General features: G+C 37.0%; 5 protein-coding genes across 8 annotated transcripts in view; 2 read left to right on the top strand and 3 right to left on the bottom strand.

Annotated features, from left to right (window-relative positions):
• LOC128858007 (protein lozenge) overlaps positions 1 to 42,317 on the bottom strand; it is a 69,466-nt gene extending 27,149 nt beyond the window's left edge. The window contains exons 1-4 of the mRNA XM_054093901.1: positions 41,919 to 42,317; positions 32,971 to 33,879; positions 26,829 to 27,068; positions 4,236 to 4,349 (exon numbers count right to left, since the gene is read on the bottom strand). Coding sequence (XP_053949876.1) covers positions 4,236 to 4,349; positions 26,829 to 27,068; positions 32,971 to 33,427 — 811 coding nt within the window. The 5' untranslated portion in view covers positions 33,428 to 33,879; positions 41,919 to 42,317. The remainder of the gene's footprint in view (positions 1 to 4,235; positions 4,350 to 26,828; positions 27,069 to 32,970; positions 33,880 to 41,918) is intronic.
• Positions 42,318 to 45,390: 3,073 nt separating this feature from the next.
• Positions 45,391 to 45,972, bottom strand: LOC128857514 (jerky protein homolog-like; the record flags this gene model as incomplete). Its single annotated transcript, XM_054093265.1, has 2 exons — positions 45,649 to 45,972; positions 45,391 to 45,591 (listed from the first exon to the last, which is right to left on the bottom strand). Coding segments are annotated over exons 1-2 (525 nt in total), but the record flags the coding sequence as incomplete, so codon positions are not given.
• Positions 45,973 to 60,562: 14,590 nt separating this feature from the next.
• LOC128858006 (von Willebrand factor A domain-containing protein 8) lies at positions 60,563 to 67,346 on the top strand. The gene is made up of 10 exons (XM_054093900.1): positions 60,563 to 60,924; positions 61,498 to 61,757; positions 61,812 to 61,979; positions 63,112 to 63,276; positions 63,339 to 63,494; positions 63,561 to 63,903; positions 63,963 to 64,209; positions 64,275 to 66,413; positions 66,483 to 66,914; positions 66,978 to 67,346. Exons 1-10 carry the CDS (start codon positions 60,690 to 60,692, stop codon positions 67,075 to 67,077), a joined length of 4,245 nt encoding a protein of 1,414 aa, XP_053949875.1. The 5' UTR covers positions 60,563 to 60,689; the 3' UTR covers positions 67,078 to 67,346.
• Positions 67,347 to 71,095: 3,749 nt separating this feature from the next.
• LOC128858005 (mitogen-activated protein kinase kinase kinase 7-like) lies at positions 71,096 to 126,523 on the bottom strand. 4 transcript variants are annotated; one of them, XM_054093894.1, is made up of 11 exons: positions 126,237 to 126,523; positions 125,860 to 126,182; positions 125,659 to 125,772; positions 124,747 to 124,935; positions 124,500 to 124,679; positions 124,299 to 124,434; positions 121,458 to 121,639; positions 120,813 to 121,241; positions 120,721 to 120,742; positions 72,607 to 72,965; positions 71,096 to 72,542 (listed from the first exon to the last, which is right to left on the bottom strand). In XM_054093894.1, the coding sequence occupies exons 2-11, from the start codon at positions 126,169 to 126,171 to the stop codon at positions 72,312 to 72,314; spliced, it is 2,154 nt and encodes a 717-aa protein (XP_053949869.1). In that variant the 5' UTR covers positions 126,172 to 126,182; positions 126,237 to 126,523; the 3' UTR covers positions 71,096 to 72,311. The 4 variants fall into 4 exon arrangements, with proteins under 4 accessions (XP_053949869.1, XP_053949870.1, XP_053949871.1 ...); XM_054093895.1 differs by having other exon boundaries at positions 125,860 to 126,171; XM_054093896.1 differs by having other exon boundaries at positions 126,261 to 126,523.
• Positions 126,524 to 128,215: 1,692 nt separating this feature from the next.
• Positions 128,216 to 130,583, top strand: LOC128858004 (27 kDa hemolymph protein). The gene has a single exon (XM_054093892.1). It carries the CDS (start codon positions 128,819 to 128,821, stop codon positions 129,758 to 129,760), a length of 942 nt encoding a protein of 313 aa, XP_053949867.1. The 5' UTR covers positions 128,216 to 128,818; the 3' UTR covers positions 129,761 to 130,583.
• Positions 130,584 to 144,179: the final 13,596 nt, after the last annotated feature.

Genomic DNA, 144,179 nt, shown 5'->3' with positions numbered 1-144,179 from the left:
GGTGCAAAGAAAAAATTGTGTGTGACCACATGGTTTGCATGCCAAATGTTTTGAAACAATCAATAATAAGGTGCCAGCGCCTGACACAGCTGGATACGCATAATCGTTGCTATCTCGGCTAATATTATGTACATACATACATACATAAATAGTAATTGTTTTTCATCAAAGTACCTGAATTGATGCGTTCAAGTGGCGAAAATGCGATTTTTTGCGGTAATGTGCGGTAATTTTTTCCTTTGATATTTCCCTTTCAAGGGGATGCAAGAAAAAACTATATTTTCTAATTACTTAATAGAGCTAAATGTATGTTTGCATACATGGAATATGTATGTACAAGTAACTGAAACCTAATTAATTTGCCCAACTCCGAAGAATACGATATTAAATATAGATCACTAAAATATTCAACCTAAACTCAATATTCAGAACTGCTACACAGAGTTCTTGTCTGGTGGAACCCGCTGGAAAGGATGACATCAGTTAAGAAGCTGGAGAGGGTTCAAAGGTCTGCCCTCATTGAAATCAGTGGGGCGCTTCGACGCACTCCTACTCTAGCGCACAACGCTATGCTGAATGTGCCACCCGTGGACAGGAAGAACCGCAATCAAATTGAAGTATTCGGACCATGTACTAGACTTAAGCTACGGACCCTCTAGAATTCTTAACAACTTCGAGTTCATCTCCATTGTACACCCTCGCTAGGTCCGAGCGAAAATTGTTCCATTCATATTCCTTCAAGGGAAGAGTGGGCGGGGTGCGACATTTGAAGGCAGGGCATGGCAAACATGTTTACGGATGGCTCGAAGTAGGACGGAAGAGTTGGAGGGGGAGTATTCTGCAAGGAGCTCCCCATCAAGCTCAAATTTAGGCTCAAGGACCACTTTAGTGTTTTGCAAACGGAAGTAGCAGCAATTAAGAAAGCAGTGGATGGTTGCTCGCTTCTGTAATTACAGTAAAGGAGGTAAATATCTACTCCGACAGCCAAACGGCAATTAGAGCCTTGGCCTCGATGTTTGTGCGTTCGAAATTAGTCGAGGAATATCTGACCTCCCTCTCGATTGCATCGAATTACTTCGATATTAGGTTCATTTGGGTTCCCAATCACAGTGGCATAGAGGGAAACTGCTCGGTCGATGAGCTGCCTAGACAGGGGACGCTTGAGACGGCTTCATCGCAAGATGAGAGGATTGGAGTTCCCTTAAAAATCTGTGGTCTGCTACTGGAAAGATGAGCCTTGCGTCAACGCAGCGAGCCCTGGGATAGTGCGCAAACGTGTAAAGTCGCGAGATCCTTCTGGCCGCGGGTAGATCGGGTCGTTCGAGAGTACGTCTAAGGCTAACAAAGCCACAGCTATCGAATTTTGTGGGTATCGCCACCGGACACTATTCGTTAGGTTTCCATTCGGTGAGGCTTGGGATTGCGTCAAGCCCATTCTGTAGAAGCTGTCTGGAGGTCGATGTGGAACCATCTCAGCACCTTCTTCTCAGCTGCCCTGTTGGCGTTGGGCTAAGATCTAAGCATCTGGGCTCTCACTTTTTCGCTACACCGGCGGATATTGCGGGTTGAAATATCACACATCTGGTGAAACTCATCAGTAGCTTGAAGCGGTTAATACCACTTCTCGCCACTTATGGTCGTCATCCCGTAATCCAAGCCCTTCTTCCTTTTTTCACCTGTCTAGTTCCTCCCCCTCTCTTTTCCCCCTACTCTCCCCCTGTATGGTTTCACAACGGATAAATTTTAAATTTTTGTTCAAGTGGGCCTCTCGCAAGGGCAGCCATTTAACCTAACCAATATTCAGGACTACAACAGTTGTGGGTTTGCCGACATAGACAACTGATTTCACATATATAGGTACATATATATAATTGGCACATGCACAATTTTTGGGTGTTTGTCCGCGCTCCTCCTCCTATTTGTGGCATGGATTTCACATAGTTCCACAATAAATAATTCACAGGCGTGAAATCACATGATCATGAAAGTCGGTGTATTGGGCCACTTCTGGAGAAAATTTACTCATTGAATACTTTTTTTATTAATAGAGGATTCCCTCGAAGACCTCGAAACATCGAAGCTTTTCCTCCCTCGAAAAACAACTATTAAAATTTGTTTGAAAGACGCTTTTCGCGTGCCTCAAAAACTTTCGAGGCAAATTATTTATTTGCAAAACCAACGCATCCGAATCTTCTACGAAGTTGCTAAAAATGCGAAAAAGAAGCAATGAAAATTAGAACATGAAAATAGGCAACAATAACCTATGCGGATATTCAAGTATTTCGCAACAAATGTTTGTATGACAGTTTCGAAAAATACAATGAAGAAGATGTATATATGTACATATGTATAAAGGCCGTATCAGAAAATATGCTCAATAATTATAGCACGAAGACTTATTGGCAAGTTTCGACAATTTATTTCTGTGTTATTTCGTTTTAAAAGGTTTTTATGAAAATACAGTTCATTCTTCTACAAAAACCATGTAGATCTAAGTTGGGAACTAAAAAAGTTCATAAATTTTCATTAAAATTTAAACTTTTTATATTAATAAGAATTAAGTATTCAGTTTTATAGCCCATTGTATTTCGTTATACTCGTAATAAAGTGTAAGTTTGAAGGAGCTCAAAAAATGCGTTGAATTTTGCGAATTTATTTTTTTTGTTGACTGTGTTGGGTATTTTCTTCCATATAAAAAAATTTGGAGCACTTGTTACGGGAATCGCTACTTATATTTCAGACTGTCGGTACTTCTAGTGCCATCAGGCGCCGTCTGACATTTCCACTAGAAAGATCGGCATATTTTATCATAAACGCACTCAGAACGTTTTGATGTGTGAGCCATACAGTTCTGCCAAAAGTAGCTTTTAAAATCATCTCGACAAAAAAGTGGAATTAAATTACGAATATTTTCGCGTGATTATTTTTCACAATTTTCGACGTGAACTAACGAGACAAGAATGCAACGATGAACTAAAATCATTGTATCGTAAAAATCTGGCACAATGGTTTTTCTCTTGTTCGCACTTCGCTCGCCGACGAAGGTCTTCCAAAATCAGTTGTTGTGCCAGAAAATGTCGGTTCTGTGCGCGAATTGATTGAACAAGATCTTCGTGTCACATAGGTACTGTGAGATTGCGGCATCCTTGGGCATTAGCATGACGACCACCAAAAAGATTTGCCTTATGGCAAAAAAGGTGTGTTCGATTTGGATCCCACATAACTTATGTTAAAGAACGTCCTGGAAACGTGAGTGCACAAAGTGCTTCAAAAATTAGTTCAAAGGAATATTAAAGTGCGTTGGTCATCATAGAGCATATTTTGGAATACAACAAAAGCTTTTACATTATTGGTCAGAAGTATAAATAGTATTGCGGTAAATGCACAAGACCGACAGCGAAAAAAATTGTCAAAAATCAACGTGATTTTCAAGCCACTTTAAGCTTAAATAAATAAATAATTGGCGCGTACACTTCTGTTAGGTATTTGGCCGAGCTCCTCTTTCTATTTTTGATGTGCGTCTTGATGTTGTTCCAGAAATGCAGCGACCTACAGTTTTAAACCGACTTCAAACGGAAAATGGTTTTTATGAGAAGCTTTTTTTGGCAAAAATACACTCAGAGCTTTGCCATGAAATTTTTCCAAAAAATTTTTGAAAATTTGTTTCATTTTTTATATTTAATTTTTAAATTTGGATTTAGACGTTTTTTGTAGGAGAATGATTTATATAATATTATCATGAGCAGAAATGTTTAATATTATTTAAAAAAAAATGATATTAGTTTAATAAGAAACAGTTATGTATGTATATTGTCAAAACTTTTCAATAAGCCTCTATGCTATAGTTACATATTTAATGCCCTGTATGTCTTCTTTGATTTTCTGCATTAACACCTGCTTAGCTCAATGAATGTTTTTCGCTTCTAATCATTTCGATACTCGATTTGCTATGCAGTTTAATGCGGGTAAACTCTCACCATTATTTGTCATGGAATCACCACAATCGCTCTGCTCAAACGATCGGCAGGACATTAATGGTGACGATGTCGGTGTGTGTAAGAATATTTGTGAGTCCATTATTTGCAACTCGTAAGAAACGTTTTTGGGAGTGAATGTGCCAGTAGTATTGATAGTAGTAGTAGTAGTAGCAGTGGTAGAAGAAGAAGAGGAATGCCTAGTGCGTTTCAAATTCCCTTTTTTAAGCACACCCGAACGACCAGCAACAACCAACTTACTTGTCTTAGAGCGCGGTTCACGCGGCCCATCAACGGTGACTTTAATAGCTTTGGCATAGGTGGCCACCTGTATTGGACTGGTATTAACGGTGATGGTAAGCGTAAAGCTTTTGCCTGAAAAACAAAAATACAAAAACAAAATTAAAAAATATATTCATATGAGTGAATGGTGAAATAAAGTTAAGGCTTATTCAATTAAAGTGGCTCAAAAGAAGAGTACGATGCTACAAAATATCAATATACTCGTACACACACATACGTACACATACAAATATGCGCTTCACGTGAAAAATGAAGTGCGAACGTAAATCTTCGACAATGTGGCAATATGTCAATTGTGCGACATGCAAATGGATTTAGGAACTGAGCAACAAAGCCCGAAAACTACAAATTAGTTGGGTAAACGTGGCAGTTTTGCTTGAATGCATCTCGCCTTGACGTTGACGATGGGTAGTCGGTGCCTTTGGTGTTCTTCGCCAATGTCCTCTCTCTACGCATTATGCCGCCGGTCGCACTTTTTTGATGGGTAAATTAATTTAAAGTGATCATTACACGCGCCGTAACAGCTGGCGGCAGCGCTTGAAGATGCAAAGTGGGGCGTTTAATTGCCACAAAACTGCTAACTGAGAGTGTGAAATCATTTTAAGGATTTTTATTTGATTGCTCATGTTTCTGACAGCAACATAATGAGAAACTGATGAATTATGAGTGAAAAATTGTTAGCTCAGAATTGAGAAAAATGGGTCAGAAAAAAAGGTGCAGCACGACTTTGAGAAAATGTCACAGTTTCATGCTGACTAAGATGGGTTGAGGTACTTTGGTAATATAGCACAAATAACTAGAAATTAAAGAGTGCAGATGCTTTTCCTATTCAATGGGGATTCGAACAAAATATACAAATTTACATACGTATCAAGCAATTACCAAAAGCTAAGCGGGTTTCCAATACAAATTTGAAAAAAAAACTCTTTAATATAAGAGCATTTGTTTTTTAATTTGATTTGCTAGGTGGCGCAAAATTAATCACCCTATCGGAAGATTTCTAATTTTTGCAAATTGCGTCGCACGTCAAACATATTTGACACATGAGAACACATGACACAAAATAAATATTTACATCACTCAAAATGATTTTTGTTTTTTTTTTATTTAATGAAAAAGTTATAAAAAAATTGAATGACTCATTTTAATTTAGTTCAGAACAGCTATACTTTTTGGCAAAGATAATATAATACGAAATGTAAAATTTTATACTAAATATTCTGCAATAGTACGACTGTAAGCGGAAGGCTAATCACCTACCCTGCCAGAAACCAAAAACAGATTAACGACAGCAACGCAACACTGAGTCTTGTCGAGGCCTTATGCTCCCGAGAGGAGTAAATAAGGAGAAAAAAGGCTTGGACATCCATTGAAGAATTTTGGACATTTTTCTGACTTAACCCTAATGTCAAGGCGTTCCATTTGGCACCTAAATCCCATGTTAATGGGTCGGCGCTTATTTCTACTATATAACGCCAACAGAAAATTAGAAAAAATGCATAAGATATCTTCTAAGCTTTAACTAAACATATCCGAAGAGATTTCAAAAAAATATATTTTAATAATATTTTATCATAAACAAATTGTCAAAATAAATGGGATTAGGGTTAATAAAACACGTGAAAAGTGTCAGCAATGGCAAATCTCTGAGCCATGAAAAAGTTCCTCATAAAAAATGTATCTATCCTTTGGCGGCGGCTTAAAACTGTTGGATGAGGAGCTTGATCAAACACCCAATAAAGGGTGTAAGTAAACGCCAATTTACAACATCCACAAGGTGCCATAAGCGTCGAATTTTCTTATGCCTTAAAGATTTTAACGATTAAATAAATGTTTAGAATACTCGGGACCTAAATATATTTCCAGCCATTTTAAGTTCATTACATACAATAATACGGCACTTACGATACCCCAGATAATACCCCAATTTATTATTTTTAGTATTGCTAATTTGGAAATTACTTTTAGAATCGTTGTACAATTTGAACAATGTCTTTTAGACAATTTTTAAGAGCTTCTTTAACTAGAAACTTTGTTTAGAATGCTCTTTTTATTTCTATTTTTTTTTTTGTGTAAAAAAAAATATTGATGAGCCGTGTTATTTCAAAGCGCTGTAAAAGTATGTTCTCATATGCAGTGATTAGCAATAAATCCAGAAAAATTAATCTACGCGTTCCCATATGGCAGATTAGCTCCAAAATTGCCAATCAGATGTCAAGACCTTTTTGAAGGCTCTTCATAGAAATTGGTTTGGTGCAATATTTTAGTGTATATCTAATTAATAAGGATATGAAGAAAAGGGAAATAGAAGCAATAGTTAACTTAATTGCGCAATTTGATGCTAGTAAAAGACAGTTGGAGGAAATCCGATGCCTACTCAGGTTGCATATAATTATGGCAGCAATACGCATGCGAAATTCGATACTAAATTTTATAATAAGCAATAACAGGCCAAAGCATCTTTAGACATACGCTTTTTTCTGTAATATGAATGCATAATTAATAATATCCAACAAAAAGCTTTTTAGAATTACAAGGAGAAGTCCAAAATAAACGAGACTGGCGTCGTAAACAAGTTTTTGATGGCGCCATCCTTTAGTGAGTTAATGCGTTGAAACTTACATCCCTAGCAGACTTTCAGTGAAAGCTTGGTGACACTCGGTTCAGTGGAAGCGAAGTTATTGCGTCTAAAGTGTCAGTATGTTTGTGTCATCGGTACAAAAATGAGTTTCAGACAAAGAGTTAATATCAAATTTTGTTTTAAAATCGGTAAAATGTTTACCGAAACATTCGAATTGATGAAAAAAGTTTATGACGATGATTGTATATCTCGTGCCAGAGTTCATGAGTGGTGTACACCTTTCAGAGATAGTTGTGAGGAAATAAATGACAATGAACATACGGGCCGCTCAAAATCAGTAATCACCGAAAACTCCATCGAAATTGTTCGTAAATTTATCAAAAATTAACCGAAATCATCGTTGAAATTCATGGAACCGGAGTTGAATATCTCCTGAGAACCAAAAATTGCTCAGAATTCAACATTCGAAAGACCTCATTAAAGAGGCGAGAAGGGACGAGAACTTCCTTTACAACATTTTAACTGGTGATTGAAACATGAACCTCAAACTAAGCGTTAAAACGGAAGGCCCCAGACGAGCCACCACCCAAAAAACCGCGATTGGAGAAGTCAAAAATCAAGTCGATGCTCATTTATTTTTACGATTCCAAGGAAATTGTGCACAAGGAGTTCATGCCAATGGGCCAAACGGTCAATGCACTTTTTTATCTTGGCGTTTTGAAGCGTTTGTTGTATCGCATTCGTCAAATTCGCCCTGAATACCGCGAAGGAGGAAGCAGTCACTCTTGTGACGGAGTCACTCACCGTATTCGCCGGATATGGCTCCCTGTCATGTCTACCTATTCGGAAAATTGCATTTGGCAATGAAAGGAAAACGCTTTGCGTCCGTAGAGGCCATCCAAAAGGCTTGTACCGACATTCTGAAGGGCATTCCGGTCAATAGCCTGAAACACTCTTTCGAAAAGCTTTTAGATCACGCAAGACATTATATCGAGGCCAGAGGGGATTATTTTCAATAAATAAACTCGAAGTTATCAGAACAAAGCTCCTGTCGTTTCTATTTTAGCTCAGTCTTGTTTATTTTGGACTTCACCTTGTATATCTACAAACCTCTTTTCTTTTCCGGCGTTCATTTTATTTAGTTTTTATTTTGACGGTTCTTCGTGAATCTTTACATTCGTAATAATGATTATGGACAACACAGAAAACACTGGGTTGTGCGGAAAAAAGTACCTTTATAATCTAAGATTTTTTTTTATAATCTCTGATTTCGGGAAAGAAATTTCGTATGGGGAATTTCGCTTTTTAATTATGGATTGAAAGTTAAGCTCGAAAAAGTAGATAATCTCGTTGCATGTGAACCTATTACAATAAAGTGTTGAGGATTGAACGTATATGTCAGTCCTGAATCCAGCCATTCAAGCCGCAGTAAAAATTATCCTAAACGTAGTTGCTAAAAGGCCCCTAAATAGCTAGTTTGATAGCTTGAAAAAGCATGCAAAATTGTGTATCTAAGCCGAACGCGAATGTTTGATTAATAAAAAAAATTGTAAAAAGTTCATATTTTCGGAACATAGGGAGTCCATCTGTGTAAGACACAAACCCCAAGTTCTATTCATTTCTATAAATAAATAAATAGAAGCCAAAATCACTATAAATTGGAGGAGAAGCAATCAACAGAAGAACTAATTACACTGAGCGCACTAAATTATCATCGGATCATTACAGGTTATTGAGCCTTTTTAACAAGTACAATAAAGTTATTAACTGCGCACAACATTTTCAACAGACACGAAATGAAATATTTTGGAAACCAACATCAAATAGCATCATTGCGTTGAAGAAGGCGGCAAAACAAAGACGTTTGATGGAGTTATACAAATAATTTGAATTGCGTTTGAAAGTGCAATTAATAAAAATTATACGTAAATAAATCAAGCCAACATATGTAGGCGCAAAGAGGCAAACGATTGGATGAAAGCCAAATCCCAACAGACAGCAGGTTGGAAAAATAGAAGAAATAAATATTTTCAAAATTCAAAGCATTGTCCTAGCAATGAAAATTTTACTAATTTTACATATATAGATCATATGGGGATATCAGTGGGTATACCAGTATATATTATACATACACATACATACATATATGGTCATACATATATAAAAGAGCTGAAACAAAACAAAAGCAAATAGCAAAGCGTACGAGTGATTTCAAATAGAGACAATAAAAAATGAATTCAAAAAGTTAATAATCTATATTAGTCATCCAGCTTCAGTGCCAACAAACCACCAACTACCAACGGTACTTTGGTCAACAGCCATCTCAAGCCATGAGAGTCTAATAACAATAGAGCGTGCGAAGCACCAAAAACAGAAAAAAGAGTTCAATGCATGTAAAACATCAAATAAAGAGTCAAGAAATCAGTTCAACAGATAAATCAGAGCGCTGCTACAGTATTAAGTTGTTGTTGTTTCTGTTTAACTGCTGGTGTTATTTTGTGGCAGAGGGCAAGGATGATTATCTCTTTTCGGAGTTGGCTTTTTGGTGGTGGTGGTGGTGTCTTTTAAGCATTTCGGTTTTTGTAGTTGTCGCAGCCCAAAGGCGCTTATTGATGACGCGTGTCAGTCAGGAGGCTCTCGTCATTGTGCTTGCCCCCATGAAAAAATAGCTAAATAAAAGCAACCGAAACTCTTCTCAAAGGGGAAAGATTGACTCGGCTTAGCTCAGTTTTTAAATGCGTGAAGCGGGAGTTTTGAAATTTTACGCAATGAACGGAATTGTGTGCAAACAAATTGGATTCATTAATCTTGTTAAGTTTTTGGTATTTTCGACTCACTCACTCAAAAACTCATTTACACACAAATATCTCTAGCTGTCGTTGGTGAGGAGTTAGTGAAACTATGCAGCCGCTAATGAGGACTTTGCGCATATTAATAAAATATTACACAAAAGCGTATTTAACTGCGACAGGATAAGGATTTTTAAATAAGTAAATTATGGGAAAGAAATTTTTTCCAGTTGGTTAGTAAGCAAGTTGTCAATTGTACATTGGACAACATATTCTGCTAATATTTTTTACAGATGTTCGAAAACGTATTGGCACAATTCAAAAGATATGTGTGTCGTAGTCGAAATTTTCTGCATGCCACATAATTGATTACAAAATTTTATCGCATTGATATTTCGTGAAAAATTTTATGTTGAAACACGTTGTGCGTGAGTACCACATAGTAAGATCCGGGTGCAAAACCCACTGTGGGCATGAAACAGCAAATGACGGCAAAGCTTTTTTTTGATAGCGGTTACCTTTTGCAAGGCAATGGTAGGTTATGTTAGGTTGAAGCAGTTGTCTACTATGGGAAACATTCAAACTGATAGCCCATTGTGATGCCGCGTGGGAGGCTTGTCTTTATGTCTCCTAAACCCAGTGTGTACTTTTCAAAAATGTTAGAAGATCCTTGATTTCCACAGTACTGAGATCTTCCAATTCATTTGAAAAATTGTCTACCTAAAATGGTAAATCTACGTCCGGATAGAGCAGGACAATAGCAGACGAGGTGCGCGATCGTCTCTTCCTCTTCCTCATCTACATAACTTCAGCCGAAGTCATCTGTTTGCTCGCTCATTCTCTGGGCGTGTCGGCCTATTAGATAGTGCGCTGTTATAACGGTAATCAGCATGCTAGGATTTTGCAGAGATCCTGTGCATTTACATTGAGAGCCGGACACAATTGTCGGGCGATTCTACAGGTGATTTTATGACACCATTTTTCGTTCGCTGCTCTTACAGTTTCCTTCAAAATAAGTACCTTGCAATTCTAGAACCGGATGCCTATTACATTGTCTGTTTACTCTCCAGTCAACTTGATGCCGAGTCTCGCTAGTTCATTGGCCCTACAGTTATGCTCAATGTCACAATGACCAGGAATCCAGACAATGGTAAACCTCTAAGTGTAATTTTGTCATGAAAAATCTACTCATAAAAAAACCATCTGCCATTCGGAGTTGACATAAAATTGTAAGACCGCCTGTTGAAGAACAAACCCACGACGCATACCACAAATTAAAGACGGAGCCTGGTCAAAGGTCCACACAAATAGTATAAGCGCTAATTATATCCATATATACAAGGTGGCACAAAATTACTCATTCGATTTTGTTTTTAAATATCTCCATTCCACTTGAAGCGCTCCATTGCTTATCTGTTTGTACCTATGTATACTGCAGCTGTCTATTTCACAAAAACTTCAAATATGATTGATGTACGACGCCATTTACAAAAATTGTAAGTAAATCTATTCTAAATTGTTGTAAATCTTCCGATATGGTAATTAATTTTGCGTCACCTTGTATATACGGGCATACTGTCAGCGTCAGAAGGAAGAGTGCACCACTTATTGATAATTTTTGATTATTTATTTATTTTGTAATACCAAATATTTGTTTATAAAAATAAGGTTCATAATACAACAAAAACCATATAAATCAAATTTTCGAACTTTGCGAAAATTTCGCAAATTTCCATAAAAGTTTCAAACTTTTTACTCAGAATTTTTTGAAAAATTTCAAATGTGCAGTTTTAAAGGTCACGAATTTAGATATAATAAAGTGCAAGCTTCAAATGGTTCGAAAATTGCGTTATATTTTGAAAGTGTAGTAGGCGTTAAATGGAGAAAATTTACAAGACCGCGACCAAAAAAATTCTCAAAACTCAGAGTGATATTTTACCCATATACACTTGAATGCACTTCACTATACCTAAATTTAATAAGCTATTTAATTGCATATCTGAATTTTTTTTTAGAAATTCTGAGTAAAAAGTTGAAAATTTTGATGAAAATTTGCCGAATCCTTACAAATTTTATGTAAAGTTTAAGACTTTGCTTCATATAGTTTTTGTGGTAGTATATACTGAGTTTTTATAAAAGACTAATTGAAATTAAAGAGTAAATAAATAAATAGTCAAAATTTGTCAATAAATGGTTCATATATACTTTCTTTTTACGTGGGCTGCATATATTAAGGGGCAGATACCTGTAAAATTTCAAAAAAAAACATTTTTTTTTTCATAAAATGTTAATATAATTCTTTAAGAAGAACATAAATTTAAGTATCGCCCATTGCTCTGTGAAAATCATATTCTAGGGATCATAATAAGAAACTTTGCCGAAGGAACCATACCTCTAAAACGAATTCTGATGCCCCCCAATTTGGGTCGAACTTTTAGTGTCTTTTGTGGGGAGGCAAAAAATCGATTTTTAAATCGACCCGCCCTAGTGACGACTCTATTCTTTGCGTTCGAGCGCTGGGAGAGAAATAGTTACGTATTCAAACTTTAGACGCGTTTTTCTCATAACTATATTTTTCGAATTAGCGTACACGATAACTCGAAAAGTTATTGACCGATCTCTCGGAAATTTTGATATGATATTACTTTCTATGTGAATTTACAAGTTTTCGAAAATTTTTCGAAAAAATAAAATTCTTTTTTTTTTGTTGAAGCATTTTATTTCGCGAATTTTTTTCCATTTTTTTTTTCAATTCATATAGAAATGGTAACATTCAAAAACATACAAATTTTTGGTTTTTTGTATTCAGGTCACTGACGCCGATGATACAATGCCCGCCGATTGAGAAGCCCCGCTGCGACCTTCCTGGGAGAATTGAGTGCACATCCGGAATTTGAAATGATTAAAATAAAAAAAATGTATATTATTTTAATGTATAAATAAACTGTATGCCAATTTTGAAAAAAGTATATTGACTTCTTCATTTTAAATAATTTTAATGAAAATCAGGGAAAATGGGGCCGTTTACAGGTATCTGTCCGCTTAATATTTCATATGAAGCCCACCGCTGGCGTTTTAAAATAAAATTGTATCTACTAAGTTTAAGAATGGAAGTATGCATATGTATATAAAATTATCGAGCTTAAGGCCTCGCTGCTATAGCCCCTAACTTAAAATAGCTTATAAGATTTATGTTGTAAGCTAATTTTATATAAATAAATAAAAATAAAATTTCACTCCTATCTGACTCTGGAAACTTATTGCACTCTATTCATTGGTTTTGAATTACTCAATACAGCCCCTTTGTATTCTAACCCAAATATGTTCCACTGGGTTCAACTTGGGGTAATTTCGAATATAATCAGAATTGGCCTCTTCAAAAATTCATTTAACGCTTTTTGGCAGTGTGTCACCTATGTATATTCATCTTGCTTTAAAATGAGCACGAATCGCCATGAACAATTTTTTCTTCTACATTTTGCATAAACTAGCAGTACTTCCTCCCTGTAGTATTTTCTGTATATAGCAGAATTTTCCATTATGACGCTTAAGTCTGATATTCCGTGCAGGATATACATGCAGTATATTTCATAACGCTCTCGTGGTTTTTACAGTTAAAGGCCAAAAAATGTACGTAAGCGTATTTTCCCCAATGACAGCTTTTGCATATTTGTATCTTAATATCTTAGATTTGTTTGGTTTTTTGCTGTCGTTAGCTGCTGTAGTAGATATTTCTAGGTTAATAGTCAATTCTCGTTATAATGGATCTTTAGTACTATGTAGAGCATCTCGCTATTGGTAGTCTCAATTTAAATACTTCTTAAATTGTAATTAAAAAACAGCAGAAAAAGAAGTAAGTAGAAACATATTACTATTTCATGCGACATTTGCCAAAATGGTTCATGCAGCCGTCAGAAACACCAGCTCACTGGCGCTTACTGTTACAAGTGACCAATGGCGAAATTGAAATTGTTTTTCTTTTTTCGCTCAACACGCAGACTTTCCATGCAATTCCGAAGCTAAAAATTTACGAGTAAATTAAAAAATGCTTATTTACTTGTCCTCCTTGCGGGCGTTATGATGCACGTAATTATTGTTGTCGCTGTTACGCATGATTAAATGTCATTTCAATCAACGGCAGTAGCGGCCATCATAACCGACATTTAAATAGTCACTATCAGACAGCAATGAAATTGCTTTTTTCGCTGTAAGTGTCCACCACCCCTTCCCCTAACAGCGTTGATCATTTAAACGTTGGCAGATAACTTTTTATGGGGTAAAGTAATATTCAAGGCTATTTCTAAATGTGAAATTGTTGTATGTGTCTGTGTATAGCAAAGCCGCTGTAGCCAAATGTGCAAATGGTAGTACTCATGTTTGAAATTCGCTGTGGGCACAAGACTTTTTTCCCCAGTAGTGGTCGCTTCTAGTCAGGCAATGGCAAACCTCCAAATGTATTTCTGCCATGAAAACGGTCCACATAAAAACCCATCTGCTGTTCGGAGGCATGTACTTTCCTCTGTAGAAATACATCAAGACACATACCGCAAGTTGAGAAAGAGTTCGGCCAAATAACCAACAAAGGGTGTGGGCGCCATACCTTATATACTAATTATAGAGCTTCAGATACCCGGGTAGTAACTTGCTACTCGGTCGAAATTCGTTTATGGGATTAGGGGTAGTCAGAATTAAAAAAAAATTGGAAATTTGGTTTTGCATTTTTTTAAAGTAAAAATACTGTGTGAAAATGTGAAGTGAATCCGGCAAATACTTTTCGAGTTATTCAACAATTAACAATGGACGCTCGGGCGGTCGATAGCAAAACTTGAAATGCGTGTTTCTCAAAACTATGTTTTTTGAACTGGTGATCACTGTAACTTAAAAACCGCTTGGTAGATTTCAATAAAATTTGTACTGCTCTTGAAAAACATAAAAAACTCGTGCCTCATCGAAGGATTTTTTTTACAAATATTTCGATTTTTTTTAACAATTAATTATCGGGTTTTTTTCTCGAAAATATGAAAACTAAACTAAATAAAAGAAAACTTCGATCAGACACAAGATTACCCCGTTAAAAAAACTAATTTCTCTTGTATGATTGATTTAAGATGAATCTCCAAGGACTTATAATGATCACCGCAAGGAACTTCTGGCGGAACTGCGATAACTTTTATAATTATTAATTTTTTACTTAAGTCAAGTCGAAACATGATGTATTAAAAATACTATGTTTTTATTTTTGTAAAATAAAGCAATTGACTAGCAAAAAAATGTTATTGAAAATTATCATTTTTTCGGGCCTCTGACTACCCCTACCCCTTTATTACGCAACTGCTCAAATATGTATTTGCTTCGCAATTTTCGTATATTTTAGCAATTTCAGAAATTAAACAAAAATTGTCAATTTTATTTGTCAACATTTCTTTAGTTTTCCATAGAAGTCAGCACTGTGTATAAATAATTTTAAACTAAAAAAAATGTTTGACAGAAAAGTCAAAATAATTAAAATTATTGGTCGAATTACTCGAAAAAGCGTGACATACTCGAGTTCAAGTAGCCAGTGGCTAATTAAGTTAGGGTTACATTGTATATATCTCCTATAAATAATAAAAATAATATACTCGAGTTCACGCGCGAAAATTGTCGAGTAATAGCAGGTGTGTAAGTACTCGTTGCTCATTTGCTCAGGCTATTTAAAAATATATTCGAGAAGTGTAATATGTATGTATATACAGGAGCTCGGTATAATTCACTCATTCCGCGGTTCCCCCACTCTCTCTAACGCTAAACAATGGATATCAAATGAAAGAGGATATATCCAGCTTAAAAAAATGTATTTATGATACTTTCCACCACGTCGAATATAGTTAGTGCAAGGTGGCGCAAAATTAATCCCCCTACCAGAAGATTTATAATTTTGGCAAATGGCGTCGTACGTCAATCATATTTGACAGTTGTGAACTAGACAGCTGCAGTATACAAATAGACAAGCAATGAAGCAGAGGTCAAAATAAAGATTTCCAACACTCAAAACCACTTATTCAAAAAGAAAATGATGATTGATTTTGAGCCACCTTGCACATATAATTATATATATGTACAAATGTTTGTAGAAATATGATCAGCAAAGGTCAGAAAAACAAGTAGAATTAGGTATATACAGGTATCCCTTGTATAACGCGGTCTTATACAACGCGGTTTCGATATAACGCGATTTGGAAAAATTAGGTTTCAGTATAACGCGAAATTTAGACTTATATAACGCGAAGGGGAAAATACATAATTATAAAATCTGGTAACACTAATTTGCGTACCACATATTTATAATATGTAATGTATTTTTAATGTAAACCGGGAATTACCCTTTTTTGCCTTAGATAGATATAATAGATATTAATCTAGCACCTTATTACGAAATTGAAAAGGAGCTTAAAAAAACCACCCACCAAAAACTGATAACAGATTTTGCAATTATAAAACCAGTAGAAGAACCACAAGGTCCCACAACTAGTTTCTTATCCAATAGCGAAAATTATGTTGAAGAAATATCTTCTGATGAAGCTATTGCTCCCCCAAAAACGCCCACGTGCAAAGATCTTTGAAGACAGTGAAACAGATTAATTACCATATGAATTTAATAAACCTTTAATTTGTTTTAGTTTGTTTTTAAATTTTTTAATGTGCACATAATTATTTAAATTTTGTTTTTTGAATTTTGAAATATGTATGTACATATGTATTATTATTCATATCTTGTGTTTTTAATTGTATAAGAAAGTCTGAACTTTAGTATTGAGTTGAAATATATGTGCATCTGTTATTTTGTATATATTTTATTTAAAAAAACCTATTGCAACATAACCCCCAAATTTATATGAAAACTATGTTTTAGATAACGCGGAATTACATAACGCGCAATTCTTCTGGAACGTAACTATCGCGTTATACGAGGGATACCTGTACTTATACACATGCGTATGTATGCACGAGTAATAGTAAAAAAAAATTTTATATTTTGGCTATGCAAGCACGCAAAGTACGAGTTCGGTGCACTGAGTTAAAGTCATTTGATCGAAATCTTACTACGCAAATACTTTCCGAGTTCAGCAAAGCTTGCTCTACTAAGTGCGTGTTTCCCAAATTTCGTTGATAATAAACCAAAAAATTGCGGTTTGTTGCGTTTTGCGATTATCAAAAAGCGACCTGTTTCAAATTTGCCGGCATTCTCTCAGTAGTATTTTCGAAGTATTTCTTAAAGCGTAGTTGCTATGCTAACAAAGTAAATACGTTTGTATTTGCTTTCATGGTCGCGAAAGGGTTAATTCCCCTTTTTAGATATACTTAACCTTTAGTTCATATAATGCAAATAGTTACTTTTCCAGTAAGAAATAGTCGATAAATAAATTTCGGATTACACATAATTTGCTTTCAAATAAAAAACTATCCAAAAAAACAAGTGCAAAAACGCCAATTTTGCAAATTTTCATGGCGCACAAAAACAAGAAATTTAAGGAAAAAATAGTCAATTCTGTCTTATGCTGTATTTACCTATAATTGTATACTTTTAATAATTTAAATTTAATAAAAAAATGTTTCATTCAAGAATTTTCACTGCATATGTTTCTTTTGCCCGGTTTTAATACGGTAATATTGGGTAGTCGAAAAAGTCTTTTCGTATTTCTAATCAAACTTCAATTCATATTTTTTTATATTTATAATGAACTTTATTAAACCAAATATGTACCATTTTGGTCGACCACCTTTGCCATTTTTCTTCTAGAGACATTATTCCATGGTTTCTCGGCGAAAAACTGCGACAAGTAATTTTCACAGGCTTCTCTTGAAGCCAACTTTACTCCATTAAGTGAGTTCTGCATTGACCGAAACAAATGGTAGTCCGATGGTGCAAGGTCAGGGCTATATGGTGGATGCATCAAAACTTCTCAGCCAAGCTCTCCCAGTTTTTGCCGAGTCATCAAAAATGTGTGTGGCCTAGCGTTGTCCTCATGGAAGACGACGCCCTTTCTGCTGATCAGTTCTGGCCGTTTTTTTTTTCGATTGCTTGCTTCAATCTCATCAGTTGTTGACAGTAAAGTGTAGAATCAATCGTTCGAGCAGGCTGGAGCAGCTCATAGTGGATGACTCCTTTCCAATCCCACCAAACACACAGCATAACCTTTCGAAGCGTTAATTCTGGCTTTGCGACCATTTTTTGAGCTTCACCACCCTTGCACCATGATTGTCGTATTTGCACGCACATTATTGTCGTATTTGATCCACTTTTCGTCTCCTGTTACCATTCGCTTCAGAAATGGTTCGATTTCATTTCGTTTCAGCAAAGAATCGCAGATTTTAATTCGGTATATTAAATTTTTCACAGACAATTCATGTCGTACCCAAACATCGAGCTTCTTTTCGTAACCAGCCTTTTTAAATGGTTCAAAACCCTTTGATAATGAATGTTTAGTGCCTTGGGCGATGTCATGACAGCTTATGTGACGGTCCTGGTCATTTTCTTCCATAATTTCATCGACTTTTTCAACGATAGGTCGACCGGAGCGAGGTGCATCTTTCACATCGAAATTTCCAGAACGGAAGCGAGCGAACCATTGTTGTGCTACACGAACTGATACAGCATCGACAAAATTCGAAAAGACCTTTCGACTACCCAATATTTTACAGCAAATGCTGTCAAACTAATGAAAACAGGTTAACATATACATACAGGGTTGCCAATATTCGACGGACCCATCTGGCAACCCTGTACCTTTTGACAGAGACGTCAGATCGCTTAATGACATACCGCGTTGGAAGTGTCAGTCCAAGCAGATTTTTATCATGGAACAGCACACGCCACGTGAGCGCTCCCAAATTGTTGAAATTTACATTCAACAAAAGAAGTCAATTGTGAAAACTCAACGTGGGTATAAAAAATTAAATAATGTGAAAAGTGCGCCTTCTAAGAACACCATTAAACGTTTGTACGAAAGGTTTTCGACTGGTGATGCTCTTTCTAATCCAAAGAGGCCAAATCAAAACCGACCAAGGCGTCGCCAAGGACATCCCAAAATCGCCGTTCTCAGCAGTTGGGCATTGCTCGGACCACTTTACAACGAATTTTCCGCATTGATTTGCATTTATTCCCGTATAAGATTCAATTGACGCAAAGATTGTTGCCTGCGGACAAGCCACGTCGATTGGAATGGGCCCAAAGAGTCATCGAAATCCGTCGGGTCCGTCGAATATGGGCAACCCCTATATTGATGCTACATCCGTGGAAGAATACTTAAGAACGATGCGTTGACAACCATATGTAGGTATGTATATGCGCGTGTTTTATCGAGTATGGTGCCGTAACGGTACTTTTTGCCCTTGAATATATTTGCTATGATCACATTCATTGGAATGCGTTCCCTATTTCTCTTAAAGGATTCGCATTGATTTTTTGCGTTTTAATAGGAACACTGATATTTTTGTCCGAAACATAATTAAGAACGATTAAGGTATTCGCCCAAAATTTTGTAAATTGTTTTCTGTTTTATATTGTAACTGGTAGGTAAGTAAGAAATTCGGAGGATTGGGGTACAATTTTCCCAAAATCACTTTCCCAAAAAAATTTTTTCCCAAATTTTTTTTTCCCAAAAAATAATTTTCCCAATGCCATTTTTCCCAAACTAAAAATTTCCCAATAAATTTTCCCATAAAATATTTTTCCCAAAATATCGTTCGTCTGTAAAATATCGCATATACATTTGCAATGAATGGGCGAGTACATTTTTTATTATTTGAAAAGAAATGATTTTTTGCATTCAATTAATTCCGCCATAATTAGAAATTTTGACTTTAGGCAGCAAATTTTGGCTCATGAAATTTTGACACGAAAAGAATGACGTGAAAAAACTTGTTTATATGAGTGAAGTTGGATACATTCGTTACCTTGTCTTTTTATCCGAATTGAAAAATGTATATTGAAAAACTTTTTCGAATCTTTTTCGATTACTTAAGTATAAGATTTTTGATTATTATATACACTCATATTGTCGGAATCGTCGAAAAATGTGAAATAGTAGAATAATAAAAATTAATTTCAGTAGTATTTGTTCGGGAAAGCTATCTATTGGAAAAAAGTTATTTTGGGAAAACATGCATTCAGGAAAAAACAATAAAGCGGGAAAAAATATTTTTGGGAAAAAAAATATTGGGAAAATTATTTTTTGGGGAAAAAAAATTTGGGAAAAAATTTTTTTGGGAAAGTGATTTTGGGAAAAATGACCCCCCACCAATTCGGAGTATTGCTACCGCACTTATTATATACTATTATTGATTGGCTGTTTGTGCACTGTGACCTGAAGAGATCTATTGTGCCGCCATGTAGCCTACTCAAACAGTTTTAGGCTAATAATAAATCCTAAAACTGCTGCAGGCTTGAAGCGAGTGATGACAAAAAAGCAGGATAAAGTGATCGTCCAGCTTTTTAAGCGGGACCCTTCTTTGGGACTACGACAAGGCGATCAGTTCTTGCTAAAACGGGAATAGATGATACTAACACACCATCGAACGTCGACTGAAAGAAGCGAACATATCGTACCGGCCCACATCATCAAAACCACTGTTCTCAGAAAACACGTTGAGAAACAACAAAACAAGAAAATGGCATCACAGTATTGGTCTGGCCTTCCCAGTCCCCACATGCCAACCCCATTGAAAATGTGTGGGGAACTATGAAAACGCATCTTACCGGAAGGCTAGTCGATAATTTAAAGCAACTCGTGCGTCAAGTTCGCAAAATCTAGTCCTATTTGTCGACGAGTTACCAGAAAAGCTGGTTCAAAGCATAAAGAAGATGACAGACTATACTCGAAAACGATGAAGACTGAACGAATTAGTGGGTAATTGCGACTCGTAGTTTTGTACATATTTTCATGTAAAAAATTTTTAAATATATATCTTTAATACTTCATGAATAATCACGGTTCCTTTTTTCTGACACAGACTGTACAATCAGTTTTGACCACATGCTATCATGTAAAATGGCAGCCAAGAGAAAATGGTTCTTCACTGGTATTGTTAGTAAAAATTTACCCAATAAGAATTTGTAACTTCCCCTCAAAATGAATTGTCGCTTCTGCATCTTTGAGAAAGCCACAAAGTGAAAAAGAGCGTTTCAACAGCGAACGTACTACACTAGAACTGCATAAACATTTTGCGGAGTTGTCAGAATTGTGTCGGTTCAAAGCTTAGGAATGATTATTCTATCAGTAATAGTCTTGGGTTAATATAAAATTCGATGTATACTTTGAAGCTCTTGCTTATAATTTCATAAGATTATCAGAACAAATTTGTATAAGACTTTCCTCCTGGTAATTTTGGCACGAGAAATAAGTACTAACCTGAACTCTGTTGACACATCATCTCGTTATTTAATTAAGGGCAGTCAATACGGAAGTTCAAATAAGAGACTGGGGAAATGAATGACCTGAGACCACCTTGTGAAACAGAGGGTTAAAGCGGTCACAAGTTTTTAATATTTCCATAATGTTCTTAAAATTATTTATAAGCGGTACATTTTTTTGTAAAAGGTTATGGATGCGGTTAAACTTATATATTTATGAATATACTTTTTTATCTATAGCTTAGCTTTCTGCGTCATATCAAGGTTTTTCGGTTATTGTTATCACACACACACACACATGTACACTAATACAGTCAAGCTTATATTTTTATCTTAATCAGCAAAGCAAAAGCAAAACCACAAACCACAACTTATTTAATGCATTTAAATGTTGGAAGACTGCCTTGAAGGTTTTGGGTAATATGTTTCTTGTAGGGCTAAAAGGAAAGTGTATACACATTTTTTTTTAATATACTGAATTTTATACAAAATTTTTTAAAAATGTGCATTTGAAAATTTTTTATGTATTTTTTCTTTGTAATATTTTTATTGCCTCAATTGCTTCTGATTACTTACAAGAAAACCTAAACTGGATGAAAAAATGGCGCATAAAAGCTAACGAAAGCAAATCGGCGCAGATAACATTCACACTTCGAAACGGCTCATGCCCTGCCGTATCTCTTAACAGCGTTCCAATACCTCAAACAGATAATGCCAAATATTTAGGTATTCTATTAGACGGGCATTTTACTTGGCTATCGCAAATATTTTTAAAGCGAAAGCAACTTGGACTGAAATTACGATCACTACACTGGTTAATCGGCTACAATTCAGCACTTTCACTTGACAATAAGGTGCTTATTTACAAATCTATTCTGAAACCGATATGGACGTATGGAGTTCAATTATGGGGCTCAGCTGTAAAAACAAATTATGCAAAGATTTCAGTCAAAGGGGCTCTGCATGTGTGCCAATGCGCCATGGCTTGTACGAAATGACCTAAAAGTTACGACAGTTTTCGAAGAAATAAACAACCTCAACCAAAGATACAACAACCGACTTGCCACTCATCCGAATAACCGAGCAAATAACCTTTCTAAGGTAAACTTCTCTTGAAGATTCAAAAAATGTCGGCCTAACGATTTATTGCAAAGATTTAAAACGTAAAATACGTAAATGCAAAAGTTATAAAATTGTATAATAAAGGGTGGTTAAATTTCAAGGGCCGATGTTGAATGTAAACTACACCTAAACGTCAGGTTTTTTTCTGCATTTCATTTGACATTTTTTAATTTGAGACTAATTCCATTTGGACCATGGAAAGATACACAATCAAGCAACGCGTTAAAGTTATTCAGGCTTTTTATGAAAACGGGCGTTCAAATCAAAATTCATATCGCGCACTTCATATTCAGTGATGAGGCACATTTTCACCTCAGTGGATTCGTCAATAAGCAGAATTGCCGCATTTGGGCGAATGATAATCCAAGAGTGATTGCCGAAAAACCAATGCACCCACAAAGAGTGACTGTTTGGTGCGGTTTATGGGCCGGCGGCATCAGTGGGCCGTATTTTTTCCAAAATGAGGCCGGTCAGGTAGTTACTGTGAATATCATAAGATATCATAAGATGACAACGAACTTTTTATGGCCCGAATTGGAAGATATGGATGTGGACGATATGTGGTTTCAACAGGACGGTGCCACTTGTCACACAGCTAACGAAACAATGGCTCTTTTGCGCGAAAAATTTGATGGCCGAATAATCTCACGTCGCGGCGATGTCAATTGACCGCCAAGATCATGTGATTTGACACCGTTGGACTTCTTTCTTTGGGGTTATTTGAAAGAAAAGGTGTACGTCGATAAGCCAGCAACCATTCAAGAGCTTAAGGATGAGATAATTCGGCACATTAACGGCATAGAACCTCAATTATGCCTTAGCGACATCGAAAATTTGGACCATCGGATGGAGGTGTGCCGCCGAGGCCGCGGTCAAGTAGTTAGGAGTGTAAGAATAATCGCGACCCCCAAAAAACTCCAAAGTTACATGGGCAAAGCAAGGCGTGAATATGGTCACAGTTTCTTGTTAGTCAACTAAATTTATGATGAGTTCGCTTCTCCTCTAAAAGGCTTTGATTAGGGCCATAATACTTAAGTAATATAATAGCGACATATTGGCAAATGATCAGTTTTCAATTTAAAAATTAATTCACAAAATATCAATCTGGGCTGAACTTAGTAACCTTATTTTTTTAATATCATTCCTGGAAATTTCTGTTTGTACCATTTATAATTTAAGTAAAAACAAAACATTTTTTGCTACCATTTTTACCCAAAAGGTATTTAATTTTTCCACTTTCTTCGCCCTTCTTAAATGCCACCTTTTGTAAGGGAGTGTCAGAATTCGAATGTCACAACTAAGCAAACCTATAATAATTGAATCATGGGCCTTAAGTACAATGGGAAATATGATCTGAGTGCTTGGAAAATTCCGCCATCCAAATTTCATTTATTTATAAGTAAGGGAGAATGGGGAGTTGTGAGACGGGTTTTGTTTTTGGACCCGTATTACTCAAAATCTTAATATTCTGCATATGTCAACGATGGAATCTTTAGTCAATGAATACTGGAAGCTATTGGTATGGCCTATTTAACAAAACTACAATTTTCCTTAAAATAAAAATTGTATATAATAATATAAAATATAAAAAAACAAAAATGTGGGGAGTTGTGAGACACCATGGTTTAAATCAATAAAAATGACTTATTTTAGTTGTTAGTTCTTTATTAAGATGAGAAATAAAAAAGAAAAGACAATTGTTATAAAGAAGTGTATAAAAAATGCCATCAATCTGATGATTCGCAGTGAGAACATGTATAATAACCAGTTCGTAAATTGGCACACTTTAGGTGCACAGCTTGATCGCATACATTCCAATGAATGGAGTTGTTTCTGCTTAACTTTAAAAGCGGAAAAACAATAAAAACTCAAATTTAACCGAAAATTTCATGATATATGTACAAACAATGCATGAATATTGCGAGGTACTTATGACAGATGCGTTAAAACGTCGAAAAACACGGTGTCTCACAACTCCCCTCATTTGTTGTCTTACAACTCCCCAAATCGTTTTTTTTTATAAATGGCCGCGTAGTCATAAACACATCGAACGTTCACGCCCAAGTGAATGTGTAAATTCAAAGCTAATAGGACAATTAATAACTTCTATATATTAACATTTGCAATTTGCTTCAACAACTGATCGAATGTATCGCAAAACAAATGATGAAAAAAACTTACCGAGAAATTCCAAAACACAGTAACTGGAGAGACGCGTCGAACGCGTGTAAATATGACCAATGCTAGCTGAAAAGTGAGATCGCATCGAGAACACTTGTTGACACTTAAAATCGAATGTAAACAAATGAATAATGCCGAACGGTAACAATGTCTCACAACTCCCTATGTCTCACAACTCCCCATTCTCCCCTATTTATTATATTTTAATGAACTACATTATAAATTACCTTACGGACTAAACAAAAATGTAAGGGGAAAAAGCCATATTTGGCTACTAAAATACTAGCAATCAATATAAATACAATCTTCTTCTATACTATAAAGGTGAATGTCTGTACGTTGTCCGCGCATCACTACGAAACGACAACACCAAATGACGCAAAAATTTTTATACATTCATATTTTCACCCAATGAAGGTTATAGGCCTATTTTTATGATGGAACTCCCTTCCCACAGCCCCCAGACCGCGCCACCACTCTCATTCGTCACTAATAATCGAATATTTGCTTAAATTTAATCTAAACAATCTTAGTTTTTCCTATTTCCCACTCTAGACCTCATAATCCGCATAAGCAGTTCAACTTTGCTTGATATTTTTCTGATTGGTTTTTTTGATTTTATTCAACGAGGCATAGCAACGGATGTCGGGTACTGTAATATTTTATTTGGTTATTAATCAAAAATTATTTCCTTTGAACTTATTGTTTGTAATTCTTTTATATACATATCCTAAACCCCTCAAAACTATTCCTACGCGAGCGGGGCGCGGGTTAAAGCTAGTATTAAATAATTAATTCAAAAATAAAGTAGTAGTCAATTTTAAATGTTTACAAAATTAGATCTCGATAAAGCAACATCAAGCAGGCTAGAATTGGTTAATGAATTATAGTCTCTAAGTGTGCGAGCAATGGCTGCATTACTCGCAAATTGAGTCTTAAAGTTTTCCGCATAAAAAGGGTAAACATTGCGAGGACTTCTTTGTGGAACACTAAAGCTTATCCGCTAAAGTAGAACTGGACAGTCGACGATGCCATTGCGGATAGCAGTGACAATAAAGGAAAGTAAAAGGACTGTCTTCTCTTTTCTAGATAATCTAAACTAATTAGCTTTAGCCGAGAATTATAGCATGGAACAGGGGCCTTAAATCATGGGAACTTAATGCCTGCTTAAGAAATTTTTTTTTGAACGCGCCCAATTCTACTTATCGAAAGTTGATCGTAAAGTCTCCAAACCTTTCGTTTTTGCTGAATGAAGCAAAATAAAACATCAATATTTTAATAGGCACGAAACACGCCTAGAATTGCCTTAAACTATCAAACCGCTCTGCACATGAGTGCCTTCGACCTACCCATTACCCACAACGGCATGATCATCACCATCATCATTTTTGGCCAACTGTTGCGCGTGCCGTCTGACTATTGCGTGAATTTCCTGGTGTATTAATTGCCAGTTTGGATAGAAAATTAGCGAGCTGTCGCGATGCGGCACACAGACTGCACTTTGCATGCACTTGCAGCATTTGCAACACGTTGCCGATCGGCCGACCAGCAAAATAAAGATGACATATTGCAATCGCAGTGCAACAGCAATGCCAAAGTGCATACTTTAAAATCGATTATTGATGGCAAAAATTTGGGTTGCGTGCTAAGCAAATACACAGAACTTGCCGCTGTTCGCCAATATAGGCGGAGAATGAGGAAGAATTGCCAGAGCAATTGCAACACGCATACTTACTTATATATTTATACGCTGGCGGGCTGCAGCTAAGCGCATGGACACGTGATGGATGGGAGATGACAGTTGGTGCAGTTTTTGACTGCAACACGCTCAATTGTTGCTGCAGAATTACACCTCATTGTTTGAACGCAATTTTGTTGGCTCGAAATTTCGAAATGCACTTTTATGTAATTTTTATAAGGGTTGCGCTCAAGAGCCAACAACAGACTTTCGTGGAGCAGCAAACACACACGCGTGCATGTACATACATATGTATGTATATATATATGCACTGAACGCACTAAGTGCCTGACGCCCTCGGGCTTGCGGACATAATGTGACGACTTCTGTGAGTGAAACTCACTGGTCTTGAAGTCCGACACCGACACCGAGACCGACAACGTTCGACAACGCTCAATTTTCGGGAATATAATTTTCGCAAGTGGCTCTACTGGAACGCCCGCTCGTTCAGCTTGCGTCGTCCGTTTTATTTGCGGGCACTTACTTGTCTCACTTAAGGTGACGCAAAATGCGTTCTTACACGAGCACCCAACTCAACAATGCTGCAAAAGCAATAACAATAAAAGTAACAAAGCGCTAGGTAGAGCTAAGAATTCATTGACGGAAGTTAAACGCTGCCATATTGGCTTATTATTGACTGCTGAAGGTGCTTCTACTGATGCTTCTGATTTCCACATCGCACCAGTTTTTTTGTATTTCATTTATTTTTTGTTGTTTTGGTTTTATTCCTTTGCTGTCAATCACTCACCTCGGCCGCTGCGTCCCACAAAGCGTAGATCATTAAACTTGGCCACATGATCCTTCATCACCGCCGTGCAGTTTCTCAGTTCGGCACAGCAATTCTCATCGTTGCCGGCACGTATCGTTACCAGAGTGCCGTCGCCGACTTCCACGAGTGCCACCACTTTGAAGGAGTTGGGCAGCGTTTTGTTGGAGCGCCAATGCGCTGGCAGTCTGGAGCACAAGAAATATGGATTGCTGGTACGAACTGAAAGATGAAAGATGTATTGCTGTTAGTTGTGAAGTGTTAATTTAAGTTGGGAGGCGGCATAGAGTTAATTAATTATGTGTAATTTTCATTACTATAATTTAATTACAGTTTGGTTGGTTGGCATGTTGCTGACAACCGTTTCCATAGGTTGCATTATTAATTGCCCGGCTAGGGTTTGCTGTGGATTTAAATAAACTTAAATTATTAAATGTCAATAAAGTTAAAGTTATTTTTGCCAGCAGTAGGAAATGCTAAGTAAAGTGCAAACATTTTTATTATGCGGCACAATGTTGCATGAAAGAAATTCAGAAACATTTAAGCAAAATGCTCATCGAGAATGTTGGCAATAAAGTGTTTATTGGCCAGGAATGTCATGAGATCGATGCGTTATTTGATATAAAGACCGGTTCACGTGATTAGGGAAAATAATTTGTATGGAAGAACCGTATTTGATGTAGTATTCCACGGTTTTCTAATAATTAAAGTAGATCTGTACTTTGCTCGAAAATAGGTTCTGTCAAAAAAGTACCGGGAGTCGTTCAATAAAACGCAAAATAATTGTTTAATCATGAAAATTTATTTTGTCACCGTCAAAATAGGCTCCATTCGAAGCAATACAAATATGCCAACGATTAGTCCAGTCATCAAAGCACCTTTTAAACGCGTTTAAAGAGATCTTTTTCAGTTCTTTCAGCAAACTCTCCTTAATGGAGACTCAAAGCGGCGTCCGCGGAGTGGCAATTTAAGTTTTGGGAAAAGGAAAAAGTCACAGAGGGCTAAGTCCCGTAAATATGGTGGTTGTTCGATGATATTTGTTTTTTTTTTATCAAAAAAGTGTTCACAATATGAGCCTTGTAAGACGGTGCATGGTAACGGTCATGGACGGTCACGGTGCGTGGTGAAAGATCCAGAAGTTTTCTTTCCACAAATTGAGCCATTTCCTACGCACATTCTCTCTCAAACGTCGCATAACTTACAAATAATATTCTTTATTTACCGTAGAACCATTTAGAATGAATTTCAAGTACACAACACCATGATAATCAAAGAAAACGAGTAGCATGACTTTCAGTTTTGACCGATTTCGACGTGATTTATTGGGTTTCGGCTCACGTGGATAGTGCCATTCAGCCGCCTGTTGACTGTTGACTGGTTTGCATGTCAAACTCAATAACCCACGCCTCGTAGGTCGTTGGGTCCGAATTCATTTGTCACTTGCTCAAGCATGTCTTCAGCCACCTTCTTCCGATGAATTTCTTGAAAAAAATTCAACTCTCTTGGAACAAGTCGAGCAGCCACGCGTCTCATGCCCAATTGATGGTGTAAAATGTTGCGAATTGATTTTTGAGATACGCTAAGGTCGAGAGCTATATCACTCAAACTTAAATGATGTTCTCTAGCACCATTTCCTTAACTTTGACGACGTTTTCATCCGTTGAAGACGTTGATGGGCGACCAGATCGAGGCAAATCTTTCACGACTTCTCGGTCCTCTGCAAAAGCCTTATACCACTCGTAAACCCCTGTTTTTGATAAAGCACACTTGCCATAGGCGAGGCTAGGTTGTTCAATACATTTTGCGGTTCGATAAGAGTTGCTACTAACCTTTTTTTTGTTATGTTGGCACACTCTTCATATGAACGCATGTGAAGTTTCATTTTAATCTGTGAATTCAATCTTTGTTTACAAGTCACTTAGTAGCAACGCGTCTCAGTATTTCCTACACTGGAAATAAATTAAGTATCGCGCAGTGATTGAATTTTTATTTTTGGAAGGTTTAAAAGCAAAGGAAATTTATGAACGAATGTTAAAAGTGTAGAAGGACTTTTTATCATCAATTAGTACAGCAGAAATATGGGTTGCTGAATTTCAACGTGGTCGTACAAGACTTGAAGACGATCTACGTCAAGGACATCCAAAAAATGCAACAACAACAAGAATCGTAGAAAAAATTCAGCATTTCGTACTGGAAAATCTTGAAGTGACTGAAAGAGATTTAGTAGAAGCTCTCAGCATCTCATTGGGCAGAGTAAGCAATATTTTGATTGAAGTCTCTGGTTTCAAAAAGATGTGTGCATATAAGGTGAAGCGTTCCGCATTTGCTAACAATGGAACATAAATACATTGAAATGTGACTTTCTCAGCAACATTTAGAGCGTTTCGAAAGAATAAATTGGATTTTGCTAGTCGATTCATCACTTTAGATGATACTTGGGTCTATCACCATGATCTTAAATCAAAACAAGAGGCTAAAGAGAAAGAGTGGTGTGAACCTGATTCTTCGGCTCCGAAACGAGTTCGTGCCCAGAAATCGGCCAAGAAGGTGTTAGAATCAGTTTTTTGGGATGCGAAAGCAGTTTTTTTTTTGTGGATTTCTTGCAAACTGTTAAAACAACAAATTCTGAATATTACTGTTACCTCTAAGACCAGCTGAAGAAAAAAATTCGCGAAAAAATATCCAGTTTGTAAAAGAAAAAAAATTATTTTTCATCAAGACAATGCACCGAGTCACAAGAGCATTTTGACAAAGGCCAAAATCCACGAATTAAAGTTCGAATTATTGAGCATCCACCGTATTCACCAGATTTTGGCCTCCTCTTCCTACACTCTGCCATGAAAAAAACTCCTCATAAAAAAATATCTACCGCTCGGAGTCGGCTTGAAACTGTAGTTCCCTTCATTTGATTTGAGGTCGCACACCACAAATAGGAGGAGGAGCTCGGCCAAACACTCAAAAATCGTGTACGCGCCAATTAAATGTATATATTATATATATAGGTATATATATATACTGAATAATAAAATGTACTTCAAATAAGAAAATTGTGCTTTTCTTATCGAACGGCAAAACTTATTGAAAAACCTGGTATATACAAATATTTTTCATAATTTTTCTACCCCTTTCTCAGTTTTCCATCGGTTTCGCATTGCAGACAAAATTATACGTATTACTATATAATAATACATATTAATATATATATGTAATACAATAGTTATAGATGAAAGTAATACAGTTAACGATACAATTTCAATAAATAAAATATTTTTTTACTTTTCAGTTACAAATCAACAACATTTTTTCAACCGAAAGGGTATCATAACTCAAACAAAATAGTGATTATTTTTACTTTCCTTAAGGCTTTTTTCAGCACATCACACTTCTCCATATCAGTTACTTTGGCATCAAATCAGCAATATTTCTGCAGTATCAATGAATTTCGTCAATGAAAGTGAATATCCCTAAACTTGCCAACGTAAAAAAATTGATCTCAAGCCAACCCAAAAAAGTTGCAAGTAAGAGGCTGAAAAAGTTATATGTTTGTGCATGTGTGTGTCTTAAAAATATATCGAATTACGCATGCAAAGTGAAGCCTTACAATTTTTTTATTACATAATATTAATTACAATGCGAGTCACTGATTTATGGCGCGCGTACAGTTACTTAGATTCTTTCTTAGCTTAAAAAACATAATATTTTTTTGAATCAATCGTCAGTGATTGTAGTCCTGCATTTGATGAAATATGTGTATATGTATAAGTATTTATAAATCACGCAAGAATTGACGCAAATCAGAAATAAAACTTCAAAGAAAATTCAAAGTGATGTGCCTATTTGCGAAACTTATTATTATTGATTGGCTGTTTGTGCATAGCGACCTGAATAGATCTATAGTGCAGCAGCCATGTAGCTTACTCAAAGAGTTTTGGGCTGTTAATAAATCCTAAAACTGCTGTAGGCTTAATTTCTACCAGGAGGTTTCGATCTATAGCCTCATTTCCCAGATAATTTAGTCTGCGTCGTGCCACTGCTGGGCAGTCGAATAGAATTTGTTCTGCTGTTTCTGATGTATCTTTGCAGAGTCTACAGGAATCGTTTTCTATCGTTTTATATCTTTTTCATGTGATAATTAAGTTTGCAGTGTCCTGTTAGTAGTTCAGTGAAAAGTTGTATGTCCTTTCTGCTTAGGTTAAGGATTGTTTTTGCCTTTATCCGTTCTGGAGTCATTTTGATTGCCGCATGCCCGATTGGGCTCCCCAGTAATCGATTAAACCTCGTTGTTCCTGCTCGAGTAGAAAGGCACTTTTGAAGCTGTTATTTACCCTGCAGGAAGGCTCAAGACCAATTAAGGGAGTGTTTGCCCTCTTTTTCGCTAAAGTGTCCCTCATGTCCCGGAACCCACATCAAGGTAACAGGGTTTCTTGATGCTAGAGTGTTGAGGATTTTAAAACATTTCCTGACCAACCTTGATTGGAATGAGATGCTATTCAGCGATTTTAAAGCTGGTTGACTGTCAGAGAGAATATTAATATTGCCACCGCGCGTGCCGCTCCGCAGACATTCTCTTACACACTACTCTAAGGCGTGCACCTCCATTGCTATTGCTTTTTTGAAATGTGGTCCGACAATTCCAGCCCGGCACTACCGTCTTCCATTTTGGACCCATCAGTAAACCACACCTGTTCGCCCTGATTTAAGAATATTTCATTCTTTCTCCACGCTGAGTGGTCACTAATGAGCATTTTGAATTACTTGGAGAATTCTTGTTTCCTTTCCATCTTGTCGCGAACTGTCAGGCAAGGAGTGTTCAGGATTGAACCCAGAATCCTTACATGTCCTGTAAGATTGCTTTTTTTGAGATGGAATCGATTAGGAAGCCTTAGAGCTGTACTGATTGCCGTCCCTTTGACTACAAAATATAGTGGAATGAGTCCAGTGACCATTCCTAAAGCCGCTGTGGGGCAGGTCGCATTACTCCCGTTACGCTCAGACAGGCTATTCTGCGGATTTTACCCAAAAGGCTGCTTTGTGATAGAAAGTAAAGGAATTACATTTAATTTAAAACCTAGGAAAAATTATTAATGCACAAGAATTATGACAAGGATTTTATTTAGGAGGTTTACCATTGTATGCATACGAGCTGTCACTACTAGGAAACACCTTTTTCGATAATTTGATAACATAGTGGGCTTCAAGCCCAAACCAATCGCAAATCAAAAGTTACCGAATCGCTAAAAACTTCTTACATATGCATTTTGCGAGCAGAATTTATAAAGCATTTCGTTCGCATTGCGATTAAGCTCAGTTCTGGTTTCTGGGTATGCGAATAAGCAAAAAAAAACAGTATTGCCCTACCAAAAACAGGGCGGCTGGTCCCCATACTCATATCTAACTCGAAAATGTTCATACATCTTCCGATAAACCTTCTGTCAAGCACTCGAAGACTCCTCTTAGTATGGAGAATGCAAAGGCGGCGCCCATCTCATACAGCTGTTACAGGTATTAGCTAGGGAATTTGACAGAATAGCTGTTTGTGTGACGTCACACAATTCAATTGTTGTTTATGTAATTTCTTCCTTTTCTTAAATACTTCTTCGAATATTCATATTTCTTTCTCGCACTTGCACTAGTGTGACGTCACACCTCTCTAATGGCCCCCATCTTGCATTCTATCGTTCTGACCCTTCCGCCGTATATTGGGCAAGCAAGGTGAAATTTTTGATTTTATACAATGGGCTTTATAGCTCACTAAGTAGGTAGTCCAAACTTAATAATGATAGATACAAGATTGAAGCATCCATGAGAGTATTTCTGACCTGCCAGTGGGCTAACAAGAAAGACAACGGAGGGCTACGATAAATTCGCTTGTTAATAACAATAAAAATGAGAAATGAAATAAAATGAAAACAAATGCACACTTATTACGCCAGCTCAATAACTGATTCTACCGAATACCGTAAGCGCGGGATAGCGAATAGTGGAAGTCACCACCTTCTGTATTTTCTTGACTGTGGTCTAAACTGGTACTTGTTGGCAAAAATTATTTAACGGACATCAAAAAGCAACACTTGTGAAATTTAACTCAAATCAGCTTATTTTTTCAACATTATTGCTTGCTTACCTAATTCGTTGGGGAACTTCTCGTGTGCCATCTCCACCATTCGCTCCGTCCACCACAGATCCTGATAGCCAACATTGTTGTTACTACTACTGTGGTTATTATTGTTATTGTTGGCATGATTATTGTTGCTGCTACTATTTGTATTACTATTACTGCTATGCGCCGTACCATTGCTGGCACCACCAATGGGTGAACTGCTCCCAACACTGGTATTGCTGGGTGGAACCGGTTGTGGCACTGAGGCGGCTTCACACCAAGCCATTGGCGAGGTAGACGATGTGACCATTGCGATACCAGTACCAATCAAACTGCCAACGTTGTGGCCGACGGCGTCGCCGATACCAACACCAATGCCAATACCACCACCACCTCCGCCGCCCACGCCGCCACCGAGACCGCCGAGTCCACCAGATGTTGAACCGCTGTACACCGCAGCGGCTGTGCTCGGCAAATGCATTCGTCTTTGATAAGGAGCAATTTTGGCGGCCTGCGGATAAACGGTGGCGGAAGAAACGGACCGAAGACAACCAACGGCAGCCACGTTGGTGTTATTTTGTTCAAGCAGCGACTGTGGCTGCGGCTGCGACGAAGACGGTGAAAGGTGATGGTCGTGTGTGCCGTTATGTGATCTAAACGAGTACTCTTGAAGGGGGGCGGTATTAATTGAAGCAACAATGGCGGCGGGGTTACTGGGCGTAGTTTTTATCTTCAGCTTTACGGCTATATGGCCAAATGGCAAACAGAAGTACTATCACTCAGGGATTACACTTTTTAATTTATTGCAAATAAGATGATTTTGTTTCACGGATTACCAGCTTTATATAGTTTCAACTAAAATTTACTGTTAACGCACATATTGCACTTGTCATTTATATTGCATTTCGATCTTTAATACTTTTAATACAAACACTAAGAAAATTCATAAATTTATTTAAGCACATTGGGGAATTCCGCTCAAGTCGATACAATTTTATTGTTGTTATTATTTTGTTGTGGACTTGTTTTGGCTTGTCATCGTAGCTTCCGAAAATTTTGGATTTTCCAAATCGTTACCGGAAATCTTGAATTGATCACTGATTTTTAATTACATACAAATTCATACATACATACACATACATATTTGATTTGTAGATACGTGCCTATGTGCTATGTGCATACGGCAAATTGGCGAACTAGTTAAGAAACATTTGAAGAATGACAAATTTACATAAATTAATACGTTTCAATACGTATTTTAACTCAATTTTAAAGCGCTACAACCGGTACGCTTACGCCGATAGTGTGACGTTCACTTGTCTTACTTTTTGTTGGACTTATGAACGTTTTGGCGTACATTGTGGCGTGAGTCACCCGCACCAGACCGAAGTTGGAAACGCGCCGATATCGAAAAAGACACGCAGAAACAGCTGCGACGGCGTGTTCGACTTTATTTCTTCAACGATGCGCGGGCTTTAACGAGTTCCCAGAAAAACACAACAAAACTCTGCGCTTGTACTCACATACATATGAACACAGCTACTGCTGGTTGCTCTGGTTGTATTGTGCTTTTATTGCGAACTCGATTAGCGTAGATTGCTGACCGCGTTGTTGCCCAGTAGTGGACTGATCAAAACAGAGAGCCACTCTCTCTCTCTCTCTTCATTTATTCTTATAGCGGCAGATGACTATTCAATTCTGATTGCCCTCATCGTTGCCAAATTTCGGTTTTGTTACTCATACATATTTGTGCGTATATATAAATAATAGGTTGTCAAAAAAGTCTTGCGATATTTTTATTGAATCTTCAATTGTTCATAAAATTGGTTATAATAATGCGATTTAAGTCAAATATGCGCCGTTTTGTTCGATGACGAGTTCCCAACGAGATGCAAACTTCAAAATGTCCCTGTTATAGAAGCTCGCTTCCCTATTGTCAAAAAACTCGGAGAGCCAATTTTCACAGGACTCTCTTGTGGACAACTTCCGACTACCAAGCTCGTTCGCCATGGACAGAAATAGGTGGTAATCACTTGGTGCGAGATCCGGACTATACGGTGGATGCAAAAGCACCTCCCATCCGAGCTCCCGGAGCTTCTGGCGCGTCACCAAAGATGTGTGTGGCCTGGCCTTGTCCTGATGGAAGACAATTCGGCCTCTGTTGATCAAAGATGGCCTCTTCTGCATGAGTGCTGCATTCAAACGGTCCAGTTGTTGGCAGTACAGGTCTGAATTGAGCGTTTGGCCATAGGGGAGCAGCTCATAGTGGATGATTCCCTGCCAACCCCACCAAACACACAGAAGAACCTTCCTGACCGTCAATCCAGGCTTGGCCACCGTCTGGGCAGCTTCACCGCTTTTCGACCACGGCCGTTTGCGCTTCACGTTGTCGTAAGTGGCCCACTTTTCATCGCCAGTCACCATCAGCTTCAAAAACGGGTCGATTTTGTTACGATTCAGAAGCGATTCGCATGCATCCACACGGGCAAAAATGTTGTTTTGCGTCAAGTCGTGTGGCACCCATACATCGAGCTTCTTTTTGAATCCAAGCTTCTTCAAATGGTTTATAACGGTTTGATGACTCATGCCCAGCTCTTGGCCGATGCTACGGCTGTTACTATGCCGGTCTCTTTCGATTTTTGCCTTTATCGTAGTAGTACTGTAAAATATGCCGTATTTTCTCTTTATTTTGCTCCATGTTTGCGACGCTATAACTCACGAACGACTAAAAGCAAACAACAATTAATCAAACACGTGTTAGCACGTGAAAAGAGCTTTCCAAAAAGCTCTAGCGTGAACCGATGCGACGAATACAACTAGAACTACGCGCTTGCAAAGACAAGCTTGCGGAAATACCGCAAGACTTTTTTGACAATCTATATATATTTACTCAATACGTTTTTTAAGAAATGATTGAGGATTTGCGGAAGCCAAAAGTACAAATTTGTCTTATTGTATCCCATCGCAGTAAAACACACTTAGCCTAGGCTATTCGTGTTAATAGCCACGAGCACTCCTAGTACTCCTAAAACATTTTGCTCTACTTCATCACACATTTTTTCACACTGAATTGAATTTGAAATTTGTTAGTCGCAAGCGCAATTAATTTATTTCAAATATCTTCCGTAAATAAATACGCGGCACCGTATTTGGTAGTTGCAATGCAATACTTAGGGTTGAGTCCCTGCCCTTTCGGAATCTTTTATATTGCACTTCGTCTGACTTAAAAAACTGTCTACCATGTTTGGGCCGGTCAATCAAGCCGCAAATTCTAATCTGGTTTTTCTATTTTTTGTTGAAATGAATGGCTTCTTAGCCAGCCGCCGGCCGAACAACCCTGCTTCAACTGCTCGCTTTCCAATTGTTCGGTCTTACTAACTGACAAACATAAACTTTTTGAATTTAGCTGGAAGAAACTACTGGATGCTCTTGCAGTTTTATAAAAGAGTCATCCAGCCGAGAAGCTTTTCGCGGTCTTTCTGGTTCGCGACATATTTTTTGACATTGTATAGTTTAACTGAAATTGGATAAAACCAACTACTTATAGTGAGAATTGTTATTGGTCGAATTTTTGACCGAAATTTGGCTCGATTTCGTTTTGCATAAATTCATTTGAAATATATTTTCTGTCTTTGGGAACCAAATTAAAATATAGCAAGCATTTTTTTTTTTGTTTTTAGAATATTTTAACTCACAAACTTCTACTAAGAGGATCTTTTTGACTAATAAAATGGTCTACAAAAATCTACTAACACTACAATAGAGAGCCAAAAAGTTACTAGATTTCTCTGTATACATATTAAATTTTAAGGATAGAAAAATCGTGCTTAACGAAAATTTTAAATAAAAGAAATTCCTATTGCACTGGTCTTAAAAAACAAGCCAAATTGCATTCTGCATGAATTTTCAAATGAGCGTCACTTCAATCAACTAAAGACCCGAAATTAAAAAAAGTATGGATGGCATGTTTTCAAGAATGCACCATCTTGATCTAAAAGTTCCTGGAACAACCGCCATGTGACGCTCTAAGTCAACTGATTTGAGTTCTGTTTGTTTTTAAGCTGCCACATTTGTGATTAATATTCTTACAAAATTTTATCGCCATTGCTTGGCATTTGTAAAAGTTACGCCGCCTTTAGTAAATCTCCCTCTGCACGAGATTTCGATTTGTTACAGTTTTAAAAATGGAGTTGAATTTGCAACAACGAGTTTTTATTGTGTGTTAAAACGAATTCAATGGTGTGAAAATCTTAGAAATGTTGGGAAACTGTTTCGGTAATGATGCTCTAAAGAAAACAGCCGCTTACGAGTGGCATAAACGCTTCAGAAGAGGTCGGAAGTCTATCGAGGATGAGGAACGTAGTGGCGTAGTGGCATCGAAAACTGATGGAAACATCAAAACAGTGAAAGAAACAGTGAAAGTTGATCTATAGCCGAAAATTAAGGAGTTACATACGTCCAGAATTTTCAAAAAATCGATTTTTTTTACAGATTATTATTCTTTATAGTTTTACGCATATTCCTGTGGAAGTCGATTGTAAAAACTCTCCATAGATACAAAGTTATGGTAGAAAATATAACTGCCCGATGAGAGTTTGATGTGCACAGGTAACGCCTCGAGCGAAATGCAATTGAAAGTTTCGATTCGTTTTTCTCGAAACTACTTTTTCCGTCACGGTCTGCATGATAACTTATACAGTTTTTAATATTTTTGATGTATTTTTTTTTATATTCGAAAGTGTTTTCTCTATAGTATGTCGGATTTTTGATATTTTTTTAATATTTATTTCTATTATTATCCCTTCTAAAAACAGTTTTTGTTTTAGCGCATTTTTGGCGCTACTGGTCGTATGTAACCCCTTCACCGTCGGAGAGCTGGAAAAGGACTTGAACAAGACAAAAGACATGATTTCCATTGCTGAATTCCACCGAACATTCATCAAACGCGTCATTACTGGAGACGAGATGTGGGTTTATGAGTACGACACGCAATCCAGACATCAGGTGATTGAGAGCTCGAAATGAACCAACCCCAAACCAAAAAAACCTCATTGTGAGGTCAAAAAGAAAACGATGCTCCTTATTTATTACAACGTTATTGTACATCACGTATTTTCACCAGAAGGTTAGACAGTTAATAAGGATTATTACTTGGGGTTTATGAGACGTTTACGTGAAGGAAGGAAAGAATTTGTGAGAAAACAACTCTTGGATTTTACACTATGATAACGCACCCTCGTACATTGCAATCCTTATTCGTGAATTTTTGACCAAGTACGAAACGAATACCATCCAACACCCATTGAATTTACTTGATATGGCTTCCTGCGACTCTGATGGCTACACCGAAAAGAGAGTTCCAGAAATATTTCGCGAGCTGGATTAAACGCTGGCAAAAGAGCATTGCAGTTGATGGCGAAACTTATTCCATCAATTGACAAATGGGTCCAAAGGAACTTCGGGGAAGTGAAAAACTTCTTAACTCAGTTCCTCTCGGGACACGGATACTTCCAGCGGTACCTACACCGCATGGCCAATATAACCAATTCCAAGTGCATATACTGCGAAGCGCTGAGCAATGACGCTGAGCACACGTTTTTTAGTTTTAAGTTGGCTCGCGGAAAGAAATGCTCTGAGGGAGCAGATTGGCGACATCGCGCCGAGTAACATAATCAGCAAAATTCTCGAACGCGAGGGCAGCTGGAGCGCGGTAAAGAAATACATCGAGAACGTACTACGAAAAAAAAAAAATTGACCTCGACACAGTGCAACAAAGCGAAGCCTCACAGATAGAGACACAAGAAGATGAGGCTATAGCATGAAAGCTGGCTACAAATATGGTGGACGTGGATGAATAGAATTGGTCCTTTATGGATGTCGTTCTGGGTCCTCCCGAAGTAATATAGAAAGCAGTCTCGGGAAGGGTATCTCCACAGAAGGAAAAGAGGGATCGTTTTAGTGGCCACACCACACGATGCAGTAGCCGACGGTCGTTGTAATTGCGAAAGCATTTTCAACCCTGCCTCACACACCAAAAACCAAAAAAACAAACAAAAAAAAAAAAAAAAGATGGCGAGTACTTTGAAGGCGATAATATGACTTTTGTGGAATAAACTTGTACTTTAAATTTTGGAATTTTCATATAAGTTTGTTTGAGTACAAACGAATCTTGTTTATTGATAGTTGCAGATAAAATTTCTCAATTACATTATTCTTGCATACGAGGTCGGCTTGTTCAAATTCTATTAACCGAATTATTTGTTAGAAATCTCTGTGTGAACGAAGTTAATCATATAACTCATTTCTTTCAACGTCCACTTCCATTTAACGTTACATGTGAAGTCCCACCAATCTGAATCACTATTTTCTTAGCCAGAATATGAATCCTCTTAATAAATTTAATTTTGGTAATTAAATAGAGAAAGGGCGCGAAATATTTTAGTGCGTCTTTTAACATCAACGCTGGTACTAAGTAATACTTGTAGTATTGAGAGAGCCTCACTCCAGTCGGCAGTAAAAAAGATATAGCAGAGAGGCATTGCATCCCATTGGCAAAGTGATTGCTTGTGGGGTTAGAATAATTTAACAGGATGAAACTAATACTGTTAAAAGTATTAGGAACAAAAACCCAAAAAACTCAATGCGTTTGAAGCTAAACTTACAATGACACGATTCGAAATTATATCGTCGAATGCATAATATTTGTAATTGCCACAGCGCAGCAGGAGCTCTAGTTTGTTTCTTAAGTCTTTCGATTTTTCAATAGAAATTGGATCGCGCTACCCAGAGGCCGTAACCATTATGAGTTTTATCAACAAAATTGACATTTAATCATTATTTTTAAGTACTAAAATTTAAAAGATTTCTAGTCTCATTTTACTGTTCAGCAATATAATCATCTATCGAGTTATATTTTTTCTAACTAAAATTAACCATTTTTCGAGGGTTATTTTTTCGATCTTAAAGAATAATTATTTTTTGAGTTGTTATTTTTATCAGAAATAATTAGCAAAAAGTTAACAATTTTTTTTTTTTTAAGTTTTATTTTCGATCAAAACTTTCGATTCGATTTTGGAACGAAAGTAAAACTCACTTCTTCAGCTTTATTTCTTCCCTCAGAAATAATAATTAGTTCTTGAGTATTTTTGTTTTTTTTGTTTTTGACAGATCGAAAAACTAAAAATGCCAAACTTCACCTGAACTCACTTCAACTCACCTTCTACATTATTTTTTCGGTTTGGCATAATAATTATTTTGTGAGTTGTTACTTTTTGATCAGAAATAATAATAATTTTTTTAAACAATTTTTTTTCCAGTTCTTATTCTTGATCAAAACTTTCAATTCAATTTTGGAACGAAAGTAAAACTCACTTCTTCACATTAATTTTCACACTCAGAAATAAAAATTAGTTTTTGAGTTTTATTTTTGTTTCGGCAGATTGAAGAATGCCAAACTTCACTTCACCTCAAGTTGCCTTCTACATACCTACATTTATGCACGAAGTGCGTCTCATAGCAATAGTACCAGGGCTTATTGGTAAGTTTTTTTTTTTTGCATAAGAGAATAGTTTATTCATAATCCAGTTTGAAGAGGGAGGCGAGCAAAATTGTTCTTGCGAGGAATGAGGGCAAGACAACGGCCCTGCTGTCAATACACAAGGAAGAGGGACAATATTTCAGTGTTGACAACCAACAATTCAAAGTTGTGAAGAGCTTTGTCTACCCTGGGGTCAGCATTAATAACAGAAATGACGTCAGCCTGGATATCAAACGGAGAATAATTCTTGCCACAGGTACTACTTTGGACTCTGTAGGCAATGGAGAAGTACAGCTGTCGATCGAAGAACCATGTCTAGCAAGGCGAATTTACGACACAGTATCCCAAAACGGAAGACGTGGCAGAGAAAGAGTGCGGCAAGCAGCCAACCCAAACCAAACTTTTTCTTAATTTTGGTGTTTCACCGAGATTCGAACCAACGTTCTCCGAATGGTAGTCATGTACCAACCCATTCGGCTACGGTGGCCAATTGTTATTAGGTATTATAGATTACTATTTGTCCTACTATTTCCCATCTTCCCACTACGATTTGAACGACACGAATTCATTCGCTATTGAAGATTCTAAATCATATGCATTTTCTCCCCTCTCCCAACAACAATTTGAACTACACGAATTCATTCCAGATTCTAAATCATCTTCATATTCTCCCTGTAAATTAACAGCAGCCATCTGATGCTCGGGGTCGCTTAACTGCTTCAAGTAAGCGAATAAATCGAATCTCTTGCAACCGATTTCGAGTGGGCGCAGCCTATCGGTTAAGGGTTCATAGATTCGATATGTGACTTAGTTGAAACTCTTTATAAGAAATTTGTATTTAATTTCTATAAAAAAACATAAACATTTTGTTTCCCGTTGAATTGGAATTTTTTTATTTTTTCATTTGTCACTGTTGCGCCATGGTAAATACGCCTCTGCTCACTTACGAGAATTGCCATTACTGATTTCGCTCTGAAGTCACATCACCTGCTTCCCGTTTGGCGCCAAGTTGTATGAACCCAAGATGCTAATTAAATTAAAGCATTTTAACAAAACAAATCACAGAAATCAATGGAGTTTTTTATTACTTGATTGCTTGTTTTTGAGGAAGAACTTGAAACATTAAAAAAAAGAAATCCGCAATGCATTTCACAACTTCTTTACTACTAACTGTATTTACATATATGTAAAATTCCTAAGCAGCCGCTCATCAGTTTTCGCACAAATAATTATTTATAAAGTAAGTGGATGATTATTCGTAAATTAATTAAATTGTTGTCCGGTATTAGCTACGACAGTCGCTTTTTTCCGCATAAAGCGTGCTAGACGCGTTTATTACTGACGTTTGACATTTTAATAAAACCACAACAAAAAACAACAACAACAAAACTGCAGCGTTTGAAATGGGTTTAGATATTGCGAAATTCCCACAAACCATTCCGATGCTCGATTTGATGTATTAGAAAATTTATAACTAATAACAATTTATTTCGAACGATTTAACGGTAATATTTATTTTCTCTTATTTTTTATTACGATTTACTACGTGGAGTAAAATGTGAGTTTGGGTATTTTTAAACACTTTTATGTAAATTATTATTGTTTCACAGTTCACTGCCACCTTTGCTTACATGTGAGCATATATGAAAAAATATATATGCATATATGCATACATTTACTGTTGCTTTTGAAACTCACGTTTTTTTTTTTTTTTAATTGACGATTGCGGCTTACTCATCTACGCGCGAATATAAATTTATATTTGAATTTACGCTCCTCGTTCACTTATCTGCTCAACTACAATACCGTTGCTACTACGATGCTCACATGAACCGAACAAAATTGTTACTGGCACTTGCCGTGACCACCAGCAGCGGTTTAACCCAGCAGTAACAGCAGCCAGAGGCAGTCGTGGCAGCGGTAACAGCAACAGCAACTAAGTGCATACATAGTAAGCGAACGTAGAGTAGAAGTTAAAAAACCAAACACGCACACACACATACATTCACTCAAAATGGGAAGTCCAGACACACCAGCAACAACATATGCACACATAGTCGAGCAGCAGCAAATGCACAATCAATACACAACCAAGATTTACATTTTTTTCAACTTTTGATAACAACCCAAAAACTACAAACAACTCATGTGGGATGTTATTTTTTGTGCAGGAAAAGTCATTGCGCATACGCACTCTTTCACCTCTAATTCTTGCTTAAATTGAGCTCTCGCTAAATTGTTTTGTTTTGAGAGAATTCAGCAATGTTAAAGTTAAAGGCCTATGAGTGCCGCTCAAAATCAATCCTAGCTCAGCCACTGCAGTTAACCGATGTTTTTGTTCTGGCTTTGGCGCTCACCAAAAATCGTCATTTACTCGGATTTCTTGTGTACTCTCTGCCTTCTTAGCATCAACCCCACCAATCAGCAACACGCTCTTCATACGGCTTCCACTTGTTGGTGTTGTTGGCCTCAACGCCACTCACAACACCCGGCAAGCAAAATGTTGTTTCAGTTATGTTCGCCTCAATTGCTACACCACTGCGAGTTGTTCATTCTCAATGTTCTTGTTGCTTTTATGGACGCGCGCTGATTGGTTACTTTCCTGTATATAGAATCAACACTCCACATGGTTAATTTGAATGTGCCTGTGTGCCTCAACTCTACTGTTAATATGTATGAATATATGTATGTATGTATGCAAGTGTGCATGCACTTGTACTGTCGTGTGTAATGTGGTTTGTTATTATCCGTGCTGTTGGTGCAAATGAATAAATGAAAAAGGTGGGGCTTTGAAGTGATACACACACAAATGAATGAGAGCAAACATAAAAGTGGAAATTTATATAGGGCGCAAAAAATGCATGCAGTTGTATGCGTGTATATGCTATGTACTTTATTTCCATGTCCATATGAATGTAGATATTTGTATACACACTCATTGTGTATGGATTTATTAGTTTTTTGCGTATTCGTTGTTTTGACTCTTGGGCGTAGATTGCTGATTGAAGTACAAACCAGTTTTTGCACATTCGAAGATTTTTGATGTCATTTTTGTATTTTTTTTTTATTCATTGCACAGTGCAACTTTTCAGATAGACTTATCGATATACATATGTACGTACATAATACATAAAATACTTGTACCTGATCATACATTAGGGTGGCCGCAATAATATTTCGCAGTTAAATTATCGGTGAAAGAACATTCAGAAAACCCTAAGCACATTCTTACTTGTTTTTTAACTAGACAAAAATATAGAAAAGAAACAAAAAATAATATGTGTGCCTTTTAATATTTATTTATATTTAATTGAAAGAAAAGTAAAAGATTTTAACAATTGCTCAATACAATTTTGTAATTTTTATTTTTTTATAATATTTTTTTCTTAATATTTATTATTAAAAATGTATATTGTTATATAATATATTAATATATAATATATTTATGTTTGAGGGGTCTACAGGGGCATACAGTTTCAAGCCGACTCCGAAGGGCAGATATTTTTTATGAGGAGCTTTTTCATGGCAGAAATACACTCGGAGGTTTGCCGTTGCCTCCAGAGGGGCGACCGCTATTAGAAAAAAAATCTCTTCATTTTGGTGTTTTACCGAGATTCGAACCTACATTATTTCTGAATTGCGAATGGTAGTTACGCACCAATACATTCGGATTACTAACTAGGGCCTTTCGCTAATTTATTAAACTAAAATTTCTTTTTTTTTATTTTTTTATTATAACTCGTATTTGTTATTTTATTTATTACTTTGATTTATTATTATACCATCAGCGTTCGGCTGACTTTTTTGGTTTGAGTTTGACTGACAACATCTTGGATCGGTTTTATTAAGTTATTTCGGTCCACAGCTTTTCCTCTAAGGCAACTTCGGATTACTTTTAGTTACATATATTCCCGGAATATTTATTTCATAATAAACTGCAGCGCACACTCGATAACGTGAACTAATTCAAACCAAAGCAGTTCACGTTAACAAAAGTGTTCACGTTTTGGAATGCCGAAAAGACTAAGTAAATATATTTTTTCACATTTAAATTCACATTTTATTCTTATTTTCGTTACATATTAACACGTTCCCTGTCCGCTGAGCCACATATGGTTCAGGAAACGTGCGCCTGGTAAGCACTGATACGCTCCTGAGCCATATGTGCGTCAGGGGGTATATGAGACTCCTAAAGCAAATTATTCGACTAGACTTAATGACTGTTAGACTTGTCGATTATTAAGTCATAGGATAGTTTTATTTAAAAAAATCAGTCATCTTTTTTTGTATCTTCTGTTTTTCAAAACTTGAAGCACAGCTTTCTCCCTTAACCGTCTTAGCACATTCATATCATTTTGATCGACGTCTTGATGACCAGCCCATATTAACGCCTAGTTGAAAATTTCAACCGCTTCAGTCGGCTTAATTTTCTCCAGTTGCTCTGATACGCTGTCATCATCGGATTCATCCTCTTGTTGATGATCGTCATCTGACTTGCCCTCCTCGATATCTTCGTTCCATTCGTAAATGGCTGGTAACGTGAATTCAATCTGAAATTTTTAATAGAAAAAAGTTTTTTCAATAACCCACATACATATCTTTGAGCATATCTGCGAACTCGAACGAACCACAGGTTTTAAACTACTAAGGAGATCGACGGCGTTGCTTATCAAGGTGCGAAGTTCAGCTTCCCATTTTTCTTTTAAAACCGCCAACGGAACATTATCTTCGGGATCATCATTGTTTACCGCAAAATTTACTACTTTAATACTGTTCTAGCACTTAGCTAATGTTGCTTGACCAATACGAAACCAAGCCGCATCCAAAAGATTTATAGCTGTTTTTAAGTTAATTTTTTTCAACGACTCGAGCAAATCAGACTTTGTCGCTGCTATTGAAGGAAGGCTGTTTCTGTAATGCAACTTAGTGATTTTTATTGCATTCTGATCCATCGGTTGAATGAGGGGAGTAACGGTTGGTGGCATAAACATTGCCGAAATTTGCCCATTCTCCGTTGTCAGTTCAGCTTCATTGGGGTAAGAAGGAGCGTTGTCGATTAGGAGGAGAGCTTTAATTGGTAAGGGTTTCTCCTTTGAAAACGAGGTAACCTTAAAAAACAAACAGTTAGCCCTCAAAATCGGGCAAAACTTAAAAGAAATATTTACCTGTGGAACAAATGACTCAGGAAACCATTGCTTGAAAATAGCCGCCGTCATCCAGGCGGATTTCGAGCTCTTATAGTCGGTGGGACACTGAAAGTTTTTAAAGCAGCATGGATTCTTCGCCTTTCCAATTACCAAAAGCTTAAGCTTGTGGGATCCAGTGGCGTTTAAACAGCATAAAAACGTAATTCGCTGCTTCTCGGACTTTACCCCTGGGGTTCTCTTCTCCAAACTTGTCGCGTACGTTTTCTCAGGCAAAAGTCTCCAGAATAACCTCGACTCATCAGCATTATATAACTGATCGTTGCACAACTCTAATTCGGTCATTTTAGCTTTAAGTTTTTCTTTAAACGGATCCACTAGCTGAAGTTGCGAAGACAGTTTTTCGCCGGATATTTTAAGAAGACGAATACCGTACCTTTTCTTGAATCCTTGGAACCATCCATCACTAGCGAAGAAGTTTGCTTCATTTTCTTTAAAATTTGCATGCAGTGTTTTTGCCTTTTCTTTCAACATTAGAGCTCTTACTGGCCAGTTTTTATCTCGCATTCGGATACACCAACGATAAAGAGATCTCTCCACTTTGGGCAACTCTGAAGAACGCAGTGTTTTTCAATTTCCAGGTCCACAATACGTGTTGTTTACGCATTTCAAAATCACTTGCTTTTTTGCTTTAATGTTACAAATTGTTGATTTAGCAACATTATATTTCGTTGCTAAAATCGTCACAGATGAGCCTTTTTTTAAAAAGCCGAGAATTTTAGCCTTTTGTTTTAATGTCAAGCACATGGGTTTTTTAGAACTCATTTTCACCAGAAAATTTAAAACGAAACACTCTTTGCAAAACCAAAACCGCGACTGAAACATTTTACTCCTTACATGCAATTATGAATAAAATGCCTATTTTATAATTAGGGTATTCCCCAGTTTCAGAATTACCTGAGATCAATGTAAACTACATTCAAATAGTTATAACGTTTATTGTTCATGTTATAGAGCTTTTTGGGTTTGTTCACGTTTTAGAGTAGTCAATGCACAAAAATGTCTGTTCACGTTTTGGGGTGTGCGCGCTTTAGAGCGTTCACGTTATCGAGCGTGCGCTGTAATAAATATTTTATATTTTCGAATTTTACACAAACGTTGTATGTGATTTTGATTTTTAGTTTGCAATTAATAGTTTGAATTTTTGCATGGTAAATTACTGGAATGTTCTTAATCGTTAATAAGTGTCTGTTTGAACATAGTCTAAGACTAAGTGAACAAAAGCAAAATTGTTCGATGATTCATATGTACATATGTATGTATGTATATGAAAGATATTGCTTATGCACATATTACATATAGAAGATATTCCTAATTTGACATCAGTTTTAGTTTTTTTCCTTGATAATAAATTGAATACAAAAAAAACAAAAATAATGTAACGTTGCAATTTAGTGTCGTTCCTAGTCGGAACATAGGGCGGAGTCCCCCTTTCTTGGGCATTTTGGTTTTACGGCTGGGCTACCAACTCTGCGCAACGCCACGTACGTCAGTGCGGAACGTGCTGGTAAATACATCTTAAGCTATCTAGTTCTACCTGTCAATTTTTATAGCGAGCCGTTTGATTTAAGTACAGACACCCGCTTGCGACCGAAGTTTATATCTACGGTCTGTGTGGTCCACTTGAAATATTTCATTTCTCTCTTACCACTCACATCTGAGAGGTATTCCCCTATCCGCCACTTGGGGGCCCGCTCTTTAGGGATAACAGAATCCCCCGAGTGATTTTATTTATCTCTTATTGACCTAAATTAACTATTTGTATAAAAAAAAACATTCCACTACAAAGATGAGCCACCCTAGTGTATAATACCCTAGCCGCACTTCTTGCATACAATACTACACACAGTTCCAAAATTTTATTAATACAATCAAAAATACAATATGTTTTGTTAAAAAATTTTAAGTTACATAGACAAACATCGTACACATATGTATGTGTGCTATTACTAAGGTTTTTTTTGTTCTGTTCTTTTTCTTACATAATTACAAAATTATACGTTTTCTTAAGTGAATGAGACAATCTGGACGTCATCTGGATTTATTAAGGCAATCTGGTCGGCATCAAAAATGAGACGTGTGCAATTTTTTCTACCTCAGCAAACTGACGCCATTTAAAAACATTAAAAGAGGTTAAAACAAATCTCTCTTTGCTTCTCCTTTACTTCTTCGCAAGTCCTAAACCATCGAACATAATATACATTACCTCCCCAGTTAAGACACGAATTGGTCTTTTTCCTTGTAAAACTTACACATATACACCCTACTCTAAATACTCTCAAATACTCCAACAACCTCCTCATTGGTTGATCTCACTATGCAATAAGACTTGTATAAGAAGAGGCATAATGAATGTGGGGTGTATTCTCATTCACAGAGGACTTTACTTTTCAAAAGTACTTCTTCAATGATTATTCACTTAACTTCACGGCTGACATTATCTTAATTCTTAGCAAAGATTTTCAGGTGAACGCAATACTCTAATATCACGAACTTGAAGATGGCCACAACTATAGATATTAGAGGCAATACTCGATAGGGGCATATACGATACTTTGCAATGGTCAGAAAAAAAACGAGCCATTTACCTACTCGTACATACATATGTACGTATGTTTGCATTTTACAACGTGGGTAAACTGTTAAGCTTCTGAGTATGGGACGGACATAAAAGGAAAAAGCTCAACATCCCTTTACATATGACCTTAAACATTTCAATGTAAATTCATCGGAATATGTATAGCGATCCCATTCTTATGACTCATAGGAAGATGGAGAAACATATGTACATATGTATGAGTAAATCTACTTATATAACACAGCCTCGCCATTGAACATCAATTATTTTTTCGCTATCTCTTTCGCCATTTGGTTTGAAAAATTTAATAGTCTTCTGTTCGGCTTTGGTAGTTAGTACTCGTATGTACGAGTAAGAATGCTGTTGAGTATAAATAGTACTTGTGTGTGTGTGTGTATTTGTGCTTGTGGGTCTGCATATTATGGTTGTTTGGCGCAATATTTTTTCAAGGAGGGATTAATTTTCATTACTCACGCAGACTTTTGCGGTTAATTAACGTTTTTATTATTGAAAAGGACGAAGTAGTATTGTCATTGTCGGTAAATGAGAGCATGGACATAAAAACGCACACATTCAAACTTGCATTATGGCGGGTTGATATTCGGGTTGAACTGGTTACGCCGGATATTCAAATTTATTATTCATTACGCACTTTACATCCAAATATTTAGACACTCTTAATATAGTCAAAATGTTTAGTTTAGTAAATATTATAGCTTCAATAGCACAATGAGTTTAGGCAGTCAATATTAATGATATGATTACTAGGCTAATTTCAGATCAATTATCCTCGCAAACATTGTCAATTCTTTTTATTATAAATAATACTTTTAAATTAACTCACAATCATAATTTTACAAGGTGGCGCAAAATTAATCAGCCAATTTTGTTTTTGAGTAACTTTTTTACGAAATAAAAAAAAAGATTTTAAGTGATGGCAATCTTTAATTTGATCATTACGACCTCCATTGCTTATCTAAAGGGTTTTCCAATAAGAGATGTTATTTTGATATTCAAAGAAAAATGCTATTTTTTAATGCAAATGATCTGATGTTTATTTCATTATAAAGAGAAAGGCATGCCATTAATAATGGAAAATAACATCGGGCAAATGACCACCACGACGACGCTTAGAGGACAAATCCTTTTTATGAAATTTTCCATAACCGAAGTGCAAAATGGCTGCCCTATGTCCTCGATAGTCTTACGAAATCCATCTTTGAGATCTTGAATTAACCCTGGGCTGTTGGCGTAGACTGTCTCTTTCACGTGGCCTCAAAGAAAAAAGCCACAAGGTGTTAAATCACAAGATCTCGGTGGCCAATTGTGATCACCTCTTCGAGAGATAACACGGTCCGGAAACTTTTCCCGTAAAAGATCAATGGTTTCGTTGCTTGTGTGGCACGCAGCGCCGTCTTATTGAAAATAAACGTTGTCCAGATCAATACCGTACAATTCCGGCCATAAAAAATTGTTAATCATCTCTCGATAGCGATAGATAGATAACACCTGTTATTGGAAAAGCCTTTATTTGTATACTGCAGTTGTTGAGTTCACAAGTGTCAAATATGATTGACGTACGACACCATTTCCGATGAGGTGCTTAATTTTGCGCCACATTATACGTATGGAACCGGAATTAATGTTGTTGTTGTTGAAGTGGTTGAGTATTTGTACTTAAATAATCTTAATTAGCGACTGGGCGCCGTTTTATTAAAACTGTTCTCGCCTGGAGGTTTTTTTTTGGTTTGAGTCAAATCCATTTCGTGAGATCCAGATATAACAACAAAACAACAAATTTTGTATCTCTATTATCTGAGATTTCATTAAGGAGTTAGGGGTAGTCAGAGGCCCGAAAAAATTATGATTTTCATTATTTTTATTTCTGCCAGTCAATTGCTTTATTTTACAAAAATAAAAACATAGCATTAATACATCATTTTCCAATTTGTCCTTAGCAAAATTTCAAAAAAAAATTAATAATTGTAAAAGTTAACGCTATTTGAGTGGGACCCGTTTCTCCAGAAGCCCCTTGCGGTGATCATCACAAGTCCTTGGAAATTTATCTTTTTTCACAATTAACAATATGGCGGCCTCAGGAAATATTTTTCAGATTTTCGAGAAAAAAAAACGACAATTAATTGTTAAAAAAGAATCGAAATTTTTGAAAAAAAATCCTTCGACGAGGCACGAGTTTTTTATGTTTTTCAAAAGCAGTAGATATTTTATTGAAGTCAACCAAGCGATTTTTAAGTTACAGTGATCACCAGTTCAAAAAACATAGTTTTGAGAAAACGCATTTAAAGTTTTGCTATCGATTGCCCGAGCGCCCTTTGTTAATAGTTGAATAACTCAAAAAGTAATAGGACTATGAATAAGTTCGTGCGGTTTTTTTTCGAAATTTGAAACTTTATTGACGTAAAATGGTTACAAATTTAATATTCAAAATATTGTCCATCGCTTACTACTACTTTTTCCCATCTTTCTGGCAATTCACGGATTCCCTTTGTGAAAAATTCGGTCGGTTTTGCCGCAATCCACGAATCGATCCATTTTTTGACTTCATCGTAATTACGGAAGTGCTGGTCAGCCAGGCCATGTTGCATCGATCGGAAGAGATAGTAATCGGATGGCGCAAGGTCTGGACTATACGGCGGGTGGGGTAGGACATCCCATTTGAGCGTTTCTAAGTATGTTTTGACCACTTGTGCAACATGTGGCCGAGCATTGTCATGTTGCAAAATAACTTTGTCGTGTCTATCGGCGTATTGCGGCCGTTTTTCTCGCAGTGCTCGGCTCAAACGCATCAATTGTCGTCGGTAGACATCCCCCGTAATCGTTTCATTCGGTTTCAGTAGCTCATAATACACAACACCCAGCTGGTCCCACCAGATACACAGCATAACCTTCAGGCCATGAATATTCTGCGCCGACGTCGATGTTGAAGCATGGCCAGGGTATCCATACGTTGCCCGACGTTTTGGATTGTCGTAATGGACCCACTTTTCATCGCCAGTCACAATTCGATGCAAAAAACCCTTTCTTTTGTGCCGTTGAAGCAGTTGTTCGCATGCCATAAAACGGCGTTCAACGTCTCTTGGCTTCAATTCATACGGCACCCAATGGCCTACCTTTCGGATCATTCCCATGGCTTTTAAACGTTTGGAAATGGTTGATTGATCAACTCCCAAAGTTTTTGCAACCTCTTCTTGCGTTTGAGCCGGATCTTGATCGAGCAATTCCTCCAATTCGGTATCCATGATACGATGACTTTCGGCTGCTTTTTTCTTCATATTAAAATAATGAAGAAGAATTCCCCGCAAAAACACATTATTTGGCACGAAATTCGACATTTTCAAGTGTGGTAAAAATATTGTTGTTTACGCTCCAAATAAAAAACTTATACTGACGTTTGTGCCTTACGACAGTAGCTCTCCAATGAATGTTTGGAAATGTGGATCGATGGAATAATAATCAAGTTACGCCATCTGTTGTAGAACCGCACGAACTTATTCATAGTCCTATTATTTGTGGGATTCATTTCAAACTTTCACACAATATTTTTAAGACATTGTACCTACTTTAAGAAAATGCAAAAAAAAACAAAATTCTTGCAGTGATACATGACAGGCTCTAGCGAGAGCATAGGTAATTTGTCCGCTGGATCTTGTACGATAGCCATACTTTTTTATTGTAGTACATGTAGTTACTTGATTCCAGCTCTTTCGGCTAAAGCATAATAGAGTGAAACAGTGGATATTTTTATTGTCTTGAATGGGGTAGCAACTACCACCGCCTTTTTTATGTCTAGTTCCGAACCTTTTCTTGCTAGGTCATCTGTTTTTTTATTACTCTCTATATTCCTGTGTCCGGGAACCCATATCAGAGTAATTTCAAGTCAAAGACCAAGCAATTCTAGTTGCTTTATACACTGAAACTAGTTTGGTTGAAATGGAGTTGGAGTCTAAGGCCTTTATAGCTGCTTGACTGTCTAAAACGATAGCTACTCTTGCACGGAATACATACATAGATGAATTTTAGAATATGATTCTGAATAAAAATTTTTATAATTTTTCCAAAAATAAACTTATATTTCGTATGATAAAATTGTAGTTTCAAAGGTATCTCAAGTGATGGGTATATAAAGGGTGGTTAAGTTTCAAGGGCTGGTGTTGATTTTGAATAAAATACAATTTTTTGTAGGAATTTATTATCATTTTTTTTTTATTATGACAATACTGCTATGATTTAATTACGTAAAGAACAAAATATTAGCCAAATAGCTGCCGCGGCCTCGACGGCACACCTCCATCCGATGGTCCAAATTTTCGATGACGCTGAGGCATAAGGTTCTATGCCGTTAATGTGTCGAATTATCTCATCCTTTAGCTCTTGAATTGTTGCTGACTTATCGACGTACACCTTTTCTTTCAAATAACCCCAAAGAAAGAAGTCCAACGGTGTCAAATCACATGATCTTGGCGGCCAATTGACATCGCCACGACGTGAGATTATTCGGTCATCAAATTTTTCGCGCAAAAGAGCCATTGTTTCGTTAGCTGTGTGACAAGTGGCACCGTCCTGTTGAAACCACATATCGTCCACATCCATATCTTCCAATTCGGGCCATAAAAAGTTCGTTATCATCTCACGATAGCCAACACTATTCACAGTAACTGCCTGACCGGTCTCATTTTGGAAAAAACGGCCCAATGATGCCGCCGGCCCATAAACCGCACCAAACAGTCACTCTTTGTGGTGTATTGGTTTTTCGGCAACCACTCTTGGATTATCATTCGCTGAGGTGAAAATGTGCCTCATCACTGAAGATGATTTTTTTTGATATGCATTTTGATTTTCATAATAAGCCTGAATAACTTTAACGGGTTGCTCGATTGTGTATCTTTCCATGGTTCAAATTGAGTCAATCTAAAATTGAAAAATGTCGAATGGAATGCAGAAAAAAACTTGACGGTTAGGTGTGGTTCACATTCATATGCCGGGAATTATGGGAAAAGATATATCAATAATTTCTTCGTTTTCTTTTCAAGATCACACTTATGTAACGATCACCCAAAAGGATTAATCACAAGGGACTGTTTTTCAGTGCACGTTTAACTCTGGTTCAACCCAGTTTAAAAATTCTGCAAAACAAAAACTGGGCCTAAGAAATGGTTTGCGGGCACTTAAATGCATGAATTATTATTTGCTCCTACACATTTAGCTCCCTGACTCTTTCTCCATTTAGAGCTGATGATGTGCAGAATGCAAATCTGAACGCCATTCACTTGGGAGCGGCCAGGACGATTCCTCTACATATAAGACAGCTCACAACTTCCGGGATTAGCCCAAGAATTCTCTGCGTAGCTTTCGAACAGCCGTTCGGGAGTGAGCTAACGTGCGAAGCATCCCAGGATAGCTGGTTATGCGCTAGGTTTGGGACCCGAAAGTTTTCTAAATATCGCTTATAAGGTTATAGCGAGCGTATTATGTGAAAGGCTGGAACCCACCATCAACCTACTGATTGGACCTTATCAGTGTGGCTTTAGACCTGGAAAATCCACCATCGACCAAATATTCACAATTCGGCAAATCTTGGGAAAGACCGATAAAAGGAGAATCGGACACACACCATCTTTTCGTCGACTTCAAAGCTGCATTCGACAGTACGAAAAGGAGTCTCCTGTATGAATTTGGTATCCCCGCAAAACTAATACGGCTATGCAAGATGACGTTGCTTAATACCAGAAGTGCCGTCAGAATTGATACGGACTTCTCCCACCCATTTGATACCAAACGAAGTTTCAGACAGGGTGACTCGCTGACTTCTTTAACCTGATATTGGAGAGGATCGTACGAGCCGCAGAACTTAATCGCTCAGGCACAATTTTTTACAATTGCTGGTGTATGTCAACTCTCTCCAAACTGTATAAAGAGGCAAATCGAATGCGTCTGGTGGTGAACGAGGACAAAACGAAACAGTCGGCGCACTCGCGTATTGCCAACCACGTCACTGTTGACAGTTATGATTTCGAGGTCGACTTCGTTTATTTAGGAACCAGCATTAACACCGATAACAATGTCAGCATAGAAATCCAACGAAGAATCTCTCTTGCCAACAAGTGTTACTTTGGACAGAAAGGTTTTGGGCCTTTACACGTTGGCAACGGCGGGTATCGCAGATGATGGAACGATAAGCTATATAAGCTTTACGATTACATAGACATAGCGCAGCGAATAAAGATGCAGCGGCTACGTTGACTGGATCTTGTCGTCCAAATGGATACAAACGCTCTGGCTCGGAAAGTATTCGATGCGGTACTAGCTGGTGGTAGCAGAGGACTTCCCTTCCTCCAGTGTTCGGCGTTCACTATTACATTGGCGTCAGCTTCGTCTTTGAAGAAATATGGGGCGATGGTTCCTCCAACCCATAGGCCGCACCAAACGTTTAGATTAGATTTGTGGGGGGTTGGACAAGTCCAAGCACTCAGTCAGTAGACCATTGTACTACACATCGGGTTGCTTTCCAGCCCAAATACGGAAATTTTTGAAGTAGCCATTAAGCCAAAAATGGGCCTCATCGCTGAACACCATAAGTTGGCCTGGATGCGCGATGAATACTTTTCACAAAAGCGTCGATTTTCGTAATCCAATTATACGATTTGTAAACGTTATTGAGGCGTAAGTCTTTCCCTTGATGAAATGTCAATGAATACTGAAAAAAAATTATTTATTTAGTTTGTCAGTAGTCACGCGGTATCTGTCAAAAAAAACCCCTATTGGAAAAACTACCTCCAATCTGATCACACTTTACAATTTGAGGCCTTTAAGGACCAAACTAATAAAATATTGTTGGTTTACTTTCTATTGCTGAATTAGTTGGACCTTTTATGCATACATATTTATTACTATTATAAAATATTTGTTTGCTTAAACGCTGGTTATGAGGTGCATAGTGGCAAATACATATTTATATTTTTGATAAAAACTTTTTTCTATCTTTTCCCAACTAAAAACACTTCCATTTCAAGACAACTTCAAATGCATAAGTCGTATTTGGGCCAATCTAGAGAAATAAATATCACCATCGTATTCAGCATACCTTAAATACTTTGATAGATGTGTTCGCTGCATGTCGCGTTTTTGAACTACATAGTAGAATGTTATATTATATTAATATATAATATATGTACATACATATCAATAGTTGCACAACTACATGCATACGTAAAAATTGTCATAAGCCGACTTGATTAAACAGAACAGTAACAAAGTAGCTTGTATGTATGTATATATTGTTGCTGTTCTTTTGGGAATACGTACTTGCATATGGTATGTAAGTATGTGCATACTGGCGCGTACTAGTGATATTTTTATACTCTTCGTAGTGGTCGTACACCGAGATTTGGTACTGTGGGAAAAAGTTTGCTGATAAAAATATTCTTCAAGGCGACAGTTGCAAAAATTACTCGACTTAAACAGGAAAAGGTATGGGACGTACATATGTATGTAGGACATACATACTTACTTTTTGAGAATTTGTATTTGCTTATAATTTTATAATCATTATTGACTTATCTACTTATTGTTAGTATTATTTTAATGAGAATGGCACAAGAACACATACGTAAGTAAGTACTTATGGGAATTTTTATTTTTAATTTTCTCACTCCACATTTGTACTAACACTCATATATATTTAGTAAGATAAGGCTTTATTTCTATCTCATATTTTATTAAGGACTTGCGCCTTTGACTCGAACTTCCTATTTCTCAGTTATTTAAATAACACCATTGCCAAGTCTTATTCCTCACTTGCTTTCATTTTCAGCCTTGTCGTTATACTAAATATTAAAGCTTCGTTCATTCATTTGGAGCCCATATCACGTTTGTGACATTAATAGACTTGAACGCGTGAAAAAAAAGAATTCTACTCGTTTTGTTCTCAGAGTGTTCAATTTCGCCCATCCGATTCCTTTGTATGATTCAAAATGTGCATTAATAAATTTCAAATCTTTACAAATAAGAAGAAGCATACTCTCGCTCTGCTTTATTTTTAATATGTACTTCAACTGGGGTAATAGACTCTCCAGTTATCTTACGACGCGAAATGGAGAGATTAATATGGTGGCGTCGATCGTGGTACCGCTACTTTGCTCTCAGCGAATTTGTGAGAATCACTGTGTGTTTGACGTCGCACTTGTGCAAATTATTTGTGAGTTGTTTATGTAATTTCTTCTTATTCTTGCATTCTTGTTCGCAATTTCACATCTCTCTCATGCAACTGCACCAATGCGACGTCACGCACTCTCTGATGGGCACAATCTTGTTTCTATCATTCTTGCCTTGAGGCGTATACATATATTTTTTATCAAGTTTGGCCATCTAAAGCAAAATTGTGAGAGTGACTTCGGCAGGAGAATTCTGATGATCAGTTCACAGGTATTCTTTGGCTGCAATGATTTTGTTTTTATATCACCAACCCAATCTAAGTTTTGTCATAAACAATCTGCTGTGACGTTAGCAAATCAGCCGAACTTCTTCTAGAGAGGATAACTGAAAAACGAAATTGGGCGAGTAACTTCGGCTGCCATGCCACAAGAGACTCGGCAGCAGAATTCTCCTTGCTCATTCCATACGTATTCACACCCTCGTTCAAACAGTCGTTGTTCAGACGAGGACATCGACGAGGACTGTGTTGATTTTTTTCGTATATTACCGACACAATCTCAGTTTTTTCGTAATCAAAATGCTGTCATGACCTCGGCTACGTCAGCCAACCAGCTGTTGCTTCCAAACTCGCTGTGAACTGGTTAACGGCCTGATTTGGCCATACCTTCTGAATATTTTTCGCCGACTATTTTCATTTACCTTAAAGAAATCTGTGGAGAAATTATAAGCTCTTTTTGGAGCGAATCAGAACTGTAATTGCCTCTTATGCCTCTGCACTTAGAACTTTGAGAGAATTTAATCAAGTTTCAAAATCTTTGGCTTTTGATTTTTCATTATTTAAGCAATATTTCAAATTTCCACTTAATGAATTATTTAAATAAATGTAGTTTGTAAGAAAACATATTTGTATTGCCAAATTTAAATAATCAATTAATTTTCTCCTAACTCGTGATAAAGCGCTTTGATTTCATGGGTCTTTTCTTCTTCTTCTTCTTCTTCTTCTTCTTCTTCTTCTAGATTAGCGCGATAACCGCATAAGCGATTTTGTCCGAATCTTTCTCATGCTAACCGACGCCAGTTAGACACACCAAGTGAAGCCAAGTCCTTCTCCACCTGATCTTTCCAGCGCAGAGGGGCCCAGCTGGTACCGCATCGAATACTTTCAGAGCCGGAGCGTTTGTATTCATTCGGACGACAGACCCAGCCTGTGTAGCCGCTGGATCTTTATTCGCTGTGCTATGTCTACGTCGTCGTAAAGCTCATGCAGCTCACTGTTTCATCGCTTACGATACTCGCCGTCGCCAACGTGCAGAATCTTTCTCTCAAACACTCCCCCTCATCGGATGTTGTCATCGTCTAAGCTTCTGCGCCATAAGTTAGGACGGGCATGATGAAAGCCATGTAAAGTGTTAGTTTTGCTCGTCGAGGGAGGTCTTAACTGCTCAATTGCCTACTTAGTCCAAAGTAGCACTTGTTGAAAAGAGAGATTGGGACCTTTCATTATCGGAAAATATAAAAACTCATAGAAGGCTGTGGCTAAGGCATGATTGTTGTTATTTTACGAGTATATTATGCCATATTCCATACCTAATGGCGTACATGGACTTTTCGAATAAAGAAATAATTTCGTTTATACCTCGCACTGCTTATTTATTTCATTTCGACCCGCCCTTATTGTAAAACTCTACGGTTTTCATCCTTTCTTTCGCAGCCATAGCTGTTAGGATGCCATTCATTTGGTCTCTGGTTTAATGCTCACTATAGACGTAAAACATTAATTATGGAAAAATATTCCTAATAGCAATCGTCCTTCAGAGGATAGTGATAGACCTCCATCATTAGGAGCAGTGTAGTGTCCTCCAAATGTAAAACAAAATGAAGCAGCGATTCACACATTGGAGGAGAAGCTTTACGAATTGCCAAACAAAAAGCCAATTTACATACAGAGACATCTGGAAGGGAGACACTGGAAATTCTCTCATCTTCTGGTTCGGATATAGTATTCTACTTATACAATCCGCGAACATGTAAAACGGAGAACGTTCGTCAAAGGTTGCTTAAATATTTCAATGAAGAAGAAAAAATAGGCTGGTTAAATAATATTTTTTTTTTATTTACATATATGTATTGTATATCTCTATGAATTTTTGTACTTGAATAAAAAAATTAAATTAAAAATACTTCGTATATAAATACTTAACTTAAAATTAACTTGAATATCTAGAAATGAAAAACACAATTTTGAATTCAACATAAGCAGGTCCCATAAGTTTTTTAAATCATGCCTACTTTACTAGCAAATATCATATTATCCTGTATTGGAAACCATTTGATTGGAAACCAGCACATAACTTTCTCACACAAAAGAAGGAAACGAATGAAGCCAAAAATTGTTTTGCAGCCAACTTTAAGATTTAAAATACGAATAAGAGCAGAAATCGTGTCGCTACTACGGGAGACAAAATCCCCTCTCTCTTCCCCGTCCGTTCTTCTCCAACGAACAAAATATTTCCCTTCCAAATATTTCCCTGTATAAATCGGCACGAAGGATGCATTTTTTGATTAATTTTTTAATTTTTTTTATTGTTAAATAACGTGTTTTATTTAATAACAAAAAAAGTTTCTTCATAAGAAAGATATGGCAAATTAAAATAATTCAGTTACAGTTTTGAGGCCACAGCTTAAATGATGCACTAAATTAAAAGTATTCAAAAAACATAAACACAATAATATTTCGATGTCATGATTACGGCTAATACTAAGTGGGGTATCCCTTTTGATTCAGAACAGCTTTTAATCGGGAATTCATAGATTCTACAAGTTTTGCTGTATAATCGGAACTAATTTTATCCCATTCTTCCTGTAGTGCCCGTTTCAGATCAGAAGCATTAAAAATATTGTGGTTTCTTATATTATTTACCAGCACTGACCACAAATTCGTAATAATGTTGAGATCGGGACTCTGTGCTCCATGTGGGCAGTTCCAGACAAGCCAAGTGCTTACCATTCCAAACGTATGCTTGGGATCGTTGTCTTGGTTGAACCTAAACGAATCCCTAATGCCCATTTATCCGCACTTTGTACTAAATTATCTTTTAGCAAATCCAGATACATCTCTTTATTCATGTTTCCTTCGATAAATGTTAAATTTCCAACGCTATAATATGTTGAACAATTGAGGAAATAATAGCAACAATTTCGGCAATTTTTCGTTGTCTTTTGCCTTCTTTATAATGACAAATAACGTCTTCCCTTTTTTCAAGTGAGGTCCGTTTTCCCATTTTAAAAAATTTTAATTATTTCAACTTTTCTTTACAAAAATTTTTTGAGAATGACATAAGACGCTACGCTAAACAGAAAAAAATACATTTCACCGTTATTGCATTATCAGCGCAAATATAAAATACACTGCATCATTTAAGCTGTGAGCATATTTTGATGAGAAAACTATTTTTTTTTTCTATATTTTTTCAGCAAGCTTTGTTTTTGTGGTTGTTGTTTCTGCAGTGGTTAACAGTACATACATATCTCATTACAAGTCGTGTAAATTTTTTTAATTAAATTTAATAAACATGGAGGCATTTTCTTTTTTCTAAAAAAGTATTACCTGCGTCAAACACGCTGTGAGTCACTGTAGCATATCCATGGTAGGTATGTATGTATGTATGTAAATGAAATTATTGCTTTGGTATGTTTACTTTATTTTATTTTATTTTGTTTGGTTCAATTTTATATAATTAATATATTTTATAAGATAAGTTGCAATAAGTATTAATCCTTGATTTGCCTTTTAGAAATTAAGTATTTATGCTCATACATATGTACATATGCACACCAGATATATTTGCCGTAATTGTTAAGAAAACCAAAAATTGAATTGAAGTAATGCTGCAATGAAATATGTTTTTTATATTTATTTTTATATTCTGCTACTTGTAAAAATTTATCACATTTGCTGATTGCAAATAAAGTAAGTAAAAAAAAAGCATAATATTAATTAGTAATAATTTGTTTTTGGTAGGCGAGTGAATGATGTTCTGTACTACAATTCGATGAACTTATCGATGTCTGCAAATATCGATGTGTCTCTTTCATTCCCATCAACATTTAGTTGTAATCAGCTGTTTGTATTTACGTTTCAAGTTCCTTAATTTTTCTTCAAGCAAATGGATGTTATGTTGAGCATAATTATCTCACGGTCCAGTTCTTAGTACAATTGATAGCATTATAAGTTTAAATCTATTTGAGTGAAATGTTAGCAACATTAAGTAGAACTACAAAAACAACAAGTGCTTTGCTATGGCATCATATAAAGTTAAAATCACCACCGTTTGCGCCAATTTATATGAAATTTTATACAACAAAATCAGAGGAAGCAATGACTGTGAATGAAGGAACTAAAATCAACAGCGAACGAATAAAAATTGGAGATGTAACAAAAGCTTTAAAGGCACCAAAGAATCCAGAGCTGGTGCCACAAAAATATGGTAATTTTACGATGCTAATCAAAAACATTAATAAAGGTCAAAGTCCGAATTAGAAGACAGACAACGTATTTGCGCTTGGGTGAAGAATAATCTTTACTATTGCCATCAATTCAGAACAGACAGATTAAATTATCGTTGCCAAACATTTAGCGTTCTCAACACAGTCGTGACTACGTTACCGGAAGGATCCGGATTTACATTTTAGCATTTATTGTCAGTTTATAGAAAATAGTTTAGGCTTTTTACTCTATAATTAAAATACTTAGATCTACCAGTCACCTGATGCTGTTGTTGTTGTAGCAGCATAAACATTCCCCATACTTACATACGAGGAATGCTGCTGGAGTGACAGTCCTTAGCCGGATATAAATCCGGGACGTTTCGGTATCGTAGAACCGACTGTCGTGGAAACGACCTGAAGCTGTTCCTCTTAACTGGTGTAAGAATTTATTTAATTTCCTCTGTGATAACAGAAAATTAACAACACTATGCGTCATGTGCAGCTGCAAAGCAGGCGTTCAATGTACCATCGTTTTAATTTAAAACTACTTTTGTTTAATTTTTTTAATTTAGTGCAATACAGCGAGGATGGTACACTAGAACTGACACAATCAGCGCTGCATCATTTGCGATGGATGCTGCAAAAGGATATCTTGAAGCAAGATATGTTCCTGATAGGTCAGCCTGGATCACTACGCCGGCAGCTAGCAATGCAATTTTTAGAGCTAACACAACGTGAATTAGAATACATCGCGTTGAGTAGAGATACAACCGAAAGTGATCTGAAGCAACGGCGAGAAATTAAGAATAAAGCTGCTATTTATTATGATCAGGTGGGTTGTAACTTTGTAATTCATTTTACATAAATGACAATTCGAATTTTTCAGTGTGCCGTGCGTGCTGCTGTTAACGGACGTGTATTAGTGCTCGATGGCGTGGAGCATGCTGAACGCAATGTATTACCCATTTTGAATAACTTACTGGAAAATCGTGAAATGCATTTAGAAAATGGCAAATTTCTAATGGCTCCCGAGCGTTACGACAAATTATTAGAGGTGTGTTAAAGTTGTATTTTATCGCTTTATAAAGGGTGGTTAAGTTTCAAGGGCCGGTGATGATTGTGAATCAACTACAATGTTTTTAGGAAATTATTGTAATTTCTCTTTATTATGATAATATTGGTATGGATCAATTACGTATGGAATCAAATATCGGCAAAATAACCGCCGCGGCCTCGGCGGCACACCCCACTCCGATGGTCCAAATTTTCGATGACGCTGAGGCATAATTGAGGTTCTATGCCGTTAATGTGCCGAATTATCTTATCCTTAGCTCTTGAACTGTTGCTGGCTTATCGACGTACACCTTTTCTTTCAAATAACCCCAAAGAAAGAAGTCCAACGATGTCGAATCACATGATCTTGGCGACCAATTGACATCACCGCTGCGTGAGATTATTCGGCCATCAAATTTTTCGCGCAAAAGAACCATTGTGTATGACAAGTGGCACCGTCCTGTTGAAACCACATATCGTCCACATTCATATCTTCCAATTCGGGCCATAAAAAGCTCGTTATAATCTCACGATAGCGAACACTATTCACAGTAACCGCCTGACCGGCCTCATTTTGGAAAAAATACGGCCCAATGATTCCGGCGGCCCATAAACCGCACCAAACAGTTGTTGTTGTAGCATCATAAACATTCCCCATATTTACATACCGGGAATGCTGATGGACTGACAGTCTTCGGCCGGATAAAAATCCGGGTGGTTTCGGTAACGTAGAACCGACTGTGTTGTTGACGCACCAAACAGTCACTCTTTGTGGTGCATTGGTTTTTCGGCAATCACTCTTGGATTATCATTCGCCCAAATGCGGCAATTCTGCTTATTGACGAATCCACTGAGGTGAAAATGTGCCTCATCACTGAAGATGATTTTCTTCACGAAGTGCGCAATATGCATTTTGATTTGAACGCCCATTTTCATAATAAGCCTGCATAACTTTAACGCGTTGCTCGATTGTGTATTTATCAATGGTTCAAATTGAGTTAGTCTGAAATTGAAAAATGTCAAATGAAATGCAGAAAAAAACTTGGCGTTTAGGTGTGGTTCACATTCAACATCGGCCCTTGAAATTTAGCCACCCTTTAATTACTATTTTATACATTAAATTAACTCAACAGACATATACCAAAGAGGAGCTAGACAAATTGGGTGTTCTACGAGTATCGGAAGATTTTCGAGTGGTTGCGCTAGGTCTTCCTACACACAAATATAAAGGAACTCCCTTAGATCCACCTTTGCGCTCTCGCTTTCAATCGCGAAATGTTTCACACTATGCCTTTGACGTAAGTTAAAGTAAAGTTATTGGCCTAATGAGTCCATATGTTAAGATTTGTACATATTTTAGGAAATTTTAATCGACCTGCAACATCATGCGCCGAATGTACCGGTTGAAAATCTCAGAAGTTTGGTTAGCTTTGGTATGGCGATTCAAGCTGCAGAACAGACTGACTATCTGCCTGACTTTCCGCTGGACAATCTGCATTTGGTGGCAAAAATGATGGTAAGTATTTGAAATAACATTTTCATAATAATTTTTCCAATAAACCGGTTTTGTGTTTACCTGCAGCAAGCAAATCCGCACATAAGTGTACATGACGCCATAACCCGCATCTATCCCTACCAAACCTCAATGAAAAAAGAGCATATCGATCGCATTAAATCGTTACTGAAGTCTTTCAAAATAGACCCAGTAAAAAGCAAACCCGTAAAATCTATATCTACAAGCAGCACAAAGGATGAGGCGACGCCTACTTTGCAGTTTAAAATAGATGAGGTGTCTATTTCAGCGCCTGGTGGTCAGCGGTTAGCATCTCCACAAAAAGTGGCGCAATTCGTAGACCTCGATCATCAGCGCAATGTGCTAGCCGCAATGGTGCAATCAATCGCAGTGGGCGACATTTGTTTGATTGGTATGCACCTTCTCAAAAATGTATTAAAATAATTGTATAAACATCTCTTTATCGGCTAGGTCAAAAGGGTGTAGGCAAAATAACTCTCACCAATCATTTGGTGCATTTGCTGAACCAATCTGTTGAGACAATGATTCTCTATGAGGACATGACTTCACGAGATTTAATACAGCAGCGTATAACTTCGTCCGAAGGTGATACAATATGGCGTGATTCACCATTGGTGCGCGCCGCAAAATACGGTTCAGTTGCCGTTCTAAATGGCATACATCGTCTGCACAAGAGTACAATTGTTGCGCTGCAGCGGTGCGTATATTTTTGTATTTTTTACCTACTATTCAAATTCTAATATTTTTCACTTTTGTTTGTAGTTTAATTCAGGATCGCGAATTGCAACTCTGCGACGGCACAATTTTACTAAGTTCTGCGCGTTATGATGCGCTCATTCAGCAAGGTTACACTAAACTACAGCTGGCTGAGAAAAGTATACTCAAAATGCACGACTCGTTTCGCATTATAGCGCTGGGTGAGCCACCGAATCTCAGTCAACCATCTCAAAATTGGCTCACTTCTGAAATGTTGAGTTTATTCCTTTTCCTCGAAGTGCGCCCACTTCAACAAAGTGAGGAATATGAAATCATACAAAAGCTTTATGGAGAAATCAATGCAGATATTCATAAAATCATTAAATTGTCGCATTATTTACGCGAATCAACCGATCCGACACTCTCGAACTTAGCTGGTACTTTGTCAACGCGTCAATTATTGAAAATCGCGCGGCGTACCTCCGCCTTTCCAAGCGGCGACGCTGAGGCAAATGCTTTGACCTCCGCCTACGATGTGTTGCAAAATACTTTTCTCGCCAAATTTATGCCCGCTTTGCCACGTGCCGCACTTGAAGATGCCATTGCGCGCGTTGGTATCGAGAAGAGTCGTACGCGCTCAGGTATTCGTCGTAAAATTAACGTTGAAGGCAATGTGCTAACTATAGGCAACACCTCAATGCCGCTTGTCGCTACGGACGCGGAATCGAAAGTACCCAGCACGCTTTTCTATGAGATGCCACAGCATGTGGAGCTCTTAGAGCGGCTATTGCAGGACTTCATTATTGGTGAGCATCTCTTGTTGGTTGGTAATCAGGGAGTGGGCAAAAATAAATTAATCGATAAACTACTGCAGCTGATGAATAAACCACGCGAGTACCTGCAATTGCATCGCGATACCACCGTGCATAGCTTAACAGTGCAATCGACGCTTCGCGATGGTCAGGTGATCTACGAGGACAGTCCACTGGTGAAAGCTGTCAAGAGCGGACACATTTTGGTGATTGATGAAGCTGATAAAGCTCCCGTAAATGTGACATGCATACTGCGTACCTTGGTGGAAAATGGCGAAATGTTCCTCTCAGATGGACGCAAAATAGTAGCAACCGGCGAAGGTGCCGCTGCTAAGGAGGCCGGTCATACCGGCGAAATCATTGAAATGCATCCCAATTTCCGTGTAATTGTATTGGCAAACAGACCCGGCTTTCCTTTCCTCGGCAACGACTTCTTTGCCTCTTTGGGTGACGTCTTCAGCTGTCATGCCATTGATAATCCGTCACCTGATTCAGAAATCTACTTGCTTCAAAAATATGGTCCGTCAGTGCCGAAGAAGACGCTCGCAATGCTAGTGAACGCATTTGGTGAGCTCCGTACAATGGCCGATGAAGGTTTACTCAATTACCCTTACTCCACCAGAGAGGTGGTTAACATTGTTAAGCACCTTGAAAAATACCCGAATGACTCAATGTCCGAACTGGTAGGCAACGTGCTGGACTTTGACAAATATCAGTCCGAGGCGCTGGAGCAGGTGACAACAGTGCTGTCCAAGCATGGCCTGCCCATTGAAGCGTATGCGCGCAATGAACTGTTTGCACTGCGGCGCAAGAAGCAAATCCAGCTGACGGTGGAGCGCAAAAGCGGACTTGACGTATCTGCTCCCAAATACGGTAAGGTAGATCCAAAGAACGAACCACATGTGGGTGGCAACACATGGGCGGGGGGTACCGGTGGTCGCGATACAGCTGGCCTGGGCGGCAAAGGTGGCCCCTTTCGCCTAGATGCCGGTCACAAAGTGCATCAGCTCTCTGACGAAGAGAAAGACGATATACCTGAAGAGGTGAAACGTGCAGCACGTGAAATGAATCGCAAAGCATTCGAAGACAAGCTAAAAGAGATTCGCATGTCCGCGCATGATCACGAAATATATGCACAATTTAACGAACCCATACGAAAACAGGTACAACAACTGAAGGCAGTATTAGAAGCTTTGCAGACGAAGAGTAAGGAACGGCAATGGCAGAAGTACCAAACGCATGGCGAACTAGATGACACGCGCCTGATTGAGGGTATTACTGGCGAAAAGAATATCTATAGACGACGTGCGGAGGCCAATCCTTGGGCGGATCATATTCAGGAGAAACCGAATCGCCTGAAGTTGGTGGTTGATGTATCCGGTTCCATGTATAGGTAAATTCATATTAGGCGTATTAATTAAATGAAACTTTTAAGTACTATTTCTGCCTTCGCTGTTTCCAGATTTAATGGTTACGATGGTCGTTTGGATCGCGAACTCGAAGCCGTCGTTATGGTTATGGAAGCATTCGAGGGTTTTGAAAAGAAAATCGTCTACGACATTGTTGGTCATAGCGGTGAGGGTTGGGAGATACCATTTGTCTGCGCTGGCAGTCCACCAAAAACAGATAAAGAACGTTTCGAGACAATCCGTATGATGCACGCACATTCCCAGTTTTGTTGGTCCGGCGACAGTACTGTAAAGGCTATCAAAGAAGCTGTAAATACATTGTCGACTGAGGACTATGACAACTCAATTGTGGTAGTGCTTAGCGATGCGAATTTATCACGTTACGGAATACAACCGAAAGAGCTGGCAAAGGCGCTTATGAACGGCGAACCGAAGGTGAAAGCTCATATGCTGTTCATTGGTAGTTTGGAGGAGGAAGCTGACGAGTAAGCTGTTATAAATTTGTTGATAAATTTGAAATGTTTATCCTTTCTATTGTTTATTTGTAGAATTAATGCTCAAATGCCTGCTGGCCATAGTTACGTTTGCATGGACCTGACGAAATTACCACAAATTCTGAAACAGATTTTCACTTCCTCATTGCTGTGATATGTTTAGAAAACAATATTTATTTTCAGTGTCCATAATACCTTTCCAAGTCAAAAGTAGTTCAATTTTAAACCTGTAATGTTGTGTTAAACATTGCGTATGCAATACTAATATGTACATATGTTTATGTGCTTAAAGAAAAAGTGTTTATATACATATGTATATAACCCCAGAGTGTGTATTTTTCAATAACTGTTAGCATATTTGTAAGTTCGTAGACTATATGAAATAAATTGGTATACAAAAAATATAAAAATACGGGAATCTGTCAGCAACTAAAAACACTTTTAAATAACTTGTTTGTTATCGGCCGATAACTCTCCTTTCCCCAGTAGTGAAGACACTTGAACCCCTTCTACTCCCACTCCTCACGAAACACCTGACCCCAGCCCCAAATCACTTTACTAAGAAAAACTAAGAAAAACGTTGTACTAAATTATAAGGCATGCATGTTGTCTAATAAATTATTAGCTCTAGGATTTGGATGAGGGGCAAGGCGATTACTGTATCGCTAACTGCTATTGCCGATTTCTGCATATATTGTTGAGACTTTCAGGTCACGGTGTAAAACGTCGTTGCTTACAAACCAAGGCGCATTGGCGCTCATGCGCAGCTCTTTAGACTGAAATGTCTGCAGGATTACCAATTCCGATTTTGTAGCTGAATCCCATATTTGAACTCCATAGGTCCATATTGGTTTGAGTATTACTTGGGATAGAAGCACTTTATTGTCTAGTGGCAACACAGATTTTTGCCCAAGTAACCAATACAATAGCGTAGTTTTAGTCCGATTTGATTCCGCTTTAAAAATATGTGAGATCGCCATGTAAGAGCCTGTCTAGCAGAATACCTAAGTATTCTGTTTGGGAAAATTGTGTGTTGCTTAAAGTCACAGTTACAGAAGATCCGTTGCGAAGGGTGAAAGTTATTTGCATGGATTTGCTTTCGTTTGCTTTTATACGCCATTTTTTCAACCAGGCGCAGACATTAACCAGGTTTCCTTGTAGCTTAAAAGAAGCAACTGAGACATGATTAATCTTAGCCAATACAACAGTAACATCTGTATATGTGGCTGTGTGTGTGTTCGTCGAGAAGGGAAGATCGGCTGTAAACAGCGTCCTATGGCGCTTTCCTATGGTACACCTGCTTTAATTGTGTGGAGGTCGATGATTTCGTCGTTTACTTTGACAAGAAAATGTCTGTTCTGAAGATATGATTTTAAGCGAATGTAGTAACTATGTGATAGACTCGTGCCTCGGCCCCCATGTCACACCTCATCAAAAACCTGCGCCATGTCTAGAAAAATTGCAACACAATGATCCTTCTTCTCAAGTGCTTCTCTAACGAAATTAAATACGCAGTTCCCCTGCTTAATAGTGGAGTGATGTCTGCGAAATCCAAATTGTTGCGGGGGTGGGTATGAGGGAAGAAGAGACCATATTCAGAGGTTTCCTTGTGCATTCATTTATCACTGTGGTAGCATTTTTTGTCACATCCTCCGATCTGGAGGTATACACGCTGGTGTTTAGTTCAAACGTCTGCGTACTCCCTTTACATGCTACTTTTAGTATGCGAGGTGGGACTATCAATGATTAAGGGGTGATATACAGTTAGAAGGTCGAACAAAAACGAATTGTCCAGATATTTTTCTAAGAAAAGTTTTAATTTATTGATCTAAAAATTTGTACACATATTATGTTATCTTTTAACTGTATTTAAGACTTAGTATTAGTAAAAATATTTATTTGGAAAAGGGCTACAGCTGATCTCCGCGAGCTTCTCTCAAAAAAGACGTTTTGCGGTGGATCCTCGGAAATGAAAAAAACCAAACTGACTTCCTTAAAGTAAAGTTAAATCTAGTAATTAATCGAAGGAATAAGGAAAATACATTTTTTTGACAAATTATCGGTTTCTCAAAAAAAAATCGTTTTTTGAAAAAAATTTCGGCCTTAAATTGTTAATAAAAAATATTTATCGGTGAGAAAAAATCTTCGATTAATTACTAAAAATACATTTAAGAAGCTCGTGTTAAATTTTAGACTAATCGGTTTAGCCGTTTTCGAGTAATGTTGGTCACAGACTTTGAAAACACCATTTTGAGAAAAACGCGTTTAAAGTTTGAAAAACACTTTACTTTACTCTGAAACGCCTTTTAAAATTTACGTTTAACTTCGAAAATATTCATCGGAACAATATTAAATTTTCTGTGTATCTGTAATGGTGGTGACTCTACATTTTATTGATTACATTGCGAATAATAAATATTAGTTTTGGAAAAAATAAATCCATTATTTTTGCGTAAAATTTTTGCGCAGATGATTCAAAACTGTGATCTATGATCGATCTTTAGCTTTTGGGCGACGCTATGACTACTAACATGCCGGTAAACTTCGGTTATTTCTGTAATTTTATCGACATTGTCCAAACATCCTTTAACATTAAAACTGTCTAAACGGAATCGCCGAAACCAAAATTGAAGGTAATTAGTTCTTACAGTATCGGAACCATGAACTCGTTTCACAATTTACGCGGTCTTGAGACCTGGCTTGCATTTTCGCTTTTATCACAGAAAAATTGTAAAATGTACCGAATTTTCTCTTTGTTGACTTCCATTGTAACTCCTGTAACTGACACCCACAACTGAATGGAACAAACAAATAATAGCAAAAGATTTTTTTTAGTGTGAAATGCCACCTTGTCAACGAGCACAAACTTTAATTTGTTTGATCGATACTTTACGAGATATCGATCACTACAGCCATCTAACGAGAAAATAAGGGATTTCTTACTCCTCTTTATGATATACCTACAAGGTGAAGTCCAAAATAAACAAGACTGAGCTAAAATAGAAACGACAGGAGCTTTATTCTGATAACTTCGAGTTTATTTAATCAAAATTGTACCCTCTGGCCTCGGTTTTCGAGTGTTTCAGGCAATTGATCGAAATGTCCTTCAGGATTTCGGTACCAGCCTTTTGGATGACTTCTACGGACACAAAACGTTTTCCTTTCATGGCCAAATGCAATTTTCCGAATAGGTAGAGGTCACAGGGAGCCATGTCAGGTGAATACGGTGAGTGATTGATGGTTAAAATGCGGTTTCTAGTCAAAAAATCAGTGGCAAGAGTGAATCGATTAGCATGCAATAAGCGCCAGCTTCCTTCTTCGCAGTATTCAGGGCGAATTCGACGAATGCGATGCAACAAACACTTCAAAACGCAAAGATAGAAAATTACATTCCTCGGCACTTTGACGCTTAGTTTCAGGTTCATGTTGGAAGCATCACGTTACATCGTAAAGGAAGTGAACGTTTTTGCTCGCCTCTTTAATGAGGATTTTCGAATGTTGAATTCTGGGCAATTTTTGGTTCTCAGTTAACTTATGCGGAATGAAACATGCACAGACCTTTCGTAAGTCCAAATTATCAGTCAAAATCCGATAAATCGATGTTTTGGAGATATTTAACTCCGATTCCATAAATTTAAACGATGATTTCGGTTCATTTTTGATAAATTTACGAACAATTTCGATGGAGTTTTCGGTGATTACTGATTTTGGGCGGCCCGTATGTTCATTGTCATTTATGTCCTCACAATCATCTCTGAAACAACTTATGAACTCTGGCACGAGATAGGCAATCATCGCCATAAACTTTTTTCATAAATTCAAATGTTTCGCTTAACGTTTTACCGATTTTAAAACCAAATTTGATATTAGCTGTTTTTTCGAAACTACTTGCAAAACGGTCCGATGACACAAACATAGTGACACTTTAGACGCAATAACTTTGTTCCACTGCACCGAATGTCACCAAGCTTTCCGTGGAAGTCAGCTAGGGATGTAACTTCCAACGCACTAACTTATCAAAACGATGGCGCCATCAAAACATTTTTATGACGCCAGTCTCGTTTATTCTGAACTTCGCCTTCACTTTCAATAAAACAGCATTCTTGTAACCAATTTTTTTTTATTTCAAAAGGTTAAAAGTTGGTATTAGAATAGTAAAGTAATTTTAAAGCCAAAATAAATAGTGTTTGGAAAAATGGTTTATATCAGATCAGTCATAACCCGACTTATAAGAAAACCGGCAAAATATTGTAGATTCTTGGTAGTGGAAGGCAAAGATACTATCCCCTTTGTATTGGTTCCTTAATAGGATTTTCGCAGTATTTCAACCACAACGTCACTTAGCGAATCTCTAGTTTGCAAAATTTTTTCTGCTTTGCCCATACAAATTTTTCGCTAGCGCATTGAAAGCGGCTCAAGTAAAAGTTTTTTTCAATTATATGTACTATAAATTGTAGTACACTGTTACAGATATTGAAATTTATATTTATTTTATATTATTTTAATTTAATTATTTACATACTTATCATACAATGATCGACGCGCATATAGCAGCATTTTTTACAATTCCATAATAATAAACTTTACATAAATACAGGTAATCTATCATACACGGCATGTCTACAACAAAAGTAGAACAATTGTCTTAACATACTCCCACATACAAACATGAATACATTCATTTATACATACACAATATGCTCCCATTTAGACATAAAGAATAATCGGAAGCCCTACAAACTATACCAAATCGGTTAATTTCTTATCATAAATAGATATTTTTCAAAGAGTAATCACGCAAAGGCTTCAGCCCTTCCTTTGCAAAATGGTCAGTGAAAATGAAATGTTGGATAAAGTAAAAAATTCTCAATGTTTTTTCGCGTTATATCGACAACGAAATTTATGGAATTATAATAAACCCTATGCAAATAATTCCAAACAGTTCTCTCGCTAATCCTCACTTTCTATGCAATGGAACAAGTGCTCACATGCCGGTTCGACTAAACGATTTCCATGATTTTATCAATATTTCCGATGAAGCGTGAGCCGCTGTAAGCAACACTTTGCTGTTGTAGTCCATGCTGTGTTAGCTCCAAAAATATAAAAATATATCAAAGCACAAATATTTTTGGCTGCCTGCTGCGGTCTTTCCTCAAATTAGTGGTATATAGTTTAACAATATATCGAATTATCCCTTTTTGGCTTTATTTTGAAACGCTGCTGTCACCTTTAAATACATCCTGAGATATGACTCACTAAAGACATCTAGCGAAAAACATTCAGAACTTTTCACCTCACCTAATATGTCAGCATTAACCAAAGATCAGTAAAATGCAATTAAAAGGACACGAATAGAAATTTCTAATGAAAATATGTCATGACCCAAGACTACGCATTCTGATTCGGTTGTATGACCACCCAGCCATCATCGGCGAGCAATTCTTGGTGCTGTTGCGCACTGCCAGCACCATTCGCTGGCGTCGTTCTCGCATTTCCGGCAAGCAACTCCATTTGTTGTTGTGCAACACCAGCACTATTCGGTCGTACGGCACGCGTCTGCTCGGCAAGTAAGTTTTCACGCTGTTGCTTCAAGTTATTGTAAAGCTCCAAAAGCTCTTGCTGCGAAAAAGAGAACAGAATTACGTTTCTTAATTAAGTAACTACGAACCAAATGCAAGCTTACTTTCTCTTGAATTTTCCTAAGCATTTCCTGTTTCTTTTGACGCTCTTCTGGATCTAATCCTATAAGAATTTTCTCCTTAAAGTCTTGTGCATAGTAGAGTTTTGTATCCACTCGCAAGTATTCTTTAGCCAAACGTCGATGTTCTCTGTAAATGGCTTGTGATTCTTCGTTGTCGGGTATGGGTTGTTCAGGCTGTAGTTCGGGGTCTAGCATCTCAGCGAGCGATGGATCATCTGCGTCATCGTTATCTTCCACATCATAATGTGTGGCGGCATTGAAGTCTCTTTCAGCCATTGAACTATTCGGTATCATCGGCTTGGTTTCGGTGACGGTGAGTCCCTCTTTGCCATCGCTCCTGGCTGCAAAATGAATAAAAAAATTTAAATAAAAATTACTTGGTGAATATACAAATTGGCTAAATATTTTAATATATAAAAATTTTAAATTTTACATATATACGAGTCAGTATGCCTTGGAAAGAATCGTTTCCGTACGATAACAATTATAATTTGTACAATTAAAAAATTGAGTAGGATCGCTGTATTTGGAATAGACAAAACTGGATGAATAGTTTGCGTTGGCAGTGATGATCCAGGTAATACAGGGTGGGCCATGTAGCGTTTGCTTTTTGAACCACCTATTTTTTTGAGAATGGTAACACAAATGATATGTCAAATGTGTTCATAATTTTCTGAATGGTTTGACATTTACGAAATGGGACGCAATACGCTTGAACAAAATTGGGAAATATTGAAAACCTATTTCCAAAGTGGCGAGTCTTCTTCTTTTCTGATTTTCACCTCGGTGCCTACGTCAATAAGCAAAATTGTCGGATTTGGGGCACAGAAAATCCACACGTTACTGTAGAGAAGCAAATGCATCCACAACGAGTCACTGATAGGTGCGGTTTTTGGTCTGGCGGCATCATCGGGCCATTTTTTTTTCGAAAATGAGCAAGGAGCCGCGGTTACAGTAAATGGCGAGCGTTACCGTGACATGCTCAACAAGTTGTTTCCAAAAATTGAAGAGGATGACATGGACGACATTTGGTTTCAACAGGACGGTGCAACTTGTCACACTGCCAAAGTTACACTCGAACTTTTGGCTACCGTTTCTGAAAACCGAATAATCAGCCGAAGTTCCGATATCAATTGGCCGCCTCGGAGCTGTGATTTAAGCCCGTTGGACTATTTTTTGTGGGGAGCCGTTAAGGACAAATGCTATGCGAACCATCCAGGGTCGATTGATGCCTTAAAACACGAAATCGAAGTTGCCATTCATGAAATTGGAGCACAAACAATCGAAAATGTGCTTAAAAATTGGGTTGATCGAATGGCCTACTGTAAAGCCAGTCGTGGCAGTCATTCGAACGATATTATTTTTTATTCATAAATGGCAATGTTCAATCTTCAAAATAAAAAACAAAGTTTGAAAAAATATTGATTAGTTTTTTTTATAGCCGATTCAAAAAGCAAATTTTACATGGCCCACCCTATATAATAATATTTACTTGATAAAATTAGTAACCACAAAAATAGCAAAAAAAAGAAAGAAAAAAACATCGAAGAGAGAAGGTGGCAACATTTTGCTTATCAAGAAACGTCTTGGAAATGTTCTGACTATAGATCTGTTGAAGCAAAAGGAAAAATGTAGTCCAATGTAACATGCTTAAAAAAAAATGTTTTTAAGGGGTGAATAGAGGGCTGTATCCCCATCTTAAAATTTAAAACCGCACCCTTTGGAGGCTTATAGTTTTTAAGTAATTTATTGTTAAAGTTCTATAATTTAGCGAAAAGTTGGTGTTGCCAGACACCTGAAATAAGAACGAAGTTCGCATGCAGAGACGTTCAGTCGAAGGTTGTTTTGTAAATCTGCAGTGGTTTTTGCTTTAATTTATAATTGAGAAACATTTTCGAAAATATAAACATATAGGTAAAATTGAATTTTACAGGAGCGTCGACTAGAAGGGTTTTGCAAATTTGTAAAATTTTTGGTAGGCCTTCGCCAGCGCTTCAAAAAAAAAAATAGCCCTCATCAGTCCAACACCGGCTACGTCATCCACAGTATTTTCGTATAGAACTCCTTTCCGCGTGGGCGGACTTCGGCCGCGCTTTAAAAAAATAATCCTCATTTGTTCAATCCACAGTATTTTCGCGTAGAACTCCTTTCGAATACAAATAAAAAAATAAGTGAAAACACGCGCATGAGTGTATATTTAGTGAATTTAAGTGGAGTGTAGAAAAATATATATTATAATTTGCCAAACTTTAGTGAAGTTCTCGAGGGCACTTTGAAGGCAAATAATTACCAATCAATTATTTCCGGAATAATTAGGAGTTACAAAAGTTGTCCCTCTCCCTAATATATCCCACTCTCTAACATATCCACCAAGTTTCATTAAATAAGTCATTATAGTTTGCCTAAAATTGTCTATGTTACATAATAGCAAATCCGAGCCGAAGCATATATTATTATTATTATTTATTTAAAAAAGTAAATAAATCACAAATTTAATTAAAGCAAATAAGTTTTAATACTATATATGTATGTTACAAATCATCAAGTGGACGTGTTCATGTATCTCAAAAACTTGCAAAGTAGCGGAAAGTGAGAGAGTAAAACGACATTTTATTTTGAGGGAAAGTTCCACGTTTTTACTGCATACATTTTTACTTGTAAGAATTTGCAAGTGATAAAAACAGCTGATCGCAAAGTAAAAAGAAACTCGAATTAAAATTTGCGAATTGAAGCAAAGTTCTAAATTCAAATAAAAATGGTGAGTAAATGGATAATGTAAGTGAATGTATTTTAGATAAAATTTATAGAGTTTATTTGATCCCCCAATGATATAGAGGTATGTAATTCTCAGCCGAAATATAGGGTGATCACATTGGAGGTACTTTTTCCAATAGGGGTTTTTTGACAGATCACGAGTAACCACTGTCAAACTAAATATAGTACATAATTTTTTCAGTATTCATTGACTTTTCATCAAGGAGAGACTTACGCCTCAACAACATTTACAAATCGTACAATTGTATAACGAAAATCGACGATCTGTGAAAAGTTTTCAGGAACCGAGTTTTGTTCAGCGGTGAGGCTCAGTTTTAGTTTAACAAGCAAAATTGCCGTATTTGGACTAAAGAACAACCTGAAGCCATTAAACCATTCAAGAACAGCCATTACATCCATTGAAAATAATCGCTTAGTGCGGCCTATGGCCTGGAGGAATCATCTGCGCATATTTCTTCAAAGTCAAGGCTGACGCCAATGGAACAGTGAATGACGAACGATATCGCGCCATGATAAACGACGTTTTGAAGCCGGAAATTGAAGCCTGTAATCTCACAACTCTTGGTTCCAACAAGATGGCGCTACTTGTCATAAATAAATAATTGGCGCGTACACTTCTGTTAGGTGTTTGGCCGAGCTCCTCCTCCTATTTGTGGTGTGCGTCTTGATGTTGTTCCACAAATGGACGGACCTACAGTTTCAAGCCGACTCCGAACGGCAGATATTTTTATGAGGAACTTTTTCATGGCAGAAATACACTCGGAGGTTTGCCATTGCCTGCCGAGGGGCGACCGCTATTAGAAAAATGAGTTTCTTAATTTTGGTGTTTCACCGAGATTCGAACCAACGTTCTCTCTGTGAATTCCGAATGGTAATAACGCACCAACCCATTCGGCTGCGGCGGCCGACCTTGTCATACAGCCCCAGTTTTTTCTAATGGCGGTCGCCCCTATGCAGGCAATGGCAAACCTCCGAGTGTATTTCTGCCATGAAAAAGTTAATCATAAAAAATATCTGCCATTTGGAGGTGACTTAAAACTGCAGGTCCCTCCATTTGTGGAACAACATCAAGACGTACACCACAAATAGGAAGAGGAACTTGGTCAATTTCGTCGTAAATAAAGTAAAAAGAAGTCGTAATAAAGAAAGCCGTGACAGTAAACTTTTCGAAGGTGTCAGTGTGTTAAAAGAGGTGTTGGTATCAGGTGCTTTTTTAATAATCACTAAACAGTAGCCAGAATCGCCAGCCGGAGAATAGCTATCAGTAATATCTCAAAGAGAAAACCAACCTAAATAAAAATTGAACGTCAAAAATCTTGGATATCTGATTGCCTGTTTTTTTTTTTTGAAGGCATAGAAGGAAACATGGTCGTTTGAATGCTTTCATGTGGAAATTTACTGAATAGCATTGACAAAAATAATATTCACTTACTTCTTTTATATTTATTTCAATTTTTTTATTATTAATTTTAACATAAAAACTATCAAAGAAAGCTTGTTCATTTGTGTAAATTAAAATCAGACGTAATGGCGTTGTTCTTGTAAACAAATTCTTACAAGTAAACATTTTGCCAGTAGGACAATGCAGGTTCCCATCATAATGAAATGTGATTTTACTCTATTTCTCTTTTTCTCCTTCCTTGCAGGTGTTTTGTTTTTTTGTTTTGGCAAGCCAAAGCCAACACAGTTATGCCAACATGCCTAGTAGTAAATAATAGCAAAAATTCACAATAATTATTGCATTGAGCCAATTGCGAGCAGATAGATTTTGCTACTTGAAAATAATCAGCCTTAGCTATTTGGTAGAAATGTTTAAAATAGTTGTAAACGGAGTAATTAGTGCACATATATTTGGGTAAAAAAAAAAATGTTCATAGCAACAAAACTATCTGCTATTAAAATTTATAAAGCACGGTGAACGAACAAATATTTAAAGAAAACTCATTTTTTCATAATAATACTTGCGAGAAATTAAGCAGCAAGAAATTTGTTTAATTTGTCAGTAGATTTATGCCCGAAATACTCGTACATATCTACATAGTAATATAATTTTTTTTTTTTGTTTTCATTAGTGAATATTCATGCTGGTTCACTATGGTTTTATTACTCGATGCATACTATATATTATCCAACAGCTGTGCAGATCATTTTGCTTGGCCGCCGTCATTATTGCCGTGGCGTCACACATTATTTTCGTTTATTTTTGAATACTGTTGTGTTCCGGTTTTGGTTTGTTTTGTTTTCGTCGATTGTTTTGTAGAATTATCGGGAAAATTTACCAGCAACTACTTATTGTGCACTTTCAGTCCTTTTTTTTTCAAGAAATTCAAGTATATTGTGCTCGGTATGTACTGAAATTTGACTGAATTACGGAATGCTTTGAATCGAGTTTTTATTTTGGATTCAAACGTAGTTGAATTCAAATTGGTCACATATTTGAAACAATGATTGAATGAGTGAATTTGAAAAAATTTGTCTTGTGGTAAGTACAAATCACCTATTTTTTTAGCGATAGTCAATTAAGTTCGCTTTTTATTTAGAGATGTCAATTATATAAACTTCAGGTGTGTTAAATTAAATTAAAAAGTTTATTTTTTTTAGTTTTCACTTTAGCTTTTAAATTACACGTAAATGCGTCTCAACGATAGGACCATCTGGGAGGTATATGGTATCTCAAGGGTTTTCACATGGGTTTGAAATTAAAATGCAAACCAAAAAAATGTATTATCTTATTAAATAATAATGCAACGAATGAGGAGCCGATCCTATGGCAAATCAAACGCAGAAAGTGGCGATGAATAAGTCACACGCTTAGACAATCACCAGATAGCATCATGAGAAAGGCATTGGAAGGGAAGCCGCAAGGTCGCGCTAGACCAAAGATCACTTGGCGAATGTCGATGTTGCGCGAACTAGCAAATACCGACATCACATGGGACGGAGCAAAAACAACAGCCTAGAACCGTATACAATGGTAGAGTCTTGTCGAGGCCCTATGCTTCTGAGCGCAGTGAACAAGGATATAAAAAACGTCACGTTTTATTGGTTAACATAATTTATCAAAAAGTAATAAACAGATTTTGTTCAAATTTTTTATCTTTTTCAAGATAAGACTGGCTAGTGTTTTAAATACGACGTTTTATCACATCTCATTTTTTACACAAAAATACACCTCTTTGTACACAACTCTATCAAAAAATCAAATTTTAGATTTCTCCTCCATCTAAACAAGCACTAAAAACACACATACCTATGATCTGAAAGTACCGGGAATGTTATGTATGTACATAAGTATGTATATGTATACAAATGTATTCTTACTAACAAAAATAATTTGGATTTTTTGATTTCGGGTGAACCTATCATGGGTTATTCGAATAACGCCAAGAGAACTTTATTCTGAGGGGCCACAGGAAACGAGTTCAAATTTTTGCGAAAATGGTTTAAAACTGTGATCTATTATCAATCTTTAGCTCCTGGCCGACATTTCTCTTAACATCAAAAATGCCTGAACGGAATCGACGAAAACAAAATTACACGTAATTCGCTGTTGCAGTATCGGCACCATTCACAATTTTAGCGGACTGGCGACCTGGCTTGCATTTTGGCCTTTATCAAAGAAAAACTGTAAAACGTACCGAATTTCGTTAACTTCTATTGTTAACACCCTATAAATCACCACCGAATGGAATAAACAGAAAGCACAAACGATTTTGTTTACCTTTTACCTTGACAACGAGCATAAATTTTAAATTGTTTGATAGATACTTTACGAGATCTCGATCACTACAGCCATCTAACGAGAAGATAATGGATTTATTTTTCCCCAAACTAATATACTTAGATATACTAACAAAAATAATTTGGATTTTTGGATTTCAGATGAACCTATCATGTGTTATTCTAATAACGCCAAGGGAACCTTATTCGGAGGGGTCACAAGAAATGTGTTCTGAATGGCAGAATTTTTGAAACGAAAATTTGCCAAAAAAATTTTTCATGTAATTTCATTAATTTCATTTCATTAATTCTATTAAAAACATATTTGATAATATACATATGCTTTTTCTACCCCTCGAAACCCATGTACCTCCTTAAGATTTGTGCTTCCTTCTTTGACTAATAAGTGTATTATAGTACACTGTATGACTAAAATCTACTTTTTTTATTAACCAAAAAAATATTTCATATACGGCTGAAACTATAGATTTTATATAGTAATTCTTAGGGGTGTGCGAATCCCATTCGATTCGAATCGAATCGAATCCTAGGAGTAGAATATCGAATAGTTCGGAATTTCCGAATAGTTTGAAATATTCGAATAATTCGAGCGATTTGAATTATCCGAAGAAATAAAATCCTAAACAGGTTATTCTATTATAGTAATTCTACATAATAAAAATAAAATAAATTTTCTATCATTTAATTATCGTTGAATATAACATTTATCAATAACATTTTGAACAATATAAATAATTATAAGCTAATAAACTTTTCTAATTAAAAATTTCTTTCTAAGAATACGTTTGCTCGCGTGTCTAAATAGAATAGCGTTATTTTATTTAAAATTTCGATATAATATTCAATCAAACATAACGAGTTATATTTTTATTTAAAAATAACAACCGAGCAACATTATCAGGTGATAATGAATTGCGCTTTTCAGTCACAATGTCTCCAGCAGTAGAAAACAGCCTCTCACTCTCAACAGACGTAGATGGAATTGGCAAATAACGTCGAGCCAGCATTGATAAGAGAGGATATTTAACTGATTCTTTTTTCCACCAATGAATAGGATCATCCCAAGGATCAATATCTGCTGAATACAAATATTGAATAAGTTCTTGATCAATGTCTTTCTCAAGGCGCAAGGTTACTGTTTCTTCTCTATTAGCTCGTCGCTGTTTCATGAAGTCCCAAAACTTGGTGGGTTTGATTACAGGAGGTTCAGCAACAGTTTCATGTTCGTTTTCAAAAACACTATTAAAATACTATTCACAGACTTGATAATTCTAGTCCTTGGAGTCCGGGACAAAGTTAGGACTCCAAGTATAGTTGCCATCAACCACCAAATAGTTCGTTGATAGTGGCTGTAGATACACTTGTCATGTAAAATAATACTATATGTTTGGAAAAGCCAATTGCATTCGGCATTTTTTTGATATGAAATTAATGGTATTTTATTCATGAACTTTAGTATTATTTTTTCCTTTCCTAAGCAGATATATGTAGCTTCCAAGTATAAACTTGAATGTACACTCATTAAAATTAGAAAACAGGTTTAAGAACAATACTGTAGTAGAGAATTGTAATATGCATAAGAGATTAGTGATTAACCATTCATCTAAGATAGAAATCATTTCATGTGTCGATCGATACGTACGATTAGAAGAATCGATATCATTTAAAAACCTATATCAAGTTATTTAAAACTACTAATTCTATAAAAATAATGATATCCTAACCGAAGATTAAACAATGAACTTTAAGGGGGTGGTAGGGTTTAGCGCTAAAAAAAAACACTTTTTTTGTGAATTTTTTACAGAAATATGGCTTAAGATACTTTAATAAAATCAGTTACATGTTATTGTACATCTTTTCAATAAGTTTTTAAAAAATATTAATAATAAAATATTGACAAATAAGCCCATGACAGAGTTTTTTTGGAGATATGTTTTTCGAGAGGTGCTCTGCGGTGCCAATCGGCATTCGTCGTAGAATCATCTGAAACTAAAAAAGTCGAATTTTTCAGTTAAAGTATGACGTAATGCTCCCTCCCACATTAATAAAATTTTTTTTTTAATTTTTGTAGTTTTGGTGGCAAAAAAACGTAAAACGAGCATTTTTGGCGAAAAATTTCGCCATATTTGTAAGTGAAAAACAACCTTAAAAAAAAAATAAAAAAAAACAATGTGGGGGGGAGGTATTTTTGATTTAGAAAACGTGTGCCAAATTTGAAAAGAATCGGTTGAATAGTTTCGGAGTTGTGATTGGCACCGACTTTTAAGAAGTCGTTTCGGGAAAAACGCGTTTGAAAAAATGACTCTGAGAAATTATCGATGCTCCGCATTCGAGGTAGAGTGCCTACAAAGGCTATAACTTTGAGAGTTCTGCTCCGATCCACTTAAAATTTTGACACAACATTCTTGAAATGATTTACTATAAGATGAGTGAAGAAAAAAAATTTGGATTTTGTGACCCTACCCCCTCCTCCCCCCCTTAAGCCATGTTAATTTTGCTGTTATTAGACCTGAAATCTTCAGAAAAATCGTTTAAAAAAAACCATGCACTCAGTTAAATATTCCAATTATCTGAATTATTTAAACTATTCGAATTATTCGAATAGTTCGAACTATTTTAACCATTCGAATAATTCGAATAGTTCAAACCATTCGAATATTTCGAACTATTCGATATTCGACTCGAATCCTAGGATTCGATTCGCTTCGAATAGTTCGAAATTTCGAATATTCGCACGCCCCTAGTAATTCTGCATACTCAGTATACTACCCTGCTCATCAATTTAATTTTTTAACGAGCCTTAAAGTTTCAAAGGGGAAACATAAATAGGGGTAGCCATTGCGTATACTTTACTTCATAGAAGGAAAGTTCAACTACATACATATTTTATTTACGTTTTCAGCCAGAAGAACGAAGTTGAGGTATGCATTACTACATATAAATACCTGTAACATACATTTTTTTCAAAAGAATTCATTAAAAAATGTCGAGTACAATTAAGGATACATTTCTTAAATGATATTATTGTATATGGTGGCGCAAAATTAATCATCCAAGTTGTTTTTAAATAAGATTTTTACTAATTAAAAAAACATGATTTTGAGTGATGGAAATCTTTATTTTGACCATTCCGCGCCCCATTGCTTCTATGTTTGCATACTGTAGCTGTATAGTGCACACGTGTTAAATATCATTTGCAAAAAGTATAAATCTTGCAATAGAGTGATTAATTTTGCGCCACCTTGTACTAACTACATTTGAGCTAACGGAAAGTAAACAATTTTTTTTAAAGCCTCATCCTCTTTCGTTCGATATCCATTGTTTAGCGTTAGAGAGAGTGGAGGAACCGATAACTGAGTGAGTTATACCTGAGCTCCTTTACGTGTTTGATTATTCGAGCTTTATATCCCATAAGGTTAGCTGGCGCCCATCAGTGTGGTACGGTAAACGACACCTTTGGATGGATTTATTGAGCCTTTTGGCTCAGGACACTCTTGCGTTGAGTCATTCTTGAACAAGAGTTTGATGCTGCAGTAAGATGACACTCATCATTTGAGCCTTATGTATATAGTGCGACTCTTGGAGTGAATCTTGCTCTCATTGGAAAAAGCTTGATACTGCGATGAGGTGCAATGTATGCAGTGTGCACTTCAAATTTACTATTTCATGAACCCTCTGAAATGATAAGCAGGCTTCCAATTTGCTATATACTCACAGGCAGGAATGAATTTAAGCGGAGGTTGCTTAAACGTCCATATTAATTTCATAGGGGTAATATAAGTATTTAAAACATGTTTTTTTGCTAATTTAATCCTTTGAAACTTTAAAGCCTTTTAAAAAATTAAATTGATGGGAAAACGCAAACCTAAGTAGGCAACACTACCAAATAAAATCTACATTTTCACGTGACATCCGTGATTTTGCAACCCTTTTAGAAGATCATCTGTTTTTGGCTTGTCACAATTGCACCGTATTTGGAAAACATGTTGCTTGAAAGACAGAAAAGTATTCTGAGAACTACACATACATAAAGGGTGATCAGATTGGAGGAACTTTTTCGAATAGAGTTTTTCTTTGACAGATCACGCGTGACTACTGTGAAACTATATTAAATACAAAATTTTATTCAGCATTCATTGGCTTTTCATCAGTGAAAGACTGACGCGTAAGTTTACAAATCGTACAATTGTGTAACGAAAATCGACGCATTGTGAAAAGTGTTCATCGCGCACCCAGGCCAATTTATGGTGTACCCATTTTTGACTTAATGGCTACGTCAATAGGTAAAATTGACGTATTTCGACTGAAGCGTAACACGAAGCTATTCAAGAACAGCCATTACATCCATTGAAAATAACCGTTTGATGCGGTCTATGCGCTGGAGACATCATCGGCCCATATTTCTTCAAAGACGAGGCTGACGCCAATGGAACAGTAAATTGCGAATGTAATCGCGCCCATGATCTCCACAACATTTGGTTCCATGAAAACCGCCCTACTTGCCATACAGCCCGTGAAACAATGGATTTACTGCGTTTTCGTTTCGGTGAGCAATTTTTCTCTCATTTCGAACCAGTAGATTGGCCATCAAGATCGTGTGATATCACACCTTTGGACTTTTATTTGTGGAGGTATGCAAAATCTAAATGCTTTGTGGATAAACCAACTTAGGCATTGGAAACTAACATTGCAAAAATTATTCACGCGATACCGACCGAAGTCCTCCAGCGAGTCATTCAAAATTTGAGTTTATGGATGGCCGAATTACGGCGTAGTTGTGGCCAACATTTGAAAGGGGTTATCTTTAAAATATAAATTTAATGAATGGCTCTCCACAAAAATAATAAAGATTGCCCAACCAGTTTGAATTTTCGTGGCTTTATTTCAATTTACCCGTTACCTCTAAATTGATTACCCTTTATAAGTTGCCCTGCAATAGATGATGGAGCGAGCATTGAATGCCTTCTCTATCCAAGTGTTCTGTAACATTATGTGGAAATATCATTGAAAATATTTCCAAGCGGACTTAAAGGAAATACCGTTTTACGCCGCCTCGGAACGGCAGAGAGCCTTTTCATGGTAAAAGTGCAATCAGGCGCTAGTCATTGCCTGCTGAGAGGCGACTGGTATTAGAAACAAATTCTTTCTATCATTTGGTATTTCATGCCCGGTGTTTCGAACCCGAGCACTACCGAATGATAGTCACGCACGCACCCATTCGGTTACGGCTGTCGGCTAAACCATAGCCACAATCCAGTGTCCCTCATATCAGGTTCTTTTAAGTCGATATACGCCACCTGTAGACGAAGTGATTAGACATCAGTCATCATCGTCATCAGTAATAAATTTTCAGTGCACCATAGGTCAATGTGTCTAAAAATTATCACAGTAGTTAACAAATCATAAAAAAAAATCATTAAATCAAAGTAGACCAATTTGAATGCTTGCAAAACCAAAACTCGACCAAAAACCTACACTGCGTATGAACAAGAAATGTTTGTTTAACTTCTAAGTATTGGTTTTGAATTTCCATGAAATTTCACTTAATGCTAGTCATTGTTTATTTTCATAATATTTTCCAAAGATCTCAGCAATGGAATGCACATTTTCACATATGATTTTGTAATTTTGGCGATTGCAACCGCACACAAAGTATGTAAAACAGCGATTTGCCGTATTTCTGCACTGAATTTTGAATACTATGCCGGTAGGTAATGGGCACACGGTTCCATTGTCTTCTGTCTGATTTTTTTTTTTCCAAAATTCGAAATATTTTCGAACACGAACAAATTTTAATGTTGTAATTAAAAAGTTGTGTACTTGTCAAAACTTTGGATTTTCGTTGCGGATTATATACAATATAAAATATGTATGAATATCGCGGTTCATAGGCTTTCGCATTGGCAATTGTATAGCCGCGGAAATGGGGAAAATATTTAATGGATACCGCGCGTTTTAATCTACCGCTGACGGAAAATCTTCGAACATTTACACTACCGCGCTCGCACATAGACTGAGACTGGCCACAAACTCAACAACGACGCCGAGAACGAGAATGAGACAGAGAACCGTGAGTATAGCAACGGATGCGGATGCGCTCCCAGACAAAAGTTCTATTACACAGAGTGGTTTAACTAGAAATAATACGCATGTATGTGTGTATGTGGCATGCACGTGAAAACGTGAGTGAAGGCGAACCATAAGTAGAATATGCATATGCAATCTGCTCTCAGATTCGAAGGCGTTGACGTCACAAAAGAAATACTGTGTAGAGTAGTGAAGGTTGGCATTTCACCACGATGGAAATGAGTCTCACGCACAGAGGGTTTAGATTGATTGCAAAATGTTTTTATTTGCTAAGCGGCATGCTTTCAATCTAAAACAAAACTATGGTCAAACTTCTTCCTCAATTTATAGAGTGCGCCTTAAATTGAAGCCTGCAACAGATGGTCCTTGTTATAAGCTTTCTTATGGTGGAGATATTTTGAAGTTCTCACCTTATTAGACTACTTTTCTAAATTTTTCTATAATGTTTTTTGTTATGGAAAAATATAAATAACACAGGTCGATACAAAATTTTACCAGAAACCAGAGTTTATTCTTTTCCAAAGATTTTCGCTGTGCTGAATATAAGTTTGGAGTCATATAATTGCACTGGTAACTCAGATTCCCGAAATATTTTAAGCTAAAACTGTCAAAAATACGTTTTTTTCTTTATTGGAGGTTATATAGCATGTCTTTTTTTAATGCCGTTGAATTTACTTCTCAAATCTCTATCTAAAATCACAAATAGTTACAGCTTGCTGTAAAATATTAGTTTGGGGAAAAAGAAATCCAATATTTTCTCGGTAGATGGCTGTAGTGATCGATATCGTGAAAAGTCTCGATCAAACAAGTCAAAATTTATGCTCGTTGTCAAGGTCACATTTCACACTAAAAAAAATGTGTTTGCTGTTTTTTTTTGCTAAATATTTAGAACAAAGTTATGGATCTGCACTACTATGATGAGATCTAGTACCGAAAAAGCATATTTGGTGTGATGGATACGACTGTTAACCAAAAGTGAGATATTCGTACCGCCCACCAATATTCTCGATCTGCTGCATGGGAGTTCGCGCGAATATGCCTGGAGCTACTTTTGGTATACCGAAAGCCACTTACAGGATCACAAGTAAAGTATATAAACTTTGTATGAGGTGAAATCTTGTAGATTAGAAAAAATTAAACAATTGTGTTAGTTTAATGGCCAGTTGGTGGTTTAATTGCCCAACAATGCACTCAACAAACTGGTCAGGTCTAATCTAATCTAATCAGGTCTCCCTGATTTGGGTACCAGGACATGAGGGGCACGAAGGAAACGAGAAGGTAGAATTTTATACCAAAAAAGGGCCGCTAGGGCCATTTATTTGAACAACCCCATGTTTCAACTTTAACAAAAACAACGAGAACAGGAAACCCAAAAATGGATCCAAATAAAAACCAGGGAATACAGGAACGGCACAAACGGCCTTAATCACTCCAAAAAGTTATTGAACTTTAATACCAACAGAGCAAAATCTGCGTTAAGCCGAGGTAAAAAGGGCCTTAGATGACTCTGTGGAGCACTTACAGGCCACTTTGCCTGCAATCAACATTTCAATACAATAGGAATTTCCAGAATCAATAGGACTACACAGAATCCTGCGCTCGTATCTACTAGTGGATGAATGCTCCCTCCTAAGGAGAAGGCTCGATTCCTCATAATACTATATTATAATAAACAATTAAAATTAAGCACTTAGGGGCGCACAATGGAGCAATTTCGTTGCAGTGCATAAAGGCCTTAGCCTAACCCGTACAACCATTCCCATTACCCTTACCATTAATAGCAAGCCCTTTAATTAAGTCTAAACAATTGCGATTATGCAAATTCTGAAAAATAGGCAACATATCATTTGGACAGGGTGGGCTGACGTTGGCCCACAATTAGTCATCGAGAACCTATTGTTGTTGTGAGAGCATAAAACATTGCAATGCTGCTCAAACGACAGTCCCTGGAAACATATGTGCAAGCTCGGATAGTTCCGGTAACCTATGTATGTATGTATGCATGTATGTATGAATACCCTATAAGTGCCCACGCCAATGGTGCGCTAATTTCATAAGTTCAAGTAAAGTTGGGCCTGCAGACAACTTGTGTCATTATTTACAGGTCAATCTTCATTTCCCTCGCCAAGCAATGCCAAACCTTCGAGTGTATTTCTGCCATGAAAAAGTCTCTCATAAAAACCCATCTGACACTCAGAGTCGGCGTAAAACTGTAGGTCCCTTCATTAGTGTAACAAACTCAAGACGTACATGACCAATTGGAGGAGCAGCTTTGCCAAACAACCAATAAAGGATATAAGCGCCAATTATAAAGGGTATTTCAAAAGTGACGCCTAAATTTCAGTAGTAAGTAAAGTCAAGTAGACAGATGTCCTTAAGAATGTTTGGTGGAAATACTCGTCCGAATGAGACGCCAGTTCAAAAGTTTAATTAAAAAATTTCAAGACACTGGTTCTGTCGAGGATAAAAAAGGACTGGCAGACTTAAAACTGATCTCGATATCTCGACGTTCTCAACAACTGGGCATTCATGAAACGACTGTTTGGGGGATTTACCCGTCGACGTGCCCATGCTGGGCATTAACTAGGTTGAATTTTTATTTTGGAAAGTTTAAAAGGAAAGGAGTTTTTTATGAACGACTGCCGAAAGTGTAGAAGTACTTTTCGCCATCAATTAGACCAGTAGAAAGATGGGTTGCTGAATTCAAATGTGGTTGTACATGCCTTGAAGACCATCCACGTCAAGGACGTCCAAAAACAACAACAACACCAGAAATGGTAGAAAAAATATAGGATATCGTATTGGAAAATCGTCGAGTGACTGAAAGAGATTTAGTAGAGGCCCTAGGTATCTCATTGGGCAGGGTAAGCAGTATCTTGACTGAAGTATTGAGTTTCAGACAGCTGGTGTCGCATTCGTTAACAATAGAATAAAAACACATGCGAAAGTGACTTTCTTAGCAACATTTAGAGCGTTTCGAAAGGATAAAGCGGATTTGTGCGTCGATTCATCGCTCTGGATAAGACTGTGGATGAGAGAGAGAGAGAGAGATCTATCACCATGATCCTAAATCAAAACATGAGGCTAAAGAGTGGTGTGAACCTGGTTCTTCGGCTCTGGCACGAGTTCGTGTTAGCATTAGTTTTTTGGGATTCGAAAGGAATTTTGTTTATGGAATTCCTGCAAACTGGTAAAACAATAAATTCTGAACATTATTGCAACCTTTAAGACCAGCTGCAGAAAAAATTCATGAAAAAAGACCCAGTTTGCAAAAGAAGAAAATATATTTTCATCAGAAGACATCAGACCACATCAGCATTTTGACTATGCCTAAAATCCATGAATTAAAGTTAGAATTGTTGGAGCATCCATCGTATTCACCAGCTTTGACCCCTAGCGACTTCCATATGTTTCCAGACCTAAACGAATTCATGGGAAGCATTTTTGATCAAAAGATGAGGTCATAACAGCTGATTTCAGATTCTCACTTCAAGAATGGGATTCACAAATTGGAATCTCGTTGGCACAAGTGTATTTATGCTCAGGGAAACTATACTGAGCAATAAAGTTTATTTCAAATCATAAAATTGTGCTCTCCTTATCGAATCGTAAAACTAATTGAACAACCTGGTATGTTTCTAAGTTAGCTGGAGTTTAGGCTAACTGGAAAACGTGATGCTGGCATGGTAGGTAGGCCTATCAGAGCTCTCATGCAGATAGTTCGGCATACTTATGGATCACACATGTATGAATGTATGCATGTATTTACATATGCGTATTTGAAACGCTGTAAGTTTTTACACACACCGCAAGCGAACAGTAGCAGATGGGAAAAAGTAATTTTTAAAACACGCATCTGCCCATCAAATTGTATAGGTACTAAAATAAAAATCTACTTTTAATTTGCCTCACAAGTCACAAACAAACACATGCAACTCATACTATCCTTCTAATTAATTGCTGCGATAATGACTCACTCACGCCGCCGATGTGTGGCACGTATAAGTGCGTTCAAAAAATCGTGGCCTATCTATTTTTATCCGTTGAATTGGTTCGAATCTGCAAATATGTGCATACATATGTACATACATAGTTCTACATAAATTTCAATTATTGCCAGAGAAAATCCCTCATGAATTTCGTAATGTTTGTGCGAAGTGAAAGAAAACACAAAATTTTTCTACTCAAATACTTACTATTTGCTGTGTGCTGTATGTTTTTTTTACTAATTTTTATGCCAAATATATGTACATATGTGTAAATATTGAAAAGTACATACACACTCTTGCGCTCACATAATTAAGTCATTTTAAGTTTTTACAATATTCACAATATTTTTCCTGTTTAATTTGTTTCGTTAATTTTTTATAAAAATAAAATTCATTGTATAATACAAATCTTATAAATCAAAGTTCCATACTCTCCACTAAACTCACAAAAAACTTACGAATATCAAAAAAATTTCATCAAAATTTCCAACTTTTCAATCAGACCCTTAAGAAAACTTCTGAGTTTGCAGTTGCAAAGTCCATTCAATTTTAGTATAATGCAGTGTAACTTGCAAGTCGGCCAAAACATTGATTTTTGAAAAAAAATTTTTGCATACGGTGCTGAAAATTCTGAATTCTTTTATATAAAAAAAAAAAATGCTCAACACCTTAGCGAAAAAAAATTGTTAAAAATCAACGAGTGTTTCGAGCCACTTGAAACTTGCACTTTGTTATACTAAAATTCAAAGGGCTATAAAACTGCATAACCAGATTTTTTCTAAAAAAAATCTAAATTAGAATAATTCTGAATAAAACTTTGGTATTTTTGAGGCATTTTTTTCTTTCTAAGTTTATTATATTTTTGTGAATTTTGTAGAAAATTTGGAACTTTGAGTCATCTAATTTTTGTTGCAGAATTCACTATACTTTGACAAAAATTTGTTTATGTTTTTAAATACAAAAAAGAATTGAAATCCTGTTAATCCTATTAGTTTGAACACAAGTGTAGGTATTTGCATATCTTCCCAACTTTAGGCTAGCAACCTCACGTTTGGTTTAACAGGAAAACAATTCAGTGGTTTTCATTATTTATATTAGCGTTCCTTGTTTTTATATTTCGAATGGAATACCAGGAAAAGAAAAACATTAATTTCATTGAGCCACAAAAACAGTGCGCAGAGGCACCTTGGAGATTTCTATAAAATACCTGTATTTGGTATTTAAAATGAAGAAAAGTGGTTTATCATAAAAAGATTGCCCTTACATTAACTAAGATTAGAACCTTGAGAAAATTAAGTACAATGTGGCGCAAAATTAATCATCTAATTTCGTTTTTGATAATCGCTTAAGTGATTTTGGCCGAGTTAAACAAAGCTCGCCAGTCGTTTCTTTCTCCTGCTAACCGGTGCCAGTTGGAAGCACCAAATGAAGCCAAGTCCGCTCCACCTGATCTTTCGAACGCCGAAGAGGCCTTCCTCTTTCTCTGCTACAACCAGCTGGTACCGCATCGAATATATTCAGAACCGGAGCTTTTGTATGCATTCGGACGCCATGACCCAGCCAACGAAACTTTTTCAATAAATAAAAAAAATGATTTTGTGTGTTTAAAATCTTTATTTTGACCTTTACGCGCTTCATTGTTTGCCTGTTTGTATACTGCAGCTCTCGAGTTCATAAGTGTCAAATATGATTTACGACGACGCCATTTGTATAAAACGTTGTATAAAAAAACTTCCTGTTTAAAAACATTCGATAAAACTTAAAACGGAAAATTAATAAAGAATAAGTGATATACACTAAGAGTAAATAGTTAGAAATTACGGAAAGGCGAACGCTACATGCCTTCGGGGGATTTACCAGGCGGCTGAAAGGCCTTTAGAATTACTTAAAAACTTTGAGATAAAATGCTTTAACCTTAGCCCCACAACTTAGTGCAAATGCTCAGATGATTGCATTTCCTCATCCTCCGTTCAGCTACTACGTGAAAGACACAATTATGTTGAGTCTGACCGCATAGATTCGAATTAGACAGTGTGCGATTTAAGCCCCTATACAACCACAACTAACGAAAAGAGGCTTTGATAGACACCAAAGATATTTCAACTGCCTCCTAACCACCGGCGGTCAAAAGACTTTTGCCTCTCTGCCAGTCAATTTTTCCCTCCTCAGGCACACCTCAGGTAGCCAGATAAACCCACATCCTCGTTTGTATGGAAATCACATTTTTAGGAAGCCCTGATTAGCTAGCTCATCGGCCATGCAGTTTCCGGCAATGCCACTGTGTCCTGGTCCCCTTAGAGCTTTATAGTGAAATAATAGGATGCGAACGAAAGGGTACTTTTTGAAGAGAAGGTATACAAAACAGTATCTAAAATCAAGTGGTGTGAATATTCCAATTCACAAACCCTTTCCTTTTCATTTCATTAGCAAGCACATTTTTACGAAGAAATAAAAGTCGCAGGGTGACAAATCAGGCAAATCCGTAGAGTGATTGATTGACGGTTAAAATGAGATTTTAGTCAAAAAAAACAAATCGGCCCCAAGTTCCGGTCGTTGAGATGATCGATACTCTACTGAGCAGTAAACGTCTACTTCTTTCTGTTCGGTCAAAATCCCACAAATAGACGGTTTTCAATTTCAATAAAAATGTTGCCTGATCTGTGCCTGGATATTTATGAAACTTGAAATTGGTTTTGGATGGTCAAAATTTTTCCTAGTATTTACATAGAACCTCAGAACTATTTTTAAACAGTTTTATATATCGTGAGTAGCGGCCGCCGTAGACGAATGGGTTGGTGCGTGACTACCATTCGGAGAACGTTGGTTCGAATCTGGGTGAAACACCAAAATTAAGAAAAATTTCTAACAGCGGTCGCCTCTCGGCATGCACTGGCAAACCTCCGAGTGTATTTCTGCCATGAAAAATCTTGAAACTGTAGGTCACTCCATTTGTGGAACAACATCAAGACGCACACAATTTCACAATTTTGCCATGAAAAGAGTTCATAAAACACCCAACAAAACTATAACTCCATCATAACTTTGGCTCAGTAGCTATCCGTATTCCACTTTAAAGAAAGACAACATTTATGAGAATTGTGGGGCCGATTTTCGGAAGTTTTCGTATAAGCTGAACTCGTCTAAGCGCACTTCTTGCCACAGCCACGGAAATTGGCAGCAGTCGCCGCAATCTAGCCAAACCTAACCTAACAAATGAAAATGAAATCGAAATTTAAAAAACGTATTTTAAAATACATACATACACACATATGTACATATGTACGAGTATATTTATTGCCCTGCACCAATATCGCACTTGGTATGAGTCATACTGAATGAATCGCAAGTTGCCTTTGGCTGTTGTAAATATTTTTCAAAAAACATCTTTTTCACAGACTGTAGACAAATGTGTACGTTGAGTGCTCAGAACCCCATATACAGGGTGCATACGGTAGTTGATGGCATTCATACGAGTATATGTATGTCTGTGGCTATAACTTTTCGAAACCATTTTTTTTTTCTTTTTGCACCTTTTCAGATAAGACATGGAGAACTACAATTTAACTCAAGAAATAGAGATTTAGAAATCTCTAATTTCTCTTTCATAAGCAGTTAAAAAAACACGAGGAACATTCAGACATAGTCCGATCTTCAGAATTTATACAACAAACCCGAGCGATCATTGATAAGGGTCCTTGTGAGGGAGCGTATCGTTGGTCTTATCCGTCGAGTTGTTCATAAAGATCTTCGTCATAAATCCTACGTTATGCACAGCAGACAATTTATATCGGAGCAAACTCTTGAACAGCGAGTTATTCAATCGAAATGCCTTCTAAACAAAATTAAACACTCTGTAGCGCATGAGATATTTTGATTTTTTCGGAGGTCAAAATAAGACCATCGCAAAACATTTGGCTTTGTTCTACAGAGGTTCCTGTTGTTCTGCACACGAAGTTTTTTGTCACTGTTAAGGTTTTAACTGTTGTGAGCAACAAAGGACATGTCATGTCACCCCACTTCTTTACTCAAGGATTTCGTGTGAATTCTACTGCATATATCGAGGCTCTAGAGACAATAGTGAAACCCTGGATTGATAGTGTACGCGGTGACAACCCATACATCTTTCAGCAAGACTCTGCTCCTTCACACAAAGCGACGGCGACACAAGATTGGATAGCGGAAAAATTTCCATGACCACAAAACACATAAACTTATGGCCGCCTAACTCTCCAGACTTTAAACCCCTGGCTTACTACGTATGAGGTGTAGTTGCGCGTGAAACCAATAACACCATTTCTTCTCTGAAACTGCAATTAATACCGTTATGTCAATATGAATAAAGAGCATTTGATTCGGCCATGCAAACATTTCCGGATCCAGATCGAGGAGGTTAATGCAAGTGATTTTATAGATATATACTGAGTTAAAAATGTTAAAAAATTCGTGAAATTTCATTAAATTTTGTTCAAAATAAAAGCTAATTAGTTGTCCTCAAATACCGTACGCACCCTGTATATGTAGAAACATTTGTGTGTTTCAGAACATTTGAACACAAAAACATAAACAAAACAAAGATATAAAAAATATTTTGCGATACTCGACGATTACGAGTATATGTAAATTTTACTTCAAATACAAGCTACCCAGTTGGAAATTTTGTACATACGAGTATGTATACGTGTATTATATGTAGAGACAATTTTAATTATTTCATTTAATGAGTGGAAACTAAAAGTTATGCTAACCCTGTTACAAAGTACATTAAAATATTTTTTAAGACCTCATTCCAATGTAGAGAAACTCTGTCACCAGAAAAGTTATTTGGCAAGTCATACCGCTTTTTGGCATTTCAGAAAGAAAAGTTTTAAGCGAGTAGCGTTTGAAAATTGAGAAAATTTATTTGCAAAATAACCATTCAATAAAAAGTTGCATAGAAAACACTTCGCCCAATCTGAATTTTCAGTGGCGGGGCACTAAAATTCACTATAAAAATGGTGAAAATTTGGCAGAGACGGTTCGTAAAACTCGAACATTTTTGGATCGTCGAGAAGCACTTTTTCGGACCGCAATACAGAAATTTGTGAAAAGCAAGATGCAAAGTGTTAGAGGTTAGGTTTCTGTGGCAGTTGGTTTTAAAAAAGCCAACTCACTTAGACCATGTAGGTCTGTTGTGGTACCACTGTGTATCACGGGAACCTCAGTGTTCATCTATCATAAAACTATTTGGATGCTGATGTATTTATGATAGGATTGATTTTATCCCAAAATCGGATAGTACCGTAAAAGAGTCAAAAGCGTATTTTTCTAACAACCTTCTACTCCTAGCTAAGGCTGGACAGGGAACTTTTCTACTGTTTCTTCCTCTTAATCGTCTCTACGACTTCTGCAGTACTCATGTGAAAATACACCTAGCCTAGAAGAGTGCCTAACTAACAGCCAATGAACGGTGACACAAGTCACGACCTTCGAAATGTTCTCTCTTGAGAAGTTGAGCAATTCTCCTAACTTTTTCTTATATCATCATCATAATCATTTGGCGTTACCGCTCTGTGAGAGTTTCGGCCTGCTGCACAATATGTCTCCATTTGAGCCGATCCTTGGTTGTTTCGTGTCGTCTTCTAGTTCGTCAATCCATCTTGATCTTGGTCGGCCTCTTGCTTTCGTTGCAAATGTTTTATCGTCAATTACTTTTCGTTGAGCTCTCGTGGGGTCCATTCCCAAGGTATGGCCTAGTCATCTTAGGCTTTGAGCTTTGATGAACCGCACAACCTTTTCCCCTCTTATAAGTTGGTCCAGTTCATGGGTCCATCTCGCCGTTATCTTTGACTGCACCGAAGATTTGCCTAAAAAATTGTCTTCCGAATACTTACTTGGACCTCGTTTTGTCTTTTTCGCTTATTGTCCAAGACTCCGATCCGTAGGAAAGAACTGGTCGGACTATAGATTTACACAGGGAAATTTTGCAAGGTCTGTTCAGCAGCTTGGTTTTAAAGAGTTTAATAAGTGAGAGCTATTTGCGGCTTGTATTCTCTCGTCGATTGTAATGCTCATTACGTTGTCGTGGCTTGGTTTAAACCCCAGATACGTGAAAGTTTTCACCGCTTCAAACTCATATGCCCCGATTTTGATTGCACCAGGTACCAGTTGGTATTTTCTGGGCATGTTTTTCTTATACATTTGCCCCCAAATTAGTCTGGTAGTAACACAAGTAGTTTCTTCTCTCCACGACCTATTGGCCTCTTGGAGAATATTATTTTTTATTCTTACTTTGAAATTTGCCATAAGGATTCCAACATTGCCTCTGTTTTAAAGAAGTGGAAGATTAGTACCGTTTTTGGCTACCTCATTGACTTTGTAATTACCGTCAATATCTCTATGTCCCGGAAGCCATATAAAACTGACCTTGAAGAGAATGTTGATATCATTTAGAGCTGCCAGGCATTTCTGAGCAACCTTTGCTCTTAGTATAACAGCGTCTTTTGATTTGATGGCCGTCTGGCTATCCGACAAGATATTTATCGTAGTTTTTCAGCATATAAACCCATATGAATTGATGTCTCTAAACAATTTTTTGTGAATCGAATAGGTAGGCCAACAAACTAACCTTTCAGGTGCCTTCGCGACATGCATTAAAATACTCGAAATATTAGTCAACAATTGGCGGTACTGCAGAGCCACGATGTTCAGAATACAAAGGTGTAACCAATATTCAACCGCTACTCGGCTCTCAGCGAACTTGAAGGAATTAGCAGATTTGCTGGCATAACAGGGGTTAAGACCATGATGTATTCTATTATCCTTGCTGCAGAACGATAAAACTCAGATACTCTCTTGGTGATATATAACTGAAGCCTTTTTATATTATTTATGTTAACAATTTCTGTCTAACAAATACGTTTTTACAGACAACTCTCTTTGAATATTTCTACGGCGTTGTTCGACAAATAAATAGTTTATATCAGAGGCTTTAAATAAAAAAAATTTACAAAAACCAAATACATATAAACTTCAAATACATCCTTAGACATTTCTCGTTCTACAGGAACCAAATCACGAATAAGTTTCTCTTTGTTCTCTTTCTAGAAAAATACACTGAATTAACAGATTCAAAGAAAATCAGATAGTGCGCCATTCTGCTAAAATCAGCAATCGTCGGACTTTATATTATCAATTTTAGCTCATAAAAAATCGGTAATTAAAGCGTTGCATTAAAAATGGCATTAATAGCATCATTCACGAAAAAAATGACGCCAATACAAAGTCAGCGTATCGGACTGAAATTCTCTACGAATGCATTGCAACCACAGTGGCCATTTCGACCACCAGTTGTGGAAATTTAGTTGTTAGACACCAAGTGTAAAATGCGCATGAAACTTCTATGCAATGAACGCATTTCCATTGGAAGAACGTATTTAATATTTCGCAACGCTATTCATTGCGGTCCATTTCGTATCGCGTTCGTAGCTGTCAGTGTCAAAATAAAATGTGCTTCAAAAAGAAACCATCCAAATGACAGCTGTCGAACGTCTAAAAACGGAGCATCATAACATCGACTGAAGGCTTTCAAAACAAATGCAACATTATTTATATACATACAAGTATGAATGTAAGTATTTGAGAAAACAAATTATTCCATTTTCCCAGCAGCTCTCCAAAGTGGTGAAAATATCAAGACATTGATCGATTTTAATGAAACTCCGCATTGAGGCTTTTGAGGTCGCTAATTACGTATCTGAAGCTATTAGATCAAAATTCAAAATTGTGAATCCAATATGGCAGAAAACTTTAAAAAATAGTAATCACATTTTAATTACCCCTTGTAAAGGGTGTGTGATCGCAGGCGATGGAACGATGAGCTGTATGAGCTTTACGACAACATAGGCATAGCGCAGCGGATAAAGATCCAGCAGCTACGTTGGCTGGGTCATGTCGACCGAATGGATACAAAGTCTCGGCTGAAAATATTTGATGCGGTACCATCTGGTGGTAGCAGAGGAGAGGAGAGGAGAGAAGGACTTGGACTTGGTGTGTCCAACTGGCGCCGATAGCTCTTTATTTAAATTTTGTTTATTTAATCTTATAATATTATTATTAAAATAAAAATTATAATTTTATTATGTTTTTGTTTTTATAAATTTTTAAATGTGTTTTTTTATTTCAATTTTTTTAATTACAAATATTTGTTCTAAATTTCATTATTATTATAATTTTATTATTAATGTAGTTTTATTATTATTATTATATTATTTATATTTTATTATAATTATTATTTTATTATAGTATTGTATTTTTTTTATAATTTCGTAAATGTTTTTTTCGTATTCTTTATTTACATCTTTTCCCAATGTTTGTTTTAGTTTTTTGTGAAATAATAAAATTTAATTCTTTTATTTTTTTATATTTAAATTTTTTTTTAATTACAATAACAATAAAAATAAAAACAAAAATTTTTTTTTTATTTACATTTTTTATCTATTAAGGTTTTTTTAATTAAAAATATGTTTTTCAAAGTTTTATTTTTCATTTTGTTTTTTGATATTTGTAGGTACTTTATATTTCGTCGGCATTCCGATAAGACATAAGAAATTTTCTGATTGGTCTTCAGTGTACAAAAGTTTTCATGCGCCTCCAGAGCGTTTAGAAGCATTGTTTTGCATGAAGCTTGCTTCGAATTATTTGAATAATTATTTAAAGCAAAGTAACGTAACTGCGTTTAACTGGATGCGCGTCTCCCCTAAGACCTCCACTAGCCATAAACACACGCATTCTTCTTCTTAATTGGCGCGATAACCGCTTACGCGATTTTGGCCGAGTTTAACAAAAATAAAAAAATAAAAACATTTAAAAAATAAAAAATAATTATAGAAAAAAATCTAACAATAGTGCAGCAACCTCCTCGTGGTGGTCCCTGGGAACTACTACATTGTAGTTGTAGGCAAACTGCAGGTGTAAACGGACAAACTAAATAAAACTGACTTCAGATTTTTAATTAGCAGACAAAAATTAAACGTTAAAGACAAAATTTTGGATGTGAATCTAAAAAGTTGCAAAATAGCTACAAAATCATTTCAATATCGTGGTTAGTGCAGGTTAATGGGTATTTAATAAAAAAATTTAAGAATTATATTATAAGTTTCACATAACATAGGAATAAGTTGAAGGTTAAAATCTGGCATTCTTTTCAAGAATAAAAGTGCATTGAAGACCTATAATTCACCCAATGTGATAATTTGCAAAAAACCCACCGGAAACGAACTTTGTACTTGAAAGTTTGTGTACCTAGCAACCTCTAATCAATATACTCGTACACATAAATATATATAATTGGCGCGTACACCCTTTTTGGATGTTTGGCCGAGCTCCTCCTCCAATTTATGGTGTGCATGTTGTTGTTATTCCACTAATGGAGGGATCGAGGGACCTACAGTTTTAAGCCGACTCCGAACGGCAGATATTTTTATGAGAAGCTTTTTCATGGCAGAAATACACTCACAGGTTCGACATTGCCTGCTGAGGGGCAGCCGCTATTAGAAAAATGTTATTTTCTCGTACACATAGATACATATGTAATAAGATAGCCCAATCCATTTAACCAATTTTAGAACTTCATTTCGGCAATTTTTGCCACTTTGAGGGGCTTTGGGTCCCTTTCTGGGGCTTCTGAAATCCATAAAAAGCAGGATTATAGAAGCAAAAGGATTATCTGAATTTTTAGTTTTTTAGTTTACCCCAAACCTATACATTTCCTCTACAACTGTATTCATAGTGAGGCTTAGGGTATGTTGTAATGAAAAATATTTGAAATTATTATTCAGATTTTAATGGAAAACAAAATTCTTTCGACGTTAGTCTCTATTAGAGCAAAACCATAGTCTTAACAACCAACTTTCTTCTTTGCTGAACTAAAATAATATTTCAAAGCGAGTGCAATAACTTATACCTCCTCAGCCATCGTACATTAATACAAATGACATTTCGACGCTCATAAATCATCAATTATATTACAGGTAATTTCAATAAAATATCACTTTGTATGAGACATTCATTTTAATGGAGAGTTGAGGATGCGGCAAATTTTTGCACAATTAAATAGTTTTCTATGAACATTTCTCAACAATAAACAGGGAAGCCTATTTGCATTTAAACTGCTCTACGATCTGTCTGTTCACGTACTTAACTACATACATACACACGAGTACATTCATATACATACAGGTATATGTAAGTTTGTATATCTAGATGTGTGCATTTGAGGGCAATGTGATGAGTCTGCAAGTGGCCAAGCGAAAAGATGGCAGATTGTGTTCAGATGAATTCTTCATAAATTATTGAGTTTGATGAAAAATACACTTTTCACGCGCGTCGTGTGAAAACATTAGAAATTTATATAGTCATAAATATGTGAGAGAGGAAAATTGTCGAGCTTTTCGGTTCAGGAATATCGGCCACGCATACACATCCACACACACATACGCGTACACAACTTATGACAATCCCATTAATTAAGCCAAATAGAATTGCGATTCGGAAAGTGTTTGAATGGACATTAAGGAGCTCATACATTAAAATACGAGGGTCTAAAAATAGTTCCATGAAAGCAAGAATAATTCGACTAATAGTTTTGTTTTGATAGCATTTTCGTAATAATAGTTGAAAAGTGTGAATTTCGTATGCTAATTAAACCTTATTTTTTCACAAATTACCCTAACGCAGACCGAAAAAAATGTTGCATATTATTATGGAGCTATTCACCATCTATAAGAAACATCCATCACTGGTATACTAAATTTCGATGCGGGTGTGCCAGCACTAGTGACGGAGAACGTTATGGGTTTGGCCAAGCTCCTCCTCCTATTTGTGGTTTGCGTCTTGATGTTGTTCCACAAATGGAGGGACCTACAGTTTCAAGCCGACTCCGAACGGCAGATATTTTTAGGGTTAGGTTAAGATAAATAACTGAAAAAAGTGGAAGAAAGAAGAAAAAGGATGATGACCAAATGGTGAATAATTACGTTAACCACTTCAATCTGCTGATGAATTCACCAGGTGCGTAATGTTTAAACCTACCACATCCACAGGTGTAACAAAACAGTGAGATCCCAAATATCTGAGTCTTTTCCCTATGAGAGTAGGGCAGCTAAGAAAAAGGTGCTGAGATGATTCCTCCTCCGCCAAACAGCTTCTGCAGAAAGGACTTGAGACAATCCCAAGCCTTACTGCAGCATGAACACCACCGGTAAGGGCACCCACCAAGTTTGGAAACTACGGTTTTGTTAGCCTCGTAAGGTCCCTCGAGCGCCTCCGATCTAATGTGGCCAGAAGGATCTCGCGACTTTGTACGTGTACGTAGCATTCACTGAGTTGACGCGAGGCCCATCTTTCCAGGCGCAGACCACATGTTCTCAAGGGAACCTCAATCCTCTTATTTTACGATAAAACCGTCTCGAGGGTCCCCTGTTTGGTCAGCTCATCAGGCCAGCAGTTTTCCGCTGTGCCACTGTGACTTGGAACCTAAATGAGCCTAATATCGAAGTATTCGGATGCAGTCGAGAGAGAAGTCAGGCATTCTCCGGCTCATTTCGTACGTAAATTTCTGGAAATCAATGATGTTTGCAGCGAAAAGCAAACAGTAAAATTATAAAGCAGAATTACATTGTAATTGTAGCGGCCTTGCCACTGAAATTTACTTTTAAGTTAAGTGTATTTTTTGGTTGTTTTGAACTAATCAACCTTTTTGCCCGAGTGCTAAGCCATTTTCACAATTTGAAGAATACCCTTAATGAGATATAACTTTTGTAGTGGCATATCGATAACACAAAATATATGAAGTGGTTTGTATGAGGAGCTTTTACATGGCAGAATAGCACCCGGTGGTTTGCCGTTGCTGACCGAGGGGTGACCGCTATTAGAAAAAACTGTTTCTTCTATTTGGAGTTTGGTATTACGCTCGCGGTGAAGCACAATATACCACATTAGAGGTCGCAGTGCACTAAGGCCCAATACTAAGTATTTTAAATTATATTTTTTAATATGAAATTTTATTTAATTTTAACAAAAAAAAGTAATGCAACCAAACTTAAATTTTTTACTGTTGGGATCTTTATGTGCGCAACTGTATATCCATTGGCGGGTGCGTTGCTAACGAACCATCATAATATTATGACATGTTGGGCATTTTCAGTGATGATTTACCTAAGTGGCGAAAATGTCGCTGACGAATCTATTTGAACTTTCGTCTGAGTCAGAATGAAATTATCTTTTCACTAAAAAGTATAGGCGTTATTTGAGTGAGGATGAGAAATAGCACACATACATAAGCATATATACTATGTAAATATATTATAGGATATCTTAGGGTACATATATTGTCATTATTGAGAGGAAATACTTATTGGTTAAAGTTTCTTCAAATTATGTCACTATCAGGTTTCATTAGTATCGAATTATGATCATCATATGTGAATCGATCTAACAGCAAAAACAATTTTTAGAAATTTTTTTCAGCTTGTCACTGCAATAAGCCGCTACACTGGTACAGTGTGATGCGGTATCCGGCGGTAAGCGGCGACAAAATCCGTCTTAAAACACTCGACAACCTCCAAGGTAGCCATGAAGTGCCGCATTTATCTTTACAGGATTTCTGAGTCATTTTACCTAAAGGTAACATAGATTTTTGGCCATCGCGACATTGAGGGTAACTGTAGAACCGGATGAACTAGCGACACCAAATTGACCAATGAGTACATAGACATTGACATAGGAATACCCTTAAAAACATGTAAGCTACTCATCCTTGAAGAAATTGTAAGGAAAGCAAACGAAAGATGGCGCAATGAAGCCACCTGCAAAATCGCTCGTCAACTGTGGCCGACTCTAAATGCTAAACGCACAGAATATCTGCTAAGCAAAAATAAACACAGTCTTAACACACTGATTTCAGTCATAACGGGCCACTGTCCAATAGAGGATTGGTGGGCAAACACATGGCTTCTGTAGAAGTTGTCTAGATGAGGAGGAGAAAGAGACAATCTCGCACCTTCTATACCATTGTTCTGCTCTATCCAGACGAAATTTACTATTCTAGGTACACAAGTCAGAGATGTTCTAAAATTTCTGAAAAGCACACACTGGTTTTAGGAAAGATAGGGACAAGCTCCCCACGCGGCATCACAATGGGCTATGAGTCCGAGTTTGTTCCACAGGACAACCGCTTCAATCTAACCTAACTTTATGTCCCTGCCTGATAAAAGAGAAAAAGAGGCTCTTACCGTCTTCGAAAATCCAAGTAACTCCACAAAAAGTGGTAAAATCTCGCACGAGAAAATTACTTAGAAAACATTTGCATATGCTGGCATAATTTAAAACTTAGAAGTACTTAGAAAAATCCGTGGTTAAATGAAAAAAAAAACCAGAACGCGTTTAGCTGGTGGAAAACGCGAAAAGGCATAGACCACATAGCGCCAAATTGTCCTTGAAATATAATTTTAGCTTCATTTGATACAACCATATCAGTACATAAATTGAGGTTTTAACTGAGAGGTACTACAATCTTTTTATTTGAAATTTATTTCAAGTTTCCATATTCGAGACGCTAATGGATGTACTATTTTTCTTGTGTTTGATAGATCTTGATTGAGTAACTTCTCCAGAACACAATTGCTTCTTTGGTAATGCGTAGATCGATATATTCAAGTGACGTAAAAGTACGCAAGCGTACACTTCAGTAAAATATTTTTAAATAAAAAGCGACGCTCAGATGGCTCTAAGTAAAAAACAAAATTAAATAATTAGCGCATACACCTCTGTTAGGTGTTTGGCCAAGCTCCTCCCTCTATTTGTGGCGTGCGTCTTGGAATTTTTTCTCAAATGAATGGGGCCTACAGTTGTAAGCCGACTCCGAGCGGCAAATGGTTTTTTATAAGACCTACACTCGGAGATTTGCTATTGCCTGCCGAGGGGCGACCGCTATTAGAAAAAACGTTTTCTATCATTTTGCTGTTTCATGCACGGAGGTTTTGAATCGTAGTCACGCACCAACCCATGCGGCTCCGACGGCCGCCGATGGTACTAAGTACTCATTGCAAAAACCGGAAGTTTTTAAGTTGTGCTCTCAATAGCTAGAAGAAACTCGTAATAGCTAGTTAAGAAACTCCACTTAACTTATCATAGCAAGGTATAGCAAAAAGTTCATAATATCCATGTGGTTTATCTAATTTTTTTAAAAGAGTTGGGAGATATTAAAACATATTTCCAAAAGGAGTCCGATAATTCACATCTATCGTTTTGAAGAACACGATATGGTGCGGATTTTGGTCGGGAGGCATCATTGCAGCATTTTTATTTTTAAAAATTAGCAAGAATTTGTCATTACACTTAAAACTAGTCGATTTTTTTTTTGTTTTCCCACATGAAGAGAAGGTTGTTACACATAATGGAGGGGCCTATAGATGTATGCCGCATCCGAATGGCAGATGATTCTTTATGGACGACAAGGGGTCCCCCTATTAGAGAAAACCTTTTCTGTCATTTCACGTCTGCTTTGAATCCGTACCCCACCGAATTGTTTTTTTTTGTTGGGAAACTAGCAAGTGCAGCACTCAGACATTAATTAAGTCCATTGTACTACACTTGGATTCCCTTTTAATTTTCTTTAAATCTACCCGATCTCCGAAGAAATCTGAGTAGATCTGGTGGTGCCAAGGAGCCAAGATGGTCGCTTCTTAACACATCAGTGCCAAAGACCTCAAACCTGGTTCGAGCGAAGGCTTGGCAGACGCAACGGAAGTGGTCCGCCGTCTCATCCTATGCCTGACAGGGGCCGTACCAGTTCCCATTGTGTTTGAGCCTGCAGATGGCCTTCAATGGACCGAATGGTAGTCAAGCACCAACGCATTCCGCTACAGCGGCCGCTTTTTTGTAGAACATCAAGACACACGCTACAAATCGGAGGAGTAGCTGATCCAAAGGGACTGAAAAACTTGTCCACTTATGGGATGTGTCTGCTTATGAGAAAAGTGTAACAAAACTATCCCGTGTGAGAAGATCGTTGTCCGCTCAAGAGAAACTAATTTTTAAAAATTCTTAAGGATTTAATACATGTACTGGAAGTAGTGTCCGCTTAAGAGAGGTGTCCGTTAGAAGTGAGTATACTAGAAAGTACTGAAGAAGGTGGCATAGCCGACATTTGGTTTCAGCAGGATGGCGCTAGGTACCACGAAGCCAACCTTACAATCTATCTTTCTTTTGCACACTGTCACTGTCGAATAACGAATAATCAGCCGAAAAAGTGATATAAATTTAGCGCCTAGAAACCGGCAAACTCCATTTTTGTTGATAGTCAAGCAGCGATCAAGGCACTAGCCTCAGCGAGTGGTAGAGGACATAAGCATTCTTCCGATCTTTAACTACTAGCTGCAGGGTCTCCAAAGCACTCTGGTCAAAACTGAATTTTAAAAAGATAAAATGTCTGTTTGGATTTAACAGATCAACTACCAGTGTCCTCATAGGTGTTATAACGGGTCAGTGCACAATTGGCACCTTAGCCAATATAATGGGTGTACCTCACAATGACTTCTACGGGACTTGTGGAGATGAAGAAGAAGCTGAGTCGGTACAACATCTCCTATGTGAATGTCCTGCACTTAGAAGAAGCCGTGGCAAATATCTTGGCGCTTATGTGTTTGAAGACCTGGGAAATTTTCAAAATGTTTCACTGGAGGGACTAGTTACCTTCTTAAAAAGTGGTTTAAGAAACTTGGTTAGGGAATGGTAACCAAATGCAGGTATCACAATGTGCCTTTGAACCACCGAGTGTCTTGTCTTAGACAAGCAACTTGGCTAACCTAACCTGCCGCCTAGAAGCTGCTATTGACTTTTCCTTGTTTTCCTTTGTTAACGAAATCGACTACTGAAAATCCAGTCGCTTTAATGAAATTATGTTCCATGCTAAATAACAAGGCTCGCTCTTTTCAATAGAAAAAAAAGTAACTGAAACAGATTCCCGCGTTTTTTTTTCATTTACAGCCGCCTTAAAACGCTAGAATGGAGCACCCTGTATCATCAAAAAACGTACGAGGTAGCTAAAAAGCAATTAAAAAATTAAAGGCATTTTTTAACAAATAAAAAATTAAGTTCTTTTCTTTCAACCCCCGTGACAATTACTGAGCTCTAATAATAAACAAAAGGTTTAATTTTTCAAAGAAACTTCAACTTGCAAGCCTACGCATTATAGTGACTAAGTCAAATCAAAACAAATTTTTATAAATAGTAGAGTGAAAATGTGTGTGTGTGTGTGTGTGTGTGTGTGTGTGTGTGTGTGTGTGTGTATTTTTTCTTCTTTTTTTTAATTGGGTGTATCTATTTCAGTGACACGGTGTGTATGTAGGTGTCTATAAAAGTCGTGTCCATTCCAATAACTCATTAAATTAGTTTAGCGTGAATGTGTGTACTACGCTTGAGAGGTTGAATGATGCATCGTTCTTGTTGATTTTTATTATTCACCATATCCGCATAAATCTCTTGAGAATTTTCTTTCCAAATCTTCTATTTAATTTTATATAAAATATAATTTGATTAAATTTCTCGGAATCAAACCTTTGTCGTGTTCTTCTGAAGCGTTATTTTAGGAAAATTCAGATAATTTATAATACTATTTGTGCTGCTGAAAAAGAAAAAAACGACACTGTGTTGTCATATTATTGTATAATTTTACGAGTTTCAAGCGCGGACTATTTGAACATGCAAACAGTTGTTTTTAAGCAATAAACCAAGTATTTACATGCATTTACATATGTGTCTATGCATGTATGTACATGTAAACAGTGTGGCGGGAAAATACAGAAAATTGTGATTCAATACGGTACCTAAAAATGCATTAAGCTTTCAACTAAGCAAAATGTACTTGTTCCTTTATTTTTTTAAGTTTTCTTAATATGTCATTCTAAAAAAAATTTTTTTATGAAAATTTTTATCGGTATGAAAAGATGCCATATTACTGAATCACATCCGATTAAATAATGATTCACATCTTCAACAAAATTTTAGTTGAATAAAAAATTAACCCTCAAACGCCTGATTTTTCTGTTGTGCAATCATTTTATACTAATTTTTGGTCAAAATGAACAAACTTGAAATCCGTTTTTTATTAGACCCTTAGTTTACCTTGTACAGGTATCCGGTCAGTCCATAAGTTCGTGGGTTTTTTAAAGGTGGTTTTAAAATTAATATGAATTTTCGTTCATTATTTACAATGTATTCCCAACGTTTAGGCAAATTTTTAATTCCCTGATCAAAAAATTGTTTGTCCTTGGAGCTAAAATACGCTTCGAAATCCCTTTTTATAGCTTCTTTTGAGGAGTAGTTCTTGTTACTCATATGGGATTGAAGTCCACGGAAAAGATGATAATCACAAGGTGCAATATCCGGAGAGTATGGTGGATGCGGCATTAGCTCCCATCCGAACTCGTTCAGCTTGCCTAATGTTTGCCTTGCGGTATGAGATCTTGCGTTGTCGTGATGAAACAAAACTTTGCGTCTATTCACTAAAGACGGTCGATTTTTGTTAAGTGCCTCATTCAGGTTTGATAGCTGATGGGAATAATAATCAGTAGTTATCGTCTGATTTGGTTCCAGAAGTTCATAATAAACAATACCGGCCATATCCCACAAATAGACAGGAGAATCTTCTTGGGGTGAAGGCCATCTCTAGGGGTAGGTTCTAGTGTTTCATCTTTATCTAACCATTGGCGTTTGCGAACAGGATTATTGTAAAAGACCCATTTTTCATCACCAGTAACGATACGATTCAAAACGCTTTCATTTTCAAGCCCGTGCAGCAGCCGAGAACACACATTCACTCTCTGCTGAAGGTTGGCGACGGAAAGTCTATGCGGAACCCATTTTCCCAGCTTTGAAACCTTTCCCAACTGAACCAGGTGCCTGTAAACTGTTCTATGAGATTACTTAATCTCCGTGGTATCAGTGCAGTGTTTATTTCTGCAGCTGCAGTTGTGGCATTTTTACCACTTTTATAAAAAAATACAAAATATGCCTCTTATACGCGTTCGAAGATTCCATTTTATTTTTTAACAACACGTGCTTCTATCCACGATTAAAATCACTTGTTGAATGCACAATATGTCAAAGATAATATAAATAGTTCCGTTATATTCCGCGAATAATTTTTTGTATGCAAAAATCGTACAAAGAGAAATTATGGGTAAAACACGCACGAACTTATGGACTGACCTGATAAAAATACCTACCGCACCTTTTGGCGGTAGTTTGCCTGAGTTTCAGACTTGTAGCCGCTCATTTTGCAGCTTTCTTTGCCCAATCGATCTAAAATTGTATACAGCAGCAGAAGACAACTTGCAGTTTCTCACACGATTAACTCGCACAGTCACCAAACTGTAAATACCGCGGCTTCAAAGGCGGACAACCAAGCCGATCAAAGTATAAATATTATCAAAATAGATAATATGATTGACGTTGTCAGGAACTTTTTGAGAAAGCCTTGCAACGACATTTGTTGCAGCGCCAAGGGCAGGAGTATTTACAAGTATGACGTTATCTTCAGCACTTGGGTAAATTTCGAATGCATATAGAGAAAAGTTGTGTTCCCCATTTATGAAATTTAGCTGGCATATATTAGCGGATCGGGTTGTATTGCATTTTTGTCGAACATATGAGCTCATCAACGCACAGCTTTTGAAGTATGAGAACAGCTTGAAATCTGTCATTAAAGTGCTGGATGAGTGGTCTCATCATGGGTGAATTATGTCTAATAAAAATATCACTCGTTATAACAGCAGGTCCGTCATCCTAAAATCCAAGCTCAGGGGGCGGTTTACGTCGGCGTTTGCTTGATTGAAACCAAAAAACAACAGAAGTACCGGCTGAAGTTGCACCAATTGAATCGGAAGAGGCTGCAGTTTTTTTCGTTGCAGTTGAAGTTGCATGTGCTTCAAAATCATAAGGTATACAGAAATTTATTGCATTATTTAATGCATCTGTCGAGTTGAGACATTGGTTGTTGTTGTCCTTATCAAAAATATAGTCATGTGTAACCTCTTCATCGCCATCATCGGAATCGCATTTTTCTTCACTTGCTGTATTTTCGTCATCGGTTGGAATTTAATACATCATCGCCAAAATCTCCTCCTTAAAAAGGTTGTTAATTTTTCTACGCTGCAGTGCAATGAAAAAACAACAAAACGTATAAAAAAAACACGAAAGCTTGAAACCACACAATGACCACACATTTCGAGCGCAATGCCCACCTCCGCCTTTAAGCGGTTTCACTTTCGAAGCGATTTTAATACACTTAATTTACTTAATGCCAGTATATTTTTATGTCCTAATAAATATTTTCAATTTTCTACTCGCCAGTATTTTTTTAGCTCTGTTTGTTGAAATTAACCAATGGGTTTTCCACTAAGAGGTGTTATTTTAATATTAAAAAAAAATGCTATTTTTTGATATAAATGATCGGATGTTTATTTCGTTATAAAGAGGAAGGTATGCCGTTAATAGTGGAAAATAACATCAGGCAAATGACCACCACGACCACACTCGGATATTGTCCTGATCCTTTTCATGAAATTTTCCATAACCGAATTGCAAAGTGGCTGCCCTATGTCCTCGATAGCCTCACGAATTCCATCTTTGAGGTCTTGAATCGACCTGGGCTGTTGGCGTAGACCTTCTCTTTCACGTGGCCCCAAAGAAAAAAGTCACAAGGTGTTAAATCACAAGATCTCGGTGGCCAATTGTGATCACCTCTTCGAGAGATGACATTGAAGAAGTTTGGATGATTACAACATCCAATGAGGCGTCCCTTGAAGTGTTTGAGAGAAACTCTCAGGGGAAGAGTTTTGGAAATTTGTACGCTGACCATTGCGAGTATTGCAGGCGATGGAACAATGAACTTTAAAGGCTTTACGCTGACTTAGACGTTGCCCAGGTCATGTCGTCCGAATGGATGCAAACGCTCCGGCTCTAAAAGTATTAGATGCAGTATCCGCTAGTGTTAGCAGAGAAAGGAGAAGGCCTGCTTTTTGTTGGTAAAATCGGGTGGAAAATGACTTGACGTATATAACTGACGCCGGTTAGCACGAGAAAGAAAGGGCTGATGCGCTTTTTTAAACTCGGCGAAAATCGCTTAAGCGCCTATCCAGCCAATCAAGAGGAAATTCACAATTAAGTGCAAACGACCAGGCATTTGGAAATTAACATGGCAGCGCAACAAAAGATGTACCTACGCATATATTTGGCATCATAATTGACATATGTAGTATAATGTTAAAAACCCAGGCATGTGCGAAATGTGGCAACCAAACCATGTAGAGCTTTAGTGGATCCATTCCAGTTTATTCGATATAAGAACCCGCTAAAGTCTGTACTATCTGCCCTTAAGGGGGGGGGGTAGGGTTTTTAGGGTAAAAAAAATCGATTTTGGTTTATTTGAGAAAATGAATGTACATAATCTCAAGAATGTTGTGTCCAAATTTTAAGTCAATCGGTGCAAAACTCACAAAGTTAGAGCATTATAACCGTTGGCCGCTCCGACTCGGCTACCAGCTATGGTCGAACTTTAAATCGATTTTCTGGAAAACGACGTTTTTCAAGTCGGTGGGCACTTTTTCTCTGAATCTACTCGACCGATCTTCCTGAAATTTTGTACACACTTTCTCTACATAATTACCGAGGTAACCCTGGGAGGTTTTTTTGTTTTTTCAATTTTTATTTATTTTACAATAAACAATATTATGCGATTTATCGTCTAAAAATCGAACTTCTACTTCAAATGTTAAAAAAAATTTAAACAAATTTTTTTTTTAATAAAAGCTCGACAGGGTTACCTCGCACAATTAATTACCTAATGAAAACTCTTTGATTTTTTGATTTCAGATGATCCAATGCTGAGAAAAACTGTCCACGGCAAATTGCCTTTTTTCGAGTTTCGAGACGTCTGCGTAGATCTGTTGTCAACGGCGCAATTTTGTATATTTTCTTGTGAAACTTTTTGAAAATATTTTTGAAATATGAGTTTACAGTATACTAATTGGATAAATAAATTTACATGAATCATCTTTCCAAAAAAAATTCTTAAATAAATGCATATTTTTAGTGGAATTAATTGATATCGCTAGACTTTTTTTGTGGGGTGACGTGAGAGACCGATGTCAAGCGAACAATCCTTTAACGATTCAGGCCACTAAAGCGAATATCGAGCAATCCATTCGTGAGGTAGAGCTATAAACCGTCACCAAGTTCTTAGTCAGGTGCCCAGGTTGGAAATCGCGGGCACGTAGCACCAATTGATAGACTTTTTTTCTATTTTTATTCCCCCCATTTGCACTTTCTGCTCTGGACCGACTTCTGAGCCGCATAATAATTCGTATAAGGCCCCCCTTAAAATGCAATGATGTCACGAAAAAACTTCTAATAAAAAATCAACTACAACATAAAATTGTAGGTCTCATCATTTGATGATGGCGCACATCACATAATGGAGAAAGCGCTCGATAAACGCACCTGCCGCGAATGTGTGCGCCTTACTACAATTAACATAACAAATAAATTTTTTAGATGTTCTACAACGGTTTTCACGAATAAATAATCTTTTTATAAAACCAAAGCTAAAAAACAAAATAATTTTGACCAGATTTTGCCATCGAACACCAGTCTGTTCACTGTTGATAGCCGCTTGCTATTGCCAACTCTACTGATGACTCATTGAGCACAAACTGGGTGCTGGTATGCCTTCAGAAAATCCACAAGAAACAAAACAATTTAGAGCAACATAAATATAACAAAAAGTGAAAGATTGTTTTTGTTTTCATTTTGAGAAAAGTGGGAAAAATGTTTTCAGCTCGTCGCAATAATCGTCACGCGGCACAGCCGCATCGGCTCCGAGCACAATACAAAGAGAATAATAAAAATAAAAACTCTACAGTACGAGAAACAATACAAGCTAAAAACTGACTAATTTCTTGTAGACAAACATTGTGGCTCATTTTATGACAGCACTAAAAGCTAGACCAATGAAAATTTGTCCGAGTACGAGTAGTAGTAGCGCAGCGGCCCACCGCTTCGGGGACCGTACGCTATTATTGAGGGATGGCACGGCTGGCTTTTGCTTTGACTGCTTACGCATTTTGAAAATAATTTTTTTGCACACATGCGCTTCAGATTTACTGCAGCGATACGAAATTTCATAGCAAAATTTTAATGATCTGATGCGAAAATGTGAATTCGGCGGCAGCCACTCCCTCTACAGGCTGCATAATGATTTTATGTAATGCCACATTTTTGATGTCTATTGAGACATAAATAAAATTTTACAGAAATAAAATAAATTAAGTTAAAATAATAAAATTAAATACAATAAATAAAAAATAAAACGAAACAAAAACAAATTGAAATAAAGTAAACAAAAAACCAAAAACTAAAATTAACCTGTAATTTACTTTTCTACCGTAAAAATACAGTGTCGGACAAAACATATTGGACTGATACCTATTAGTGAAGCTATTTCTTTTTACTCTTGCAAATATTACTTTAAATAAGAAAAAAATATCACAGAAATGAAAAGCAACCAGTTGTTATATGAAAACATAAAAAATACAATATTTTCTAAGATAAGACTGTATATGCGAAAAAGGCAAACATATACAATATCCAGCGCGTCAACACATATTGGACTCGTCTCAATTTATCGAAGTAGGCGACCAAAATTCCGTTATTTTTTTGCTACTGTACCTACAAGCCGTGTGTACTAAGATATATATTTTTTTTTTGTGGTCAATGTGAGCATTGAAATAAGAGTCAATAGTAGTTTCCTATTGAAAATTCTAGATTTCTGACCTTTTATTAAAAAAAAAACCTGCTAATGGCAGAAAAAAAACATTCAGTTCAATTGAAAAAACTAAATATAAACGACTACAAGCACGGTTTATCGCAAAACGATATTTGTCAAAAGGTCGCAATGACCGAATCAACAGTTAATTTCATTATAAAAAATTCCGAAAAACGGGAAGTGTTGAAACTCTTCACACTGTAGAAAAAACTAGACTCTTTCTACAGAGCCTAGCCTAAGCTTCGGATGCTAGTGTGTTGCTTTTGTGTTATAAAAAATATGGAATAGTAGTCAAATGTAGACGTTAATGTTAAAAAAAAATTGATAAAAATTTAAACTAAAAAATTGTTTGCATTTCCAAAGTGTCGTCTAAAAGTTAAGTATCATAGTAAGTATGCTTTACCAAGTAGTCACCTCTGTAAAGGAATTTAGGGTTGTTTAAGAAGTTTGTGCAAAGTCAGCGAGAAAGCACTAGTGGCTCGTATCGATGTTGTGTTTAGTTAGTAGCATCTCTTGGAAGAAGAAATTTCAGCCAGATCGGTCTATTTCTTTGTGTTTGGCATTCGTTTGAATCGAGTAAGTCGAGTGATTTTCTTTTTCCATCACGACAACGCATCAGCTCACGCCTCAGCAGTTGTGGTCGCAAAATTAATGGAAATAGGATTCTAGCTCGTTTCACATCTCCCCTATTCTCTAGAATTGGCTCCCTCGGATCCCCCGGACTATTATTTGTTCCCCAATTTGAAGAAATGGCTGGCGGAAAAAAGATTTTATTTTTATTTTATTTTTTTTTAAAGGGCTGATTGTAGAAACGAATGGCTAATTTTCAGACTTGGACAAATCCGGAAGGGATTCAACACACTAGCGTTAGATGAAGGGTATGAGCCTAAAAGGAGACTATGTCGAAAAATAAAAAAAGGTTTACCCCAGAAAATTCAGTAGTTTTTATTTTTGCATGGACTTTTCAAACGACGTTTTGTTTCTCATAAATATCTGGTACGTTTCTTTAATTTTCAGACAAAGTTCCTCCTATTTGCGGAAACAAATTCTAAGTAAAATTGAATGTCTTCGATATTTGGTTTCACTATTTTCGGATTTTTGTTTACGAATACCACACAGCTGATCGTGTAATATTTTTTACAAGTTGCTCAAAAAAAAGACTTCGAACTAAATGATGGAACATCTGACTAATAGAGGGGCTAAGTTACTCTATCAAAAGCGCTCTCAGTTGCAGGTTTTTGTTTAAGTGAATACATTTCTTATAACTTTTGATTCTTCTTCGTCCTCGCCATGGTGTCTTGGTTGGGGTTGGCCCTCTTCGTACGCAATCTTCAGGTTACTCGGTCCTGGGTTGTCCCTTGGTAGACTTCGATTCGCTGCATATCGTTTTTAATAGTGTTTAGCCAGGACTTAAAGGCCGTATCCCATTGATGGTAGCGGCAGCGTTGCCAGTTTCTTTGTTGCAAGCTGTTTCGGTCTTCTCATAATGTGCTCATACCAGCGCAAGCGATTTTGTCTCAATTTCTCATTTATTGAAGCCTCTGATGTGTTCATTGCTTATCTTATCCAATTTTGTTACGCCCAATGCCCATCGCAGCATACTCATCTCCGCCACATGGATTCTTTGTTCTTGTTTAGCAGACAGCGGCCAGCATTCTGAGGCATACGTCAGTGCAGGTCTAAACACAACTTTAAAAATTTTGTCTTTTAACTTTATTGACATCTTTTTGTCTTTTGTCTTTATGTCTCCTGACACTGCGCGCCAACTTTGCCAGTCGGCTTGTATGCGGTTCGTCACTTCGCGGTCTAGGGAGCAATCATCGCTTACAATAGAGCCAAGATATTTGAAACTCTCAGACGTGGTCAATACAATTAAAAGTGAAACTGACGTGATCTATTTTCTGTCTGCTTTTGTTTTTGTCTGCATTTGTTTCCAAGTCTTGAGCCCACTGCGACAATTTATTTTGTAAAATATCAGCATTCTCAGATAGTAGCGCGACATCATCGGCGTACAACAGTGTCCAAGGCAATGCGTCTTGTAGTTTGCGTGCTAGAGTATCCATAACCAGGTTGAAAATAAGCGGACTGAGGGCTGCGCCGTGATGTACCCCTACGTTTATGGAGAACTTCTCAGATACACCCCTAGCACATAAGACTTGTGATGTTGCATGCAAGTACATATCCTTCACCACATTTATGTACAGTGCTTTCTACGTGCCTTACAAGATTCTTACATTGTCCTCGAGATTTTTCCACCTGATGTGGCAAGATGTGAAACGCATCTATCGTAGATCTGCCGCTTAAAAAGCCAAACTGATTTTCACTGACATGCACAACTTCTTTGCTACGGGCGAAAATTACTCTTTTCCAGATTTTCATCGTATAGCATCACCCTTGGTCTTATAAAACTGTATTAAGTTCGCAACAGTTCGCCATGCATTTGGTATAGTATGCCATTGTTTACGATTTTGTTGAAAGCAATGCAAGAAAGTTAACACCGTCAACGCTTAGCAGCTACATTTTAACTGGGCCTTTGGAAAATGCCTCACAATTTGTCGAATTCAACACTTTTTATATCTACCGAAAAGGCATGAGGCTCGCACCAGATCTGTTCAGGGCAATTTGGTACTGGTTTCGAAATAGTACTGGTAAAAATAGCAATCATCACTTTTTCGCTAGTTAAAGAAAGGAAAGATCACGAAATGGTCATAGTTCACAATTCATTCTAACCGCACCAGTTCGAATGTAGAGGATTACTCTACAGGGTAAGGAAGAGAATAATATTTTACGTGTTTCCTTTATTTTCAAAAATAGATTTTATAATTGTTTTGCTAGCTTTTCGGTATTTTTCGTTGTGGCTTTCTTTTATTTTCTATTGTACCGCTATTAATTGTTTAGAGTACTTACAGCGATGTCTTAAACTGTCTAAAATTATTTGTTAATCAATTAAAACTTATTTATAATTGCGGTTGATTTTCTGATTTTTCTGCGGACTCATAAAACATACCTAAAATATGCACTGCCGAAAGAGTAGTCTTGCTAAACACTTTCTAAGAATCCATATCTAGTACATATGTTTGTATATGTGTGTCGGTGTAGAACATCAAAAATAATCAATTGTGTTTTTTTTTTTTTGGTATTTTGTGTTTTCGTTTCATGGAAAAGGATATTTACACATGTGTGCGCACATACATATGTACATATGAAACAAACAACAGTATTTTAAGAATAACAATAAAAAGTCATAATTAATATTTTAAGATGATTCATATCGCGTTTATATATTTAATGAATCAGACAATGAAATCAGATGACGCCACCCTTTTTGGGTATTTGGCGGAGCTTCTCCTCCTATTTGTGGCGTGCGACTTAATGTTGTTCCACACATGGAGGGACCTACATTTTAAGCCGACTCCGAACAGCTGAATGATTTTTATGAGGAGCTTTTTTATGGCCGAAATACACTCGGAGGTTTGTCATTGCCGGCCAAGATGCGACCGCTATTAGAAAAAACTTTTCCCATCATTTTGAAGTTTCATGCATGGAGACTCAAACCGACATAGTTTCGAATGCTAGTCACACTCCAAACCATTCGGCTACGGCAACCACTCGAAGGCGTCTATATTAATGTAATTAGTCATCCAATTTTATTTTTAAATAACTTTTCACTAAATAAAAAAATAAAAATTTCGTGTGATGGACATCTTTATTTTGATGTTTACGCACTCCATTTTTTGACTGTTTGTATACTGCAGCAGTATGGTTCGCCCCAAAAGCTTTAGACCCATCAGCATGACTTCTTTCATGCTGAAAAGTCTCGAACGATTAGTGGAATTGCGCATACGGTAGAAGTCGCCGAAAGCTCACCCTCTGTCTCCATTTCAGCATGCTTATCAAAGTGGAAAATCCTGCGAGTCGGCACTGCAAAACCTTGTTGCTAGAGTAGAGCTGGTAATCGACAGGAGGGACTAAGCTATAGGCATCTTTTTGGACATAGAGGGGGTGTTTGATAATGCCACTATTGATAGTATGTGCAGCTCTGCTTGTAGGCACGGCATATGCCTGATGCTAGTGAATTGGATTTGTTCGATGCTGGCCCAAAGAATCGTCACGGTGCGAGCAGAGAAAGATCTGCTTGTGTCATCCGGGGTTAATAGAGGCTGCCACCAAGGCGGTGTGCGGTATCCATTGCTCTAGTACATGGTGATCGATCCTCTACTCACCACCTTAAACGATTCGGGAGTGTACGCACAAGCATATGCGGACATTGCCGGTTTGATAACAGTCCCTTCGCTTATGAGCACCTGTAGGAAAATGCAGAAAACTCTGGATATGATTGAAACTTGGTGCTGTGTGAATGGGCTATCGGCAAAACCTACCAAGACTGGTATTGTCCTCTTCACTAGAAGGAGGAAGCTTGACGGACTCGTTCTGCCTAAGCTAAAAGGAGTCACAAGCCAGCTATCCAAAGAAATCAAATATCTTGGAGTAATTCTCGATAGCAAACACCTTTGGAAGTCACACGGTGAAACAAAGACATTCAAGCACTGACAGCCCTCTGGCAGATTTAAAGAAAATTAAAAAGGGAACCCGAGTGCAGTACAATGGACTTAATTGTATCTGAGTGCTGTTCTTGCTAGTCTGCCCCGAGAAAAAGAAGAAAAAAAATAGTTCGCAAGTACGATGCCATTTGCAAAAATTGTACTAACCTCGAAAAAAATTGTTTGCCATTCGGGCAGATTCCGTATTTCCCTTCCGAGTGGATTTCAATGCAATTGCCAGAAAATTTCAAGCTGCACGAATATCTCAATCCCAGTTCATTTTTTCACCAGAATTTAGATTTATTTTTGTAATGTGCATGAAATAACTACGAAATAATGAAATAGTGAGTAACACAAATTACCTTTCCAAAGTGACTTTTAACAGCCCTAGAACCGACAGAAGAGAAATATAAAATGGGCAGTTTCGGGAAGCCGCGGACGATCTCCGGCGAGCAAAGAAACAGACAGAAAATGTGATGTGATCGGTGTTATTTCTACAAAAGTGTTGTTAAATTCAGTGAACTAGAAATGTTAAACCAAATTAACCATCATACGAGTATTCATCAGTAACGGTATGGCATGAAAACCAATGACGTCATTTTACCGGAAGGGCTTAGGTTTATGTATGAATTGAAAAAATCGAAACAATTGACTGGCGTTCAGAAAGTGAATGAAATGAAAATGTGATATTCCTACCCCGACAAAAAGGGGTCAGAGGGTGAGCATGATGGAATTAAGGAATAGCGTCGTTTACAGGTCTACCCAATATTATACCGTTAACCGGCTCTCTGCGAATTTGACAGAATCAAGGTAGGCTGACGCAAAAAATGAGATTGTGTTAGTGATATACGAAAAAAATCAACACAGTCTCCACTCATGTTACTTCGTTGCCGTCTGAACAACAGCTCATTGGACGAATGTGTGAATACGTGTGAAACGAGCGGGCAAAAATCGGTTGCCGAGGGCCCTATGACGAAGTTGCTCGCACAATTTTGTTTTTCACCGTTTCGGCTTAGGAAGAGTACGAGTATTAAAACTAGCCTAAATTCATTTATTAAATACTCCTTTTAAGGATAGGGATAAGGATAAGATAACACGGTAAACAAAGAATATTATCTGAGCATTATGCTACACTTCAGAGACGAAACTAGTCGAAAAAGACCAGATTTGGGGAATAAGAAAATCGTGAAGTTTTCATCACGATAACTCATCATCACTCAAGGCTACCATTGCCAAGCAAATTCTGGCAAGAACTCCACAAATATTGAACAAGTTCCGTATTCCCCTGATTTTGGTTCCAACAGCTGATAGGCTTTATTGCCTTTTCTGCATTATTTTACTTAAATAAACCTGCGAAAAAAATGAGAACCAATCGACTGGTATTTGCGAGTATTCACCGAAATTGAACTAGGAAAATGGCATTTGGTCAAATGAGAGCAGATCCAAAATGAGGTTTAAGGCCACGAGTTTACTAAACGACAGAAGATTTGGAAATATTTTTCACTTTATAAATAAAAATTGTTCAAATGTTTTCAATTCAAAATATAGTCGCTTTCTCAAGACGAAGTTGTTAAATTGTGTAAGTGTGGGCTCAGGCGTTACAAAAGTTCTAAATTGTACAATATTTATTTTTTTAACAGCAAATTTTGTGATTATTATTATCTGCATCTTGGCAAAACACTGTTTTATATGCCATATAAGGCCTCTTCCTTTCGCCGAGAGTTAGCAAGTGGCGAATAGATGAAGCAACTGGTATAAATGGACATATACTGACAACGCTGGAATAGAGGTATCATAAATTACATGTGTTTGTGAAAATAGTTAGTTATACCAGTCTTATGAGGTATAACTATACTCGCTAGCGGCGAATCTCGCTCGATAACTTTGTTGTTACTTTCGCATGCAAATTTTTCGTCAAGTTAGTCGAGCATAAAGACAGAGAGCGGGGAAGTGGCGAATAGAAGAGTCCTATAGTAATGGATGTTATGTAAAGGGTAATCAAATTGGAGGTACTTTTCCCAATAGGTTTCTTTTACAGATCATGCGTGATTACTGCCAAACTAAATAAATAATTTTTTTTAGTATTCACTGACATTTCATTATTGAAAGTCTTACAAATCGTAAAATTGTATTACGAAAATCGACGCCCTGTGAAAAGTGTTCATCGCCCGCTCAGGCCATAACCGCGCTGGTGTACATAACCGTTCAGCAATGAGGCTCATTTTTGGGCGGGACCCCGGTGGTCTTGAAATTTCAAAAAATCGATTTTTTGTTTTTTCGATATTTCGCAAGTATAGTATCTTAAGAATATACTGAAAAATTTTCATGCGGAAATTCCCAATATTATAGCTTCTACAGCCCATTAACGAGGTAGAGAGCGGTCCACACGTTCCTGTACCTCAAACCTTAAACTCATTTATCTCGAAACGACTTTTTTCGGCCTGGTGTTGGCAAAAAAAAAATTTGTTCAACGGAATCGTTTGAAATTTTAAAATATTGTTCACAACATCAATGGTTATTGCCCGTACTGGAATCATATTATTATTTCAAATATTTCTTTTTTTTTTTTTATTAAAAAACTGAAAAAACACCGATTTTTAGAGTGCCAAATTCAAAATGTATAAATTTCGCCCGGGACATAGTACAGTCATACTGATTAATTTTTTTTTTTTTTGGGTTTTTGGTTTTTGTGTTTCAGATAAATAGAAGAGCCAAAATGAACAACACCGTCCAGGTCCAATTTTTCGGAAGGGTCAACTTCAGTGCCATTTCTTAAATTATTAAAATAAAAAAAAGAAGTTAAATAAAGAGCCTAAAAAATTTAAATATCGATTTTCATTTTTTTAGTGTAAGAAAAATTCCAGAAAATACCCTAAATTTTCGAGCTCTAGACCACCGGGCCCCCTTATTGGCTACGTCAATAAGCAGTATTTGGACTGAAGAGCAACCCGAAGCTATTCAAGAAAGGTAATTACATCCATTGAAAGCAAAAATTTGGTGCGGCCTATGTACTGGAGAAATCGTCGGTCCATATTTCTTCAAAGACGAAGCTGGCGCCAATGTACCAGTGAACGCCGAACATTATCGCGCCAAAATAAACAACTTTTTGATGCCGGAAAATGAGGTCCGCAATCTCTAAAATATTTGGTTCCAACAAGATGCCGCTACTTGCCATACAGCCCATGAAACAATGGATTTACTGCGTTTTCGTTTCGGTGAACAAATGTTCTCTCGGCTCGGACCAGTGGATTGGCCGATTGGCCAAGATCGTATGATATCACACCTTTGGACTTTTATTTGCGGAGGTATGTAAAGTCTAAATGCCTTGTGGATAAACCAGCTGCGATTGAGGCATTGGAAACTAACATTACAAAAATTATTCACGCGATACCGACCGAAGGCCTAAAGCGAGTCATTCAAAATTGTTGTTTACGGATGGCCGAATAACGGCGCAGTTACAGCCAACATTTGAAAGGGATTTTCTTTAAAAAATTAAATGTGAATGGTTAGACACAAAAATAATAAAGATTGTCCAATCAATTTGAACTTTTGTTATTTTATTTCCATTAAAAATCCGATACCTCTAAATTGATCACCCTTTCTCACCCATGTGTATGCATTAGGCCGGGTCTATTTTTGAGGAGGCAAAAAAATCGCCCATTGCTCTGTGAAAATCATATTCTAGGGATCAAAATAAGAAACTTTGCCGAAGGAACCATACCTCTTGACAGCTTTTTTATTTGAACGGAAAATGAATCCCACATATATATATTAGAAAGGGTGGAGCATCGACTGGTTTATTGTTAAGTCAGCTTTTTTGGCCCAGATTGATATTCTTAGCTCAAAAAAGTTATAGAAACTACGTATAATTTACGCTTGATCAACGTTTCGAAATAGTCCAAATTAACTTGACGAGTCGAAACAGCCATTTGATAAAGTTCAATTCCCCATTAATCAGAAGGTTTACTCTTTCTAATAAGTAAAAACCGTAAAATCATTTACAGCATAACCAGCTGATGGTCCACATTTTATATTAAACATAAGACAGATTTGACAAGAAACAAATAAAATAAAACAACTGGGCTAAAACATTTTCACTTACCATAGATTAGGTCCCATGCGCGCTAAAGAAATTAAAAGATATAGACAATTTAGCAAAAAAAAAATGCATGAAAAAATCTGTTTTCAACTTACAGGGTCTACATCAACCGATAATGGGTTGACATTAAAATTAACTTTTTGCGCCATACCGTTGCGTATCGTTTCATAACGCTTTATTGCCGATGGTGATGATGTCAAGTTAAATGCATCCCCTTGAGCGTCTGTTTTATCAGTATTATCTTTCTGATCATATAAGGAAGATTCCGACTCTTCAGGAATAGCACCCCAACGTGTTAACCCTGCTATTCGTGCGGTTGGTATCTGTGTTGTTGCTGGAACGATAAAATTGACCTGACCCTCGGTGCTGTTCGTAGGCGTCAGCGAGTAGTCAGAGTTATTTGTATGATTAGCAGAATTAGTTGGCGTCAAATCGAGCGACGTGTTTGAATTTTCAGTCGACTTTAAGTTGCTGAAGTCGAGTTGGTAACTATCCGTAGAATGTGTGGTATCCGTACAGACAATCTGGGAAAGGCACGCATTTGAGTGAATAAATCATTTAAATAATATTTTATACAATACTATAATTGTAATTATAATTATATATATTAAAAATACTTTTAGAAGCTGATCAGCCGGTCAAATTATTAAGCCGCATTGCCAGCATTACGAAATCTTGCCTAATGCTTCGCTGAATTATTTAAAATTCTATTAATTCTAAAATTTTTTCGAATAACAAACCTGTAGATGCTTGAATTCATATTCCAGTGGTTCATCAGCGCCGGGTAAATCAGCAGTTAATTTTTTCATAAAAGCTAGCACTTGAGCCATGGGTGGACGTTCTGCCGGTTCTTTGAGCCAACACGCCTGCATTAGGTTTTGAATTGGTTGAGGAATTTTGGGATTCATTGGAGGGCGGTGACCTGTAATAATGGAAAAACCATGTTAAAATATTCAGATGTTATCACTGCACACAGAAACTACTGTTTGTGTTCGAGGAGTTTTTGCAAGAAGTAATTGAAATAGTGATTGATTTATTGATAGCGACAGGCTAATCACCTACCCTGTCAGAAAGCGAAATAGATTAACAAAATCAACGCAAGACTGAGTCTTGTCGAGGCCCTAGGCTTCCGAGTGGAGTGAACAAGGAAAAAAATTGAAATAGTTTGAGTTGTTGTTGTTGTAGCAGTATACTTAACCCTAACTTGTAGTTTGAGTAGTTGTTGTTGTTGTAGCAGCATAAGCATGCCCCATACATATACGGGGAATGCTACTGAAGTGGCAATCCTTGGCCTGATATAAGTCCGGGTTGTTCCGGTTACGTAGAACCGACTGTCATGGGATTAAGCACTTTCTTTTCTTTTTGTTTTTTTCGTGCCTGGTTAGAATACACTTTTTTGGATGACATTATATACTCTTTTTATGCCTGTTATACGAGTATGTGACAGTACAAATACGCAGCTACCGTAAAACAAAATTTCCACGTATTAGAGTTTATTAAAAAATGTTCTGTAAGATTTCCTCCTAAGAAGTGGCACAAAAATAACTCGCACTTATTAGAGTAAGATCGGATATTGTGGGCTATTCGGGTAATGTGGTCAACGTCTGTATTTTCATAATAACGAACATGCCAAGAAAGGTTTCTTATGAACTTAAAAATTCATATAACGGATGTTTTATGCTGCTCGCTTTTTAAATTCGACTCTTTATTGATGATCAAAATATTTTGTGAAGTGCAGTCGAATTGCTTTTCAGTCGCGTGTGATTATTTTTAAAATCAGTGGCATGTTCACGGGTCGGAAAACCGTGTAAAAGTTCAGATAGAATTCCCAATTATACGTATTTAGACATGCCAAAAATAGAGAAATAAGGAAATGGCGGGGTCCCCATATAATGAAAAAAGCCATTGAAGCTGTTAGGAATGAGGAGATGGACACACTTTTTGCATCAAAGACTTTTGATGTGCCGCGTTTTACATTGCAAAGAATGGCAAGGAGTAATGCATCCCCTAACCTGCTTTTAGTGCATTAACAACCTAACCTGCCTCCAAGTGGAGCTTCGACGTAAGCCAATACTGGACGAAGCCACAGAAAAAGACCTTGTAAAATATACATTAGAAATGGAATCAAGACTTTGCGGCCTCACAAGACACGATATTCGTTCCCTGGCGTTTCAATTGCCGGAATTGCCAAAATGTCAAACAAATTTTCGGTTCTTAAGCAATTTGCTGGCCGCCGTAGCCGAATGGGTTGGTGCGTGATTACCATTCGGAATTCACAGAGAGGTCGTTGGTTCGAATCTCGGTGAAACCAAAATTAATAAAAACATTTTTCTAATAGCGGTTGCCCCTTGGCAGGCAATGGCAAACCTCCGAGTGTATTTCTGCCATGAAAAAGCTCCTCATAAAAATATCTGCCGTTCGGAGTCGGCTTAAAACTGTAGGTCGCTCCATTTGTGGAACAACATCAAGACGAAAAGCACAAATAGGAGGAGGAGCTCGGCCAAACACCCAAAAAGGGTGTACGCACCAATTATATAAATATAAAAGCAATTTGCAGGGAAAGGTTGGCTCCATGGATTCCTGCGCAGGCACAAAAAATGTTAGTAGTTTTCGCTCTCCAACATGAACGTCTTTGATAGAATGAGAGTATGATGATAAGCACAAATTTCAACCATCTGATATACAGAATGTGGATTTATATTTGCCTAAATTCAATTTTTTTTTTTTTTTCAAATAGTAAACTAAAGTCATTAATTAAAATTTAAAAAATATATGAATAAATTCATTGGCTTATTAACTCTTACAATTGTTTTGTTGTTGTTGTTGTAGAATCAGGTGGGAGTTTAACTAGCCCTGTCTAGTGTACCGTATCCCACCCCCAATTGTTTTTGTTGATTTTATCTAGTGGCCCACTTTACCCGAATACCCTGGGCCAGATTACCCACCATTTTTCTTTTCATCAACTTTTAAGGTGGTTTCAGTTTTTTTTATTATCAGACGAAAATGATTATATTAGCGTATATTTTGCAATAAAATGTAAAGATAATTCAATATCTGTTCGAAAGAAAAAAAGAACGCTTTTCCATTAGGAGTATTACTGCAGAAATTAATATCAAGGTAAAATGATGTCCACAATACCCGACTTTACTCTACTCTCATGAAAAAATCTTATCGGAAATCGAAAATATGCAAATATAATCTCTAATTACAAAGCCTTAAAATGGAATAAAAAAATACGCTCAGTTTAATATTAAGCGAGTTCGGAGATTAGACATTTTTTCATAAAAAATTGTGCAGAAACGAGTGCAGCTATGTCAAACTGTTCCCTTGTTTTAATTTTTAGACTGAGGCACTTAAACACTTGGGAATTGTACTCGGCAAAGTGCCTTTCTTTTCATGTATTCATTTCAGATTGGCTTGCGATTCAAATGATTGAAGCAACGTCTTGGGCAGTCGACACTTGTTGGTAAACTTATCGACCTGATCACTTTAGCCGACATATCGGTGGATATACTATATCTCACATCCTTCTGAATGTCACAAATTTATTGAAAGAACTTATCTAATACAAATATACTAACCTTTGTGAATTTGCCACTGTATGGAATAGGCATTTGTAATGTCCGCAAAGGGCTGTTGGCGCATCAATACCACCCACAACACTGTGGCCCAACTAAAAACATCACATTTCTCATCATACTTGCATGATGAGAATACCTTCAGAAGAAAAAACCATTAAAACACATAAATTTGGTACCCAGCACTTTGAAGTTTAAGTTCACCTCCGGTGCCATGTACACAGCCGTACCCCTGTTATTTGTCATTTTGGTAGCCTGATCAGCAACGGTTCCAAAATCACAAATTTTCAAATGACGCCCTTTATTTGTAAGTAGCAAATTTAGTGGTTTTAAATCACGATGTATTAAAGGCTTTGGCTTCATTGCGTGCAGATATGTAACTCCCTAGTAAAAAAAGAGTAGGAAATGCTATAATAAATTAAGCTTAACCCGAAAAATAGCATTCATTTACCTCTGCACATTGGCGCGCCCAACTCATGGCATGTGCTGTCGAATAATAGGGCTTCACTTTACCATGCAAGAAGGTATGTAAGGATCCGCCTTCCATAAATTCCATAATGAGGTATATTGAATGCTGATTTGCGGTAATCGCATAAAGCTCTATAATGTTGGGATGGCTCACGCGAGACAGTTGTCGAACCTGCAAACAGTGGGATAAGTTTTAATTACAATTTGTTTTAGTTTGTCTGTTTTTAGGTACTTAAAATATTATATTATAGCGAAAGTAATAGTATAGATATAACGCGTATCTATTATGAAAATCGGCACACATCCCTAACAAAACTAGTTTTAACCTACTTTTAACACCGCGACTGCCGTAGTCAAGTAGTTCTGTTCGTTACCATTGGTCCGATGACGATACACACGCAAGCATCAAATGATAGAAAATTGTTTTAGCAGTATTCAGGCAATATTCCAATTGCATTTCTAGTATGAAAAAGTTTCACATAAAAAGTATCTACTTTGGAAGCGGCGTACAAATGGAGATCCATTTATATGTGGAGCTACATCAAGACGAACGCAAAAAATTGAATAACACCGGCCTAATAAAGTATGTATGCGTGATTATAGCAAAGGCTGCTTCAGTTTTAGCATACGCGTAGGCTAAGTCTACCTAAGTACGTCTGATATTTTAAATCGTTTCCCTAATATATTTACCACGGCGTTCGCGCTACATAATCTTCTCACTTCTTTTATTGAGCCCTACAATAATGAAGATGATAGTTTCAAATTCGTATGCGTACCACTAAATTTGTGAAAATTATGATTTCTTTTTATTGCACTTTTAAATTTTTGAAACTATGAAACTTACAAATAACTACCTTAATGCTCTGGGTATTAAAGCAAATGTAAGCAAGATTACCTCCGTTTCAATGGCTTCTGCTTGATCGGGATTTGCCATAAACTCTTTTGCTGCCACAAGTCGTGTTTGCCATTTCACTTTATAAACTACTCCAAACGAGCCATGACCAATTTTCTGAAACCATTAAAAGATATGTAGATTTGTATCTCAATTTCTAATTTGTGAATAATTTTATAAATGTTGTTAAAAAAGTGCACCTACTTCTTCGAACGAGAGGTCTGGAAATGCCACTATAGGTTTGAATTGGTCTAGACCATTAATTATACTCAAGGAGTAAGTTGAGCTAGTTTCCTCTGAAAGAGCCGTCAGTGGTGACGACTTATTTGTCGATACAGCTGTTGCAATAGCGGTGGATGACTGTTGCTCACTTGTTTTACCATTAGAATCGTCGGTACCTACAGACGAGCAAGACGACGCACCATCAGCAGGCATAGCTTCGACCTGATTTGGCAAAACTTCTTTGGTATTCGTCTCAATCGTCATGGCGTTTGTAGTCTGCTCAAATTCTGCCATCTACAAGCAACCTTTTAGAAATATTACAAAGCAGGACATACAAAAATAATGCAACAGCGTCATACAGCTGTTTCGGTGGTGGCTATTACCGCTGGTAGCTTCAGCTGTAAAACGCAAAATGTTTTCTTATTGCCGTAAAGTACACTAGCACATTTTGCTGCTTCCTTCGTCACTAAGTAGATGTTTTGGGATAAAATTATCCACCGTGTCGTAACTTCCCGTCAAACACAAAATAAGTAATTGTTTATGGAAATATAAGCTAAATAAAGTCAATAAAAAATTACGACGATTCCCAATCAGCTTTCAACTTTTTCCATTCCTCTTCTTCGTCGCTTATCAGCTGTAAGCGAACGTCAATTGGGGAAGTAACCTGACTTTCAATTCAGTGAGTTCTGCGACATCTGTAGGGAGATAAAATTTCTATAGAGAATGAGAACTAGGTAGGGAATATAAAAATGTCATCTATGATAAAAATGTTATTAAAGAAAACGAAATGAAGGTAGGATTTTTTTTAGTAAATTGTAAATAAATATAACTATATTTACAAAAATGCTCAAATGGGTTGGTTGGTGTAGGTGTTATCTGAGCGATACAGCCCAGACCCAATTAGCTTGAAAGAAGTAATTTTGATACACCAGTGTCCATATGGATACCAACCGACGCCTTTTCGTCCCAATGTAAATACATTTCAATAGAGCGGCAATACCAAGATTCATTTGGTTAATTTTTGTATATATTTTTATTAAAAATATATAAAGTTTTTGCCAATATTGATAATTTTTTCTGTAAATAAAGTTTATTTTTTTTTATTTTATTTTATTTTATAAAGGTTTACATAGCAATAAAATTATTATACAAACTAAAACTAGTTCAGCGCTAGCATCGGAGGCTTTCGGCTGGAATAAATAAAGTTAAAATACATTACTATGTGTAGAGAAAAAAGGAAGATTGATCTCTAATAATACGTTCACATACGCATTAATCACCTATAAATTCACTACATTAATCTACCCGTTCACATATGTCAGATGTTGGGAGAGAAATTTCATCTACGTTTATGCGAAAGTATTATAAGTGTATTTGCTTTTGTATTTATTTAGTATTAGAAAAGAGCAACATTATAAAAGTGATTTTTATCAATAAATTTTGAACGGTGGAAAAATAAGTTCGTTCCTTCAGATTATTACTACTGGGGATAATATGCATTTATTGGTACCTCCTTGACTTCCGATTAATGTCTCCACGACCTGGATAATTTCTGCACGTTAAAATCTGATCCCTGACTTGCAATATATTTGGAAACTTTTTTTCGGCATTATCATTTCAGTACGCTTTTAGCAGCATAATAATACGTTTACATATAAATACATCAATTACTTTTTCGTAATTAAAAAGCGAGATTACCCATACAAAATGTCTCTCCCGAAAACTGAGATTATAAAATAATCCTAGATTATTACCATATTTTTTTAACATGCAACCCTGTGTTTTCTGAGTAATAGAAAGAATAATAATAAAATGTTTGTTAGGTATTATTGACTATGCATTCATGTAACAGAAAAAAACTTGTGCCCATAAACGCTTTGTCCTCTTATTATTTATTATAAAATGTAATATCAAATTTCGCATGCGCATTGCTGCCAGAATTTTTGCTACCTCAGAAAACGTCGTATACGGATTTCCTCCAACTGTTTATTATTAGCAGCCAATTGCGCAATTAAATTGACTATTCCTTCCCTTTGGTTTTTCCTCATTCGTTACTAATAATTAAACAAACCAAAAACTCCAAAATATTCCACCAAAGCAATGTCTATGAAGAAAAATCTTTCAAAGCAGTATTGGCAGCTGATTGTCAATTTTTGAGGTAATCTGCCATATGTGAACGGGTAGATTTATTTTGTGGATTTATTGCTAATTTCTGCATATGTAAACGTACCTTTAAATGTCTTATAGCCGTGAGCTAATTCGCGGCAAATTGTGTACTTTATACAATTCTTCTTTATCCCATCTTCTACAATATTTTTTGGCACTACTTTGTTTAAAAATGCAACCATACATTTCTTCTTTTGTGTTGCATCGCATTTTCTTAAATCGGGAGATACATATATCAACAGGAAGACTCGAAATATATTTATAATCCGTGTTGGTGGAAGACAAGTTATCATCTTTGGCTAACTTACATTAATTAAATTTGTGTAGAACCACTTGAAGACCATCGCAAGAGAATTGCATTCGCGTGCTTTACTGGAACTGCAATCTCAAACCTCAATTAATAAAGGCCAAGGCGAGAGTCATCGGACAACGACGACAACAACGAGAGTACCTTTGAGCATTTGTTTAGCTCTTTTATTTCGTTTGGAACGGAAGCGGTCCCCACTCTTTCGCTTATGTACGGCTGCTGTTGTAATCGCGCAAAAAGGTAGTGAATCAGCTTTTTCATCGCAGTGGAGCACTTCAGTCTTTGTGTGTCCGCGAAATGCAATAGTTGATTAGTTCAGTTTTAATATTTTTCAAATTCAACGCAAGCCGAAATACATTTCTGTGGCCCGTTTGCTGACCTGCAAAAGAAAAGTGTTCGGTAGAAACAGTTCAAATAAGTTGAAAAAAAAACCTTGTGCCTTAGCATTTTTTGCGAAAGTAGAGCAAAATGAATCGACCACTTATAGTTACAGCTTTGCTGTCAATTGTTGTCTTGATAGTTGCCGTCGACACTGCAAAAGGTAGTCCTTCTTCTGCCGACATCGACTTAAGCCAAATAAATGTTAATGACCTGCAACAAAAACTACCACCAGAGTTGGCCAACACTAATCTGACGCTGGACGATGCAAAGACTCTTGTTCGCGACAAATGTGTTTCAGTAGCAGGCAAGGAAAAAGGCGAGGCGGCTTATAATGAAATAGAAAACGCTGTTTCAACACTGTCAGATTGCGCTACAAATATATTGAATTTTACTGCCATTCAAGCGGAAATTGATGAGGCAAGCCCTAAGGGCGAACTTGATGTCGTATTCAACAAATATTGTAACAAACAACCTGAAGCTCTTAACTGTATTGAAACATTCAACAGCAAGTTAGCAGCATGCTTGGATAAGGATGAAAAAGAGCATCAGGAAGTGTTCATGCGCATCGTGCGTAGTCTTCTAAGTTTCGTATGCCATAAAGGAGGCGACCAAATAGCCCTCTTTATTGCAGAGAAAGGGCCAGAATGTCTGGACTCGAAAAAGGACGACATACAAAACTGCATAAATAGCACATTTTCAGGGTACGTCCCACAGAATGGACTCAGTGACATCAAACAACTGCCCAAATTTGTGATGGGTACCAAACAATGTGAAGAAATGGAGGATCTAGAAAAGTGTATTGTACAGAAATTGGAGAAATGCAGTGAAATCACTCCTGCTAACATTGTTGAATCAATGTTCCGCTTCATTAAAAATGAAACGATATGCCACAATACTCCCCGTGTAGCGAAACAATCATCAATGACTAGTGGTGTTTGTGGCGGTGTGATGTTCCAACAGCTTGGTATCGTATCATGGCTTTTTGCTGCCAGTTTATTCTATCAACTCGTAAAACGTATACAGGCGTAGGCATATCATATCAGCGGATTCAACTAAATTGTAATGCGGTGTACAAAAACAACCCTTTAATACGTGATTGCACTATATACTCCCCTTCTACATATACGTAGCTTTTAATTTTTGTTTTTTAAACGAACTCGTAATTGCACATCTAATGCGGATGTATTTAGTGTACTAAGTGAAAAGATTGTAAACAGGGTATTTTGAAAATTGACTGGCTAAGAAACTTTACGCATTCACACACTTTCTCGGTGTTAAATATTATATTATAATTCGCGCTCTACAATTACCCTGTACTATGTATACTGTATATTATTTATGCCCTTATTACTTTTTTAAGATAAACATTTTAAATATACTTACATAATATCAATTTATATAAGTCATTTTTATTTCTATTTGCAAATATTGCCCACAAAATCTCATCGCTAATAAGTAAAATAATAAAATTTGAGTGTAGAGGTTAATGGTTTTTATACAAAACGCCTCTTTATATTATTTGTCGAAATTGGTTATAAAAAACAAAATTAAAATGTTTCGATCCCTAAGACACCACAATAGAACTATGCAAGATCGAATAACCTACATATATATTGTATTGAACCGAGATAGCTGCGATAACACACTGAATCTAAACGATTAAATATAATGTATACAAAATACAATAATAATATATACATATGTACATATTTGATGTGCAAAAATTATTAAGTGTGTATTTATAATTAAGTAGATGGTTTGTACTTTTGTTAGTAACTAAGTGTAAAGTGTAACTAATTAGTATTTCTGTAATTGAAGTCGATTTATTTGAATAAAGCGGTATATACTATTACGAGTACGAGTATGCTGTATAGGTAACATAGGTATATCGATGTCCGTCAAGTGCCAATCGTCCGCTAAAGCAAAGAAACATAAATAGCTGAAAATACTAATATGAAATATCAAAATATTTCCCACATTCGTCAAGTGTTTACCCATAAGTTTTACACGACTTACATATGTATGCGCTATGTGATTCTCTAGTATGCGTTTCAATCTGAAGGGAATATTTGTTTTTCTTTTCTGTCCGTGTAATAAGTCGTATTTAATTTGCGGCGTGTGTAATTTGAACTTTGCCCAGTTTTAATTCAGCTTCTCATGTTTAAATGCTTTGTGTTTCACGCTTTCAAACTGGTTCGTATGTGCGTCTGTGTACAGCCATATCAACATTTTTCAAACATTTTATGCCCATTACACTTTTTGTGGTGTTTTATAATTGATTTTGCAATTTTCTCCACAAGATACTGTCTGTGGGCACTATAATATGGATTATTTTGGACTATTTCAGATTTCCTGGCTTTTATTTAGTTGATTGATAGCATTGAACACAGTACTCATGTGAAGTCAAATGTGCATATGTATGTACATACATATTCACCACGCTACAAAATGGTAGCAAAAGAAATTTGTTTTAATGTTCATTATTTTTGTATAGAAGTATAACTCAAAGAAAAATAGCCAAAATATCGATGTACTACCGTTGCGTCGCGGGGTGTACAAAAGGGTTTTCCAGTAAAAGGTGTTATCTATCGCTATCGAGAGATGATTAACGATTTTTAATGGTCGGAATTGGATGGTATTGATCTGGACAACGTTTATTTTCAACAAGACGGCACTACGTGTCACACAAGCCACGAAGCCATTGATCTTTTACGAGAAAAGTTTCCGGACCGTGTTATCTCTCGAAGAAGTGATCACAATTGGCCACCGAAATCTTGTGATTTAACCCCTCGCAACTTTTTTCTTTGGAGCCACGTGAAAGAGAAGGTCTACGCCAACAGCCCAGGGTCGATTCAAGACCTCAAAGATGGGTTTTATGAGGCTATCGAGGCAGCCACTTTGCGATTCGATTAGAGAAAATTTTATGAAAAGCATATTGTCCTGTAAGCTTGGTCGTGGTGGTCATTTGCCTGATGTTATTTTCCACTATTAACGGCATACCTTCCTCTTTATAATAAAATAAACATCCGATCATTTATATTAAAAAATAGCACTTTTCTTTAACTATCAAAATAACACCTCTTATTGGAAAACCCTTTATATCGCTCGCCTGCTGCAAGAGTGTCATAATCCAAAGAAAATTTTTTTATGCTGAGTAAAAAAGTCGTGATGTCGATTAAATAAAGTAGTGATATTTACTTAAAGTATAATATCTTAAAAATATTGTGTGAAAATTTGAAGTGAATCCGACACAAGCTTTTCGAGTTATTCAACAATTAACAAAGGGCGCTCCAGAGCAGATAGCAAAACTTTAAATACGTTTTTCTCAAAACTATGTTTTTTAAACTGGTGATCACTGTTACTTAAAACCCGCTTGTTAATTTCAATAAAATTTATACTGCTTTTGAAAAACATAAAAAACTCTTGTCTGATCGAAGGATTTGTTTTTCAAAATTAATTAATTTTTTACAATTATTAATTTTTTTTTTTTAATTTTGCTAAAGTCAAGTCGAAACATGATGTATTAATGCTATGTTTTTATTTTTGTAAAATAACACAATTGACTAGCAAAAAAAATTATTGAAAATCCTCGTTTTTTCGGGCCTCTAACTACCCCAAACCCCTTAACAGTACCTTCGTAGATCAAAAAATAATATGTCTTCATGTTTACTAGGGAGGCATGATAAATTGAAGAATTTAACTCTATGATTATCATATGCTTAACTGAAAATAAGAGCAAATTATATAGATGGAACCTAAATCTTTTGATGGAAACCCCTTGTTTTCAATCACAGCATCACATTGCCGTGACAAACTCTCCTCAAGAGTCGCACATCTATCTTCGGCTATTGCATTCCAGGCATTTTCTGTTTGTTCACAAGTTACTAAAATCTGCTTTAATGGACTACTAAATATCACACCCACGATTCTCAACGGGATTGGGATCCGGTAATTGAGAAGTGCCTTTAAAACATTAATATTATATTCTTCACTAGGCGTGAATCGTGTTTCGGTTCATTTTCATGCATGAAGCGTCATGCAAATTTTCTTCTGCCTATGGTATCATTGATAGTTTTACAACTTGGGCTCATCACTCCACGAAATGTTTTTCGGTTTCCCTTGACGGGAAGCATTAGTGCCTGATGGTGTAGGTATTGCAGGGGGCACATCGGGAGACATCCCGTGGCTGCAGTATTTTGCCACGTCTGAAGCTTCATCCACTGCGAATCACTAGTTCAGTCGCAGCATAGTTCAGAACCGGCCGGCCAATTGCTTTATGTGTCGCCAGCAACATTTCTTTATCTTTGCCCCAAGTACTGCCGACAAGCGATTTGACGTCCTTGTTGCGGTTTTGGACTTTAGTAGCAATTGCAGTTGTGTGCGCAGAAAAGGAGAACAAACTATCGAATGTAACTTCCAAAATTTTGGGGTTATTTACTGTCGGTATTGGCCTTAAGCTGTACTTTGACCTCCTTTGTCCAGATGGTAAAGAGAGTTGCCCTGAATTTAGTGGGAGAAATTTGGAGATTCCTTGCAGTGAAAAACCTAAAAGGCTGGGTATGTCATCGTTAGGCTTGGAGCACTGACCATCAATGTCATTGCTCGACGCCATTATCGAACAATCGTTAGCATAGGCGACAAGGGTGGCTGGGGGAGCTTCGATATGTAGAAGTTAAAAAGCAAGGGTGATAGGCAAGATAATAAAATTATTAGTAAACTCAAGCAAACGCAGCGCTAGCAGCAGGGCTACGACGAAGTACATAGGTTGGTGTCCTTTAGAAATTTATAAATTTTTTTGATGTTACCTTGAGTGGCATCTTTTAAAAGTTGGAGAGGATCCCTGTTGCTGAAGTGGTAATGCCTTTGCGAAGCAAGTTCTGCGTAGGATACCACTAGGTGATGTACACTGGCTGTGGCTTGGCAGAAGGGGCAGGTGTTGGATATACTACCCTGTCATAAGTGTACGCTAGTGATTATGGTGTGCGCAATACGGAGCAGTGTATATGGCGTAATGTTGTTGGTGGGCACCAATGATGGATAGGCAGATTTTGTTCGGTTGTGTTAATGTTCGAATAATCTACAAAATATTATAAAGTTCTTAAAAGTGATTGTTTAGTCATAGCTACGAAAAGAAAATGTTACATACAGCAAGAAGTTTGAATTAAAAAGGCAAGGCATGTAATTTTGGCTTTGTTCTTTCGGAATGATTCATAACTAATTCCTTTTTTTAAACTCAGCTTATAGAAGTAATCTAAAGCCAAGAGGCACGTGAAAATAATTTTTCTTATCTGTGTTAAACTCGAGTCCAGCTGTAAATGATACTACTTGCATGCAAGTGAGTTTTTTGAGGAAGGGAGCAAAATATGAAACACCGATTATAGCGACACTTATTAAATAACTTTGTATGTGTGTGTTCATGCACATCTCTATATATGAGTACATATATAATATATGTACAGGCACATTAATGTGCAGGCATATGTATGTACGGAAGCGAGCTTCTTGATAATATATTTTTTACGAAATTTAGAGTGTATTGTAGATTACTCAGTGAAATACACATCTTTTCCCATTTGCATATGTACAAAAAGCTCTTAATGAAAAATATCTGCCGTTCGGAGTCGGCTTAAAAGTGTAGGTCCCTCCATTTGTGAAACAACATCAAGGCGCACGCCACAAATAGGAGGTGGAGGTCGGACAAACACCCAAAAAGGGTGTAAGCGCCAATTAGATATATATACAAGGTGAAGTTCAAAATAAATAAGACTGATCTAAAATAGAAACGACAGGAACTTTGTTCTGATAACTTCAAGTTAATTTAATAAAAATAGTCCCCTCTGGCCTCGATACACTGTTTCGTGCGATCTAAAAGCTTTTCGAGAGATTGTTTCAGGTCATTAACCGGAATGTGCTTCAGGATGCCGGTACAAGCCTATTGAATGACCTCTGCGGACACAAAACGTTTTCCTTTCATGGCCAAATGCAATTTTCCGAATAGGTAGAAGTCACAGGGTGCCATATCAGGCGAATACGATGGGTGATTGATGGTTAAAATGCGATTTCTAGTCAAAAAATCACTCTCAAAAGTGGATCAATGAGATGGTCCATTATCGTGCAATAAGCGCCAGCTTCCTCCTTCGCGGTATTCAGGGCGAATTCGACGAATGCGAAGCAAGAAACGCTTCCAAATGCCAAGATAAAAAATTGCATTGACGGTTTGGCCCATTGGCACGAGCTCCTTATGGACAATTCCCTTGGAATCATAAAAACAAATGAGCATCGACTTGATTTTTGACTTCTCCACACGCGGTCTTTTGGGTGGTGGCTCGTCTGGGGCCTTTCATTCGGCACTTTGACGCTTAGTTTCAGGTTCATGTTGGAAACACCACGTTTCATTACCAGTTGCAATGTTGTAAAGGAAGTTCTCGTCTTTTCTCGCCTCTTTAATGAGGTTTTTCGAATGTTGCAATTCAGAGCAATTTTTGGTCCTCAGTTAACTTATGCGGAATGAAACGTGCGCAGACATTTCGTAAGTGCAAATGATCAGTTAAAATCTGATAAATCGATGTTTTGGAGATATTTAATTTCGATTCCATGAATTTGAACCATGATTTCGGTTCATTTTTAATAAATTTACGACAATTTCGATGGAGTTTTCGGTGATTACTGATTTTGGGTAGCCCGTATGTTCATTGACATTTATGTCCTCACAACCATCTCTGAAACATGTAAACGCTCATGAACTCTGGCAGGAGATTGACAATCATCGCCATAAACTTCTTTCAGCAATTCAAATGTTTCGGTAAACGTTTTACCGATTTTAAAACAAAATTTGATATGACGCCAGTCTTGTTTATTTTGGACTTCACCTTGTATATTAGTGAGTACAGCAGCCAAGCCCTTTGTTTGACTTTGGATGCTTCATGCTACATAGTTATTAGGCAATATTTTATTTAAAGAGGGTCGCCGTGGATTTAGTGGAGGAAAGCAGAAGATTTTTCGCTGTGAAAAAGCGAGAAAGGCTGACAAGAAAATCGTTCACTTTGGAGCACAAGCCATATATGGTGTTGCCGGCATATTTTGTTATAGACTGTAATAGGCTCTAGTTCAAAACAATTTATAATCCATTTGTGAGATACATTTAAAAGGCATATCAAAAATGGGAGGATACTCTTAGCCAATTACCTAACAAAGGCTTAATGAGCTAATTATTACATGATACATTATTATTTGTTTACAAGTTTTGAGATATATACTCGTACATACGTTATTAAGTTTTATGGGTACATCTACAGCACACATTTGCATACATATTAGTAAGCATGTATCAATGCATTTAGTATTTATTCGACGTGATTGGCAATTAAAGAGAAATGTAAAGAATTCAAAGTTCAATCCGATTCGAGAATGAATGAGAGCGGATTCGTAAGCAAATATGTATGTATAGATAATTCTATAGAAGTAGTCATCTATGTAAAATTGTTATAAGGAACTGAAAAGAGAAGTCATCTGAACTGAATACCTGAATACATAATTATGATATGTAAATGAGGATGATGCATTACACCTAAAATAAAAGTGTCATTAAATAGTTGGAACAGTGAGATGTACGTATGTATGTATGCAGATAGTCACGTAGTTTGTAAATACATTACTTATTAAAGCTTATGAGATGCTCGCTTGCTTTTTGCTTTAATTGCTCGCAAGGAAAGGCAGTGCAACATGTTGTCTAGCAAGAAGGTTTTTATTATTTTAAATAGACACGAGTTCTTTAAAAATTGTCTTAATTTTGCGGTGCGAGGTGTTACCACCAAAGATCTGTTTCTATATATGCAACGACATTTATTTACAGTATGAGTGAAACTCAATAAAATAGGGTGATCAGATTGGAGGTACTTTTTACAATAAGGTTTTTTTTTTGACATATCACGCGTGATTACTGTCAAAGTAAATACATATTTTTTTTTAGTATTCATTGACATTTCAACATAGAAAGGCTTACGTCTCAATAACTTTTACAAATGATTTACGAAAATCGACGCTTTGTGAAAAGTGTTCATCGCGCACCCAGGCCAACTTATGGTATGGTGTATCTATTTTTGCCTTAATGGCTACGTCAATACTCAAAATTGCGTATTTGGGCTAAAGAGTCATCCCAGAACAGCCATTAAATCCATTTCAAATAACTGTTGGGTGCGGCCTTTGGGCTAGAGGAATCGTCAGCCCATATAACAGTGAAAGGCAATGTAACAGTGATGGGCGAACGCTATCGCGCCATGACAAACGACTTTTTGATGCCGAAAATTGAAGCCCATGATCTCCGCAACATTTGGTCCCAAGAAGACGGCGCTACTAGCCATACAGTCTGTGAAGCAATGGATCTATTGCGTCGTCGTTTCGCTGCGCAATTCATCTCTCGTCTTGGATCAGTGGATTGGTTACCAAGATGGTATGATATCGCACCTTTGGTCTTTTATTTGTGGAGGTATGCAAAATCTAAATGCTTTGTGGATAAAACAGCTTTGATTGACATTGGAAGCCAACATTACCAAAGTTACTCATGAGATACCGACCGAAGTTCTCCAGTGAGTCATTCAAAATTGGTGTTCACGGATGGCCGAATCACTGCGAAGTTGCGGTCAACATTTGAAATAGACTATCTTTAAAATTTGAATTTTCGTTGTTTTATTTCAATTTATCATAAAATCCGATACCTCTAAATTGATGCCCCTTTACATAGTGTAGAAACACACCGCCGCCGCAATCGCTGTGAAGTGCACAACTGAAACGAACTGGCAACATATTTTACAAAAGCGTGCAATTACTGTCGTTTGGAGTAACGGTTCTGTTAGTACAGCCTTTTCTGGCTCCATTTTGTTTCAATCTGGATGAAGAAGTGAGGCGAATGGGTTTGGAGGGGAACAAGAATAAAATGAAATATCTGCTATTATTACATCGCACCTCAGCAATCCCGTAGGCAGTTATAAAGCTGCAGTCGTATTCACACACTCGTCCAATCTGTCGTTGTTTAAACCGTAAGGAAGTAACACAAGTGTTGGTTTTTTCGTATATCACCAACACAATCTCAGTTTTTCGTAAACGAACCGCTTTCATGTCCTCGGTGACGTTAGCCAATTTGCTGATCCTATCAAATTCGCAGTGAGTCAGTTAAGGGTCAAATCTTGGATACACCTTCTGAATTCTTTTCACCATGAACGATTATAACGTTAGCCTTGAAATTCAACAGAGAATATCTCTTGTCAACAAGTCCTACTTTGGACTAAGTAGGCAATTAATTACAAACAAAATCGCTTCTTATAAGTCTCTCATCGTATCTGTCCTATTGTATGGCGCAGAGACTTTGGACGACAGCAAACCCTTGGAATGCGACAGCCCTTGGCATGTTCGAGAGAAAGATTCTGCCTTTCTGAGTTGGCGACAGCGAATGTTTAAAGCGATGAAATGAGCTCTATAAGGTATGCGCAGACATGGATATAGTGTAGCGAATTAAGATTCAGCGGCACCGCTAGCCAGGACATGTAGTTTAAATGGACACAAATGTACTGGCTCTGAAAGAACAATATTTACTACGATGCCCGAAGGTGGTAGCAGAGGAAGAGGTAGGCCTCCACCGCGTTGGAAAGACCAAGTTGAGAGTGTAACTTGGAATCTCTAATTGTCGTCAGTTGGCACCTTAAAGAAACCTCTGGCGAGCTTTGTTGAACTCAGAAGGAATCGCTTAAGCGGTTACCGGGCCAACAAAGAAGAATAAGAATCACTGTTCTTTTATGTAATGGAAATAAATCCAATGCATTGCGATTGTTGTGTGTTTTATGCTCGATCAAAGTGATGTTTTTATCACTGCAGTGTGGTTTACCGCATGGCCATGTCCATTTCGCTAAACGATTGTACGAGTGGCCGTTTGAATATCCTGTAAACATCGCACTTTCCTGTGGTTATCAACATTCGCAACCGAATGCACTGCATTCTATCAGTGCAATTTCTGATTTGAGCTTGAAGAGCTGATTTTTATTTTATTTATTTTTTATTGCGAATTGGAATTTTGAATGTCAAAGTGACCGGTTTTCTTGTTGTTGCTTTGTTAGTTTGTTTATATTCTGATAAAAAATTTTATATTCTGATTTTAAAATCCAAATGCCAAATTGCAAAAACATGTAAATGTTGTTGTTGCTGCAGTACCACCACCTTGTATGAATTCACTTGGGGTTTGTAGGGTTGCGATACTTATGCGAGTGGCGATGAATACTCCGTATGCACGAATACGAAAAGAAAATTCGATAAGGTGTGCTAAGAACGCATAACTTGCATCTTTTTTAAACACAGATACTCTAAGGCACAGAACATAGAGAAGCGGTGAGCGAAGCATCAATTCTAGTGGTTCCTACTATTACTGCTCCACGGGTGACATATCGCTTGCTTCATCAAGTAAACTAGCACCTCAAGCAGTTGAAACCGGCCCATTGGCCTTTAGTGAACCCGCCTTTAATGAACCCATTCAGACAAGTCCAGTACAGTGAAACTTCCTTATTTGTAAATACTTCGGTAACGACGGTTTGGTGTGTTTCACTAATGATTTGGATGATAATTGATGAAACACATGGCCTGAAAAGTCCCGGGCCTAACCACGAAAATACGTCTTTTGTGTTCAAAATTAAGTTTATTCATCAATGTAATTTCCATCGCCGTAGCCGAATGGGTTGGTGCAGAGAGAACGTTGGTTCGGATCTCGGTGAAACACCAAAATTAAGAAAAAAAAATTTCTAATAGCGGTCGCCCCCCGGCAGGCAATGGTAAACCTCCGAGTGTTTTTCTGCCATGAAAAAGCTCCTCATAAAAATATCTGAGTCGGCTTGAAAGTGTAGGTCCCTCCAATTGTGGAACAACATCAAGACGCACGCCACAAATAGAAGAAGGAGCTCGGCCAAACACCCAAAAAGGGTGTATGCGCCAATTATATATACATATATATAATTTCCATCAAGAGCAACGCAATCTCCAGCGCTGCTCTAACCTTTCACTTTTGTAGAACGATTTATCTTTTGCCTCAAAATAGGCCTCAGTTTCAGCACTAACCTCTTAATTCGAGCGAAATTTCTTACCTGCGAGCATTTGTTTAGCTCTGCGAATAGCCAGTAGTCGCTGGGAGCCAAATCTGGCGCATACGGTGTATGTGGAATCAATTCAAAGGTTAATCCATATAGTTTTGCCATTGTTTTGATTGACTTGTGACACGGTGCGTTGTATTGTTGAAACACATTTTTCTCTTTGCCACATGGCAAAGATATAATATTCACTTTTGATGGTATTTCCCTTCTCAAGATAGTCAATGAATATTACCTCACGAACATCCCAAAATACCGAGGCCATAACTTTTCCAGCCGATTGTTGTGCTTTTGGCCGCTTTGGACGAGGTTCACCAGTTGTTGTCCACTCATTTGACGATCGTTTTGATTCCGGGATGGCTCCATGTTTCATCCATTGTTACATATCGATGCGAAAATTCTGGTTTATTATATTAAAACATGGTCAAACACTGGTCAGAATCATCAACACGTTCTTGTTTTTGTTCAACAGTGAGGAAACTCGGCCCTCACTTTGAACAAAGCTTTCTCATAGTTAAATGCTCATGCAATATAAAGCCAATACCGATTTTACCTCTTCATGTGGACGTCCACTGCGTTGTGCATCATCGGTGTATCTACGACCACGTTTGAAGTCAGCAAACCATCGCTTTATTGTTGTTTCTGATGGAGCGGAGTTCCCATAACACTTTTCAAGCCATTGCTTCACTTAAACAATATTCTTTCCCATCAAGAAGCAGTGTAAAGTTAAAGCACAAAATTCTTTTTGATCCATAACTCACGTACTCATCAATAGATTATCGTGAAATTTTAAAAGCTGTCTTTTTAAGGTTAGTACTAACTGAAAAATAGGTGAATGCAATAAAACTAGTACGATTTATGTGTCAGGCCTAGGACTTTTCAGCCCATGTGCCAAGCAAGTTGGTGCAGAATCATTCAGAATTGTATGAGTTGTGTTAAAATATACTAATAACTAAAATTAAGTCAAAGGAAGTGCACTGATTTACTTGTACTATATTTTTCGTTTTTCAAATTACAGAAACAAAATACACAACAAATACCGGAAAATTAATTCTGGCTACCATGCGCTTGTCTTAATTCCCCTATTGCTAAAATTGGGAAGCATATGAACATGAATATATGTACCTATGTATGTACAATTATGTACCTGTAGTTACAATTGCATAAATATATGGATACATGTACTAAAACTGTGTTATGTTATGTGATACATAACAATTTAATATTTATTTGTTCATATGAACATATGTATATGTTTTTCCAGCAGCATTTACATAAGAACAATTTTTTTTATTTGATTCCTCAAATGTATTCACTTTAGGGTGACCGATGCTGTGCATCAGAAGTGCTGCAGTTGAACCTAAGCCTACGCCTACCTGGCTTCTTCCTCTTCTTAATTGGCGCGATATTTTAGCCGACTTTAACGAAGCGCGCCAGTCGTTTCTTTCTCGTGCTAACCGGCGCCAGTTGGACACGCCAAGTGAAGTCAAGTCCTTCTCCACCTGGTCTTTCCAACGCAGAGGAGGCCTTCCTCTTCCTCTGCTACCACCAGCTGGTACCGTATCGAATACTTTCAGTTTGTATCCATTCGGACGGCATAACCCAGCTAGCGTAGCCGCTGGATCTTTATTCGCTGCGCTATGTCTATGTCGTCGTAAAGCTCATACAGCTGATTGTTCCATCACCTCTGATATATTCGCCGTTGCCAAGGTGCAAAGGTCCAAAAATCTTGCGCAGAATCTTCCTCTCGAACACTCTAAGCGTCGCTTCATTGGATGTGGTCATCGTCCAAGATTATGCGCCATACGTTATGATGAGAGCCTTGTAGAGTGTTAGTTTTGTTCGTCGAGAGAGGACTTTACTACTCAATTGCCTACGTAGTCCAAAGTAGCACTTGTTGGCAAGAGAGATTCTACGTTGGGTTTCAAGGCTGACATTGTTACCGGTGTTAATACTGGTTCCTAAATAAATGAAACCTTTTACAACCTCGAAATCAAACATAACTGTCAACAGTGACGTGGGTGCCAATACGCGAGTGCGCCGACTGTTTGTTTGATGACAGGAGCTACTTCCTTTTGCCCTCGTTCACCACCTGACCCATTTGCTTTGCCTCTTTATCCAGTTTGGAGAAGGCAGAACTAACAGCGCGGTTGTTAAGGCCGATGATGTCAATATCATGGCTACCTGACTACTACAGTGCCTTTCAAGCTGAGTTAATAGCTGTAAATAGACACCAGGGACTCGTACTCTGACAGTCAAGTCGCCGTAAAATCTCTACAGTGCAGTAATACTTCCTCCAAAGTAGCAACTGAATGTTGAGCTATTTTAAATGAGCTGGTTAAGCGGTGAACCACGATCATCCTGCGTCCTTGGTATCATCACCGGGCAATATTTAATGGGAATACACGGGAAGCGTATTATGTTTCCCTCTAAACTTCACAATATTTTATCACTTACTAGCTTAACCCGCGTCCCCGCTCGCGTAGAAGTAGTTTTGAGGGATTTAGGATATGTATATAAAAGAAGTACAAACAATAATTTCATAGAAAATAATTTTTTATTAATAACCATAATATTACAATACCCGGCATCCGTTGCTATGCCTCGTTGAATAAAATCAAAACAAGCAATCAGAAAAATATCAAGCAAAATTATTTTTATTAATTTTCTATCTCAAAACGTTTTCGAACTTTGCATTTGGGTCATAGTTGAACAGCTTATGCGGATTATGAAGTCTAGAGTGTGCTATAAATAGTGGGAAATAGGAAAAACTGCGATTTTTTAGATTAAATTTAAGCAAGGGCCTGCCTTTAGATGAGTTAGACGAAGATGATCGGTGATATACACTACACTGACAGGGCTTAGTATTGCTGCTACAACAACAACAACGGTTAAATTGCTAAACCTTACGTGGGTATATTTTACGCTGAATAATCAAAACACAGTAAAATAATGATGAAAATGGCTTCATTGTTTTCCAAAATATCCTTCCTGGAAGTCAATCGACTCTGCATTCGCTTGAACCAATTTTCAAAGCACTTATGCCACTCCGAATTGAATACCTCCAAACGAGGCTTCAACAGCTTATTCCGGCATCGAAGAACGTTGGCCTTGCATTTTATTTTTGTTGTTCGTGTACAAAAAGAAATCATTTGCCGCCAAATCTAAGCTGTGAGATGGATGACCCATTAACTCGTCAGCTTCAATTTTGAGTGTTCAAAAACTCTCTTATATGAGCCAATACCTGAGAGCTCGCATTTTATTGGTGAAGGACGATTCATCTTCGTCGGATGGTTTTCCTTAATTATCCGCAAACTGCTGGCGAACAAATGTTTGTGAATTACTCAGAGTTGACTGTTTTAAGTTCCCATAGTGGCACAGTGGCGATATGACTAGATTTCCCGAAAAAACAGGCGACCATTTGCATGTTCCGCGAACAACTTTTGTTGCAGCGAGCTCGTCTTGGAACACGCATACTATTGATTGCTGTTTTGTTACGGCTCTTATGGATAGATTCAAGACTCGTCATCTGTTATGAATGTTATAGATGTGCTTTGAGCCACCACGGCCGAATTTATTCAACATTTCTTTACACGTGACCCTTTTTGGGCAATCGTCAAATGATACGGTATTTAACGAGAACAAATCTTCTTGATATCCAAATTCTCCTGCACTATTGAATGCATTCTGGCCTCATTAATGCCCGAATAAGCCTGACGATCTTATGTTATCAATTGACGCAGATCGATTGTTTCTGGCACAAGAACCGATTCTGGACGGTCCACACGATATTCAACCTGCAAGGTTCGACGGCCACGTTGGAACTGCATATACCAGCGTTTCACAGTGGCTAAAGGTGGTGCTTTAGCCAAAAATCGTAGTAAGTTGATCAATGCAGTCCTGTCTTGATAATCCACATAAAAAGAACAAATAAAGCTGGTAAGTGAAATGTTATAAGTAAGTTATGCTAAAAAATACTAAAATTTTCGATTAAAATATCGAATTACAACTCATTACACGTAATTTGCAAAAGTGCAAAATATAAAAGCCAAACTTTGTACAAAACCAACGGTATGAGTTCGATGTGAAGCTTGTTTGGGCTTGACGTATTCCAAGTAGGGTTTACATTGAGTTTAGAGGCGGCCCCGTTTAACAGCAATTGCAATGAAAAGAACCTACTGTCTCGGTGCCCTATTTTTCTTCAAACGGCAGGATGAGTATAATGAACTTTGATATCTGCGTTTGGAATGGTCGCATTCTTAAAATGGAGAAAGCTGTTTGAATATGCGCTGAAACTGTGACTCTGATATAACCATTCTTCAAAA

Source organism: Anastrepha ludens, chromosome 3 (genome assembly GCF_028408465.1).
Source record: "Anastrepha ludens isolate Willacy chromosome 3, idAnaLude1.1, whole genome shotgun sequence".
In the NCBI taxonomy this organism is placed as follows: domain Eukaryota; kingdom Metazoa; phylum Arthropoda; class Insecta; order Diptera; family Tephritidae; genus Anastrepha; species Anastrepha ludens.
This window is presented reverse-complemented; position numbering and strand designations above follow the sequence as displayed.

Bases quoted from the DNA above. Each gene is read 5' to 3' on its own strand.
- LOC128858006 (XM_054093900.1), top strand. From the start codon at position 60,690: ATGTTAGCAACATTAAGTAGAACTACAAAAACAACAAGTGCTTTGCTA. The intron at 61,758-61,811 runs GTGGGTTGTAAC...CGAATTTTTCAG, and splicing joins CTGCTATTTATTATGATCAG to TGTGCCGTGCGTGCTGCTGT. The intron at 63,495-63,560 runs GTAAGTATTTGA...GTTTACCTGCAG, and splicing joins ATTTGGTGGCAAAAATGATG to CAAGCAAATCCGCACATAAG.
- LOC128858005 (XM_054093894.1), bottom strand. From the start codon at position 126,171: ATGGCAGAATTTGAGCAGACTACAAACGCCATGACGATTGAGACGAAT. The intron at 124,680-124,746 runs GTAAATGAATGC...TTTTTTTACTAG, and splicing joins GGGCGCGCCAATGTGCAGAG to GGAGTTACATATCTGCACGC. The intron at 121,242-121,457 runs GTTTGTTATTCG...TGCCTTTCCCAG, and splicing joins ATGAATTCAAGCATCTACAG to ATTGTCTGTACGGATACCAC.
- LOC128858004 (XM_054093892.1), top strand. From the start codon at position 128,819: ATGAATCGACCACTTATAGTTACAGCTTTGCTGTCAATTGTTGTCTTG.